The sequence below is a fragment of the Cotesia typhae genome, unplaced genomic scaffold (genome assembly GCF_013202065.1).
Source record: "Cotesia typhae breed Kobodo isofemale line unplaced genomic scaffold, CoteBio_Ctyphae scaffold_152, whole genome shotgun sequence".
In the NCBI taxonomy this organism is placed as follows: domain Eukaryota; kingdom Metazoa; phylum Arthropoda; class Insecta; order Hymenoptera; family Braconidae; genus Cotesia; species Cotesia typhae.
Window position 1 is genome coordinate 3368594 of NW_027423776.1, and position 144179 is coordinate 3512772.

Below are 144179 nucleotides of genomic sequence, written 5' to 3' on the forward strand. Positions count from 1 at the left end.
AACTAATATGAATCATTTCTAAGGTGTTACGTTTAAATTTATTCATTTTCACGTCCGAAATTCTAACTTCCCTTTGAATCTGATTAAAACAATTATGAATTAATTTAATCTTGATATGAGTACTATCTAAAGATGTATGTTTTTTTTTGCCAAAAGTATCAGGAAAATTCAAAAAAATTGCAATTATTTATTTATCCTAAAAATAAATAAATCATCATGATAAACTATGCATCAAACGATACAACTATTCCTCTTTAACTTATAGATTCCTTTAAGAGCAAATAAAATGTCCGAAAATAGCAAATAAGACTGCATGGAGTTTTCATTCATGACCTGCGAGTCAGACTAGTAAATGCGGGTTTAGACGATAATCTCCAATACCGTATCATGAAACTAGGGATGAAGAAGCAAAAACTATTGTGATGAAAATATTATTTACTTGTTTAATAAATTCACTCAGGCTTTTTAAAAAATAACCTTACAATGAATATTAAATTTTTTTTTTGATTTTTTGTCAAATTATGACATCTATGATATTTTGGGATAATATGTGATATGTGGGGCATAATGAACTACTCGAAAAAAAAAAAAATTGTAACGAAAAAATTATTTTTTTTTTGTAATTGTGATAAATTTAAGGAATTCATTTTTTTAGGCCTTTTCAGGTTAACGGTATTTATCTCGGGTGAAATGAATTAGCAAAAAAATTTAATGAAAAAATTGAATTACAGTACAACCTGATTACAAGTTATATTTCTTTTTCTCTTCTACTTACATGAAATATTTCATATATAGATATAACTGCTGTGAGAGTGAGTAGATCGTCCGATGTAACTTATAACCAGGTTGTACTGTATTTACCTTAAAAAAAAATTGAAAATACAGTTTTTCGAAATTTTCAATATTTCACATGGGCATGTCAGACTTATCAGGATATTAATAAAACTATCAAGTCTTATCATAAAATTTTTTTACGAATAACTGATTATTTTTATCATCAAATGAGTGCTCACATTACCAATATATTTTTTATTTTTATAAAAGTCCATTACTATTTGTAACAATGAACATTCCAATGCATAGAGTGCATAAGAATTTGGACACACCTTTGTCAATCGGTAAAAGACGTAAAGCACTTTAGCTTGTCGTCTACAAACGAAAAGCAAGAGAGGTGCTTTTATCTCATACCTGCACCGGACGTCGTGACAATGGACTGTGAAGATCACGTCGTTTCTCATGGCCAGAGGCCGTAGCTTTTCTGGATTTTCTACCCATGACAGTTAGATATTATTATATATACTTCATCTTTTTCGCGGATAAAATTACTCTCTTACGAATTTTTTTAGCACGTTTTTTCTTTCCCTACTTCATCTTTGACTTTTCTTTTCCTTGCACTTTTTATGTCGCCCAACTTTATGAGTAATGTTAGTAGAATAAAATTGATGTCTATGAACGTTAAAATATATTACTATTACTTTTATTATTTATATACTAATAAAATATGATATTTTTTAATTTTCTGGACTACAGTGATAGTATGCAGATTTTTATGTCTCAAAGGACCCTTCTATTTACTAAGATTAATAACCACTATATTTCTACATTAAAACTAAATTCTGTTTGTCACGTTAAAAGTCAAATAAAAACTCCATGAAAATGAACTGTATTGTGAGTATTTAAATAAATTCTTAAATAAATAATTTTTTATTACTCATGCGAGATAAATACTCTCTTAGCTCACGTTTCTAAGTGAGGTAAGTAACTGATTACTCATTTTACCATCACAACGTCAGTTTTGTATCAATGGGTTCTGGTGGAATAATTAATTTTACAATTGATGTGTAGTTTTAATAGTTTATTGTCTGAAAATTTTCATTAAAAGTCATATTTGTGACTAATTATTTGTTATGTCTATCAATAACCAGGATCAATAACCTTTCCGGAAAATAGAATAGTATTCTTGTTTGTAATTAAATACATGAATGGTCGATTAACATCAAACTGAACTTGTTCCAAGTACGGGTTATGTCCTTTTCCAATTCTGGAGTTCAAAGTAGCTTCTACAACAGTAATTCCATATTAGATTATTTAAAATTTACTTGAATATAATTGAAAAAAATGGATTTTGAATTTTTTTATAAATACATACGTGTCGCAGCAACTGCTTCAACACCTTTTTCATTGACTTCAAAAATCGTTTTTTGAACAATTTTAGCTATTTTTATTCCAAAAGGTTTTTTGCTTATTCTAGAAAAGTCAGCATTGTCTTGAAATGGAGTAACCATTCCCATTTGGTTGAGTGGTACTTTTAAATCAAATTTATTTTCCATTTTGAATTTTGGTAAGAATAATCTTACTTGACATCGTGTGCCTTTTACAGCGCTTAGTTCCAATTTGTGAAGATTATTTTCAATGGCGTGAAGTCCATCAATTTCGTTTGGCAAAATAACGATCATATTCAGGAATTCATACGCATAATTACTCTTTTGAAGATTTAAAAAAAAAAAGATTATGAAGTCTTATTAAAAAAATTTTAACTATTCAAGAATTTTAACTGATTTATCAGAATACCTTGAAACGCAACCGAACAAAAGTTGCATTAAGTTCAGGAAGAACTCCATAAGATGTTTCAATAGACTGATACATCATTGGTACTTCTTTGGATTCAAGTTTATTGAGATGGAAAGTTTTTAAATTTGTATCTGATTCTTCAAAAGCTGAACGCCATAGTGCTTTGAAGTACACTGTATTTACAAGGACTAGCATAGTTTCCTGATCAATATCATCTACGGAAATTGAAAACCATCAAATTTCAAGACAATTTTTCTCAATCCGTAAAAATCTTCATGTTTAGCCGTAAATGGTCGTATGTTATCATATATAATTGTATCAGACTATATGTGCGATTCAAAGAATATTAGTTCGTTAAGAGTAAAGTCAGTAGACTAGTAGTAGTTGATTTAACTAAAAATCAATGTCGATAAGCTTCTTATAAGGGTATAAAAAATAATTTTTCTTTCATTATTCAACACCTCAAACTCAATTATTTTATAAGGAGATGATTGAATTACAATATATATGTTCTCTGCCGGAAATTTTCAACACTAGCTTTGGTCGAAAAAATATATATGCACATATATGATTATATTAGGCCAGAGATGGACATTGAAAGACATATTTCAGCAAATATATATTGACATTGACAATTGTTATATCAAACTGGTGCACTATCAAATTAAATCAGCCTTTCATAACTCCGGTCAAAACAAATCGGTACAAAAGCAAGTCAAGTGATAATATTGTCAAGCAAATGTTGACAGAAGTAGTTTATTAGTTAATATATTGAAATATTAGGCCACATCAAACATTTTTTTTACGGAGAAAAAACTACGTAAAAGTTCATGAAAGTACTTACCGGGATCGATAATTTTTTCAATACGTTGGTGAGTTTGTTCTGCACACCATTGATTGATTACTTGAGCCGTTTCAGCACAATTTTCAAATTTAACATTTTCAATCGAGGAATTAAAAGTCTTCTTAATTAAGTTTGCATAGTAAGGGTCGATATCTATACCTGCTGCGATATATAATTTATTTGCCAATTTAACTTCTGATGCTTGAATGGCCTAAGTAAATAAATTACCATTACGTTTCTATAATTAATTTAAATTATTTCAACTTAGTTGATTAGAAAACTTACATTGAACATTTCGATCATAGAATATATGCCCGTTCGATGAACGGAATTATTATAATCAAAATTTAATACAGACTTCATTTCTTTCGCATTTTCACCAGCCGCACCACAAGCTGCCATCATTAGTACTAGGGCTACGCTCAATGGTGACACGGTGAAACTTTTCATATTGCTTGAAATAATCTTTTTACAAATAGATTTAATAATTATGATCATAGTTTTCATTAATTGTTAATAAAAGCAATTAATTACTATTCACGTAAGAGTTTCCTTACCTTATGTAACTCAACAGTGAATCGATTAATACCAAGTGATACGTTATGAATTGCTTGCATATTTTCATCGTGTTCGAAGTTAAAACTCGATGTATAATGAGTCGTGCAAATCGCAATTATAAATGAGATCCAGAGCATAATTTCTACGAAAATAACAAAAAGATTGAAATAAATGAGTTAATCTTTATGTATAAAAGAGAAAGTTTGTATGTATGTTTCTTATAGACTCCGAAATAGCTGGACAGATTTTAATGAACCTTCCGGACAATCTTAAGATTGACCTGGCGAGTAATCCTGTAAAATTTGGCGATGATCGGGGCATTTTTTTTTTTTTTAATTGTCAATGACATTTTTTTTATTACTGATTTTCTATATCCTATTGTTATTATAACCCAATTTAAGATTTAAGATAACACGTGTATCGTGTATTTTTATGTCATCAATGAAGTATATTCAAGTACATTTTCTGGTATAAAAAAACTTATACATTGTTCTTATTGCGGGATCGCGGGAATGTAACAAATTAAAATGAATACATTTTCCAAACACTAGACATGTGAAAAAGAAATTTGGCTATTTATTTAAATATAATTCGTGAAAAAATGCTAAATTTATTTTCTATGAAGAATTGATGACACTCAGAAAATTTTGAATAACAGAAAAATTCTTCGCACTTGAAGTGAGACAGATTTCAACTTTACTTGTGAGACTTGCAATGACTTTATCTAAAACTTTCAATGCTCATTTGAAATCTATGCAAATCAAAACAATACTCCAATCAAATTTCAAGTATAGATCTAAAAATGCAATTCTATAAAGCGCTCAGCAAAGCGGGCGGGTGATAGCTAGTTATAACTAAAATCAATAATTAAGTGCTAATGTATTTAATTCATTATTGCTTACTGATCGCCATGGTTCTATTTTCGATTTATCGCAACAAGTGGATATATATTATCCTTATATGTTACTTGTCCACAGCAAAAATATAACTGAATAAAAGATTCAAGAGTACATGATTATTTATAGGTAATAATAATTAGAAACATCCGTCTTAGGTACGGATCAAGCCTGTATAAATTTATGGCCGATTAAAGTACGAAGGTTATTAACATCTGAGGCAGTTTATAGATTATTTGAAATAGATGTCTCATAAATCGATAAATATATTTATTGTTTACTTTAAAAGTAAGTGCTTTCGAGGGGATGTAACAGAAAAACTTCGATAAAATATATTTTTAGTTGGAAATTAAATAACATTATTATGTTTTTAACCGGAATGTTAAACTTCAATATTCGTTAAAAATTTTTTTGGGCAGTAAAAAATATTGTTTAAAAATAACACCATACGCGATACTAAATTTAATTATTGAGAGGGATGGAATTTTTGAATCACAGTGATACGGAAATTGCGATATCTTCCTAACAAATCAACCGTTTTTTTTTTGGTTTCTAGAATTCAAAATTTTTTTAAATATTTTCGTAGGTTAAGAATTAATAAGAATCTAGGAACGATTGGTATAGTGGCTTAAAAGTTATTCCGAAAAATGATTTTTTGAAAATTTAATTTTTGATATTTCTCGAAATCAATTTAAATTTTACAAGAATTCTTTTATATATAGATTCGAACCTTGCATTGAGCAAATTAGTTTGGTCTCTTTAGATTCATTTTTAATTCATTTCAATTATTTTTTTCATTTGAGGAAACGAAGTCGCTATTATAAAACTCAACTTTAAGATATTCAAAACTTAATTAATATTTTTAATTTTTTTTTTTTTCAAAAATAAATCATGTTCTTTTTTTTTATCATTTTATTCCCCTTTCAATAGATCACAGATCCTGATACGGGTTCGGCGATTAATTTGACTGCTACGGATTTTCTGCGGTAAGCTTATAAATCATGTTATACTATACTAATGTCATAAATTCAATAAAGTATATTCATTGTTATAGAAATTAACATCTTTTTGGTGGTTCCAGCAAACTCATAAATTTTCGAAAATTATTTTTCACTATTGATAGAAGAAATTCCGTTAAAAATCAAATGCTCTTAAAGTGTATTTTAGGTGAACTAAGTACAAGATAAGTTAATTGATAGTTGTAAAAATAATTTAAGGGTCAGCCCTCTGAGTTATGAGATTGCTAAATTATTCATGCATTACAATCATTATTCAAACATGATTACTCAGCATAGTTTTCTTGAAATATAATAACTATAACTTTCAATTCATTCTAATAAACATTTGATAAGATTTTATTATAAATAGTAATAAATTATTAACTTGTTTACGTTAAAGTTGATAATTCTTTTATCCTAAAATAAGGCTGAAAAGGTCATAAAATAAACAGCGGTCAATAACTAGTATAGGTCCCTTACCTTACTGAAAATATATTTAATTGGGTGAATAGAATAGATTTGAACAACTTTGTTTGTTTGAATTATTTAAAAAAAAATTTATTTTTTAAAACCACAGCTTAAAAATACATTAATGGTTTTCAACGATGGAAAATAGAAGTATGTCTATTAAAATAATTTATTTTATTTATTTATTCTATAATATGTTAAAGCAAAAATGCATCATAATTTTATAATTTATCTAAAGTTTTATTAAGTAGGGGAGTTTGTTTTTCTTCTATTTAGAAGTAAGTGTCCTTCTTACTAGAAGTTTGTTTTTCTTCGATTTACATCCTTAAGAAAATGATCGGAATTGCTATCTAGGACCTCAAAATGTGGAGGTCTGATAAAAACTCGATTTTCGAACTTCGAAAATCGGGGTAAAACCAATAACTTCCCGATTTTCGAAAATTTTTAATTTTTTCAGCAGTAAATTAAAAATATGAGTTTACAGCATACCGATATTTAAATAGCAAAACAAATTACGTCCTAAATGCCGAAAGAGTATATAATTGTTTTTGTGCTATATCATTTTGTAATGATTTTCATCTAGCCTTATTAACAAATATTTTTATCAATGTTTTGTATAAAAAATTTAATTTTTATTCTACGTCCTATCAGTTTCAAAAACCTTTTCTGAAAGTCAAAAAGGTGAATTTTTTGAAACACACTCTTTTGAATTTATAAATTAAAAAATTTTTGTCAGATATTCATGTCTTTTAAATATTTTCAAAATGAATGACAAAAAATATTTTTTTACGCTCTTTTAGCGCAAAACCCTATGAAACTGCTGTAATGCGCCCTTTTGGCATTCGGGACGCAAAATTGTAGAGCTAGAAGATAGTACGCTTGAGAAAACTTGAGAAGAAAAAAAAATAAGAAAGAATTTACTATCTCATATATTGGTGTAATACGCAGCAATATTTGTGTTTAATAATAAATCAAACGTTTATCGATACGCTGCTTGTGTAAGACGGTTATGTGAGAAACAACAAATGAAGGTACAGAAAATAAAGAAATATATGTGTAACTGAACAAAATAGATAAAAAACAGAAATGTATTTGATGGTTATTTGGAGCAATGTGTATAAAAAAGTCTGGGATTCTCACACTATGGAAGTATCAAAACGAGCTTTTGCCGTTGAAATGACCATTCAGTAGCGCCCTTATCGATCAAAAGGATCCAAACAATTTACCCTCTCCACTGCATATCTTACGTGTCTTGCGTACATACAAGGTGCGTCGTAAAATAAAATACCAGGCATTCCATTGTTCTTTCGCCACCTTATTTCATGCTGTACAGAATCTCTTTTATTTCTTGAGATCCTGCCGATCCACTGTTGAAATCGCTCTCTGTAGAGATATCAGTGCTAAGATGTTGGCATACGCATCTCGACTTTTTATCACCTTATTATCACAGATATTTTACTTTCACTGATAAACTTATTAGCAGAAACTTAAATAAAAATTACTTCATGCTGTTTTTTTAAATACATTTACTATAAAAGCTCAGAGGATTTCATACTCAAATGATTCAGAAAAAAAATTTTTAATTTTAAGGATAAAAAGTAACAAAACTATGTTTTACCAGTTTTAGATAATAAATATCGCTAAGCTAAGTCGCTGATAGTTTTTGGCTAATTTAACGTCGACAATAAACACAGACGGAGACCGTTCATCACTAAGTCCTTCGGGGTTACTATGAGAGGGAGAGAAAATAAGAGGAGAATGCCCGGACCAAGAAGACAAATTGCGCAATGTACCCCCCGGACCCTTACGGTCTGTATCTTAGTAATCCGCAAGTCTTAAGATTACCTTCTCGATCCCTTATATTCGCCCTCTCACTCTTTCACGCTTTCTGCCTAATGCTAGTTTGTCTACACAATCCTTTTTTTCTTCCTCCACGCTGGATATGTGATTGCGTAAGGTTTTTGTTCATTTCAACTTTTTTACGATTTGCTTTGCTTTTTTGTTCTAGTCGACCGGAAAAACCCGACATTAGTCCCTCTACAATAATCAGTATTTCACTTGTTTATTGTTTAGTTTTTCTATTTCTCAGACAACTTGATACTTGGGAAATTGAAAGTTTTTTTCTATCACCGTAGAATTTTCTATCCCTATTCCTTTTCAAATTATTTATAAATTGTTCAATTCTATTACGAATGGGACTTGACTAGTATTTGTGAGTTATAACTCCACGTAATTCCATCTTCTGAAAATAAAAAATGATTAAAAAAATAACATTTTTTTATTAATCAGTCAACGAATGAATCTAAGCAAATGAATAAATCACCTAAAGAAGGAAAAGTGTCAGCTGAAGTAACATACTCTTGGAAAAAATCAAGGCAGCAAAAGAAATGTAAAAATTTTTCAGTAATTTTTGACGGGTTTCGCTTCCGTGAAAATTAGTATCAAGATAAAATAATAATTCTTTTGACATCGTTTTTATTTGTAGGACTTTCCGGTCAAAAATTTTTTAGAATTACAGTTTTCACGCAATTTTTCGTTTAGGACATCTCTCTTCAACGCATTAACTGACGTTGTTGTGTCTGGCAGAAATTAATGTCATTTCTTAGATATAAGAGCTCATTAGATTTTGGAATTGATCGTTAATTTGTTTGAAAGTTATTCAAAAAAAAAAAAAAAATCTGAAAAACGATTGACCCTAAAGGCTATCCCTGCAACTTCCCGCTAATTCCATATTTAACCCTAAAAATTGCACTTGCATGACGTTTTTGAGCTCTTCGAGCTCAAAATTACAATTTCTGTGTTTTTTTTAGCTCTCCGAGCTAAAACTGTATTTTACAAACTATTTGTGAGTCAAAATTATTATCTCAGAGTATAGCAATTTTTTTAATAATATATGTTTAAATCACATAATATTCTTTTATTAGACTAAAATTGAATCCTTCAATAATTAACTTTTTTTTTAATACAGATTAATTTAATACCAATGAAGAACAGTTAGGAAAATGTTGAGCACGCAAGCACAGCAGTATTTACATAAAAAGGTAAATCTCAGGAATTATTTTCACGGCGTTTTAATTAACTCACATATTGTAGACGCGTTACGTTTATACAAAGAACTTTATTTCATGCCTACTGGGAAATAAAGGTTAATGAAAGTCAAATTTGTAGAAATAAAAGTACGTAAATTATAATTGTATTCCATAGACAAAAGCTGAGTTGATTTGAAGGATCCGGGATGAATAAAGTAGAGACTAGATAGAATCATTAAAATCACTTTTGCTGTTAGCTTTTATGAATTCGAGCTTCGGCCAAGCGTCCAATCGTCGATTGTGTCCACGACCAAAAATTGCTGCCACTCGACTCTCCCTCGAGGAATAATCTATTCTATTCTATTCTTTGAGCGTGCAATGCCGGAAGCTACTGCGGGAATATACTCGTATATGTTGGAAAAAAAAAAAAACCCATTTTTATTTTATGCTGAAAATTGTACAGATATTGCTAAAAAAATAGCCGCGGATCATATGGTTGCTCGGGACAATAATTAACTTTTTATGAATTATGAAACAATAAAAACTATTGTGAACAGTGAAAGGAGATTTTTTAATTGCAATTTCATGTTTCACAGTAACTTAATAACACAGATTTTTAATAATCACACATTAAATTTATTTAATTAAAAATAAATAGTTATGTATTGAAAATAAGTAGATTTCCTCGGGTTAGTTATTTTTTCCAGTAAAAAAATTAGTATATTCTTGCATTACTTACAAACCATAAATAGCAACCTAGCTAATTTACTACACAAAAGAAAATGTTAGGAAAACGGTTGACCCTGAAGGCCATCCCTGCAATTTCCCGCTGATTCCATACCTCGGCGCTTAAAATTGCACTTGTGAAGTTTTTGAGCTCTTCGAGCTCAGAGAGATAGCTTTTTTATGCTTTCGAGCTCTTTGAGTTCAAAAGTCTGATGAAGGTTTGATAAAACACTATTTTTTGAATTTTCAAACCACAATAACTTTTGAATAAATGAATCGATTTCCACGCTGTTGGCAGCATTCGACGCAGTTTTTTAAGCTCCATCAAAAAATCTCTGAGTATGGATTGATCGAATTAGAAATTTTGGAGTAATTTTGAAAAAATACTTTTTTTGGTTTTCTTTCGTTCATGATATCTTTCGAACAAATCAACCGATTGATAGTCAGGGATGTTTCCTGTGACTTTTAAACGTTGAGATCTGATGAAAACTCGACTTTTGCAAAATGGGGTAAAACCAGTAGCTTCCCGATTGTTGAAAATCTTTGATTTTCTTAGCGGAAAGCTAGAAAACTTTTTCAGTTATTCAAAATTAATACCATTAGTGCACTGTAAAAATTGAAAGTGAATTCAGAGTAAGCTTTTTCCTTCATCACTCAAAATACTAAACATTACTCTTATAACTTATTTTTAATTAACTCATTAACATTATACTTTCAATTGGTTTGAGTAGTTTACAGTAAATAATTACTTTGTTTAATTAAAGCTTGACATAAAATTATGAAAACATTGAGAATAGTATTAAGGTTATTAGTAAAAACTTGAATACATTTGAACTATATTAATTTACGTGTAACATACGCGCTTCAAGCATGCACACTTAGATTTACTGAACTTTTTTTGTTTTAATTGGAAAAAAAACCTTGCCTTTTTTTTTTTTTTTTAATAATACATATTATATCCTTCTCCGAGTGATTTTTTTAATCAAAAATTTTCAATCTATTGTATACACCTGAGGAAATTGTTAGTGGGTATGTCCAACCTTTTCTCTATGACTACCATCCATGGTTGCAGTGGCAGAAGACCTCACGTATGCACTTGCAAGTAAGAGTTTGGTTGCACTGGGTGGATGCGGGTGGTAAGAATGTGTAATGATACTTCCATCTTTTTCTAACGTCTTGTATGACTTACATAAGCTTGAGACTGTGATGAATGACGTAAATTACTTTTGAGCTTGATAATATCGAGAACTTTTCTACATTATTTCAGATTTTTTTGATATTTTACAATTTTTAAAAGTGACAATGAAAGTTAATGATTATAGTTGATCCAAAGTGCATCAAATTGTTCTCAAAATTCCATGAATAATCTAAGAAATTCCATTATATATTAAAACACTGAAAATTATTAATTAATTTAAGAATAATTGTTTTTTTTTTTTTTTTTTTTTTTTTTTAAATTTAAAGTCACATAAACTACTAAGGTCGTGAGCGACTTACTAGGGGGGAACTTTTGAGATTGGAACTCGTTTTAAACTTTTTTGGGCTCAGGAAATAATACACTTAAATATTGAAAATAGTCATTGGTGTACGCCGGACTCGAACCCGGTCCAATGCATTTTGGAAAGCAAGGGCCGGAACCGATAGGCTACTGCGCGCCTCAAGAATAATTGTTATCGATCTAGAAAATTTAAAATATTTCTGGATTGATCAAAAAAGCTCGAAAATATATTGAAATGTTCAATATTACTTGAAAATAATTTTAGACACGTTAGAACGTTTTAGATGGCTTCAGAAATTTTTTAAACATTGTAAAAAATTATAAAATATATTTAAATGTTCAAAAATATTTTCAAATTATTGTAGTGGGTCAAAAATGTGCTCAAAAAAGAGCACAAAGTTTCGTAATCAAGTACAAAAAATATTACTTTTTAAAATTGCATAAAAATGATAACATTCTATAGATTTTTTTAAATTGTTTAAAAATTAAATTCGAAAAATTTCATAAATTTAAAAAAATTCAATCAGTATGTACTGGAAGTAAAAATATTTTATTAATTAAAATTCAATACTTCAATCTAACTGAAAATAGTAAGGTCAATTTAATTTCACATTTTTACAAATATGGCGAGTTTCAATTAATATTAGCTCTAATTATCGACTTAGTTTGAGAAGCAAAAAAAAAATATTGATATTGAATATGCCAAGATAGTTTCTCGTAAGATGTATAAGCTTAAGTTCAACAAGACTTCCAATTGAACGGTTGAACTAGTCCGATAGAGTAATGGAAACGGTAGTTAGTTTGGGTATCTCCGGTAGTGCCGATGAGAAATACCATTACAGAGATATATTTGTTCTCTTTGACCATTGCCTTTGATTCGAATGCCCAAAGGCCATAGAGGAAAGAGCGCCATGACATGAACCAGCTATAAAAGCTCCAAGAAACCAATATCGGGTTTTCTCAATCATCGTCCATTCTTACTAAACTGCACAAGTTCAAAGAATACCTTGTATCATGTATGGATCTACACATACATATTTTATACATTCTTATCCTGAAAGCATAGAAAGGGTCGAGAGAAGTTTCTTGATAGTCTCTATACCCGTTTTACCTTACATTCAACACAGAGTTTTTCCTTTGAAAAATCAGAACCCGGATGCGGCGTCGTGCGGAAGAGAACCCTCTTACCGGAATATTTGCTGCTTCGTTGGTCACGTTTGATGAACGGATTCCCCGCTGTGTGTCTGTATACAGAAAATAATATAATAAAATAACGGAATAAAAAAAATTAATAATAAAACGAAAGGTAAATTTAATTTATTTGCTAGCTTGAGAACTGAATATAAAAAATTCGTATTTAAATGAATAATTATTTTGGTAAACCGCATATTTTAACATCCGCAGTGAGCATGATGCTTACATTACTCATCCCATTTACGTTTTATAGTACATTGTGGCCAACGTAGATCCTCCTGAGTGACCACTGAGTGTCAAGTCATGTTCACCTAAAATTACTTTAACACTGTCAAGTTAATATATATATATATATATATATATATATATATATATATATATATATATATATATATATATATATATATATATATATATATCAAAAGCGTTTCATTGCATATCACGTACGCCACTTGAATATATTATATACGGTCAAATAAAACGGCATTACTTTGTATTGTAATACAGACAATGAAAATGTTGTGGAAGACGATTGACTCTTTAGAGAAACACGTGAACTGGTCGTTTTCATTTCTGATTGTTCATTAGGGTGTGCCAAAATGTAACTTCCTTGATGGACCTTTTAAAATTGGAATTTTCAGTTCCGCTTTTGAAATCAACTGTGTTTAGGCCTTTCCTAAGATATTTTGGGGTAAGACGATAGATTTTATTTTCATAGAATTTTTTAGCAGGAGGTTTAATTGGGCACTTCCGGCGAAAATTTGAATTTTCAGCAGAAGTGCCCTAACTAAGCTCCAGTTAAAAAATTCTATGAAAATCAAATTTATCGTCTTACTCCAAAATATCTTAGGAAAGGCCTAAACACAGCTGATTTCAAAAGCGGAACTGAAAATTCCAATTTTAAAAGGTCCATCAAGGAAGTTACATTTTGGCACACCCTATTGTTCATATTATTGTGATTCGAGATTAAGGTCTTGACATAACACTAAAATGTCATTAAATACTGCAATAAAGATCTGCATACAATTATTTTATATAATTTCCTGTGAACTATTATTAATAAATATGAAAAACTTTATCAATAAAACTAAGTTTGATTGACTAAAAAATAATAAAATAAAATTGAAAAAATATTTTATAATAAATACTCAGAAATTCTAAAATTTCGTTGTAATATCTAGCGACTAACACTTTTAATACACGGAAAAAACTAAATTGTAAATTCTACTCAGAATAACAATCCCTATAAAGTTAGGATTGACACAATGTCGGATTGTTAATAAGTGCTGGGAATCCAATTGAGCAACAAAATTTTAATTTTAGCGCCTAAACAGCACTAAAAGAAGACTACATTTTTCAGTAGACATGAATTTTATTGCTTGAAAAATGACTGAGATATTGATAAAAATGCTAGGCAGTTTCGCTTCCAGGTTAACCGAAAAATTATAACATTATAAATATGAAATAGCATAATGTTAAAGAGTATCAAAGCTAACATTTATAATTTAATATTTAAAAAATGTTTTCAAGCGCTTACTGTAGTAAATATCAGATCGTCACTTATTAAAAACTATAGTTTCAAACAATAAAAAGTACTAAGTCAACAATTATAGTTTGGTTTTTATCATTGCGGTTAAAATTTACTGTTCGACTTGGTAAATATTAAAATTTGCGTCATTGAATTTCAAACTTTTACTGTAGAAATTTATTTTTTGTTATATTCGCTCCAAAAGTTCGACTTTTGAACGCTGGATGGCGTCCGTAAAGGGACTCTTTTCTGAAGACTACCATACCGTCTTTTTTTCACGGCCTAGGCCGTGAAGTTTTACCCCTTCCTTTTTTTTACAAACTTTTCGAGTATATCCAGACGAAACTGAGAGAGATTGTAAAAAAAAAGTCACATTCTAGTGTACCGATCAATGATTTTAAGTAAATTTATATAAATATCAATAAAACATAATTAATATGAAATTAAGTTTTTTTGCCCTTGTAAAACTTCATAAAATTTAAATATGTCATTGTTTGCCCCCTATCCCTCAAAAGTTAAACTTAAGGAGCGATAATAACAAAAAATATTGTACGTCATATTGTACGCCCGTTTCGAGCCTTTCCGCCACAAACCTTAAGTTCATATCGAAATATCGTCGCTGTCAGAAAACCGCCACTTCACGGCCTTATGACATAAATATCTAAACCTTCCTTGATAATTTTTACATATCATCTATAATCTTTGACGTGCAAAATGATAAACTTTGAAGTTAGCATTATTAATTATTATATTTTAACATTTTTACATTTACATAATTTTTATCACTATTTGAAATGGTATTTATTATTATTTGAATAGTATTCATTATAAATTGATTATTATTTATTATAACTTAGTTTTTTCCGTGTTGATAAATTTTGCGTAAAATACTCACTTATTTAGAAGACGAAAGGATTAACAGTAAATCTTCAACAATCAATTTATTTAAAAATATATTTATCTTCCAGTCGTTAATAAAAACGTATAGCAAACCAGATTGGATTAGGATAAGAGATATTTACTAGATTCTTAGATCAAAATTAGCAATATCATGGCTTTTTAATCCAAGATTCTATATATCTTAACGAAGAACATTATTTACTCTAACCTTAAAAGAGTAGAAGCGAGGTAATAAATAAATTGGCTTCTGCTGCTAATTGACAAATCGGTAATCTTGTGGTCCATTGCACGTGTGGGATAGTAAATGATGATGCAATAAAAGCACCACGTGAAAGTGTAGATACATTGTATGTGGAAACGACGAGAGCTTTTCCGAGTGGTGTGTTGTATGAAAGCTGAAGTATCAGAGTTAGTCCTGCATGTAGTGTACGTACATGGTTATCTGTATGTGAAGTGTAATATACTAGATTTAAGTAAAATGATTGGTCGATATATTGGTAGCTTTCTCAGCACGTCAGAAATTTTCTCGGCACATTGCCAAAAAGTTAAGATAATCTTCAAACCATGTAATTTGTCTCTCTTTTGCGTGTTTAATCCTCATATCTGCCCGCTTGTATTTTAGTTGTAAGCGCTGTAAAATATTTAATTTATTCCATACACAACTTTTAAATCATTTTACAAGCGTTTAAAAATTAACTGAAGGAAACAAATGCATGAAAGTTTTATTTACTTTGTATTAGTTTGTTATAAATAAATTGTTTAAAATAAATAAACAAACAAATTTAATTTAGCGCAAGTTTTCAATCCATTTAGAACTACTCTGAAAATTTATAAATACATTGGAGACAAAACTTTTTTTATTCTCTTAATTATTTAGATTAGTAACTTTATTAAGATTCTTTAATACGCCGTATTTAGCATATAACTCGAAAGGCCGACTGATAAATACGTAATTTGATTTAATCCCAGAACCGTAGATCTTTCAGGACCATTAACCAAACACAAAATATTATACAGTGTCGATATATATAAGAGCAATATAAATAAGCGTTTACATAATATTAAAGTGTTAATAATGTAGAGTTTTAAAATTAGGCTGTAGCTTATTTTTTTTAGGTTTATGGTAACTGTGGAGCTTTCATTTTTTGTAACTAAGGGTTTAAGGTATCATAAATAATAGGATTTAAGTAAATACGTCAGACATACTGTGTGCAGATGTTTTGAAAGATAAGTAAGATTGTTGTAATTGAGTAAAATTGTAACAGTGCTTTTTAAAAGTATTTTGGAAATGCGTGGGAACTTTAAGTTTAAATTATTTTTGCGCAGTGTACAAGTATGACTGAGTGGCGTATGAAGACCAAGTAGTAGGTAGAGTAATTGAGAAAAAGAGACTGAGAAGAGAGCCCTGAAGAACTATTCCTTGTAGACAGACCCCTGTCATTTTTTCTTAATAAACATAACACAAATTATCTGATTTGTGATTTTTTTTTTTTTTTTTTTTTTTTTTTTTAGTTATTAACAACATCAATATCCTATCCAGTATTTCTGATGTTACAATAATAATCGCATTATTAGTTATTTTCTAAAAAGAAATTATAGCAAGCATTTCGACATTCGAAAGAACTATAGAAAAAAATATATTATTATAGATAGATAGCAATCTGAGTGGATATTATTGATAAATTTTTAATCACATTTTTTAAGTTTCAGTTGAAAAAAACACGAACGAACGCACCAAATCATGACGTAGTTATCATAATTAAAAAAAAAAATTTGAAAAGTTTGATTGTCTTGAATAAAGACAAAAAATTCTTGAATCAAGTAAAATTTATTAAACCAACAAAAGATTCTTAGTTTGAGAATTTTTCTACTCAAATCAAGAAAATGAAATTCTTTAAAATTATATTTTGAATTATTGATTTAAATAAATTTTTTTTTCAGTGTAGAATATAAAATTTCCATTTACAATTAGCTAATTGTAATAGAAACATATACTTATAATTTTACGTTATTTATAATACACTAAAAAAAAATTTCTTTTGAAAAAAATAGTTATTGTTATGATAAAATCAAAACTTTTCTCACAGCAACTTTCTTGTTAAAAAAATTTCACTAGATTTGGGAAAAAATAATTTTGAATGAAAATTCGCAAGTTATCTATCTAAAATTTTTTTATCAAAATTAAAAAAATCTTTTTTTTAATAAGAAAGTTACAGAGAGAAAAATTTTGATTTCTTCAGCTCAGAAATAAAATTGTTGAAAATTTTTTTGAAATTAATTTCTTATTATAACAATGCCTCTTTCTTTCAAAAGAAATTTTTTCTCTTATTGTATTATTATAATATCATTTGCTATACTTTTGAGAAGTTATCGGTGATAATTAATTCCTTCTTTTGCGGTTTTACTTATATCAATTTAATTCGTATAAATTACAGTCAAAAATTTTGAAAGTAATATCGCAATCAATTAGAACTAAATACGTTTAAAATATAAGAGAATCGAGTCAAAATGATAACTAATTGTAATTAAGCTTTCTTATCTCCCCAAGCTAAAGATAACGAGGTGACATTCTCCATAATTTAATATCAAGTATTCTCATCACCGTGGTAAAGAAACAGAACATTATCTATAGTGAAAGATCTTGAAAGTTCCGAACAATGTTATAATTGTAATAATAACAATGATACTTTATCCCAGACCCTCGGAATCGGCATTTATGAAAATTAGTGCAAACCGAATTGCAGTCATTAGTGTACTCTCACTTACTAATTGTCTTCATACTAATTTGGTTTACTCCTATATCTTATCAAGCATTGCAGCAGAACTGTCTTGCCAGGCAATATGATTGTGGGAAGTGCAATCCACGTGAAATAGCTCGTCCTGGGTACGGTGTACAATTGTTGGAGCTAAGTACCGTTGGAAGTTAGACAAAGGTCCGTGAGGTTCATCACAATGCGTGACAATGCGTACACAGAAGGGAAGATCTGGAGATGAGACCTGGCAGTGAGAATGTAGTCGTTGAGTGTATGAGGGTGTCGATGAGAGTTAGGAGTCGCTATCTTTATTCTATGCTCTCTCATCTCTCCCGTTATGTTGTCTGAAGTCCATCCGTTGCCAATTAAACTGTTTTCCTGCTCCTTCACCAATACCATCAACCCTACATTATTTGAGAATTATCCATGTGCATGCTGAGAGACAGACCGTAATACAGAATAGACCGTAGTAGATAATTGTATTCCGCACACATACCTACTTATAACCCGGATAGCTGAAGAACGGAATGGTAAGTATACAAATTTTCGACCTAGCTGGATGCTGTTCATACAGATCGTGTATTTGTATGCATGAATATTTGTTGTTACGCTTCCAGCTATCATCTCAAGTATCTTTGTTCATATAAATATGGCTTCATGTTTCTGGTCAAGTGCTCAAATAAACACTCACTAGACTCTTTGTAATTAACCACTATAATAATATAATGATTATAATAAAAAAATCCGGAGAATAAATTTCCTGATACATTATAAAAAAAATCCGGTTGAAGATCAAGTGATGTAGGATGTAGGTGTTAAAATTTTCGGTGCTAAATTTTAACACCAATATAATTTTATTTTATTTCTACCATTCGCATTTTTTGATAAATTTTCTCTGTAATAATTTGTTTCTCAACGAATATTAAAAATTACCATATGTGACTTAAATTCAGCGACATTATAGTAATTAATTTCATTTAATTACACGTAGTAATTTTAATAATTTATTACATCGGTACACAAAAAAAAGTTGTCAGTACTTTGGACTAGACCTACCTATCTTCATGAATTTTGACGCGCTGAATCCGTATCTGAAGTCAGTTTTGCCTGTACACCCTCAAAATTTTGAGTAAAATCCAAAAAGGCCAAAAATTGCGGAAAACTGCAGTCACAGCGATGAATAAAATTTTGTGGACCCAGATCAAGTATGATTTTTATGTATTTCAATTTACTGAATCTGAATCTGAACGTTAATTAGCCTGTTGAGCCGTCAAAATTTGAAAAAAAAAAAAAAAACCCCAAAAATTGCAATAAATCATGAAAAATCTAAATTATCGAAATAAAAAAAATTTTTTCGATTCAGATTGAGTATGATTTTTATGTACATTGCTTCACTAAATTTGAATCTGAAATCTTGTCCCATTATCGTTTTAAAATAAAAAAAAATTTTCAAAAAATCAAAAAAAAAAATCGGGAAAATTACAGTTATAAATATGAGAAAAAAAATCGATTAAACACGATTGTTAATGACTTGGGTGCATTTTCATCGATGTAATATGATCTTCGAATTGGAAAAAATTGACAAAATCTTCAAATCTTTGAAAAATAGCTTGTAAAGAGAAGGTACGAAACCATATTTTCCAATTTCAGACTGTGGTTCGTTTGAATTGAATTTTTTCATCTTGAAATGACCTACGGAGTAGGTTCTTCTTCTTTGGTAGTTTAATAAACCTCAAACTACACTTCATGGATTCTCACGTCGACCACTTTCCTGATAATCTTGAAGACTACAGCGAAGAACAATGAAAACGATTTCATCAAGACTTAAGTGAAATGAAGGGTGGGTATCGAGTAAATTAGAATGTCAACATGATGTCAGATTTTGTGCTGGGTAATAACAAGAGAAACACTAGAAGAGAACAGAAAACGTAAAAAGAACCCACTGCGTAGGTCATTTGAAGATAAAATAATTTGATACAAACGAATGACAGTCTGAAATTCAAAAATATGGTTTTGTACCTTCTTCTTACAAGCTATTTTTTAGAGATTTAAAAATTTTGTCAATTTTTCAATTCTAAAATCATATTCCATCGATAAAAATGCACCCAAGTTATTAACAATCGTGTTTAATCGATTTTTTTCTCATATTTATAACTGTACTTTTCCCGATTTTTTTGGTTTTTTGAAAAAATATGATGTATTAAAAAAAACACTTCAGAAGTACTACATCTGATAGGCCCATACGTGGATTGATATGACGGATTTGTTTCAGGTAATATTAGAACATGTCAAAAAATGTACAAAAACATATTAAGCCACATTAGAAAATTTTTTCACAGAATGATATAATATTATCAAATGATCATGAATGATATGATACGTAAGTATACGGAGGTTTATGATGTAAAGGTATATAACAATTGATGGTTTACTTTGTCTGATGAAATGACAATAGGAGCATACGTCTACTTACACTTAACGCTTATCTCAATGTCCATTAAACAGAATCTCTTGTCATATACCTGACAGTTCAGAGATGCTGGCTGGAGAATCGTGAAAGTGAGATATGTAGTACATTGCAAATGAGAGATTGGAGTACAAATTACGGTAGTCGTGATCGTGCATGCAATCTCAACGAGGGTGTCACTTGATATCTGTGTTCATTATTTACATCATTCAATGAACTGAATGGCAGAGTAATATATATATTAGGGTGGGTCAAAAAAATCGAATAATTTATTTTTGACTTTATACTCTGAAAAATAGGTTCGTAGACACCTAAAAAGAATTCTCTCCAAGTATAAGCTCTTAATTATAACGGGAAGGTCCTCCGCTTTGCGAGCTGTTGCATTAGTCAGTGAATATAATCAATGCTTGACAAAAAATGAAGAACAATTCCAGTACTTATTGCAAGTTGTCAAAGAACATCAAAAAACATTCCCAAATTGTAATAAAAGAAATTATTTATAGTAATAGCGTACTGTTATGTTAAAAATATAGACAATTATATTGCAATTGATAATTCAATAAAAAATTTATCTATAAAAAGTTAAATACTGGTTGTTTCTCACTTGATTCAATACTTTTCATATTAAATTTGACAAAGAAATATGTCATTCACTTCAAATTAAACTAATCATTGGCTATATGTCGAAAAAAATGCTCTAATTTCTTGTTTTAATGCAATCAAACAAGCTCAAGACTGAAAACAATATTAAAAAAATTGTTTATAACATTTCTTTATCGATCGAAACTCAAATTTATGTAAATTTTCCTGAAACTCATAGTTTAAATTAAAATTTATCGAATTATTGATCAAAAACTGGAAATATTGATATTCGTTAATGTTTGACGATGAATATCTCGTAACGGCTTCACTTAATCAAAAAATCATAAGAGACCATTTTTGTAGAGCAGTAAATTTCCTACAAAATCATGAGTTCCGCAATCCGAAATAATTTTTTTCATCGACTTATAAAATTCATAATAAAAACGAATATTTTCCTTAAAATAGCCAAACTTCAACTATGAATATCTTTTAATCGGTTGAGTTTTTGAAAAAGTCATAAGAGACCTTTTTGTAAAGCATTCAATTTCTCACAAAATCTATGCCACGGAATATTTTTCCAAGCAGTTGGAAGCGAGATATAAATTTTTTTATCTGATTATTCGAAAAAAATAGAAACCCGCAAAGCGGAGGACCTTCCCGTTATAATTAAGAGCTTATACTTGGAGAGAATTCTTTTTAGGTGTCTACGAACCTATTTTTCAGAGTATAAAGTCAAAAATAAATTATTCGATTTTTTTGACCCACCCTAATATATATGCTGACTTATGGGCTTATGATGGAGCAATGTCAAGATTCTGATATAAATTCACAGTGTTACTTATAAATTTGTGGATTGTACGAAGGGCTGTAAAGTCTCAGTAAGTTTCGCGTCACATTTACGGAGAATGATTGTAGACAAATGCATAGCATGAAAGAGTGAATGCTAACGTCAGTTATTTATAAGAGCCGATCAAACGTCAATTTTGGAATTATGAAGTTCATTACTAGATGGAGGGTTAGGAAAATCCTTGAATTCAAAAATAGTGACTAACGAAGGTAGAACCTAACATTTGCATTCAATAATGAAAGGACAGGAGTTGAAGTAACCCCTCGGTAGAAGCGGTAGAATGAAAAGGTTGTTGAAATAAATAGGATGTCAGTTTTGAAAACCAGTCTAACTTTGTTTTCAATTAATATTAAAGCCACGACATTGTTCGGAAGATTTTCCTAGGAGAATTCACGTGGTTGTATTTATTCTTTGTTTTGTATTTCTCCTGGAGCGGTTTCTTGCTTCCAGATCCTTGATAATGATAACAGAATAAAAACATAGGAAAGTAAGACAAGGGACATGATTACGTTAGCAAAATCGATAAGTCTCGTGGCATTTTGCCGATTAAATCCTATTTCGAAATGCAACCAATGCTCTTTTGCTAAGCTCACTTGTATCTTGAGGGCAAACTATATTCTTGAGTTTGCATTTCGACTTTCCCTGAGAAAGTTGAGGTGATGCCAGGCAAAAGGAAGTACATTGAAAGAGATAGAGTTGTAAAAAAATAAAAATGTAGAAAAGCAAGTCATCTCTTTCACAGTGTCATTGTGAGGAAAGAATTTTTTGTGAAAGCTTGGAATAATCATTCTTTTAGATTTTCGCGTGTGCTAGAGATGTTTGAAATAATGAAAAAAAATATACCATAAAAAAACATAGTCGAGGCTAGAGGCAAAAGATATACACGCAACTGAGAACAACGAGAACAATGTCGACGAGACACAGTGTGGATTGGCAACGCTCCAGGTCTTTTTGATTTTTAAAAACAAAAAATGGAGAGAAATGAAGTGAGTAGAGAATGAACATGCAAAATATATGTGTATATATAGTTGAGATAAACTGGACAAAACTGTTTGCTGACGTGATATGTGATGCGCTGATATGAAAGTATTCAATTTTTTACAAAACAAATGAATTGGATATTTTACAAGCTATAATAGACATCAATGTTAAATGGATTTTTATCTTTTGTTTGTTTTTTTTATTGTCCTGTATTTAGTTATATGTTCAGTGATTGCGAAGATAATTGAGTTAGCGAAGCTTGGAATGAAAATTTGTTGATTCGGTGCAATGAGTTTAATGTTTTGATCGTTTTTTAACTCCACGCTAAGAAAATTGTAAGCTTTTTTAAATTAAGGAAGATATTTGATGTATAGTTCAATTTTTGGAAACTGAATTTTTATCGTTCCAATATTTTAAATTTCTATATCTTGACTAGAGACAATTTTTTGAATATTATTACATTTTTGAGATGAAAAAAAAAAAAAGAAAAATTCAAAGCTCGCGTGAAATAATTTTTCGATATGACCTGATGTGTTCATATAACATTTTTGATGTCCTGACATAGTCATATATGTCCATGCATATATTTCTCGCTTAAAGTTTGGTGTTAAAAATCTCAAACAGAGTGCATATTTTCGTTGAACTGTCTCCTTACAAGAAAGTTGATTAAAGTGCTTTCAGAACTAAAAGTTATTTATTTTTCTTTTCTGAAGAGATTTTCTGAAGTACACTTTTAGAGTAATCAACTACTCAAATAATTTTTTGAAATCTAACGCGTTAATTGATACAATTCTAGAAAAAAATAAAAATCTGTAAAATTATTGTAAATTATTTTTTTACTCTCATATATAGCTTCATGTGACCAAATTTAGTCGTTTCAAAAATATTTCTGCACGGGTTGCTACAGTCGATTAATAATAACTCATAAATTGTTTTTGTATTATTTTTATAAGATAGTACAAAAAACGTTTGTTCGATTTAATCGAAGTATAATAACAATCAATCCGTTAAATGGGTTCATATTATTGCTACCGTAGCAGTATATGACAATGGATTTAATGAATTAGCATAATATTGTTTTAAGCTTCCAGTAAGAAGGATGTAATTATAAACGGTCTAATGAAAGCAATTAATAAGGGTTGTTATTAATCTACAATAGCAATCAGTTTTATAGTATACGATGTAATAAATTCGATGTATTGTTTAAATCGATAGAGTTGACGAAAACATGTTCGGAGAAGGATTTATTGTGCGGTTGTGAGTGGGATTTTGCCAACTGCTGGCTTTGTTCCACGTTGACGTAATTGAATTCCAGTGGCTTGCAAGAGGAGACAGTCGCGGGGTATTATTGGGTCAGAGGATGTACGATATCTTCGACCATTTCCCATGCAAATTGAGCAGATGCGATTGCTGTTCTTCGATACGACCAGTTTCGTTGAATAGTTTGTTATAAATTTATAGAGTAAACCAAAGATCAGCTTTATCGGCTCTTAAGTATTTATCATTTCAATTTACATTTGGTTGTTATTTGCTGATTCAATTGATTGTCAGCAGTTGAATATTAGGTAGTAATCTACAATAAAAATTCATAGAAATTTTCAAATAGTTTTATAGACAGATTAAAAATTATTGCGATTTTATGTGAATAAACAATCAATTAAATTAATACTTTTTGAAGGATCAGTCTACTGGGTTTTAAATATTCTGATTTTTTCGATTTTAATCAATTTATTGACTCGTGTACATGAGATTTCTAATAAGTGTAAATTATCAGTGATAATTATTTGTAATAATTTATTACAAATAAAAATATACCCTACAATTTAATGTTGAATGCTTAATTGAAAAAATATAATATTTATTGTTAAAGTATAATTGTTCTTAATATATGAATGTTAGATTTGATTCCATTTGATCGTAAATGTAACTATCTGGATGAAAAATCTTATGATCGCGGTATTGTAAGAATATATGTATACACTGTAAAATCAACAATACATAGATCATTGACGTTATCATAAATTTTTTTTTTGCAAGGAAAATTTCTTAATTCATGAACGTTTGTGCTCGATTTAAAATGATAAAATGTTTCAAAATGATCTTCTAAGTTTTTTTCTTGAAACATGCTTTTTTATTTTCAGCATAAGCAATAGTTAAAATTGGCAAATTGAGATCTACAGAGGATTAAAATCTTTTTTGATTAAAATCTTTATATTTAAATGGTATTTGATAGTGAAAGCTTAGCAATTTTTTAAATCTTTAATAAAATTCTTTAATTGGGTCAATTAAAATTTTTCAATTACATCGCATGCACTTGTACCGTAGTAAAAATTGTCGGTGACATATATTCCCTCCCTATAGATTTTTTTAACTAATATACATATACACGGTACGTACATATGTACAAAAGCACATGGATTACTTCCGATTAGCCTCTAAATCCTGTTGTACTGACCTATTTTCAAAACGATTCTTTATCCGTACTACAGGTTCAACAGCTTACATGTATGTTCGTATACATGCATATTAGCTGACATATTTCGAGAGTATAAGAAAAAAAAAAAATATTTTTATTAAACGGCAAAATTTATTTTTACACTGTTTTTCACTTTAAATCACAATTACATTGGATGGAAAAATTCTGTAAGCTTTTAAAATAATTGAAAATAAAATTCCATTCCAATAAAATTTAATAAAACAAAAGGTAAAAAAAAATCTCGACAATTGAATTATTCGTAAATTCAAAATGATTATAACGTATAGTAATCCAAATGAAATTCACAGCAAGTGGCACGAATAGATGTAACATAGCTCCGGAAGAGATGGATGTTCAGATTAATAGATAAATGAGGATAAAAGGAGAGCCATGCAGTGGGGAAACAGAGTGAAACATGTCGGCGCCACAGGGACTGTAGGATCTAGACCATACCACGCACGGAAATCGGTTGACTCTAACTCTGACGACCCCAAATATAGCAAAGCCGAAGCTGAGCTGGACCGTCGACAAAAACTCATTTCTTTTCTGTCTACAACAATTTCTCTTTCTCTTTCTCTCTTTTGTTTCTACGCTCTTGCGTCTCCGACAAACTGTTCCGTTCCATTCCACGCGCGATTTATTGATCCACGCACGATTCCGTCTCCGACAACACAACTACTTGTCTCGTCGTACAGTGATGCTCAGCGATGCTATAGAAAATTTTATTGACGACATCCCCTATTTTATTTTATCATTTATGAATGCATATTTATACAGAATTTGCTTTCTTGATTTTTGACTACGACCGCCAGAAGAAATTTGGTTAAGTATTCATAGCTCTCGTAAGAGTACTTTTTTACTCATTTTACTCATTTTTATGAATTTTTGTCAGGTTTATCAAAAAAAGCTTTTTATTTCACAATTATCACTATACTGAGTTTAATACGAAATATTTTCATATAATTTTTTAAACACGTTGAAAAAAAAATGGTCCAGGAAAGGTTCTGACGGCTCAAGAATTTATTGAAATAAAATATTTTATTTATTAATTTTTTGACATAAGAACATCAATATCTGTCGTTATTACGACGGACAAACAAATAAATACTTATAAAAAAATATTATGGTGTGGTTAATTTTCATACACTGAAAAAGAAGTTTTCTGCTCGGCACCATGTATCTACTGTATAGTAACAAGTGTATCGTTAAGGGTACAATCCGTACAGCTATGAGTAGCAGTCTGAATAGTGACCGTCACGATCCATTCAAGTGCTATTTACGATCCTATTACTACCGTTAGTATAAAGTTTTCCTAACCTCACTCCCCTCTAGATAGCAACGAGTGGATCGTGACAGTAGCAATATCGTATCGTGCAGAGGAGAAAACGATTTTTTTCAGTGTATCCGACCTTATGTAGACATATCTGTAGATATATACCAAAGTAGAAAAATAATAGTCAGATAAGCTCCTGAAGAGAGTCAAAAAAATTGTATTTATTTCAGAATGTAATTCTCTTGTAAGGAGACGATTCGGCGATCATGTGCCCTCCATGGGAGATTTTCAACACTATACTATTGTTAAAAAAATTATTTGTGAACATATGACCAGATCAGGCTGTTTACACACATCAAATCTTCTAGTATGGACATTTTATTAAATGAAAATTTTTTTAGCTAATTCAATAAATTTATCAGACAAGATTCACTTATTAAAAATATGTTTTTTTTAAACAACATAATTTTTACTTACAATTTTATCAAGAAATTAATTATATATAACTTTGAGAAATTATAAGATTTATATTTTAATTATTTATGTTGTTACTTAAGTTACTATGCTTAAAAGTTCGTACATACAAAAATTTTTTATCAAAAACCACGCATTTTTTCCACTCTCAACATAAACTCTGTTGTTGAATTGAAAAAATGATAGCGCGAATTACACCTAATTTGTATTTAAATCCAATATACAAAGAAGTCTATGGAGTTTGTGTACATGACGATAAAGAATTAAAATTTAATATTATAAATTCAAATCGTAATAATTTTAATAAATAATATAACAAATTACTAACCGGTTATGTTCACATAAATTTTTCACCTGATTTAGATTCAAATGTCAAGTACAATTTAGTCTGAGATTTAACTTGAGATTCTTACGCAAATAGTATTTATTTTTTTTTTTGCTAGTCGAATGTGTCACTGCACTCCGACAGGTGAACCAGAAAAACTAAATCAAACCACTATAGCCGATAGGCTGTAAATAAATGTATATTTCCAAAAATTACTAAAATATCTAGTGAAAGAATGGAAAATTTGTAGTGATATTCAATACATTGAGTTCAATACAAAAATTGAGTAGTGATATTCAATACAATTTTTCGAGTTAACAATCTAAAAGGACCAAACATAAAAATTGAGTTTAAAAATTACAGTCCTATTTAAAAGTTAGCCATATTGGTTGCAAAAAAACAGAATGAATGAGTCTTAATTCATAATTCATAAAATCTATTTAAACCGTATAAAAATCGTAACTAATCGATTCAGAAATGTTTTTTATTCGATCATTATCTACTTATACTTTTATATTTGTATCTTTGTAATAAAAGTTAATTGAAAAGAAAAAAAAAATAACATTCTGATCTTAACAAAGTTCCGTAATTCATCAGAATATATTCAAATATATGCTAACTTCTCTATCTCAACGTTCGATATTTGAATTGCCCAGTAAATCATATCACGAGTAATTTACACGAGGGAAGTAGAGCTTTAATTTCTAGAGTTCTATGACTCGTTTCATACAATCAATTTCGATTATCGAGATTAATAGTGAAAATCAGCAAAAATTATTCTTATCTATTTTTTTAAAATTAAATTATGTGTTTTTCTTCGAATATTTACTTGCGATAGAATGTAAAAAAAATTTGGATCAATTTAATAATCGCAATTTAGGAATATGGTAAATCAATTAACCTTTCTCGTAAGTGCAATTTCCCGAGCATTCTAGCTGGGTTTAACCCTTCTTAAACATTGCAATGCTCCCCCTGGATAATATTACCCTCTTTCTGAAAAGTCTATTCGAATCGAGTGGACTCTTAAACCCTCGGTTGTTCCATTAGCTATTTTAAATATTGATTCCATCAAATTGAATTGATGTACTAATGGAATCTCTAAAGCATTATCTAACTTTAATGGACTTAATATTGCGTATAGTCAGATTTGGGATTATATTAAAATATTACTAAAAATAACTCGGCTTAATAATTAAACACCGAGATTCTATTACTTCTAAAAATAAATCATATTATAGTCCATAAAGCTAATATCTATGAAAAAACATTTTTGTAAATGCAAATGTGCATGTATTAAATATCCATGTGATATCTAAATTAAAGCTCATTCCATTTTTTATTAGGAATCTTGATGTTATTTTTTATGTTTAGTCATTTTAAATTAAACGTTGATAAATATACTGTAGATTGCAAAAACAGAAAAAGCAAACAAACTTTCAGTAATAAATTCTTTTTAAAAAAGTCACTTTCTTCACAATTAAATTTTGATATTTATTTATGTAGAATATAGATTTTTAGATTATATTAATTAAATATTAATTAAAAGAAATTTCAGCACGAGACGATATTTTTAAAAGTATAATAATAGATTTATTGATAAGGGAAAGAATATACAACTGCTCACTAGCCTGGATGGTGTTAGACTAATTTACCAACTATCCCTTAAAATTACTTGGGCCTCTCGATCCCTTCTCACTCCCATCTCTAAACAGCATACTTGCATACTTCATACACTCTTGCTCATTCTCTCACTCGCACTTAAACTACAATATGTTTAACCATCTTACAGAGTAACTATATTTTGACATCTGGTGACAGCATGGCAGAAATACTAGTTACTCATCTAATCCTTTAATTTACAACCACTTATCTTGACAACCTAAAACTATTTAAAACTGAATACTTTTACTAAAGTAGAAGCATAGAAAATATTTTTCTTCATACCTCGGTCGAAAGTTGAATTTTCGGCCCTGCGCGTCATGATGCCCGAGGCGAAGCTGAGGGCACCATGACGCGCAGGACCGAGATTTCAACTTTTGGCCTGTGTAGTGTATACGATTTTTCTTCATAGCCGGTCGAAAGTACGTTATCAATTTTACTTGTTTTAACTTCAAGTGCAGATAAGTAAGTCTTGATGCCTGCCCCGACATTTGCGGCACGAGCGAAGCGAGTGCTGCTGGTCGTGGAGGCAGGCATCAAATACATTCGAAGAGTCAAGTCTGGTCATATTTTTTAAAAATAAATTAATTTCATTTTTTCAAAGATGTATTTATTTTCATTAGTTTAACAAACTATATTAGTTATTATATAATTTATCAAAGAAAACATATTATAAGCGAAAAACTCTTATTGCATTTTTTTTAATCGTTTCAATTTTCTCTTGAATGATCGCAATTATTAATATTCCTTCCATAAAATACACAGTTTTCAAACTTGATATTGGAGCAGTTAAAAATTATATCTCCACTGAGTATACAGTTTAATATTAATACAGTTAATATTGAATTAACAGAATGAGTATACAGTTAATATTAAATTAACAGATGACAAAACAACATTGATAAATATTTTTAAGATAAGAGGTAGCAATAGAAATTACAGCGGTTAAGAATTTGCTATAGTGACGGAATAAACAGTCCCTAGTTACAAGTGTAATTACGCATGAGAAATTCTTTCCTCCCGCCGTTACAGAGGGCGCGCGTGTACTTCTCACTGGGAGTAAATGTTAAACTTTCTTTCCTGCCATTAGAGAGGAAAGTACGTACTTTCGACCGAGGTATGAAGAAATAGTATATTATTTTACGCATTAATAAATCAAAAATTTTTGATATTTTCATGAGAAACACTTCCTTTAACTTAAAAATAAATTTTTATTTATTAAAAGTAAGGTTAAATACGTTTTACTTTGAAAATTATTCAACTACTGGGTATTTTACATTATGGTTATCTCACAAGTAAAAAATTGTAAAGAAAAGACAACAGGAAACTTTTATTTGTACACTAAGAGAAAATTTGAAGAAAATGAGTGATCTTGTAATTAGAAATTAATGTGTTGAAAGTCTGCAACAAATTAACTTCTTGCCACAATGATACTAATTTTTCTCAAAAGAAATTTTTTTTTTTTAGTGTTATTAAACGAACACATTAATTATACAAACTATCGCACCAACTTAATGCATTGCATCGGACAAAAAAGTTTTAATAAGTTTTCCCCTCACGTGAGAGATAGTTTCAAATGTTTACTTTGTTCTGCAATCTTGAAGTTCTACGGTATCATAATTGCGAACTAAGAGCAATCAAAGATACCGTTGAAGTGGATATTTATTTACCCAACTATCTAGAAGTGGTAAAGAGGATCTTGATATTGTATCGTAAAAGACAATTGTCTGCAATACAATATTGAGAAATATTTTTACTTTAATTGCTTTATCATCATGAAATCATGGATTGATTGTAAGAATGTTAAAATAAAGTATAATTTTCTTTACTTTTTTTTAACTTCCTGCTTCGAAAATTAAAAATTTAATTTTCAAAAGTAGGAAGTTATAAATTTCGGTCGGATTTTCAGAATGAGAGTTTTCATCAAATCTTCACGTTTTGAGGTTGTAAGAAGCCGTTCCGACTATTTCCGAACGTCCGGCCGTGTGTGTGTATGTATGTAAATAAAATTTTGTCGTGCGATATCTTAATTTATAACGAATCAACCAATCGAGATGAATGACAGAGCATACGAAAGTGTTCATTGAAACTTCAAGCTGATTAGATTTTGAAATCAATCGGTCGAAAATTTTCAAAAATGTTCAAAAAATAAAAAAAAAAATTTCTTTTAAATTTTTTCTAAATCACTTTCAAAATATTTGACTAATTAATTCCATCCTTGAAAGATACTTTTTTAACTTAAAAAACTGCGTTGATTAGTGCATATTTATCTAATATGAATGTATCTTGATTTGAATTTATATCTCTTTCTTAAAATTGAAGATATATTTGATCTCAGATGTCAAAATTACTTGAATTAAGAATACATATTTTCGAAGAAAACTGAAAAAAAATTGTCTCCATAGTTTTCTGATTTTTTATGCAAGAATGTTCTAATTAATTCAGTGATTTAGAATAAATTCTGAAATCACTCGGTCGAGCAGTTTTAAATATATTCAACAAATAAAAACCAAACAATTTGGATTTTTTTTAATACTAACGAATATTTTTTTGTCTAACATTCAGATTTTTTTGATGCTGACAACCAAATTTTTTTTTAATTTAAGGGGGATAGCCACTGTGACGCTGGAAAAAATAGGCAATTTTCGGGAATTTTTTTTACTAGGATAATAAAGGAATTTGGGGATCGGGTTTTTTTTGTTTTATAAAGTATATGTTGAGGATAATTCTCCTAAATTTTTATTCAAAAATATTTTGTTATCACAAAGTTATAAACATTTTTGTAGAGCACCAAAAAAATTTCCCCCTCCATTGCCGGTACTGTAACTCAAAAACGGATTATCTGAAACAAAAAAACCAAACGGCATTTTAATCTATAGGAATGTCGCTATCGTCGCACGTAGGGGATTTTGAAAATTTTGATTTGAGAAAAAATGGCGCCATATTGAAAATTTTTTCGTCTTTTTCCTCATTTTTTTGGACTCAAACAGCCTTAAAAATCTTAAAAATTAAAATTTTCAAAATCCCCTACGTGCGACGATAGCCACTAAGTAGACGAATACGGGGAAACAAAAAAATTGAGAATCGGTTCATATTTACGAAAGTTACAGTACCGGAAAGTTTGAAAAAGTCGTTTTGAGAAAAACGCGAGTAAAGTTTTAAGAAGATTCTCGCAACTTTAAAATCTAGTCTTTCACAAAATATTCATACTCACATCAAACTATCAAGTCCTGGGCCATATGAGGGTTCTTCCTCCTTATCTTTAGTATTGACCTTGACTTTTTTATTTTTTTACTGGCCGTTTCCATGCGGCTTTCAGCAGCTTTAACCCGAGTAGCGTCGCGCTCAGCGCAGTATGAGTAGAGTGTTGGTCCTACTTTAACATCGAGATTCTCTAATATCTTCAGAGTTGCTAGAGCCCCATCATTGAATGTAATTGTTGAAATATATAAAGCTATTTCAACAATAAGGGAATAAGAAGAATTTGTTTTTGGGGCGAGCTGCCACACTAATGCATTGAAGCTTTCATTATTATTTTGTGTAAACCCACCGACACATCGTTCCAATAACTCTGGATTCGATAGATCTTCATAAATCGGTATTAAAGCTTCCGCAATATCTGCAGGAAGTGGTGGTTTTTCAACTAATGAGTCCAAAGTATTTGTTGCCACAGCTTTTTGAAATTGACACCACGAATTTGCACCTTCAGGACAAAGAAAATGCTGCGGATCTTCGGGTGATGAAAACTTGTGATAAAATGTTTGCCAAATAGCATTATACATCTCATCAACATCATTAGAATGACGTCTGATATGTAAACCATAATACTTTGTAAATTCATTAATTGCTTTGTCCGTTAATCGACCTTTCCCACCTAAACTTTTCTGTGTATTTTCTTCTTTTCCTGTTTTTGTCTTCTTGTTAGTTCGTTGCTTCTTCAAAGCCCTTAGTCGACTGCCCATTCGTTTTTGCACGTGATTAATACATTCCTTTTTTTTTATCTTCACCATGTCCCCATACGGTTTAGCATCACAAATATTTTTATACGTTTTAGTGTCACCATCACCTATATAGTTTACATACTTAACGTTATGTAATAACTCTGATCGCATAAACATCTCTTTTATTCCATCTACCTCCATTTGTCCAGAAGAATTTTCATGGTTTATTGGACAGTCTAGAGCATGGTCTTGCATAAATTGATCGTATTCAGCTGTTCCTTTTTTGAGCTCATTAGCGCACACATCTTACAATAACTGGATTTCATACTTACATCTACGATTTTGCCAGTGAAGTAACCAATTAGAGAAGATATACCAAATGAAGATTTAAACCCTCTTTTCTTCCAACTACCGTCACCGGAGACAGAAATTCCAGGAATGTCATTGGATTTTAAATGCTTGCAGGTTTCTTGGATTTCTTCTTTAGCAGCTTTTTTCAACACTAAATCACAACAGTTTCTAGCTGCATTTCTGATTTGTGTGACCAGACGATCGTAAAAGCTATGGAACATTGGTCGTGGTAAATCCATGAAAGCACAAAATCTTTCAGCTCCAGATAACCCAATACCAATTATCCGCATTGCAAAGATGAAACGGCGATTAATTTCATACGCATTCTTGATGAGTGGACATGAATTTATCAAAACTGGATCACATTTTTGCAATTCACAACTAGTTTAAAACCTAATCCTCGAATACTTGTCTCAGTAAAGTTTACATCACCACCACACTTTTTACACGATACACAGCCACTTAGTAAATTAAATATCGAAAAAAATTTATAATTTTGTAGCTAATACTCGAATCAATTGTACAATCAGATTTTTGTGATAATTTCCTCTTGGAAGCACTATCACGTCGTTGAGAGCCAGTATTTTTCAGTTTCAGTTTCATATCTGTTGAGCGGTCGATTAAATTTTTTTCCTGTCGTTTGGCAGTTTTCTTTCGTTTTTAATAACTTTACTTTGTTTACGATCCATTATTTAACAAATTTTTTTGTTAAATAAACAAAAAAAAAAAAGATCAGAAGATTTAAAAAAATAAGTAAGTAAACAATAACGAGTACACTAAGAAACTCAATAAATTAAAGAACGAGTGTGTATTCATACAAAACAACTAAACTATGAGGTACAGTATCTCAACAATAAGAAAAAATATACGTTAAAAGTCAAATAATTGTAACGGTTGACAATCGTGAGGGAAAACAATCGCCAACCCGTACGAATCAAAGACGGAGCGAGCAGGCGACGTTTTCGTCGAAGCGCCGCGCGTAAAACGGTCAATCGACGCGCTCTTATAAAAATGACTATAACTCGAAAACTATTCGGAATTTTTCTATAAAATTTGAAATACATAATTTTGAATATATAAACTTCAGTTTAATGAAAAAAAAAAAAAAATTTTTTTTCCGAAATTTTACAGTGGCTATCCCCCTTAATTGTTTTTATATACCGACTAAAAAAATTGTTTTCATAATTAAAAATTTTTTTTTTTATAGGAACAGAAGAAAATTTGGCTTATAAAACTTTTTTCAGCAAAAGTTGTTTAATTCCAAAAACGTATATTAAGTTATTTTGTTAATTTGTTTGTCACAAAAATAATTATTTTGTACTGTGGGAATTATTCGTTTGTTAACATAGATATTGTAGAAATGCGAAATTGGTATTCTACCTATGTATTTTTGTAGGTATTTTCTCTATGTGACCATATAAATTATTATTATATGAAATATCAATACACAGAACAAAAAAATTTCTTGAACCGAGAAAATTGTAAGGAAGACTGAAGTTATTTTGGAGCAAGAAGAAATTTTGTTGGCTTAAAAAAATTTAATTTCGTTCAATAAATTTTAACTTCATTCAAAAAATTTTTAATCTTCCTTACGATTTTCTTGATTTAAGAAAATTTACGCTTGACTCAAGACTTTCTTTCTTTCTGTGTACCAGTTGTAATAAATAATCATAACATACAGTAAAAAATTTTTCGTCATTGTGTTGAGTGTTAAAATTTGTGTATAGAATATTACTCTCTAGTGTGCAGAATTTAACATTTTCATGTGTTGATTCAATGATTTAACAAACTAGAATGTTAAATTCTACACATGAGAGTGTAATATTTTAGACACAAATTTTGACACTCTACACAATGAGGAAAAATTTTTTGCTATGCTATATTTTCAATGTTACTTATGTTAACATTTGAATACCACCTATGTTGGAAGTGGAATTATTTTAATGTCATCACAACAAAAAATTACTATTTTTTCTAAAAAAATTCCTAAAAAAAGAGGTATTATTCCTAGTTTTAGATAAATACAATTTTTATATTATCATAATAAATATTTTAAGTATGTTAACACAGAAATTGTGCCTATTATTTCTATACATAGGAAAATCGGTATAACACATATTTTTTCTCTCCATGTTCGCATGCAACTTCTCATTTACATAAAGCTAACTATCAACATTGTAGCAAGACCAATAAAATATGCAATAATTATCATAATGGGTTATAATTGTCATAAAAAAAGATTAGTTGTAGATATAAAATAAAATACAACATGTTATTTGTTGGCAATGAAATAAAGGGGACATTAAAGCCAACATACCAAGCAGGCAAGCTACTAATCACAAAAATGAGTAATAATTCTGAAAATTCGCGGTTTTACGCGTATTTATTGTTTGCTGAACACATTATTTCGAAATTAATTGGATTATCACCATGGACAATGGATACTGCTAAGATATTTCGCAAAAATTTATTCTGTAATCAATTGGATACTTTTACTTACAAATTATCAGTTATTGGATCAAATTATAATATTCTGCTGGCTGTATTTTATGTTTTATGTGATGTTTTTGTTATTAATAATAATTTAAACAAGCAAATTAACGTACCAACATCAACAAAGTTTGAATTTGTTTCGATACTTTGTATCAGTGTAATACCGCTAATTTACGTCATTCGACAAAAATTACTCATCAGTGTTAAAAATCAAATCAAAGATGTCGATAACGAACTTATGAGCTGCGCAGGTTATACACTGGTTAAAAACAATACTAATTATTGGATATTCATTATAAATAATGTGTTAATATATTGTTGGATTATTTTTATGCTATTATTTAGAAGCTCATGGGTGCTAAGAGTTGCTCCGATCTTACCGACAGTTTTTGGAAGTGTTCTGATTGTACAATATGCAATGACAATCAACATGATTGAGAAACGGTTCAAAAGTATTAATTTGACGCTTCTAAAGTTGAAAAGTTCTATGCGTAGACCGATTTTGAACGATATTAGCAGCATTAAGTACGCATACATCGAACTGTGTGACATGTGCGAAAAGACTGCTGACTTTTATGGGATTCCTACATTGATTGTCATTATTTTATATTCTATCAGAAATATAGGCAACTGTTATGAGATGATTTTGGTATTTCTTTCTGAATCTGAAATGTCAAAAACAATATTTTGCTCTGGAATATTTGCAGTGCAAACGTGTTTCTTACTTACAATATTGACTACTAGTGTGACGAAACTTCTGAAACAAGTATGTATTTTATATGTTAGCTCATTTCATTTATTATTTCTGATCCAAATTGTAAATTCATATCGTTAATATTTTCAGAGTGAAAAAACGACTAGAATCATTAATCAGCTTTTGGATCGATTCACAATCAATCAAGCAATAACAGAAAAAGTAAGTCAATGCATTGATTTGAATCTCAGATCATCTAACGTCAATTTCTAATCACAGTTGTCCAAGTTTTCAAATGATCTCTGGCATATGAAGGTAGAGTTCACACTTTGCGATATTATTCCTTTGAATTGTTCTCTTCTCGCAATGGTAAGCCTAAAATAGATATTTATGTCATAAGGCCGTGAAGTACCGGTTTTCGGACAGCGACGATAATTCGATATAAGCTTAAGGTTTGTGGCGGCAAGGTTCAAAACGAGCGTAGTTTTAACGTCCGAGACGTAGCCAAGGACGGAAATTTACGCTCGTTTTCGAACATTCGCGTCACAAACATTAAAGCAAATATTGAAGAAAAGTCGTTGTCAAAATCGCCTTCAACGCGACTCAACGGCCGAATGACATACAATATTTTTTGTTATTATCGCTCCATAAATTTAACTTTTGAGGGATAGGAGGCATGCAATAACATATTTAAATTTTATGAAGTTTCACAAGGGCAAAAAAACTTAATTTTATATTAATCATCTTTTTATTAATATTTATTTATGGCGTGATTGTTATTTTATTAACATTAAATCCGCTTCAAAATAAACTGCCAGCAGAGAAATACTTAGCGCCACTCAATAATAACTGTTTAAAATTTACTTAAAATCATTGATCGGTACACTAGAATGTGACTTTTTTTTTTACAATCTCTCTCAATATCGTCTGGGTGTACTCGAAAAGTTTGTAAAAAAAAGGAAGGGGTAAAACTTCACGGCCTAGGCCGTGAAAAAAAGACGGTATGGTAGTCTCTAGAAAAGAGCCCCTTTACAGACGCCATCCAGTGCTCAAAAGTTGAACTTTTGAAGCGAGTATAACAAAAAATGATATTTTTTGTCGTGAAATTGTGACAAACCATCTTTTTAATTATTTTTCAGATTTCTGGTACAACTGCAACGTATCTAATTATTGTAATCCAATTTGATCTCAGCAAAACTGACGAACTGCCAAACTGACCGTCAAAACTTCAATTTTATCAACCAAATCGATACTCTGTTGATTTTGCACAATTTTATGAATTATTCGATCTGTTTTTTTTTTACGATTTGAGCGTGTGGATTTCTATTACATCTTTTATCTTGAATATAAATTACACAATTATACTATTATAAATTCATAATCAGCCTTCTTTTAGAGTCAAATCTAATAAATTATTTTCATGAAAAAAGTTTAATCGTGATTTGAATCTCATTGTTCTCGTGTAACTAATTATTATTTAATATACTTTATTAATTAGTAAAATAAAAAATAAAGAACATAAAAGTCGATTATAAAATTGTTGCTTCCATGTATTTATGTCACGCTGATTTAATACGTCATGTACTTTAAATAAAAGCGATTATCAACAACATAGCGGACGAAAAATTCAAGAATTTTTAAATAATCGTGTTTCCCATAAAGTGAATTATTCATCTGTGACCCTGGTTGTTTTAGGTTACAACTTAATGTTTAATGAAATTTATTCATCAATAATAGCAAATTACGCTAGAAATAATCAAATATAAATTATTTTCATTTCGCTATAGTTGTTTGTTTACTATTGTTAGCAAACATCTTTAAATCAGAAAATAAATATCTAAAGCTTGTTAACTAAGTTAAGTCCAGAGCTATACACCAACTAATCCACTCTATACAGATTATAAGGCTCATTCCTGAGTCTTTGCTCGTAAATAAAACTTTTACGAATACCTAAAACGTGTTCCATGAGTTAAATGTTAAATAATCTCTTATAAGATGTTTTAACTCCAATTAAATATCTTTTATTTTTTTAATAATTCATTTTACTATCGGAATGGTTCATTCATCACACTAAATAAAAAAAAAAAAAATTAGAAAAACGGGTTGACCCAAATAGCCGTCCCTGCAACTTCTTGCTAATTTCATACTTAAGTGCTTAAAATTGCACTTTATTACGTTTTTGAGCTCTTCGAGTTTAAAATAATATTTATGTTATTTTGAGCTCTATGAGCTCAAAGCGATTGCTTTTTGAGCTCAAAAGTCTGATCGAGGTTTAATTTTGACAGAGGTGTTCTCAATAAAACACTATTTTTTGAATTTTCAAATCGCAATTACTTTTGAATAAATGAACCGATTTTCACACGGTTGGCAACATTCGACGCAGTTTTCAAAGCCTTATAAAAAATCTTTGAGTTTAAATTGATCGAACAAAAAATTTCAAAGTAATTCCGAAAAAACACTTTTTTCGGTTTTCTTTCAAAAACGATAACTCACGAACGAATCAATTGACGTAGTTTTTTGATGATAAGAGCTGATTAGTTTTTAGAATCGATCAGTAAAGCCGTTTAAAAGTTATTTCAAAAAAACCACATTTGAAAAAAAATTTTTCTTGTAATTTTTTTAAAATTTCTCACTACGTACATACATATACACACATACAGATAGACATGCGGACATCATCGCGAAAACATTCAGGGAAGCTTTCTAGGATCTCAAAATGTCGAGATCTGATACGTATTTGATTTTGGAAAAACGGTGTAAAACCAATAACTTCACGATTTTTGAAAATTTTCAATTTTCTTAGCGGGAATTTAAAAAACTATGACCGTAGAGAAATAATATAAATCTACGGAGATATAAATTCTATCTTTGATTTAGGTTTGTAGAAAAGTCAATTTCTTCTTAGATCAATGATGATTTAATTCTCATAGCTTCAATTGATCATCATTATTACTTTCCTTTTTTTTCTTTTTTGATTAAAAATTTTGATTGCAATAAGTCACAAAACTATGTAATTTTTTTTTTTATCCAATCATATCAAAAGCTTTTCTAAATTCGAGATTTAAAAGTTAATAAAAAAGTAAATAGACGAAAAATTCCTGAGATATATTGTATCATTCGACCTCAGTTTTGAAGTTGTACAGATCCTGACACTGTTATTGATATCCAATATATATCCAAGCGAGAAATGAACATGAAAGCAAAACACATAGTTCAGGATATAGGAAGAAAGAGTAAGACAGAACACGAAGGGATGAAAGTACTCAGTACGAGGCGTCCCATCAGTCAGCCGTCATCGCCATCAGTCTCACCGGTATTTCCAGCTCTCTTCCAGTTGGCTACTAACCCTGAAGGGTAAATCTACCCCCTGAAGCGTTTACTCTATAGATCGGATAGCACACGTTACATCAATATTTACACCCTCTAGGTTTATTCAATCGTCAGCCTCTTCTACGGTTTTTTATTCTTTCATCCGTACACTTTCAATATACTTTTATAGTATACCTTATTTGTGCTTACTATTAAATTTCCTTATTTCAAAATGTTGCTCCTGTGGATAGAATCGAAAATTATCTATTATGTTGTTTTTATTTTTACTTTCAAAAATACAGACCAATTCTATAAAACTTGTAATTTTTTGAGATCTAATTATTAATTTTTTTTTGTTCCTAAAAGCAAATAGAATAACGAAAGACGTAGTACGTGTTCCAAGAACTTATCCACGGATTCTCAGAGGATTATCATCTTACTTCTCATGTCTTATCCTTATTTATAAACAAGTACCATGTTACGAGTTTAGTTATGTACTTTAAAAGTTAAATTCAGCTTTCATAAAAAACAAAGTTCAGTTCAAATTACTGACAGTTTCCTAAGATAAGCAGCTATATTTATGAATTAAGTTATTATATTCATTGTAAATATTGAAAAATTACTGCTGTCGTATCATTTTTCTAACACGCAATCAGTATTCATGATGAACGATTTTTAAAGTCATGTTCCCCTTGATTAAAGAATAGTCTATCGTAGTATACATACACACATTTTTTTAATACAAATGCGAAAATAAATTTCGGCACAAAGTTAGAGTTCAGGGGTAAAGATCCAGGGAGAGGTTGCTCCCCCTGCAGATAAAAGAAAAAAATTAACAATTCTAATTAAAAGTGAAAAAATTTCAAATAATAGCAGTAACTTTATTCCCTGATTAAGAAATCTAATTTGAAATGATTCAAAAGCATCAGATTTGAATACTATATAGATATACAATTAACATGGAGGTAATCATTTCAAATTATCTTTCAGAATCAGGGCTTAGAAAAATGAACATGGGCTCAACGTAAATTAGTTGAATATTCTTACATCAATTCAACTATTTTGGAAGATTTAATAAAATTTTTAAATGACTCTTTACTTAAATTTCCTAACATGAATAAATTTTCAAGCAGTTACGCGGAAAGAACAAAATAATACTGGATATCCTACCATATTATACTCAGTGATTTCTGTGATGAAAAAAAATTTTAGATAATAGCAAATGTAATCCAGATTATACTAAATGATTTTTAGATTATGCTCAGTGTAATCTCCGATTTTACCCAGTAATTTTTTTGGTTATACCGCGTAGGATTACACTGGATATAATCCGAAAAAACATCCCGTATAATTTGAATTATCCACTCTTCTAATTTAGATGAAAAATATGAAAATATATCATGGAAGCAAACTATTCGTAATATAATTGGTCAAATATATCATAAGCATGAAAATATATAAAAATTCCATGCTAACATTAAGACGCGCGCGCAGCATATGATAATCCTAATATAAGATTGTTATGAGAATTATGGTATAGTATATGTTGAGACCAATTTAATCGTCATGTGATTGGTCGAATATATTATAAGCATGATAACTCCGCCATTTTTTTTTTTTCTAGCGCTTGCGAGTGAAGTGCTATTTACAATTTGTGAGTTATAGCTAATCAGTATATTGAACATTAATAAAATATAATCAGTGAATTATATTAGTGAGTGACCATTTACATTTTTTTGCTATATAAAAATATTTTTTTGCCCTTATAATTATTACAATTACAAGGTATGTAAAAATAGTGTACAAGACGTATATTTTCACGTTTAAACTTGCACTGTTAAAAATTTCTATTGTAATTTTACAAAAAATGTATTGGACGCTAATAGGCAAAACATTCATTTAAAACTACAATCGGGTATAGTAATATTACAAAACGTATATACCTCTGTGAGGTTACTAATTTTACAAAACGGTTTTGTAATTTTACAAATATTTTGAAAATTAGCAAAGTTTGCAAAATTACAATACTTTCCTTGAATTTTACTCGAATTGAAATAATAAAAAAGAAAAATTTGACTAAATATTTGTTGTGGTTGATTTTTATGAAGCGCTGACTAGATTTTGTACCTCACGTAGACCTAATTTTACAACTCAGATGATATAATGTGAAAATAATATTTACCCTAACTAAGAATCGAAAGCGAGCTGCGCGCTTTCCAGACCGATACCTAAAGCCCTACGCTGCACGACCGATAGGTGGTCTAACATCTTATTATTCTTATAAGCTAATCCTATGTGGTGATTAAACATTACGGCTTAGTATTTATTATTTACATTATTTGTTTTATTTACTGCTGTTTATTGATGGAAAATAATTAACTTTTACATTATTCATAATTCATTGAACATTATAAAATTTAAAGTCTAACATATACTCATTCAAATATATAGATTTCGAAATGATCGTTTTAGCGTAATATTAAAATTTATAAAATACAAATGATGCCTCGAATTTATTATTACAAATAAACAACCATAGACTAAAAATTAGTAAAAATAAATATGAAGAACATTGTTGTTTTTTGATACATCAGTCTCATTTTTGTAAAACTGAAAAGTATTGTTTTTAAAATTGGAAAACAGTGGAGTAGAATTACAATTTGTGTAATATAATTAAAATTGTCTGGTAACATTACAATGCACTGTGTAATTTTACAATGAAAATTGTAAAAATAAAAAAAAGCTTTTAAAATTTTTTATGAGATTATTGTAATATAAATTACAATAATTTTTTGTGATTTTACATACAATTATGCCGAATCAGATCACAAATAATGTTTGCAAAATTGAAAAGTTTTTTCCTAAATATTGACGAACGGTTCTGTAATATTACAATGCGTGTTAGGTTTATACATGAAAATTGTAAAATTACAATATATCTTAGTAGATTTCCTGACAGGTGTTGGAAAATTACATGAGTTGTATTTTATTTTGCATTGCTATACACTGATTTGTAATTTTACTTATTATTCGTTTTTAAATATGATTGTAATTTTACAAAAATTTTTAACAGTGTGTGACAATAAGATCTAACCTGTTCATAGTCACGGTTAAGTTTTATATTGCCATTATTTCGTTTTTCCATTTTAATTTTTCATATTACTTCAACCTAAAACCAGTGCTTGTAGCTGAGCAGTTAACGTGCTTGATTTTGAAATACGGGTACTGGCTAGGCATGGGTTCGAGTCCCACCATGATCGAATAACTTTCGCTGTGTCAGGTTAATATTCGATTCTCTTCGACTGTGAAGACTTGGCTCATTGCTAAACAAACGTTGGCTGTACATGATATAAATAGAGGCCAGCTGGACTACGATATAAACACAGAAAAAAAGGATAACACATTTTTCTGTCTTCAAGAAATTCATAATTTAATGATTAAAAAATTTTTTTTTTATTATTATTTATACTTATCTTTGCAAACATATAAACGAAAATAAATTTATACTTTTCGTTGTAGGAGCTTATTTTTCGTAAAATCTATATCTATAAACTATAATTCATAGCTTACATGTGAGTATTCAAATTCAAATCATGAGTTTCCTTCAGGCTACGGGTATATAACATTGGAATATTGCGTTTACTCAAAATCTATCTTAACGTTTCCGCTGTGGCTTCAATAACAGGCGGATAAAATTGAAAACATAGTTTCTGTTATTCTCATCAAATCTATCATTTCATGAAGTGTAAATGTGAAATTTTCTCAAATCTACATTAATTTTTAAAATTATAATTATCCTTGAGCTTGACGAAATAAAAACCGAAAAATAGTAAAATTAATCTGAAAATAATAATCCATGTCATAATAATAAACCATGTTTATTGCATTCTGTAAACAAACATTCGATTGTTAGTACATTACATTAACCAAGAGAAAAATTACGATAATGATTTTTTAGAATTGCACTTCCACTAAATAAAATGTACACTGTTTTATTGGTTCATAGCTTTATTTTTTTGATAATAAATAATGTTTGGAAGAATTTAAAGGCCTTGAAATGGTTAATTATTCAATCCTATTCATAAAACATCCAGGTTCATATATTTTTTTTCAATAACAGAATTTTTTGTCCCCTATGACTATATATTTACAATCAGAAAACTATACGTCAACATATTCAGCGTATACATGCTCATGACACTATCGAGCAGTAAAATCGACGATGTCAGTAAAAATAACACGATTGACATAAAGAGAAAAAGTAATGTCTATAAATAATAAAAAAAAATAAATAAATAAATAAACGATATAGTTTTTCCATGCGTATTTTTATGAATATATTGCGAATAACAAATTCATGAATAATATGTATTCTTGAAGAAGTATGAACACAATAAAGTGATTTTACTTTACTGAACGATAGAAAAATTGAATTTGACACATTTTCTTCTCTTTGACACTTCATTTTTTAAAACTTTTTTTCATTTTATTCAACTGACAATCGAAATTGCATCGAAATTATTTGTTCTTTTTTATTGCTTTTTTGACGGATAGTGAGAAGATTATATGATTTTCTGAATATTTATCTGTTTCAAGATTATTGTTAACTTCCTGCTATGAAAGTAATGATTTTCAAAAAATCGGGAAGTTGTTGGTTTCACCCTGATTCTCGAAAGTCGAATTCTCTTCAGATTTCTACATTCCGAAGTCCTAAGAAGCTATTCTGACTATTCCTACGATAAAGGCAATATTTTTTTCGGATACTAAAAATGATACCCACTAAGTAGGGCTCCCCCCTTTCCCTTTATCCTTTCTTCCCTTCTCCCTAAAATTTGTCCATAATCGATAGATCTAGTTGTAAAATATGGCTTTTGAACGACTCGACCGATTTGAACGTGATTGGCGTCATTTCATAGGGTTCAACGAAACTTAGTCTTCCATCTAGGTTTATGAAAAAATTTTAAAAATTAGATGCATAATAAAACAATGATTGTTGAAGTTACAGAATTTTTTTGCAATGAAAATTACTCATGCATCGTATTGTTATTATAGAAGGATAATATAGTATTATTTGTAACTAAATGATCTTTACATCGTACTGCAAACAAGACATATTAACTTCATTAAATTTATTAACTGTTAATACAAGTACTCTTATCACAATAAAATGTCTATTATATTTTAAAAAATGCTTGTTTGTATTTAATAAATTAATCAAATCCTTAAAAAAAATTTATTAATAGTTAAGAACCTCTTCTATCAGTTAACGCAATGATAAAACTCAACCGAAAGAATATTTTTATCAAAGCTATAAAAGAAAAGTTTAGAGCAATGAATTTTATTTATTTTCTGAAACACATGCGTAAAAATGAAAAAATCGCCAATATTTTTAATAGCATGGGATTATGTTTTAAAGTACTGAGAAAGATCTAACTCAAAAATTTTAAACGCCAAAAATCCGCCGAATCCTTTCTGTCCACGATGAATGATTCCAATACCTCCCAAAGGAAAATTAGGGTCACCTTCTGCTTCCAAGGCATCAAAAAATGGCACTGTTGATTGTCCAGCATCTTTCTTCAAATCAGAAGCTCGAAATTTTATAAATTGGTTTGTTTTTGAATCAATTGCATTTTCTGATGACTTTGTAGGGTCATCAGGATAAGGAAGATTTAAATTTTTTCTGAAATCAATAAGAAAAAAAATTATTTATAAATAATCCATTTGGAAAATCTCTTTAGAAAAACAAGATTTTTCTCTACACCTTCTATAAACTAAAACAAATCATGTATGTGGGAGGTACGTTTTGCGGCCGAGGCCCGAAAAAATAGACGGTGAGGTACACCTATATATTCTACGGAGTCTCCAGAGATCAGTACTTTTGTAAAAACCACATAGTGCTCGAAAATTGAACTTCTGAGCGAGTGTGGCGAAAAATCAATTTTTTGATTTTTCATAAGTAAAAAACTATGGAGTTCTACATATAAATAAATTTTTGCTTCACGATTACAGAAAGACTGTTTTATTCGACAAAATTAATAATGCTTTTCCGACGACCTAAATAAGGCTTATTGGATACCTAAATAAAATAAAATGAGATAAAAAAAAAAGAATAACTTTATACCTTTTATGGTGACTTTGATGTTCCGGAGCTATCCAATATGTTTTATGAAGATCAATAAGCTGTCCTTGAACATAATCGAATGGGGTTACTCTAATTTGTAGTTCAATAGGTTTCGTCTTGAATTTTCGATAATCAAGTGCGTTTTCTACGAATCCTAATCTAAAACTTGTAACTAACACTTGTTACAACAAAACCTTTAGGTGCAATTATCCCGACTAGAAATTTTTTCGTGATCCTTAGAAGGACCGGACCGGGCATGCCCGATCTAGACCAGATAAGGAATGTAACGCAGATGATTTGCCTGGACCTGATCAGGAAAACCTTATCTGGACCCGATGAGGAAAATTTTATCAGGACCCGATTCGGAATTCCTAATCGAATCTGGATGAGATTTTCCTAATCGGATCCAAATCAATCATCTGCGTTATATACCTTGGCTAATTCAAATCGGGTATGCCCGGTCCGGTCCCTTTAAGAAACACGAGTGTTTGGTTTCGAGAAAATTGTTTGATAAAACAAATTTATCAATTGATATTATAAATGTGTTATTTCATATATTATTATATTTATCATTACACTATTATGTTATTATTAAATAAATATTATTAATTATATATTAAATATGTTTATTAAATATTTTTAACCAACTAATTAATTCTTATTAATTTTTTTGGTAGAATATTTTTCACAACAAAAAAAAATGATTAAAAAAAATGAATAGGATAATAACGATGTTTTTTATTTATCTTCATTAGATGCTTGTTTTTTTATTCTTGAAACTCTGTGACCATCCCAATCTTTAGCATTATTCAATACTGAAGATAATGCTTGATGCAACTTGTTATCAGGAATAATTTCTTCATTATTTTGAAATTTCTGTGAATCATGATGTGAAACATGTCATACTTAAACATGTCATACTTACACATTGCATTATGTTGACTTTGACATTTAGTGTAATAGCATAATTTAATATTAGATTATGTCATTATAATTAAATTTTTTTATATATTTTTCAAATTTATGAACATGATATGTAATCCTAAGTTTATATCAATGTAACTTTAAAAAAGTTTATTTATTAAAAATTGAATTTATTATTATTATTATTTTGCTATTAAATGCTCAGGGGGGTTATCCCCGGAGTCCGATTCTCCGAGGGCCCAGCCTGAGCTCCATCCGTTACTGCTGGACCACTCTGCACAACAAGGCGGTTAGTGATCACAGCAGGCCAAAGTCATTTCCCTTAAGAGACGGAGAGAACCAAGTAAAACAGCCTTCTGCATCCTAACTGCCAAGAACTCAGCTTTTGATGAGCAAGCTGGAACTTTGGAAAGTGAGGATACAAAAGACTGTTTCATCCCTCCTAGGACGCCAACAATCAGGACGACAAGCTTGACACGGTAACCTGGGTAAAGTTTGCCAATTTCAAACAGGAGATCCTGATATATTTGTCTTTTGTGCTCTTCTTTGGCTGAGATGTTGTATTCAGCCGGGGCCGAGAACTCAATGACATAAATGTCACGAGTGGTCTTGTCGAAGAGCACAATATCAGGTTTGTTGTGATCTATTCGCCGGGTTGTTGCAAATGGCATGTTCCAATAAATTTTGCAACTTTCATTCTCAACAACCTGGGGAATATCTCCTGGCAGATAAGGCAGCACTGGTGTCATGTCAATACCGTAGCAATGACGAAGATAGTAGTACAGTACTCTCAGGACAGCATTGTGACGCTGGATATATGCACCTCTCGCCAGCACTGGACATGCCGACAATAGGTGCATAAGCGTCTCCGGATGTTGTCTACACCTCCTACAGGACGTGTCCGGAAGCTGCACCTGGAGCACCTTGCTACGGTACTCAAGAGTGTTAATGACACCATCTTGGCAGGCAAATATGAACCCTTCAGTCTCGGACATCAGGCCAGCTGACTTTAAGAAGGAAAACGTCAGCTGGGTGGACAAGCCATGATCACGCACGTGTTTAAAGAACACGCTGTGCATGGACTTGTCCATCAGTTCGCCAAGGAGTAGTTTTTCCTCGGCGTTCCTGATGACGCTCTTAAATTCCTCCTTTCGGAGTTCCATAAGAGCGTTTATTTCTCCAAGACCAAGGATTCTTGCCGCATATATTGCTGCCTTATACAAGAATGACCCCTTATGCGCATTTTCATGTTTATGTACAATTTGCATAAGAAAGTCATCCTCGTCTGCAGTGAAATTGACAACTTCGTGTGTTAAACCCAGGACCAAACGGTCGTGAAGCCGCTCCAAACTCTGCAAACCTCTCCCACCGATGGACCGGGAGAATTTATTATTATTATTATTATTATTATTATTATTTGTTATTAATTGCTCAGGGGGGTTTTCCCCGGAGTCCGACTCTCCGAGGGCCCAGCCTGAGCGCCATCCATTACTGCTGCACCACTCCACACAACAAGGCGGTTAGTGAGTGCAGCAGGCCAAATTCATTTGCCTAAGTAGACGCAGGGATCCCAAAATGACATCCTTTTGCATCCGCACTGCTAGAGACACGGCTGCTGAACTGCAAGCCGGTATCTTCGCAAGTGAAGACACAAAAGACTGTTTCATCCCTCCAAGGACGCCGACAACCAAAACGACGAGCTTGACACGGTAACCTGGGTACAGTTTGCCAATTTCAAACAGGAGATCCTGATATATCTGGTGTTTGTGCTCTTCTTTGGCCGAGATATTGTATTCGGCTGGGGCCGAAAACTCAATGACATAAATGTCACGAGTAGCCTTGTCAAAGAGCACAATATCAGGTTTGTTGTGGTCAATCCGCCGGGTTGTTGCGAATGGTATGTTCCAATAAATTTTGGAACTGTCATTCTCAACAACCTGCGGAATATCTCCTGGCAGATAAGGCAGCACTGGTGTCTCATCGATACCGCAGCTATATCTGAGATGATAATAGAGTACTCGCAGGGCAGCATTGTGACGCTGTATGTAGGCACCTCTTGCCAGCACAGGACATGCCGACAAAAGGTGCATCAGCGTCTCCGGATGTTGTTTACACGTCCGACAGGACGTGTCCGGAAGCTGCGCCTGGAGCACCTTGCTACGGTATTCGAGAGTGTTGATAACACCATCTTGGCAGGCAAATATAAATCCTTCGGTCTCGGACATCAGGCCAGCTGACTTCAAGAAGGAGAATGTCAGCTGGGTGGACAAGCCATGGTCACGGACGTGTTTGAAATACACGCTGTGCATGGACTTGTCCATGTGTTCACCGAGGAGTTTTTTTCCTCGGCTATCCTGACGACGCTCTTGAACTCCTTTTTCGGGAGTTCAATGAGAGCGTTTATTTCTCCGAGACCTAAGGTATTTGCCGCGTAGATTGCTGCCTTATACAAGAACGACCCTTCCCGCGCATTTTCATGACTATGAACAAATTGCATCAGGAAGTCGTCCTCGTCTGCTGTGAAATTGGCAACCTCGTATGTTAAACCCAGAACCAAACGATCGTGAAGCCGCTCCAAGCTCTGCAATCCTCTCCCTCCGATGTTCCGGGAGAGGTACATCCTGGCGACTGATGAGTTAGGGTGCATGCTCTGATTCATATTGATGACTTTACGGGTTTTGATGTCGAGATCTTTCAACTCATTTCGAGGCCATTTCAAGATCCCAAAAGAGTAAAGTAGGACCGGGACAGCGAGCATGTTAGTAGCTGAGACTTTGTTCTTGCCGGAAAGTTCTGATGACCAGATCTTCCGGAGTCTTCTAACATACTCACTGCGAAGAGTTGTTCGGACTTCAGAGACGGCATGCATTTGCCGCTCTTCAATCCCTAGATATCTGTACAACTCTCCGGCGTCTAATTCTCTTAAGACGCTCCCATCCACTAATTCGACATCTCCACCCGTATCAGAGCACTTACCCTTCGCCAGGTGTACGACCGCACACTTGTCCAACCCAAAAGACATTCCGACATCTCGTGTGTACTCTGCTACGATGTTGATGGCCGTTTGTAGATGATCTTTGTTGGCACTGTATATCTTTAGATCATCCATAAACAGTTGGTGAGTGATCGAGTATACTCGATCACTCGGTAGCCCCGCAGAGTATTATTATTATTATTATTATTATTATTATTATTGTTGTTGTTGTTGTTATTATTGTTGTTGTTATTATTATTACTATTATTATTTACTTGGCTGTATGAAATCTACTAGATCAATATCGAACGATTGAACTCATTAAAATTTTTTATGAAAAATATTTTGAATTGAATTAAGTTATCATTTAATATAGATAAATGACTCTTATTAATTTGATCTGATACAAATACAACCTAACTTATGGTATAAGTATGACAATCATGATGTGAAACATGTCATACTTAATAATTTTTTATACTATGATAACTGTATTTAGTCCTGATGCAGTATACTTTACAATACCTGATTTTATTTTACATCAGGCTAGCCTCATCAAGTTCACACCTGGTCCTGATGTAGTATGCCTTACCATACTTTATTATATTTTATATAAGGCTATCCTCATCTGGTCCAGACCTGGTCCTGATAGGGCTTACCGGATTTGGCAAACCTTATTCTATCCTGATCCGGTCCAGATATATTATCTGGTTCAGCCTAACTTTTTTTCTAGTCGGGTAAATCATCAAAGTTAATGATCTTCGGGTGTCCATAGTCAATCCCAACAAACAGTGGACTTTCAGTGTTGTTATTAATAAAAAAAAATTTTCCGGTCTGCTCATTGACATCGAAACTTTCCAGCTCTTTCCAGGTACCTGAGTCATTCAATCTACGTCTTCTCAGTTGCCTTTCTTTTATTTGAACATGGATCATGAAGTCTTTCTTCGCAAATCTTATACCAACAACAACACTACAAAAAATATTGTTAATGCGTTTTTGATAATTATTTATGCTTTTCGTGAATTGTACTTCTAATGATTATTAATACTTAACATGTTTTGGAAGATATTTGTTACTTGTTCTCTGAAACTGATAGCTGTGACAACATTAGTAGATCGCTTGGGTTGTGCCACACAAGTGCATACACAGTAATCACAGAAGCGCATTTCGGATACGTCTAAATAACCTTCTAGGGATTGCACTGGTTCACTACAGTTTTCTCCTCTGTTTCCGCCAAACTGAATGCGATATCTGTTTTCAAACCATCTGTAATGTTTTGACTTTCCTTCTTTTTCCTTGAATATATAAGTTTTACCCAAAAAAATGTTAATTCATATTTATTGTATATCTATATTTAAGTGCAGAAAAACTGAATTTAAAACTTACCTTGCAAACTTTGAGAGAATTGGTCATAAAACGACAGTCTCGAAATTCTCGACATTCTTTATGATTTATAGTATTTTTTATTGTTTTAACATCACAATTGGCAGTACAAGTTTGCGTAGTACTTAAATCTTTCTCATTGACAATTAATACTTGGATCATTCTCTCTAATTCATAGTAGACCTGATTTTTACCATCTAAACAATGATTTGTTTTTAAATACTACACTATTGCTTATAATTACATGATATTAAAAAATTTATTACTTTTATCAAAATCTGATGAATCGCAACGATACATATAGTTAATTTTTTGTTGCAAGGCTTGTTGTGTTTTAACACTTCTTTCGACTACGTCTGACATGTTCGACCAAAAAAAATTCATGGTATTATTTAAGTAGTCTGTCAAAAAAAAAAAAAATCATCATTTTTTAAGCTTATCAACTGTTATGTAAAAATTATTTAATTTATGATAATTAATTAATTTTACATTTGAAGTGATTAACAGTATTTGGTCCTAGCGTGTTAGATTAATAGACCGGGAACTTCCGAGTTTTAATTTATTGAGAATGATAGGTTTGATTGAATAAATAGTTCGTTAGGTAAATTTAATAAGTATATTATTTAACTAAAAATTGGTTAAATTATAAATTCATTACAAATAATACAAAAAGGTGAAATCTAATATTTTCTTTCATACAATGCGGTTTCAAATTGTTAAAATTTACAAATTAATAATTTTGTATTTTACCTGGTACAATTGGTGAATCTTGTTCTTTTTCTTTTCGTTAATTTAATTCACTACACAACTTTACTTTATTTTACAATTGGTTGTATAAAAAAAAACAGAATTAGTCGTAATCTATTGATGATGTTAACACTAGATAGGTCTAAACACGAAGAGAGCGAACACCCAGCAGCTTCCCGGGTCCGAGATTTTTACGGGCCCTCCGTTGTCAATTGGAGGGAGAATTGAATACCCTCTCTTCGGATGTGTCGGAAAATGCTGCGGTGGCGGTTTCCCCGTATTTTGATGTACAAGTATAGATCACAAGTTATCAAGAGATTCGGTAGAATCTGGCGCCAAGTTCCGTTCTCAAGCCAGACTACCGAGTGTGTATATACCGTAAGCAGAATCGTTTTTTGAGGTTACAAGTTTTTTTTCAAATTTAATTTGATTTTTTTTTTATATGATATTTTATAATAGTAGTTCATGCTTTTTATTACGCGTATTACTTGATAATTAACAATTATCTTTATAATTTTTATTTAAAATTATTAAAAATAATCAGCACAAACTATAGCGACCCAGATTTTTAGATTTTAACTTTTTTCTTATGTAAAAAGCGGACGGCCAGAGACTAAATAATATAACGATGCATGCTAATCTTATGATAGATGGAAAACTACAGTGAAAAAAAGATATTTGACAGCTTGCAATTACACACGCCAGGCGGCGCAAGAATAACTTTTACATGAACTATAGCTTAAAGGGGATAGTTTGCCACCGGAAATGTATTAAATTAAAATTGTCAATTTTTATTATTTTTTTTTTATTTATTTATTTAATTTGAATGCCAAGGCAATAGCCGAATGACAAAAATACAAAAATATAAGAATATAAAGTACATGTAAGAATACAAACATATCTGAATAAATATTACAACAGTATTTAGATTTCGCTGACAGGATAATGAAAAATGATGAGAAATGAAAACAGTCAAAAAAAAAAAAGAGAAAATTTAAGAAAAAATTTAGGAAATATCATCAAATAAGCAGAAAAATTTTCTGAAATTCCAGTTTAGCTGAAGAGTAGGCAAGAAGTTTGAAAATCGTTTACAGACTAGGTTTCGATTTAAATCTAAAGCTAAAGCACTCCAAATTTTAACGATTTGAATCATCTCCGGTGAAGCCGGGAATCAAGTTCTCCTTAAGCTCAAGATCATGGAAGAATTTATATGCTTTTGTCTTGAAAGTGTCTATGCTAAGTGCATTGATGACGTCAGGTGGCAATTCTCTCCAGAGGCGTATCGATGAGACCAAGAATGAATGTTCGTAGGAGGTAGTTGAGAAATTAGGAATTTTAAAAGTGATATTGTTCTGTCTGGCAGCCACTCTCTCGGAACGTCTAATATCTGGTGACTCTTCGACAAACATGCTTCTGAGGAATTTAGGTTCACCAGAGTTAAAAAGTTTGTACAGAAAACAAGCCAAGAAGTAGTAACGCTTCGATTTGACTGTGAGCCACTGTAACAAGCGTCTGTGAGGTGTTATATGCTCATCACGTTTCAGGTTGAAAATAAATCTTATGCCGTTATTTATCAAGCGTTGTAACTTGTAATCTAACCTTTTGGATGTATCGATCAAGACCAAAGAGCAGTAGTCAATAATTGGAATAACCATTGCAGCGACCAGCAATTTCCGGGTTGAGGTAGATAGTATATTCTTCCTATATTTTAGGTTATTTAGAGTACCATAGACCTTTCGAGAGATTTGTGAAACATGAAGATCCCAGGAAAGATCTGCTGATAAATAAACACCCAAATGTTTAGTTGAACTAACATATGGGATAACGTTTCCATCTACAATTATTTCAGGAAGATCACAACCCTTAAGTAGCTTCAATTTCCTACTACGTCCTAGAATCATCACTTTAGTTTTCCCAAGGTTGAGTTCTAGACCCACTTCCTTTGCCCAATCGGCCACTGCTTGAGCATCAGTATTGATTTTATGTGCTGCATCGTTTAGTTGGGAAAAATCAAAATGATAGTATGCAGATTTGTCGTCAGCAAAGAGGCCATATTGACAAAATTTCAGCCGTTTCGTCACTCCATTAATCATGATGAGGAAGAGAATGGGGCCCAAAATAGATCCTTGAGGAACACCTGAAGTAGTATTTATGACATCAGATATAGAACAATCATAGTTTAGAACTGCTTGTGATCGGCCAGTAAGATACGATAGGAACCAAAGAATAACCTCAGTCGAGAAACCTATTTGATACATTGTCACAAATAGCACTTCTGGTTTAACATAGTCAAAAGCTTTTGAGAAATCAAATAAAATGAAGTAGGTTAATTCGTCTCTGTCAATAGCTTTGCGAACATCATCAGTCAAGCGGAGCAGGGCTGCTTGAGTACTATGATGCTTCCGAAAACCAGATTGATGTTCATCAATGATATTATTCGATTCAAGATAATTCGTAAGCTGATTTGCCAATATACGTTCAAATACTTTGGCAAGATGGGATACATTGGCTATAGGTCTAGTGTCTGACATAGACTTTGGTGCACTTATTTTATTTAGAGGAACAATATAGACCAGCTTCCAGGCATCAGGAAAGACGCACGTGTCAATAGACCTATTGTAGATGTTCATGAGAAAAATCGAGATCTGTGGTAGATGATCTTTCAGCCATTTGAGATCCAATCCATCAGGGCTTTTGCCTTTGGACTTCTGAACAGTAATTTGTAAATTCTTTGTGACATCTACAATATCAATTTTGGACCAATTAAATATGCTATTTACTTTTCTCTCGGTAACTGATGATAAGTCCATTACGAACTCACGAGAACAGGAAGGATGTTTCTTTAAGATATTGGCATAGAAATTATTTAAAGAGTCAGCATTAAAGCTGTCCAAAGGTGAAGAGCTTTTAGATTTAACAATACCCAAACGCTTAAGGGTTGGCCATAAGTTTGTATTACTGCTGGTGACATCGAGAACTTGTTTGAAATAAGCATCTCGAGCAGAGGCCAGTTCGAATTTCAATTCCTTACGTTTTATCTTGTACTGAGCAAGAAGGATTCGATCTCCAGTTCGTCGTGCTTTTTTATATAGATTATCACGTTGCCTAAATTTGTGCCTTAACTCATTAGTTAACCACGGACTGCTTGGACGACTCAATTTCCTGACGACAAAAGGAGCAAAGCTATCTAAGACTGATGTAATTGCGTTGATGAAATGTCCAACTAAGCAGTTTGGATCCAAACCATCGAGGTTAGCATTAGCAAAATTCAAATTTCGATTTAAATCATTCGTAAGAGCTTCATGATCACAGTGTTTGAAATCTCTGAACTTGACTGTTTTATCATATTTTGGTGCCACTTCAAATTTATATTTGCAGCATAAATAATTATGACCACCTATGAAAGGCATTTGAGACTTAGAATAGCTTTCTAATTTATCACTACTATCAACAATAATGACATCCAGCCACGAGTCAACTCCAGAAGAATGAAATGTAGATCCATATGGTATGCAATAAAGTCCCGAGTCTGCAATGAAAGATTTGAGGTGATTTGATGAACGATCAGTTTTCATAAGATTGCAATTCAAGTCACCCATGATGATAATATTTTTATATGATGGATAAAATTTGGCAAAATGTGTAATGAAGCTATCTAATAATAAACCCTGTGGTCTTCTGTAAATAGCTGAAAGAAGTATGCGACATCCAGATGATGATAGAACATCAATTAACATGTATTCAGGATGATTGATGTCATCAGTTTCAGATGATAATAATAATTTCGATTTTAGAGAATTATGTATTAGGCATGCAACGCCTCCACCTCTGATGTAATGCCCATTTAAGTTTATCAATCCACGGTCACGACGCAAAATTACATAATCCTTTAGAGCAATATGACTATCAGGAGTAAGCCAGGTTTCAACAACTGTAATTATGTGTGGCTTTAGCTCGGTAACTAGAGCTTCAAATTGGGCTGTATGGGCAGAGAAACTATTTATATTTAAGCTCAGAATATTTATTGATGACATAGTGACATTACTTTGACATGGTAATTGCTATTCAAATTTGTCTAAATCTGCTTCAGAGCAAATTAAAAACTTAGATGAATCATCGTCCTTTTTTGCAAAAATTTTTCCCTTATATACCCAAACATATTTGTACTTGCATTCCTTGGCTTTTGCTTTTGCAGTTTGTAATAGTCGATAAACATGACCATCAAGAAATTCATTGATATAGATTTGTTTCCCTGAAGCAGCATTGCAACTAGACTCGAAAATGTTTTCAATTTCAAGCTTCGGTGAGCGACGTTTTCTGTTAATAATATGCTGACAAATATTAAATTAAAATTGTCAATTTTTATTATAATTACAAAAAAAACTGAAATCCGAACAAAAACAGTTTCATTGTAAAAAAATCGTGCCAAGTCCACGTTCATAAGACTATTAAGAAAAAAAAATTTTATTTCTTTACAAAAAGATATAAAATAAAAAATTAAAAAATCCAAGTAACCGATATGGTTGTATATGATTTTCGAAAATTAAAAAAAAATTTTTGTAAATTTAAAAATTAAAAGAAACAATTTTGGAACGTACTTGGTGTGCGTTATTGTGTACTTGAATTTTTTTTAAGTGCACTAGTAGATACAATTTAGGAATTTCATAAAAAGTGAAATATTTCGTAACTACGCACACTAAATACGTTCCAAAATTGTTTCTTTTAATTTTTAAATTTACAAAAATTTTTTTAATTTTCAAAAATCATATACAACCATATCGGTTACTTGGATTATTTAATTTTTTATTTTATATCTTTTTGTAAAGAAATAAAATTTTTTTTTTCTTAATAGTCTTATGAACGTGGACTTGGCACGATTTTTTTACAGTGAAACTGTTTTTGTTCGGATCTTATTATACTTGTATGCTTTTACCTCCTACACATTGTACAACGATACTCTTACTGGTACACTTATGTTAATGTATAGGCGCATCTATACACACACAAATGCACACGGAGATCTTAATGTTACTTGTTGTTTAAGGGGGATAGCCACTGTAAAATTTCGGAAAAAAAATTTTTTTTTTTTTTTTCATTAAACTGAAGTTTATATATTCAAAATTATGTATTTCAAATTTTATAGAAAAATTCCGAATAGTTTTCGAGTTATAGTCATTTTTATAAGAGCGCGTCGATTGACCGTTTTACGCGCGGCGCTTCGACGAAAACGTCGCCTGCTCGCTCCGTCTTTGATTCGTACGGGTTGGCGATTGTTTTCCCTCACGATTGTCAACCGTTACAATTATTTGACTTTTAACGTATATTTTTTCTTATTGTTGAGATACTGTACCTCATAGTTTAGTTGTTTTGTATGAATACACACTCGTTCTTTAATTTATTGAGTTTCTTAGTGTACTCGTTATTGTTTACTTACTTATTTTTTTAAATCTTCTGATCTTTTTTTTTTTTGTTTATTTAACAAAAAAATTTGTTAAATAATGGATCGTAAACAAAGTAAAGTTATTAAAAACGAAAGAAAACTGCCAAACGACAGGAAAAATTTAATCGACCGCTCAACAGATATGAAACTGAAAAAATACTGGCTCTCAACGACGTGATAGTGCTTCCAAGAGGAAATTATCACAAAAATCTGATTGTACAATTGATTCGAGTATTAGCTACAAAATTATAAATTTTTTTCGATATTTAATTTACTAAGTGGCTGTGTATCGTGTAAAAAGTGTGGTGGTGATGTAAACTTTACTGAGACAAGTATTCGAGGATTAGGTTTTAAACTAGTTGTGAATTGCAAAAATGTGATCCAGTTTTGATAAATTCATGTCCACTCATCAAGAATGCGTATGAAATTAATCGCCGTTTCATCTTTGCAATGCGGATAATTGGTATTGGGTTATCTGGAGCTGAAAGATTTTGTGCTTTCATGGATTTACCACGACCAATGTTCCATAGCTTTTACGATCGTCTGGTCACACAAATCAGAAATGCAGCTAGAAACTGTTGTGATTTAGTGTTGAAAAAAGCTGCTAAAGAAGAAATCCAAGAAACCTGCAAGCATTTAAAATCCAATGACATTCCTGGAATTTCTGTCTCCGGTGACGGTAGTTGGAAGAAAAGAGGGTTTAAATCTTCATTTGGTATATCTTCTCTAATTGGTTACTTCACTGGCAAAATCGTAGATGTAAGTATGAAATCCAGTTATTGTAAGATGTGTGCGCTAATGAGCTCAAAAAAGGAACAGCTGAATACGATCAATTTATGCAAGACCATGCTCTAGACTGTCCAATAAACCATGAAAATTCTTCTGGACAAATGGAGGTAGATGGAATAAAAGAGATGTTTATGCGATCAGAGTTATTACATAACGTTAAGTATGTAAACTATATAGGTGATGGTGACACTAAAACGTATAAAAATATTTGTGATGCTAAACCGTATGGGGACATGGTGAAGATAAAAAAAAGGAATGTATTAATCACGTGCAAAAACGAATGGGCAGTCGACTAAGGGCTTTGAAGAAGCAACGAACTAACAAGAAGACAAAAACAGGAAAAGAAGAAAATACACAGAAAAGTTTAGGTGGGAAAGGTCGATTAACGGACAAAGCAATTAATGAATTTACAAAGTATTATGGTTTAGCAATCAGACGTCATTCTAATGATGTTGATGAGATGTATAATGCTATTTGGCAAACATTTTATCACAAGTTTTCATCACCCGAAGATCCGCAGCATTTTCTTTGTCCTGAAGGTGCAAATTCGTGGTGTCAATTTCAAAAAGCTGTGGCAACAAATACTTTGGACTCATTAGTTGAAAAACCACCACTTCCTGCAGATATTGCGGAAGCTTTAATACCGATTTATGAAGATCTATCGAATCCAGAGTTATTGGAACGATGTGTCGGTGGGTTTACACAAAATAATAATGAAAGCTTCAATGCATTAGTGTGGCAGCTCGCCCCAAAAACAAATTCTTCTTATTCCCTTATTGTTGAAATAGCTTTATATATTTCAACAATTACATTCAATGATGGGGCTCTAGCAACTCTGAAGATATTAGAGAATCTCGATGTTAAAGTAGGACCAACACTCTACTCATACTGCGCTGAGCGCGACGCTACTCGGGTTAAAGCTGCTGAAAGCCGCATGGAAACGGCCAGTAAAAAATAAAAAAGTCAAGGTCAATACTAAAGATAAGGAGGAAGAACCCTCATATGGCCCAGGACTTGATAGTTTGATGTGAGTATGAATATTTTGTGAAAGACTAGATTTTAAAGTTGCGAGAATCTTCTTAAAACTTTACTCGCGTTTTCTCAAAACGACTTTTTCAAACTTTCCGGTACTGTAACTTTCGTAAATATGAACCGATTCTCAATTTTTTTGTTTCCCCGTATTCGTCTACTTAGTGGCTATCGTCGCACGTAGGGGATTTTGAAAATTTTAATTTTTAAGATTTTTAAGGCTGTTTGAGTCCAAAAAATGAGGAAAAAGACGAAAAAATTTTCAATATGGCGCCATTTTTTCTCAAATCAAAATTTTCAAAATCCCCTACGTGCGACGATAGCGACATTCCTATAGATTAAAATGCCGTTTGGTTTTTTTGTTTCAGATAATCCGTTTTTGAGTTACAGTACCGGCAATGGAGGGGGAAATTTTTTTGGTGCTCTACAAAAATGTTTATAACTTTGTGATAACAAAATATTTTTGAATAAAAATTTAGGAGAATTATCCTCAACATATACTTTATAAAACAAAAAAAACCCGATCCCCAAATTCCTTTATTATCCTAGTAAAAAAAATTCCCGAAAATTGCCTATTTTTTCCAGCGTCACAGTGGCTATCCCCCTTAACATATGAAAATTTTTGAATATTAACATTTCTTAAATTTATTTAATATTTAAACAATTTCTTCGAACCATTTTATCAATAATCGGAAGATTTCTTTTTTTGTGATCGATAAAAATTTTAATAAACAATTAGTCAATTCCTTTTAATAATTAATTTGTAACTTTTAATTTATTTGCTTTTAGTTTTTAACATTTACTAATTGTTCAATTTGAAATTCTTATTTATTATTTTTATCTTAAATTATTTATTATTCTCAAGACATTATCTAATTAAATTTATTGTAAAAGATTGTTTAAGAAATTTTGTTTATTATCATAAAATTATTATTTCTTTTGACTCATACTATATTATCTTCTATGCCTAATATTTGGACAGTAATGAGAGTATAATGATAAAAATTTCCCAGTCTGAGTTCGAGTGCCGCAATGTATTTAAGTAATACCTTTGAACTCTCTGGATATTTTTTTCTAATGTTTAAACTCCATTTATTTGTTTGTTCCGGTTTTGTAATCTTAAATGCATTGAGGTCTCAGACTAAGCATCTAAATAAGGGACATGAACTCTAGTTATTTTCTTATCTGGTCTACGAACAACGAAAAATTATGACGGTCTTCAATATTATATAGAAAAGATAAACGTTATAAAAAAATATGTTTTACATAACACAACAATTGTAGGGCATTGAAAAAAGGAAATTTAAACTCAAAGTATCTTATTTTTAGCTTTGGAGATTGAAATTTTTCAACGAAAGTTATATAGCCACGGGTAATGTCAGAACATATAATATAAAAAATTATAGAAAATTTTATCACGGGTTGAAGATATCAAATATCAAATTCGAAAATAATGTGCTACGAAACGGGAAAGAATAGGAGTTACGGATAATTATTACGTGAAGCGTTCCAATATTCACGTAACAGGATATTTTGGTGGGAAAGGTTTGAGAAAGGATTAAGGAGCGGAACTTCTTAATGTGAGCGTATAGAATATGCGAGAAAACATTCAAATAGCTCGGACTGAGATTCGAACCCAGAACCTTCCGATGACATGTCGGCTACTCTACCATTTGAGCTATCCGGTCTATACTAAATTTCGCTTTCGTTTATTCTATATAAAATACTAACCATTATTACACATTGCTTGAAATACCCCAAAGTAAAATTGCATTAACATTTTCTTTAAAAATGTAACCATCACTCTGTGATAATAGATGAACCATACTTCATGCTATGAACTCTTCTGACCATACGTGTTATCGTTCTCTTTCTTCTAAAAAACAGAAAACAAATAGTTAATCTATGATACTTTCTGTTGAAATATTTCTTGAATAAAATTAAATGAAATATTTCATTTAGAATAAACTGAAGCTTGTTGTACTTAATTATAATGAATATTAGGGTGTGCAAAAATTCAATTTTCGTGAAGAACCTTTTAAAATTGGAATTTTGAGTTCCGCTTTTAGCAGGAGCTGTATTTGGGCATTTCCCAAGATATTTTGGGGTGAGACGATTTATTTGATTTTCATAAAATTTTTAACAGGATATTTAGTTGGGTACTTCCGACTAAAATTTGAAATTTCAGCGGAAATACCGAAACTAAACTCCTGTTAAAAAATTCTATGAAAATCAAATAAATCGTATCACCCCAAAATCTCTTAGGAAATGCCCATACATAGCTCCTGCTAAAAGCGGAACTCAAAATTCCAATTTTAAAAGGTTCTTCATGGAAATTGAATTTTGGCACACCCTAATGAATATATTAAGTATGGACCAGTAGTGAATTATCAAAATTGTTATTCTAGATACAAACCATGATTTAGAAATATTGACACTTACTCTTACTTCCGCCAGAATGTCATCCATTAAGTTGTTAAATTCATCCACAATTCACGGAAAAAAGAACACTTGAATTATTACAGTTTCACAATGTAGCGTGGCGCTTCTAACTCAAAACTTGGAGAATTACAGTTTCAAATAATGATTTTTACACGATCTTTTAAACTTACAGTTCAATCTTTAAAAGTTACAGTTTCAAATAATAATTTGTAAACGATCTTTAATACTAACAGTTCAATCTTTAAAAGTTACAGTTTCAAAATCTAACTTTTAAAGATCGTGTAAAAATTATTATTTGAAACTGTAATTCTTCAAGTTTTGAGTTAGAAGCGCCTCGCTACATTATGAAACTGTAATAATTCAAGTGTTCTTTTTTTCGTGTTGAATTAGAATAAACAACACTAAAATTTTTTTAAGACGTGAGGCAAAAACGGACAAATATCTATTACATTCTTCAAGCTACTATTATCTGTATAAGAGCCTACAAATGCGGCATAGGAATTTACTACAAAACTGTTATCTTCTATAGCAGATATACGCGAAATTGACCGTGAATTCAAAACAGAGTTGTTAGATTTTAAGGCGTATCCTTCAAATATTTTGATCAAATTTTTTCAATCTTTCGTCCAATTATCATACTCTGAATCACTTACACTTCGGTTTAATTTTTTAATTGAATCGATAAATTCATTTGCGATACGTTCTAAAACGCTTTTTTTCTCACGCGGCATCATTGGTTGAACATCAAAGAAATTAATTTTTATTCTTTCATAAACGTTATTGAAATAAATATTTATTGATTTGAGATGAAAGATATTTAATTTTTTGTGAGATTCTACATTTGGAAGTATAACAAATAATATTAAAAACTTGGACAAAATTCTCAACATCTTTCAAAACCGATGTTCTGGACATAAATAAAGTTGTTTGTTCATAACTACTGATCAACAATTAAAGTGCTCCTCTAATTAATTTGATTATATATTTGGAAACGAAAACCAATAATTTTTTTATGTATAGATGATAACTATTTTAAGAAGATATATATCACGTCCGGCAGGTCAGAGACACTAAAAGTTTAATAAAAATAACTTGAATATTCTTTTTCATCGAAATTACGCAGGAATCAATAACTTTGTATAAATTAACTGGTAATAACAATTTTTATAGAATTGATGGATCTCAATTATAGATTTATGTTAAATTTTTATATTGTGGCTATAAATTAAAATAATTTTATAAAAGTAGTTTAATTATAAATTAAAATAATTTTATAAAACACTACTTCAAAAAGAAATAACTCAGTGACTTATTTATTGTAATGTACACTTCTCACAAAAATTAAGGGAGCAGAAAAAAAATCCAAATTTTTGGGGGATTTTCAACAGGCTGTAACTTATACAAAAATGGTCGTACAGCAAAAAAAAAAAGCAAATTGTAGCTCTAAGTGTTTTGTTTTTGGATCTGAGTTTGAAATATTTTTTTTGAAAATATTTTTCGAGTAATCATAAGAAAACCACCGAAAAAAATTTTCGAAATTTTTTTGGTTTTTTTTTTTAATCTACGGACGTGGAAAAATTTTTTCGACTCAACCTCCATATGGACCGGATAGCTTGTTTATTCAGATTTAATTTCGTTTTTTAAAATCTCGATACGAGCATTTCTCGCTGAGATATCGATGTTTGAATGGAAAAAGATCATTTTGTCTTTGATTACCAATATCTCAGCAACCAATGATTGCACAGAAATTTTGAGGTTGGTTTTAAAAACTTGAATAAATTCTCTACAAGGATTGGCAATTGAATTTTGAAAAAAATTTTTTTCAATCATTACATGAATTTGAAAAAGCATCCAAAAAGGGCTTTTTGTCGTTTTTGGAAAATCAAGCACCCAATCAAAAATATTGCGGAAACCACTGACGTTAAGTGTGCCTCTTATTGTTCAATATACCCACAAAAACCCTACAAAGTTTCAATTCAATCCAGCCAACCGTTTTTTTTTCCACTTGATCGAATTTTTGAAAAAATTAAAGGAGCAAGAATTTCGCTCTGAAAATGTCATAATTTTTATCAAAAATGAAAAAAAATTTTCGTTACGAGCTAACGTTCGTAAATTGGGATAATTCTGGCGCAATCGGCGCTTCAGGATATCCCAGACGTGCTCGATAGGGTTAAGATCAGGGCTTACCGCTGGATGCCTTAACAACGTTATGTCGTGTCTTTGGAAAAACCGACGGGTGACGTTTGCTGTGTGAGGCCGGGCATTGTCTTGCATAAAAATAAAACCTCTAGTTTGCTGCCGTAGAGGCAAGACAACAGGTCGTAAGATCTGATTAATGTAACGCGTAGCGTTTAGATTTTCGTGGACGATTACCAAAGGAGTTCGTGAAAATCTCGAAACTCCTCCCCAAACCATCACCGACCCTCCGTTGTAAGCAGCTACCGGTCGAGTGAAGTTACGTGAAAAACGCTCTCCCTGACGGCGCCAAACTCGGGGTCTCGGTCATTTCTAAACAGGCATACCCGACACTCATCAGAAAACAAAACATTGTTCCATTGCCTTACGGTCCAATGAACATGTTGACGAGCGTAAGCCAGACGGTTTCGACGATGTATGGGTGATAACATCGGTACTCGGGCGGCACTTCTTGATCGCACTCCAGTCTCACGGAGACGATTTCGAACCGTTTGAACTGAAATGTTCCGCGGTTGTTGTTGTCGTCGTCGTCGTTGTTGTTGCTGTTGTTGTTGTTGTTGTCGACGGTTCGGAAAATTTCGGGCGACAACGTTCGCAGGAACGAAAGGTTCTTGACGAACGCGCCGAACGATCGCTCGGTCATCACGAGGATTTGTTGCGCGACGACGACCTTGGCCAACTCGTCGTTGATAACCACCGGTTTCCAAATACCGATTGTATGCGCGAGATACGACAGATGAACTAACGTCCATACGATCCCCGACTTGTCGGTAATTGTACCCTTCTTCCACTAGAGTCACTATCTGAGCGACTTGTGGCGCGGATAAATGCCGCCTAGGCATTATGAAAAAAATTTAAAAAAAAACTAAAGTTTGCAAAAACTCAGTTAATTTGCTTTTCTAAAAATTAAAAAATACGGTAGTTTTGAGAAAAACTGATGATTGGCTCGATTACCAAGAAAGCAGGTTAGTTTTAAGAAAAACTGTTTTTTTTTAGACACTGTTGGAATTCGCACGAAAAAATTATTGTCCCAATATTCGTAGAACGAATATTCGACTTGCCTTGGGGGTATCAACTTTTAATTTATTCAATTAATCTGTGACTAGGAAACTTAAAGTGCGGAAGAGTAAAATCGGTGAGAAAGTGAGTCGCTACATTTTTTTTGATTTGGGCCAATTGAAAAAAAATTAAAAAAAATTTTTTTTTTTCTCAAAAATTTACGATTTTTTTTTTTTTTCCTTAAATTTTTCAAGTCACTAATACAGAATTGAGAGAAAAATGAAAAAAAAAATTTTTTTTCATTTTTGATAAAAATTATGACATTTTCAGAGCGAAATTCTTGCTTCTTTAATTTTTTCAAAAATTCGATCAAGTGGGGAAAAAAAAACGGTTGGCTGGATTGAATTGAAACTTTGTAGGGTTTTTGTGGGTATATTGAACAATAAGAGGCACACTTAACGTCAGTGGTTTCCGCAATATTTTTGATTGGGTGCTTGATTTTCCAAAAAACGACAAAAAGCCCTTTTTTGGATGCTTTTTCAAATTCATGTAATGATTGAAAAAAATTTTTTTCAAAATTCAATTGCCAATCCTTGTAGAGAATTTATTCAAGTTTTTAAAACCAACCTCAAAATTTCTGTGCAATCATTGGTTGCTGAGATATTGGTAATCAAAGACAAAATGATCTTTTTCCATTCAAACATCGATATCTCAGCGAGAAATGCTCGTATCGAGATTTTAAAAAAACGAAATTAAATCTGAATAAACAAGCTATCCGGTCCATATGGAGGTTGAGTCGAAAAAATTTTTTCCACGTCCGTAGATTAAAAAAAAAAACCAAAAAAATTTCGAAAATTTTTTTTTCGGTGGTTTTCTTATGATTACTCGAAAAATATTTTCAAAAAAATATTTCAAACTCAGATCCAAAAACAAAACACTTAGAGCTACAATTTGCTTTTTTTTTTTTGCTGTACGACCATTTTTGTATAAGTTACAGCCTGTTGAAAATCCCCCAAAAATTTGGATTTTTTTTCTGCTCCCTTAATTTTTGTGAGAAGTGTAATTATTATCATCATAAACGTCATCTTGATTGTTATTATTCTCTTAATCAGTTCTTTCGATAAATTATCTGATTGTAAGGCTACTTATGGTTAATTTTTATACCAAGCCATTTATGGCTTGATACCGTATGTCATATGGATACTTAGCCATATCAGGCGATGTATGAGATTAAAAAAATGATTTGTCATACTTTTTGAATTTTTTATTTTTTTATAAAAACTCGTACGTCAACTTCTACGTCGTAAGTCAAAAAAAATTAACTTGATTCGAGAAAAATTTTTGAATCAAGAAAGTAATATTAAAGAGTATCATTGTTATACGAATGAAGGTGAAAAGTTGTAGAATCAAGTCAAATTTATTTATATCAAAAAAAATTTCTCCGTTCAAAAACTTTTCCATCTAAAACAGAATGATAAAGCTCTTTATAATTATTTTTGTGGTTCAAAAATTTTTTTCTTGAATCGAGTTAATTTTTTTTCAGTCCATTCAATTAAAATCTAATTTGAGATAAGCGTCTCCGGAGAGTAAGAAAAAATTAGTATTATTATTTCAGATCTTAACACCTCAGGCTTAACTCTTTCAACTACATCATTTATTTTTTTTTTATTATTGATTTATTGCATTGAACAATTATACACATGTTTTCAGCAAAGTGGTAACATAACTAAATTTGCATATGAAAACAATATATAAACATATTTACATTTGTGAGCAATGTTATAAAAATAAAGAAGAATAATGTCATGGGTACAGTTTAAAAACGTAAAAAGAGATTAAAATTGGATAGAGAAAACAATTAGAGTTGTAGGACCCAATTTCTAAGATGCAGAGACTAGTTGGTAAAATTTACAATCGTATACAAAGTTTTTTGGTCCGATGAGGATAGAATATCTGAAATTTGCTTCTTACACTGTAGTATATTCGACAGTTTATGATTCTTAAGGCTTGAGAAGAAAGGACGTACTGTCAGAGGGTGCTCGATTGAGTCAGGTTCTTTTTGGTTGCAAAGTTGGTAGGTAAAGCTCGGGGTAAATTTTGTTAGAAGATTATTCGCATGTAGGTAGCAATTGTATTTATTTGCCAGTCTCGGTTGTGCTATCAAGCGTTTGTTTTTGAACGGGAACCTCAGCAAAAGGTATCTAGCTGGAGTATGTAGGTCTGGCAAGTACAGAGAGAATTCGAGCAATTTGGAGACTCTTGCTGCATTTAAGTCAGCATGATAAAGGATCAATTACATCATTTATAAAAGTACTTAAAAACTCTCATCAATTTTTTGGGGAAACGACATTTTCTTGGTACTTCATTAGATAATCAATAATAATCAGTGATAATTAATAAGCGATTAAAGTAAATCCAAATATGGTTTTGAATGGTAGTTATAATTAAAAATAAAGTAAAGTTCAACAACACAAAAATAAGCCTTTAAATAAAAAAGCATTAAATTACGATTTGAAGTACATCGAAAGGTCTAATTCAAAAATTCTAAACGCTAAAAATCCACCGAATCCTTCCTGCCTACGATGAATAATTCCAATACCTCCTAATGGAAAATTAGGGTAGCCTTCTGCTTCTCCTGCATCAAAAAATGGCACTGTTGATTGTCCTGCATCTTTCTTTAAATCCGAAGTTTGAAATTTGATAAATTGGTTTGTTTTTGAGTCAATTACATTTTGTAAAGATTTTGTAGGAATATCAGAATTAACTAAGACCAACTCATTTCTAAAAAACAATAATGGATTAGTTAATCATATCGATTAAAGTTCGTATGATAAAGAAGATTAAAAAAAACAATACCTAAAAGAGTGACTTTGATGTTCCGGAGTCATCCAATAGGTTTTATCAAGATCAATAAGCTGTCCTTGAATATAATCGTATGGGGTTACTCTAATTTGTAGTTCAATAGGTTTCGTTTTGAATTTTCGATAATCAAGTGCGTTTTCTACGAATCCTAATCTAACACCTGTTACAACAAAACCTTTAGGTGCAATTAAATCATCAAAGTTAATGATCTTCGGGTGGCCATAATCAATTCCGACAAACAGTGGACTTTCGGTGTTGTTATTAATAAAAAAAAATGTTCCAGTCTTCTCATTGACATCAAAACTTTCCAGCTCTTTCCAGGTACCTGAGTCATTCAATCCACGTCTTCTCAGTTGCCTTTCTTTTATTTGAACATGTATCATGAAGTCTTTCTTCACAAATCTTACACCGACAACAATCCTACAAAAAATATTGTTAATGCGTTTTTGATGATTATTTATGCGTTTAATGAATTATACTTCTCATGATTATTAATACTTAACATGTTTTGGTGGATATTTGTAACTTGTTCTCTGAAACTGATAGCCGTGACAACATTAGTTGATCGCTTGGGTTGTGCCACACAAGTGCATACACAGTAATCACAATGGCGCAGTTGGAAAAAGTCAAGATAACTGCCGAGTCCCTTAATTTTCCTGTTACATTTCTTTTCATGTCCTGGGCCAAAATAGACATCGTGTTTATTTCTGAACCATTTGTAGCGTCTTGTACTTTCTTTTTTTTCCTATTTCCAAATAAGTAACTCGTCAATTCGTAATCATTCTTTCTTACTAAAATACTTAATACTCACATTGCACATATGAAAACCATAACTCATAAACCGACAATCATATAATTCTCTACATTCTGTATGATTTATGTTACCTTCCATTCTATCAAGTTTGCAATTATGCTGACATGATTGCTCAGTACTTAAATCTCTTTCGTTAATCACTATTGTCTGAATCATCCTTTCCAATTCATAATATCCTCCATAGATCTTACCTAAATAAATTTTCATCTTATTAACAACATTATTAACATCGATATGCTCATCGAAAGTTGATACACCAACATATTTTCAAGAACAGTCACTTATTTGCCTCAATTTATAAGTAGGGGAGAAGAGGGTCAATTCAACCAAAAAAAGTTTAGTAATTTTTTACTATTCGAATTAAAATTAAATAATAATTTTTTTTTCTTGGAATGGTAGTTTATTATGTCTACTATCATTATCAATACATAAATTAGTCAATAAACAACGTGAATTAAAAAAAATTATTAATTTATCCAAACACGTCGAATGGTTCAATTGACCCCCGCTCGGGGGCAGTTGAACCACTGCTTGGGGTTAATTGAACCAATAACATTTAAAACTCAAACTCGAACTGTTAATAAATAATATATTAATTGTTACTTGCTAATATACCTGTTGCACCGTTTTAATGAACAGATATTATATTGAATAAATTAAAAATCAATTTAAAAATAATTTTCATTACAAATTCAGTACATTAAATTGTTAGGTTATTTTCCTGAGTTTTTTCACGTAGAGTCAAGATGCGCGCGCATGTCCCATGTTTCTCCGTATGGTTCAATCGTCCCCGGGACTGCTGGTTCAATCGACCCCATATAATTTTATAACAATTAATAGTAAATAATGAATAAATAAACTATTATATCACTATAAACAAAGTTGAGGATTATAAATTTTTTCAATTTTTTCGATTTATTAATTCGAATGGTTCAATTCCCCCGTAGTTCAATTAACCCCATTCGCCCCTACTAGTATTTATAATTACCTTTTTTAAGATCAAATGCATCACATTGATACATATAATAATTTATTTGTTGTAACTGCTTCAACGATTCCATACTCTTCGTTAAAATTTCGATTGAATTTGTTTTCAAAAATGTCATAGCATCATTTTCTTGTTCTAGAATATGAAGCAAAGATACTACTTTAATTTCCAATCTGTACTAATAAATATGAAGATTTAATTTGAATAACACTTTTTTAATGTGTTACTACAATCACCGTTTTTACATCTTGCGTCTATAACTCCGAAATAGTAATAGATCACCATTTTTTTGAGAAAGGCAGTCATTGTTTGCCGATAGTAAAAAAACCATCCTTCGTTTAATGAGCTTCGTTGATCACAAATATTGTACTTATTAGTCTGTTTAAATAGTGTTAATTAAAATTAAACGACGATGCTAAAGTAGGAAGATCATTTTTTTTTACACTCAAAGTATTTACACTGTGAAAAATGTTCGAAGTGAATGCGGAGTGAATGTGGAGTGAATGCGGAGTGAATGATTATCAATTGATTTATTCATTTTGGGAGTGCAATTCACTCTGAGACGTATTTAAAATATATTACTAATAGACTTTACTCCGCGGAGTAAAATATTACTTTTTTTATTGAAAAAAAATAAAAAAAAATTGTTCTGACTTTCTAAAAAATTAATAAAGCGTTTTTTAATTTTTGCTAAAATTCGAATTTTATATATTTTTTACATTTCATTTTTTTTTTTTTTTTTTAACAATACTTCAAAATAAAATTTTGAAAAAAAAAATTAATTCCTTTTAACTATTTTGAAAATATTACCAATAAAATATAAGAAATTAAATTTTCAACACGGAAAATGGAAAAGCGGTGTTTTATGCCAATGAGCGGTAGAAACTTTTTTAAATTCCGCTACGAATATATGTCGCTGTTGTCCCATTTAAATAACACGACGGTGCAACGCTCATCACGTGACCTAACTCCACTGAAAAATGCATGCGACCAACGACGGTTTCATTTAACATAGATAATTTGGTGTTTCAACTTACCTCTATTTTCTTCGAAATGTTATCAATCATTTCATTAAATACTTCAGCGATGGAATCAGAATGAAAAACACTATTGATGTGTTCAATACTTCGCGAGATGAATGGACAAAAATTTATTAAATTTTGCAACTCTGTATCGTTCTGAAAAGAAATTATCCATTTGGCATAAGTTTCGATTGTAGAACGTTTTTCGTCTATAATTTTTGTGTGTGCAATTAAAGATGAATTCGATTCAAAATCTCGAAGTTTAAAGTTATAAATTTCAAATGATTTCATCAAACCATCGAATTCTTTGGCCAAGTAACTATCATCAAAGTTACTTTTTATGGTGTCTAATTTTGTAAGCATTTCAATCAAATCAATCACGATTTTGTTTAAAATAATGTTCTTTTCACTGTCAGTTATTAATTCATTAGAGAGATACTCATTTTCTACTTTCGTCGAGATATCAATGAAAAAATGGTTTATTGAATTGAGATCATAAATGTCGGTCAAATTAAAAGATTGAACGTTATTTAGTACCATGAGAAAAGTGAAAAGATTTGAGAAAATTTTTAGCGTCATTTTTAATTGTTCAGATAAACTTATTTTTAGTAAATTGATAAAACAAATTTAATTCACTTGGTAACGTTTTAACTGTAGTTACAGAATTATTCAGAAGTAGATATGATACTATTTAGAAGTTTAATCGATATTTTATCTAATGCTTGGAATTTATTGATTTTTAATCTCTGATGTAAAGGCTATTTTTGATTTAAAGAAGTGTAATCCATCAGTTCACTTCATTTATTTATAATTGATCATATCAATGACTTTATATAAGAATCGATATACATACTTTGCATACCACTTATATTTATTTATACAGCTACAAATATGAGTAAGCCGACAATGATTACATAATGAGGCAACTAACGAATGCCAATATAATCAAGGGATGACAGTGACTGCGTGACCATGAGATGACAATGAAAGTGTTACCAAAAGATCAAGGTCACCATAACTATCTCAGGTTGCATAAAAAAATAAAAATATAGTTTATTATAATTGTTCATATTTTTTTTTTTTTTTCAATTAATTTTTCATTTAGAGTCGGTTTGAACTGCTGTTGTCATATCGCCGACTTTGATTGTTAAAAGTAGTACGTTGGGGTCTTTTTAGGTTTTGAGAATATTAACCTCCGCGCAGGGTTCAAATCTTAACCAAGCTGGTTTCTAAGACTAGCTTGGGATTCGAACCCACGCTTGGCCGGTGAGTTAATTCGAGTGCTTAATAGGTCGGCGCCTTTGACTACTCGGCTAACGTCGCCGGTTTGTTCATAGTTTTTATTTTTCTATGTTAATATGTTAATTTAATTAAACAGAAAGTTATCTAGTAGTTAATTAAATTAAGGTCAGATAAGCTTTTTAAGAGTCAAAAAAATTACTGTTATTTTAAAATTCAACACCTAAATTTAATTCTCTTTTAATCAGACAATTCAACGATTGAGCACCTTTCGTTAGTCATTTTCAACGCTATCTTTGGTCAAAAAATAATGTTTGCCGATATCAGAAACTATCTTGTCACATGAAGCCAAATATTTTTATGTATGGCCTGAAATAACTGATTGTTCTTATTAGGTTATCCATGTGCTTATCAGAACATCAAAAAATTTTTTACACATACACAGTAAAAAATTTTACGTCATTGCGTCAAAAAATTTTGTGTTAAATATTTAACACTTCCATGTGTAAATTTAACATTTATTGTGTTAAATAAACATAAAAAAGTTTTAAATATTTGACATAAAAAAGTGTTAAATTAACACAAAAAAGTGTTAAATATTTAACACAAAATTTTTTGACGCATTGACACAAAATTTTTTACTAAGTAATTTATTTTTCAAACTAAAATACAGTAAATGCAAGAGTCATAAAAATAATTTTTTAATATTCATTAAGAATTTCAATCCATAATTATATTATACATTCTATCCGATAAACATAGCTTTAATAATCAAAATCAATCTTTATTATCATAACAAAGTCACAAGCTCAAGGTTTAATGTAAATTTTAATCTCAATCCGTCCAAGATTAATTGTATGTAAATCTAAACAGATTATTCCGATAATATCGAATATTTACGTTACTCTATTTATAAATATCTTTCTTAAAAATAGATGACTCATTATTTATTCACATTAATGATTACATGTTTATGATAATAATAATAAAATTTAAGTGTCTTAGAAATGTCATGGGGTCATGAGAGAATTATCGTGGTCTATTGAACTTCAATGACCTTAGTTATATAGCTCGGTACTAATCGAAACTTCGTTTGGTACATCGCTCCCATTGACATCAACGTTGCAGTCATAGTCGACAATGTACTCGTCGTTGTAACTGACTAGTCTCCTGATACACCGTCTAATCGGTGTGATTAAGTCAATTCAGTCACTACCTACGAACATTATTACCTAATGAATCATTATTCACATCACTGTCACTATTAAATGGGATATTCAAATGTAAATACCCCGTTTATGCTTTGTGTAAAAGTGAATTATTTGTCGCTTTACCCATTAGTCTTGTTCTAAATGTTGATAAATTTATCACAAGACCATATGAAATTTCTCGAGTAGTTTTGTCTTACACTACTGCTTCAAATTTATCAAAAACGAAACGCTCTTTCATAGAGCGTTTGTAGAAGACTCTTCAAGACTCGTCTTTCGTGTTATCTAATCGGTGCATAGGAGTACTAGCTTTTGTAGGTTATTCAAAGGCACTTAGAAGACCAAAGTATCGAAGTCAAAGAAAGCAAAAGTGCTGTTTACAATCTTATCATTATATATTTTAATGAGAAATTCAATATTTGATAGAAAGTGTGACGAATTAAAAATGATATATGAGTTCATTAAAAATTAGTGTGATGGAATATGTAATACCTTGGTAATCCTTGAAAAATTATCGAACTTTTTTTTATCATTATAATTTACGGTAAAGTTATAGCAGCAATCAATATAATAGTCGAAATATGTTTTTTGTTTTACTCCCTCCAAAAGTTCAACTTTTGAGCGCTTGGTAGCGTCCGTAAAGGGACTCTTTTCTAGAGACTCTACCATACCGTCGTTTTTTCACGGCCTAGGCCGTGAAGTTTTACCCTCTCCTTTTTTTTATAAACTTTTTGAGTACACCCAGACGAAATTGAGAGAGATTTAAAAAAAAAAATTACATTCTAGTGTATCGACCAATGATTGTGAGTAAATTTTAAACAGCTACTATTGAATGGCGTTAATTATTTCTCTGCTGGCAGTTTATTATGAAGCGGACTTAATATTAATAATATAACAATCACGCCATAAATAAATATTAATAAACAGATAATTAATACAAAATTAAGTTTTTTTGCCCTCGTGAAACTTCATAAAATTTAAATATGTCATTATTTGCCTTCTATCTTTCAAAAGTTAAACTTATGGAGCAATAATAACAAAAAATATTGTATGTCATTCGGCCGTTAAGTGGCAATTTTGACAACAACTTTTTTTCGATATTCGCTTCAATGTTTGTGACGCGAATGTTCGAAAACGAGCGTAAATTTCCATCCTCGGCTACTCCTCGGTTGTTAAAATTACGCCAGTTTCGAACCTTCCTGCCGCAAACCTTAAGCTCATATCGAAATGTCGTCGCTGTCAGAAAACCGCCACTTCACAGCCTTATGACATAAATATCTACTTTAAATATTTTTATAAATTAAAAAATTAACAAACTTGAAAAATGTTTCTTTCCAAGTTATTCCAATCTTTATTAACTTTGAAAAAATAAATGTAATAAAGATTTGAATGGTAGTTTAATTGTTTACAACAATATAAGTAAGGACTTAGCATATTTGTAAAAAATAAATATTGTTTACTAATTTTATTCTGCGCACAATTATTTGAAAAATACAAAAAACATCCTAAAAAATGAATCTGATGAAATAACGACCTCAATTGTTTTGTTATTGATATATGAATTGATTAAAAATGTAAAATAAATTTATTTTAAAAAATTGATTGGCAGCAAAAAAAATATATCGTCTACTCGATTTTTCACGGTTCGCCTTTTCAAAAGCTTCCAGTTGACCGTAATCCACGTTCTGACGGGTCGAAAGGTATAGTAGTTCATGTTCCTTCGAGGCTAGTGAAGTCCCTTGTTGGTAAGCACAAACGACATAAGAAGGATGTGGTGTACCTTAAGAAGTAAAGAGAAAAATCCGATCGACGAGTCGTTGATCGTAAAAAGTGAACACGTTATTCCCACGGGTTGTGAGTGATCCCTTTTTTTTTTAATAAAAGAAATTGACGTATTAGAAAATACTCAAGCTTAAAAAAAATACATCAAGTTTTATTACAGTTTTATAGACTTTTATTATCACTAAGACACGTAGATATGTGCCTCTTTTAGAGTACAGATGTTTATTTGATCATGTGTTTTTATTGCTGCACAAGTAAAAAGAGTTATTGAGTTTCTTTAGTCTTTTTTTGTGCATAGTTGTCGTTGTGACCCGGTGAAAAATAAGAGTAAGGTGGAAAAACAGGTTCTTTCAAGCTGGCTATTGGACATGTACCAGCAAAAGCTTTACTTTACTTCAGTGGCACCTGTTGGCGGTAATTTTCATTTTTAATTCCTTATTTTCTGCACCTTGTTTAGTATTTGGAAAAAAAAAAAAAACAATTCTTATTGTAGAACTATGTTTTAGTTATTTAGAATTTTGTAGAAAACATAAACTTTACTTTTTAACACTAATTTTACTCTTTTCCTTCATTAACTTTTTAGTTTCAAAGTAAGCTCGTAATGTAATATTGTAGCTATGTTACCGTCGAATAAAGTATTCTCAACCAGAAGCCAAAATACACATCGTCGATGCAAAGTGTGTCTAATCTGAAAAAAAAAATGGTAAAATGATACTCCATTATTTAGACTAGTACTAGAGCCGTAAGCGTCATACTGTGTGGAATCAAAAATTTTTGTTATAATTGAGAAATTAAATGCCTGAAAAAAATAGTTATGATTATAGCAAAAATATTAACGATTTAGCAAAAAACTTAAGATTTCTCTAACCTCCTCTCCCCTTTTTTACGTAAGATTCTATCTTGATTTTCTAAATAATACACTGTTATGTTAGGAAAAGATCAGTTTCACTAAAACTTACAGTTCAACGTGGATCCATCATTCTTAAATAAAAGACATAAATTTTATGTTTTAAATAATAAAAATACGATAATACATGGAAAAACGTACTATAATTTTTTTTATAGAACCAAACATGGATGTCAATAAAAATATATGAAATTTTAATAAGTTATTTTTTTTTTCAATAAGCAATAAAAATTATTTAAAAAAAATAAAAATTCAGCTGTACAATTTAAAATTAATAAAATTATTTGGAATCCAGAGTGGAATTAGATTTTTAAGATTGAATTTTGATTCACGAAATATATCGTAAGAATGAATTTCACCCCCCTCCTCCCTCTCAATACCCCTACGTAATTAATGAATGGCCCCCAATTAATGTTTTCATTTAGTTGATAACGTCACGATGTATTTTATAACTTGATATTTTACCATAAGAACTTGTAGTGTGCAGTCTGGTGTCGGTAATTCAGTCTCGACCAGTAACAACAAATGCCAATTGAATAAATCGGTTCGTTTATTAGAAATATATGTAAAATGCATTGAAGAAAATTATCATACTGACTAAACACTGCTCAAAAAAATTAAACTAAATAATTTACTTTTGACAATCTCTTTCGGCCTACATGAAAATATGAAAGTATAGTAAATGAAATTTTTTTTTTTTTTGATAATTAGTTTTCTATTGAGTATAATCTGGGATGATATCCAGTGTCATCTTGTTCTTTCCGTGTAGAGTTCATCATAATAAATGTAATAACTGATCAACTTTTTATAAACAGTCATAGTTATAATAAAAGATATACATTAACACTTTATGTGCGTGGACAATGTTCAATAGCTATTATCGTAAAGTTCTGGGAAATAAATCATTTTAGGGTAGCATACGAAATTAGGAGGAAGATAGGCAAAGTGGAGTTGTTCAAAAAAAGTTATAAATGCAATAAAGAATGATATATATGCATAAAAATAAAACCATACACAACTTGCCATATAATTTTTTACAGTATTCGATTTTAAGTAGCTAAGATGTTGAATTAAAAATATTCCAAGCAGTTTTTGTTCAAAATCTACAAATCTGATTTTTTTTGATAATAATTGAATGTTTTATAAATTTTTCAACAAGTTTTTACTAATATTTACTGATAAGAAAATATTGAGTGACAAAATGAATTAAAATAAAGCCTTTCGAAAAAGATCAATACATGAAAACGAGTGTTCATATATAATCATACTTATAAGTATGGATCGCAACCCCAAAACTAGAAGGGCGTATCACGGCAGTTGGTTAGGGTTTTGTGCTAAAAGTAGGTATGAATTTGTTTTTGTTCTCATTTATCATAAAATCGTTCAAAACGTTGGGATCTTTGAAAAAAAAGTACTGAATTTTCAGAATCAAAAAGAATAAGATGAATGTAAATATGGGTTTTGAAAAAAATATTTAAATTACATTAATTATGTAGTATCAGAAATACTGGATAGGATATTGATGTTGTTAATATCTAAAAAGGATATCACAGGGCAGATAATTTAAGTGTTGTGTTTATTAGGAAATAATACAGAGGTCTGTCTACAATGAATAGTTCTTCAGGATTGTCTTCTCAAGTCCTTTTTCTTAATTACTCTACCTACTACTTGGGCCTCTCATCCCACTCAGTCATACTTTTACAATGCGCAAAACTAACTTAAATTTATAGTTCCCACGCATTTCCAAAATACTTTTAAAATTCACTCTCACACTTTTACTTATAACAATCTTACCTATCTGTCAAAACATCTGCAAACAGCATGTTCGACGTACTTACTTAAATCATAATTTACGATACGTATCCTAAACCCTTGGTTACAAAAGTAAAAACTCTACACTGATCATAAAACTAAAAAAAATAAGTTACAGTCTAATTTTACAACTCTACAATTATTTATCATACCTCATTAGTTTTTAACAAAAATTGCATCCACATTTCATATTGTTTACAGAAAATTTTTAATTTATTTTCCGAAAAATTTGTTTGTCTTCTTACTCAGTAACTCAATTTTCTCAATATATTCAAATTAAATTGTCACCAATCTACAATTTATTCACTATTTGCATTTAATTACATCTTTTAAAAATCCTGAAAATTTTTGTTTGTAAGTATCTATATAAAAGAACAAACTCATGATGTTTGACTAAAAAAATTTAATTTTTCTGGAATTGGATAAATATATTTTTTTTTTTATTTCAATTCCAATGCTCAAGGTATTTTCGCAAATTGTTTTGTAGACCGACGTACTACTATCGAATAATAATGTTTGCAAATCAAGAACATATATTTAAACAAACGATTTATTCAAACTATCCCGCAATTAGAAGTTTATCTTTCGACTATGAGGGGGCCAAAATTAAGCGAGGCCTTTTTCTAGATTCCAATGATATAGTCGTTATTCATAATTAATTATATATTTCTGCTCTATTAATATACACATTTAAAAAGAACCATTTCTCTTCCTTGGATAAATTATTGAATGACAAAAGCTTTACAAGATCGAGAATCTATAAATATCTGTAATAATGACGACTCACTATTCTGCTACCCACTATTGGTTATATCCTCAAAAATTCACCAACGGCTGTTGCAAAGAATATATTAATCAAGAGTGGCAACTGGATAGAGTGATACGTAGTTTACATTTCGCTGCCGATATTTATGCAACTATAAATGGTGATACCGCGATGTTTTTACTTAATATAACGGTATGCAGAAGCAGCAGCTCGATGCTAAGAGAATTATTTTGTCATTACGATTTTATAAATAATTCTGGAATGCTACATCATGCTATGAATCTGCTTTGGAGAGTTTCAGACACTATTAAATGAGAATCCAACTGAAAATGAACTATTCTGAATCCAATGGTTTGAAGATTGAAGACCAGACCCTTTGAAGTTGATTTTGAAGGACTTAGTGAACAGGCGTACATTTGGTTTACTCGTACCCGCAGGAAAAAAAAGATAGATGAATTTTTTGATCGCAAAATTTCTACCAATCTAAGAGGTAGTTCATGAATATGAAAAAAGTATAATTTCAGGAGAATTAATGAAGAAAGTTATTCACTATGATGATTATAGAATGACAATGACCTTGACTATGATTTTTTAACTTTATCTTTTAATAACACTAGAAAATCGAACGCGCTTGGCGCGCTTTTTTTGAAATGTTGATTTATCGACAATTTACTTAATCAATATTTTTACAAATTTTATTCACTAATATTTAACCATTACCATGGTAACCGTTGGTATAGTTACCGTTGCCATGGTAATTGTGGCCATGGTAATCGTTGCCAAAGTGGTCACCATAGCAACGAAAAGCGACAATAATGAAAACGTCACATCAACTTTTTAATAAAGGATAAAAATACGTTTATTAGTAGAAAATAAAGCATTAATAAATGCTTTTGAAAAATGGTTCCTAGCCACGAAGACTTTTTATTTTTTCAAAAACAAATTATTAAAATAATAGAAGGGATTGTTTTAAGAAACAAACTTATGTGCTCCTTAAAAAAAGTGGACGATTCAACGAGAACTATTCCTTTACCGTAAAAGTTTGTCGTAGACCCAGTTGAGTATCACAATAATGATTACTTGTAAACTTGTATCATCTACTTATAGTAATTTTCTTTCATTTCCTATTAATGAAAGACATCGTGAATTGAAAAACACCACCGATTATTTTACAATCAATTTTTTGAGTCATTTATTTAAAAATATTTTACCTGTGAAATTATTATTTTACATTTATCTATAAAAAAAATTGTACATTTGCTTACATGATCTATTTTTCTCCTCTTGAATTTCTGAAATTTAACAATTAAAACTTAAAATGCCTATTATGTTTTGTTCTATGGTTTGTAGGTTTATATTAATCCTACTTATCAATTCGCAAAACAAAAAAAGGATTATTCACCTGTTTGAATTAAGAACCGCAATATGGTCAAATTTAAACTTTTTTCATGGTTTTTGTGCAGTTTTTAATTTAAATAAAAGTAACCTTTAGACAAATGATTTTCAAAGCAATGATTTTTCCAGCAATCTCCACATTCTTTGTGTGAAAATGAATGTTAAATTTGTTTTACTTAACAACTAACGGTACATTGAGAGAATACAAATTGTCGTTTAGACAAGAAAGTCTAGGCTCAAGAATTTGTTGATAAGAACGACTCAAATTTATTAATTTTTTGACAAAAGAATATTAATTTCTATCTTTACTATATGATAGACAAATAAAAGGATAGGTTTTTTTAATTAAATAAAAAATGTTATCAATTCGAACAATTCTGTAGCTGCAAATCCCGGGCAAAACAAAATTCTGATTTAAAATGAATTTAAGATTGAAATTCATATTTTGACACAAATCTGAATTAGTTTTGAGATCAATGCAAATTTGAAATTGATTTGTAAATAGAAATTAGCACTCCTGTAGAAATTTCGATTTCGCTTTAGAATTTTAATAAAGACTTAAGAATATTTTATAGATAAAATTTATCCTAAATATTTTCAAGTCTTTATTAATCAAAACTTATCCATATTTGTATCAAAATATGAATTTCAATCTTAAATTTATTTTGAATCAGAATTTTGTTTGCACGGGAGATAACAAAAGATGTTAAATTCAAAGAATTACACAAAATTTTTTACGGAGTTTATTAATTAGCAAAAAAAAAATTTTCTTAAATATTTATGGGAATTCAAAGAATTTTTATTGAGCACAGGAAACTTTTTGAAAATTTTTTGTTCATTATTCGAAACTATTGATCTTCAATTCCACTTTTTCAATCGCTGCGCTCATCTTTTAGTTCTCTTAATTTTTCGAGGAATTGTAACTTTTATTTAATATTACACTAAGAAAAAAAAATTGGTATCAGAAAAATTTTCTTGACACACAAAAACATAATTGTAGCAATTATCGAGAATATATTTTTCATGTCACTTTAATATTTTAATGTTTTAAAATTTTTATGTATACTTTATCTATAGACATTTTTTTCAATATACAAAATTTTTTACTGTATTCTATTTTCCAGTTATTTTTATTTTTGATTCATCGAAAATATGAATCATTATATTTTTATAGTGAAAATTAATCCTCATATTTATAACTTATGCGACAGTAATTAGGTTCTATTGAACCATTATTAAACAATAAATAAAACCATACATCGATAAATGTATAATTCATAAATATGCCGTGTAACAAAAAACAGAAATTACCAGCTGTATTCTTTGTCTGACTCTTCTTAGGAAACCCACTATAATTTAAACCGAGTAATACTACTTGCAAAACCGAGGGGATGAATTGAACTTGCGCATGCGTGGTATCCAAGCGACGAATTTAGCGTCCCATCGGCGCCGCTCTTTTCCATCTCTCACTTACTCAGTAGTAGAGAAGTAATATAACAACGTCCAGCAGTATATAGCTGATACCGAGTACGGTATGGTGTATGTATCTGATATTCGCGACGCGCGACCCTTCAGTACGTCCTGTGTCATCGTACGTTCTGTTACGCTGTCGGTCGGAGCGACGTTGTAGCTTTTAGTCCGCGATCGAGCTTGTGACAAGTCGCGCGTGTTATTTCAAATCTACAATACTTTACCTCTTTTTTCTTTTCTACTTTCAAATTGAGTGACAATGAATCGTAACAATATTGCTAATTATTCCTTAATCATCAAAGACGTTAACACAATTTACAGCTAAATGTATAATTATATTTAAAAATAAATAATGGGAATTGTATGGAAATAGTTCCAAGACACAAGAATTTTCTTAGCTGAGCAAGGAATTTACTAAGAAATTAAACAGGTGCAGTTCCTACCATTATTCTAATTAAATAACGGTGATTGTTTAGTTTCACGGTCGTCTGGTTTTCTTCAACAAAACAACTTGTACAAATTTTTATTTATAAGTTGTTCTTTGACAAATTATTAGCAATAAGTTTTTCAATTCGTGAATCAAAAAAATTTCGATTTGTCACGTTAAAATTTTCTACTAATATTAAAAGAATCGTCAAATTTTTGAATAGTATATTTTTATTTGATGATATAAATCAAGAATTGATGATAAAATTTTTGAAAAATTCGTGAATTTTCAGTTTGCATCAACGATTTAAAAGTGATTTTGTAGTTTTTCATTATTTTCATATTTTTTCCATGTTGACCCTCGAATTAAACAATTGCATTGAGTTTAATTTCATAAAATTTATTACTGTTCAAGTTATTAGTGAATACAGAAAAAAAAAATTATTATCATTATATTATTATAACAAATGTGAATATGAAAAAAATTTTTACACGCGAAGAAGAAGGATTATGGTGAGGAATATTTTTTTGCAACAACCCGGCTTGATATCTATCTCGCTGTAGATTTTCCGAGAAAACGTGCTCGTATATCAAACTGTCGCAGAAACTGCCGCAGGTGCATATGATTCCTCAGAGCGTTTCTTACACTCGTATGTCCCCTTTCTTACAGCACTCAACTTCATAGCGTTGTCCTCTGCTGGTTCTCTCCATGCTAGTCTCGGTTTGCCTAACTTTATATTTCAGGGTTTTTTGCACGTTTCTCTGTGTATAAATTTAAGTATGGGTATATATGTGTATTTGTTGTTGTTGTTGTTTGGAGTTTCTCTGAAACTCTGTACATGTTTTACAGTACCGTACCTTCCGACTCGACTATGAATGTAGGACATAGAGTAGAGAAGAAGAGTAAGGGTAAAAAATGAAATTAAAAATAAAAGTACCGAAGAAGTAGCCTGTAGCCACGTTATTTGAAAAGGCTTTCGATATCTATGCGCTCGGATAGTACTTTTCACGTCGCATTTAACTTTCGACCGCAAGAAGTGCCCTCGAGAGTTTCGTGAATCTCATTCTATTCTTTTCTTTCTCGTTTTATTATTCTTGCTTAGGTGTTTTTTTAATTTTATTTCTTTCTTTCTTTCTCTTTTCATTTTACTGAAATTACTTTCCTTTTTTGCGCCCTCTATATTGAGAATTTTCATGGAACTGGATATAGAAAAAATTTGCATGAGATGCGAGACGAAAGAAAGAAGTATGGAAAAAGACCGTTCGAGCAATTTTACTTCGCTTCGTCAGGAAATATTGGAGGATCTTTTATTAATATGATCTTTTTAATTTTCCCTTTACACGCAAAAGAAATTTTGACTTTGTAAATTACATGGAGAGAAAAAATACTGTTTTTTATGTATTTACTTTCTTTGTTAATTAAATATTTTCGTTCTCCGTTTTTAATACATTTCATAGCTCTATAAACCCTTTGGCATGATCATTATATTGACTAGCTTTCAACTGCAGCACTCGCGTGGCTACAGCCGGTGCAAGTTCATCAAGGGTTTTATGAACTTTCTACGGGAAATGAAAAGAGAAAGCACTATTCCACGCTTAAACGCCATCAGAGTAGAATAGGAAGTGAAAGAGAAAGAGATAAAGATAAAGAGAGTTTATATATTCTCACGTGTTGAGACTGCCAAGAGGATCAAACTACCCGACGTCCACTAATTTAAGTAAAACAGAGTCTTTATACTCTTTGCAAACTCACTACAAAACATCATCTCTTTAGCCAGATCAAAAAGTTTCGAGAGACGCTGAGAAAGACAAATAAATTGAAGTTTTAATTGTTAGTAAAAGCTTTTTTTTTTCGTTTAGATAGTTTAGTTTAGTTTTTTTTTTTTTTTTTTTTTTTTTTTTTTATGAATCTATTTAATTAATTTACGGTTGTTAGAAGTTTAATATTTTCATTTTTAATTAAATTTGAATGCTAATACATGAGCTAGAACATATTGTTCCTTTGGAATAGTAATTAACATGCTATTTTTAACACGCTTGTATTATGGAACAAAATTTTTGAACGTGATTTTCACCTACTTCAAAACGTCGAATTAGTTTGAAACTTTGCACACTTATCAAGAACCGATGACAATACAATAATTTAAAAAGTTTCTCTCATTATTTTGACCAGGATCTTCAGGATTATCGATTTTTGTAATCCGAGGACACGGTAGTGCTTGCGCCGAGTACTAAGGCGCGTGTACTAAGCGATGCATGGCTTTGAAAGAAGCATATGACTACTGGCAGGATCAACTAGGGAGATTTACAATTAAAAGAAATCATAGTTTGAAAAAACACGTTTTATTAACAAAACCAAACTAAAATGTAGAAAATAATTTTTAATAAGTTTAATATAAAAATAGAGTGATTAAAATTCATTTTCTAGTAAAAAAGCGTGGAGTGCTTTTAAGATATTTATGCAATAACTTAAATTTTACTAACATTTTTCAATAAAATATTTATGATAATTGATATCAAGGACCCTAAGCTTTTTTACAATAAAATGATTTTTTTTTCTTGATCACTCTATTTTTATACTAATCTTATTGAAAATTATTATCTACATTTTATTGCAGTTTTTATTAAATCATATTTTTTAATTTTTTATACTATTATATATTTGTAAGTATTCGTTAATGATTTTTTGATAAAAGTCTATCGGTTAAAAATTAGAAAAATGTTGTAATAGCAGCTTGTATGTATTAATGATATAAAGTTAGAAGACAAGGTAACTAGCTGAATTTATCCTGTTGAAATTTGTTTAATTCCTTATCAACAGAAATAATATCGACGTTATAGATGAAGACAATACGTTTGTCTCAAATTTTAGTTTAATTAGTGTCTTTATGAACAATTTTCAAATTTTAAGAATGTCTAAAATATTTTATGCCTTACAATTCAATATTTCAAGCTATCTCAATCAAAAAAATTTCATCAAATGTTTTCTATTACTAATGTACGAAATTATTATTATTTAATTAAAAATGTCATCAATTTTAATAATTAAATTTACCCGAGCATTAAAAGTAACGTTGTAAATTACAAACATCAAGTGATTACACACTGCGTTGAATTTTTTAATTAATAAAAATATTTAATTATTAAAAAACATCAAATATAAAGAAAACAAACAATTCACTAAAATGAAGAAAATTTTATAATTAATAATAATGATAAAGACACATATTTCCAAATAATAAATACGGTAAAAGCAAATTTATTTGCGTTTCTCTATTATTTCCCATTTATTTTATGAAACTAAATATTGATTTAAATTTATTAATTTCTCTATAATAATTTTATGACCCAGTTTATTATTCACTCGAAGCTGACACCTTGATGTCTTTCTCTTAATTAAATTAAATAAACTTTTTTGTTTAATAACATGAAATTTAATTATCGTCGCTGTGTCTCTATGCGACATCTTTAAAAGATTCCTATGCAGAATACCCGCCGACCAATTAGGTTAATTAAATACTTCTGTTTAATGGAGTATTTACTCTTTTTTTAGTTCCAACTTTGCAAAGCTTTGTAAAATTACATCAAACAAAGAAGTTTCCATTGATTATTTAGAATCAAACTGTCCATTCATCAAACACCCTTTTAACTTTTCTAAAAGCTTTTAATTTAACAAGATTCCAAACACTGCACTCAACAATAAAAAAAAAATCTCAACAAATCAATTTCAATTATTAATATTTTTGGTAGTCGAATTAATTTAAGCTTTATTTTTTTTTTACTATTAAAAATTAAAATTAGTTTGAAACACCCTCGGTATACTTTTGAAAGCGTGATTATTGATTATGATTATAACCAATAGAGTTTAGTGAAATGTATAAATTATTACAAGAAAAATTCATATTTTAGCAATCAATAAATCGTAAACTGTTTTTAGATAGTGCGTTAAGAATATGTAGGACATAAGAATATTTGAATTTTGAACAAGATACTGGAACGCTTTTTGACCAAGTAATTATTAAAAAAAAGTCTGGAAAATCCAAATGTCCATGCCTTAAGCGCGTGTAATTTATAAATTTTTCAAAGTAAATAAAATATTAATCACAGAAAGAAAAAATTATTTTTTTTTTTTTTTTTAACTGTTGGGAGTGGTACGTTGGGGACTTTTTGGGTTGTGAAAATCTTAAATCTACACGGCAAGAGTCGAATATCAACCAAGATGGTTTCTAAGACCAGCTTGGGATTCGAACCCACGCCTGGCCGGTGAGCCAGTCCGAGTGTTCTATAGGTCTTGCGCCTTAGACCACTCGGCTAACATCACCGGATAAAAAAAAAAAAAAAAAAAAAAAAAAAAAAAAAAAAAAAATTGATTGCAAGTTAAAGTATAATTAAACTCAAGTTTATTGGAATTCTTCCGTGTGAATCGGAGAAAAATCAATTGAGACTACATTACTGACATTCAGTATTATGCTATAGTATGGATGTAGTTAAAATTGCCTTCAAGCTGAATTTAGAAAAAAAAATAATATACGGCTACTAAAAGACAACAAAATTTTTCTCGAGATGAACTAAAAAAAATTTATTTTAATTAGACGAAACGGTTTTAAACTACAGTTTGTATTCCATGTGTCCGTAAATGAATAATGAATCAATAAAAAAAAAAAAAAAAAAAAAAGAGTGTAAAAATGTATTTTTATTAAAGTTACAGTGTTTACTTCGAAAGTGATTTATAAAAATATGCACTACAAGCGCTCAAAAACCACTTTTTTTTTATGTAATTATGTAAAAATTGTTGTTAAAAAAATTTTTTAAATGGTCAGTGATTATTTTTTTATCTGACAGTGTACTTTTTGTAGCGTTTATATGAATATTATGTCCGCCAAATACAAATTATTGTGACGAAACACGGGATCTTGTTTTTTAGGCGAGAGTAGGGCACACTGATAGAAGGATTTCTTAATATTTAAAAAGATTTTTTTTTATTTGAGAAATCAATTCTTAAACATCATTTCTTAGTATTAAAAAAATTGTTCTTAGTATTTATAACATTTCTTAGTATTTAAAAAATTTTTTTTAAACACTTAGAAATCTGTTCAAAAAAATGAATGAATCAATCGTTATTTACTTAAATGTTAAACGTTTAAATGCTATATTAATGTATCTCATCAGTGAAGATTTTTTTTACGTAATCAGTATTATATAATATAGCAGCTGTAGAAAGCTCTGAGGTATCATTCATAAATATCGTATAACTTGCTCTAATCTTTTTATAAAACTTCTATTAGTTGGCCTGGAAAAATGTTCAGCGTATTGGTCTAAAAATTTACAGAGCTCATGGAAACGCATTGAGCTGAAAAAATCATAAAAACATTCGTTTCCCCATGAAAATCGATTCACTAAAAAAAAAATGGGAGAAAGTTATTTCTATTTACATTTTTTTAATCGATCTTGAGGGTGAACAAATAAAATTGACACTATAGTCGAAATATGGATTTCTTTTGAAATGCTGATTTTTTCGCCACAGCTTTATTGCATGAATTTATTTAATAACAGCTAAATATAAAAATAAAAATAACGATATAAGAGAAGCAAAAAAACTGTAAACTATTTAAAACATCACTATTTTGTAAATCTTTTGTAAACCATGATAGTAATTCAAAAATAGTTCGAACAAAGTCGCTAAGACTTGAAAGTCTCTTTTAAATCGACTAAAATCACCTTCTTTAAATTCACCATAGAAAATGGAATATTTGCTATTAAAAATTATTAATCAGTCAGTACTAGATTAACAAACTATCTTAACAATGCATTAGTTAATAGAGAAAAAATTCTTCAAGCCGAAAAAAATAACGTTTGAAAATTAACAACATTTCATTTTGATTTGGGTTTAATTTTTAAAGATCAGAAGATAATTTTCTTTCCTTTAAATCGATAAGACCATTCTGCACCTAAATGCAAAATGCAACTTATAATAAATCATTGAAAATTTTAAAAATTTTCTTGAACTTTTTTGTTCAACCAAATATTTGTCTTTTTTTTTTCTACCTACATTTTACACCATACAATCGTAATTTCTCTACATGCCTATGTCGTAGTAATATGTCTCATCTGATATGTTATTGTCGTATCAATGTACTTCTTACATTTAATTAATTTAGGAGTATTATAATGTGATGTAACGTTACCGAATAGAACAGTAGTAATCTAAGGTGATAATGCTGTTAGTATGCATGTACGCACGTCAAATTGCTCTTAGGTGCAAATACTAGATTACGCTCCTAAAGCAAATGAGGAATAAATTCAAGATGACAGACAAAGCTAAGTTCTACAATGGTGGAAAAAGTATTTTTTATCTATTGACTCAAATTTTTTCAAAATTCTCGAATCTGTAAGAAAATATTTTGTAAATTTTTAGAGTCGATGGAAAACAATTTTCTATCAAACTTAATTTATTATTCGTCATTTGTCACGTTCGAAACACTTTCTTTTGTTTCAGAGTAAAGAGAAAAAAAATTTTGATAAAAATTACTATAAAAACATTGTAATTTTTAGTATTAAATATTGCAGTTCCGAACTCGTGAATACATTAATGTATTCAAATTTTGATTTTATACAATACACCATAGTAAATTTTTTTGAACAAATTATGTTGCTTAAAATAACACATGGTCTAATATACCACCAGAAAAACAAAACAGTATTACAATTGCAATGTTACAAAAGTTAAAATTTTACTGACTATTCTCTTCCATTTCATTGTATGAATATTCTCCATGACAGGTCATGCTAAAATAAACATAGAATATCATCATTACATGACTATTGCATTTTTTAACATACATTTTTTTTTTCATGGAGGGTTATCTGATAATTTATTAAAATTTCGCAATCATTATCATGTGCTGTAAGAATTAATTCTTAGAGGAAAACAAAATATGTCATCGCTATTTTGTAGTGGTAATTTGTATGCTGTAACTTTTTGGTTTTAATTTTTATAATAAAATTTATGATATAGATTTTTCAATTTACATACTTTTACCTTTGCGAAGTTTGAAATGGAATATGCAATTTTTTATACTTTAGACAGCTTTGAACTTTGTGATTTTCACTGATATTGGAAATTGATCTTTATGCACGGCTTCGAAAACATCAAAAGAGATTGCACTTTTCATACGTATACATATAACACGGAGAGAAAAGAATAGAACTTATTCCTATGTAGAATGATAAACATTACCATGTTACATAGTAACGGAAATTTTTGTAAGAACCCTGTGTAAATTTATCAATAAAAATCTTAGAAATTGTGATAAAAATATGAATAATCACCCATTCGATGCGGAATACGATTCTGAAAATAACGTTCTTGTTTTTTTATTTTTTTGATGAAAATTTCAATTTGTTGTTAAGAAAAAACATAACGAAAATAAAAAATCTCAGTTTAATGTTTACCATTCTACATAGGAATAAGTTTTATTCTTTTCTCTCCGTGAAGATAGCTGTATTTATTATGAATGTCAATGTAAGTACTCATTACACCATAAAAAATTTTGGTGTAAAAATGGACCTCATAAAACACTGCACATTGTGAAATAGTGATATAAAATTTGTATGCTATAAAATATTCATTTGTGGACTTTTAACACGATGTGCTTCATTTTTTACGCCATATCGAGTTATTTAACATACCTAGCTCTGTTTTCTATACAAGATGTTGAGCTATATTTAATTAAACAAATAACTGAATTAAATATGAAATAGATTGAATTAAAATGATTTAAAGGTGAAGAAAAATTTTTTAAACCAAGTATTTGTGTTGTTTTGGATGATCAATTTTTGTGTTAGCTGTCTGTTTGGGGGTGTACCATCGATATTTTTTTATATATCCTTGAAATTTGAATAGATTTTTTTAGAATAAATGGGTCGTAAAAATATTTTTTTTTCTAATTGCACTTGAAAAATCATCTAATATTTCTGATTCTAAATCAGAACACCCCCTTTAATGGATTTAAAATTTTCTAAATTATTTTTCGTCTAGATTTTAGGAGATATTCGTCAAAACTATCTTGAGTTGCCGGTTTATCATTCAACGAAGTGTGAAAAATCATTCTTGATATCTTCGATTAAAATCTGGAATCAATAGCCAGCTAATTGTACGACGTTATCGACTTTTACGGAGTTTCGAACTGCTTGTTATCAATATTTTTTAATGTCGGATAGATCATAATATTTATTGTTATAGAATTTAGTGATGATAGAGTGATTGAGTGTTTAACACACTCTACTTTATCCTCTAAATTAAAATATATGATAGTCTTGAAGTTAGTCAAAGGTCGAAACTCGCAAAAAACGGGCCACGATTCATTATTGGTTAAAATTTAGGCGCGCGCGTAGCGCGCTATTCAAATTTCTAGTATATTATAAATTACATTAAGATTTTTTTCGTATCAATTTTGGATGGTCACAAGGAGTTTCGACTTCATGACCAATTAAATAAATAAATAAATAATAATTTCAATAAATTGATTGGAAATCGTATTAAATCTGTCCATAATAAATTTTCTAGTTAATATTATTCTTTGAACTAAAATTGAAGTTAAAACTTGTCCCAATAATCTACCCGAATGGAAACAGTCGTAAATTCCATAGCGACAAACTAACGCTTGCGAAGTGTGAAAGACTAAAAAACTTATAATAAAGATTTGTTTTGGATTCTTCGTTGTTTGAGTGTGAGTAAAACAAGAGAAACTTGAGATTCCCACGAGTAACTGAGGTAGTTCTTGTACGTGTGTACAATAAAAGAAGAGTTTGGTTGTAAAACTTATTCAATCAGAACAATCAAACTAGTTTGGTGACAAACAAAAGCTTCAGCTGAAAGCGATTGAATGTCAACTCCAACGCGTGTGTTGACATCTATTCGTATAAATATATAGAGCATTATCGGTAACACATACATGTATAGTTCGAACAAGAGAGAAGCTGGGGAATTGGAGAAGGAAGGATATCTAGTGAGAAGGACGAATGGAGGTGACGGTAGAATACTCAAGCGTTGCTGGAGGGCTACTAGCTCAAGCATTGTTTACGCTTCCATTTGCACAATGTCCATGTGGTTTGAAACATTCCTGAACACATTATGCCCTCGATATAATCCTGAAAATAGGTATGAGAGCATGGCTACCTACCTACGTACCTACCGTCCTATATCTAACCACCTATTTCTCCATAGTTTACTCTTGAAATCAATTATACAGTTTTAACCGTCATCTACATCACATACATGCAATTTTCAACACACAAATGCAATTTCGTGAACTCATCCATAGATTATATATGATTTGGTCATTTCAATAATGAGAGTTCTAAAATGCGAAACAAACTACTAGAAACTAAGTGAATCAAATGAGAAAACTAATTGGAAACCGTAGTCAGGAAATAAAATTAAATAAAAACATACTTCAAGCGTGCTTTCATTAATACAATTTAAACTTCAATATTTATTTTATTTGTACCTCTAATTTAATTTTTAGTAAATTTCACAGAAAATCAACTATTGCAGCTGTCATCTCATAATAGGACGTTCTATAAAGCAAACTGTTTGAGATATTGTTTTACTCTTAACACATCAAGGTCAACCAATTTTTTTTATTTTAAAATGCCTCCATTATAACCGTATTGTACTTAAGGACGTTCCAAGAAAAAACCGTTTCCTTAAATTTTTTTAAAATTTTGAGTACTCATACTCATAATTTAATAAGTATCCTATATACACAGATTTTTTTTATCAATAGTTCTTGTGGCATTAAATTTTGAAATATTAGCATTTAAAATTTGTATATTTTACATACAAACCCTATGCAGACCGACGTTCAAGCGAACGTTTTATTAAGTATCAATCGTACTTTTCTTAGGATTGTTTTAAAAAACTGAGAATCATTAATTGAAGATATATCAAGTATTTTTTATCAAAAATAATATAAATGAGCGGTATTCATTTTTTTATAAAAAATGTTTAAAGTTAGTGACTTTCGATATTTTACGTGAGTGGAAGTAAGCGAGCGATAGTCTGTAGAGAGGCAGCTTATATTGCGTGAGAAAGAAACCAATAGCCATAACCTATTGGTGTCTTTTTCTTGTCTATGAGCATCCTTAAATGATCATATGCGTAGACTTATATCAAGAAAAAAGCTCTAAATAATTAATCTGAAAAAACTCATTTTAGGTTGCGAATTAAAAAAAAGACTCCACAAAAAAAAATTTACGTAGATATTTGGATGTCTGTACGTAGTTGTTTGTATGTCGTCATGATAATTTCCGAAAAAATGATGTATCGAGATCGGTTTTTTTTAAACTAAAAAAAAAAAACATTTATTAGCTTTAGAAAAATATTAACTGGTTTCTTCTTGTAGATGGCTGTATATTTCGGTATTGTTGGATAATAATTAATTGCTCCCGTCATTCCATCAAAAAAGTTTGTGAGAGAAGTCTTTTGTCTCAAATATTTAATACTTGTGTGTGTCAATTTGATATAATATTATCAAATTAATATACGAAAATGTTAAATATTTAGAATAATAAAAATTTCTTACGTAAGCTTTTTGACCCAAAAAAGGAAAACTTTTTTACGGTGTACAAGTCTGTTATATTTTTTATTGCAAGGGTCATTATTACAAAGCTCATTCTGTTATCTTTTTTTATCATTATTTATAGGTAGTGTATTATTGTTATCATTATTATAGCCTCCTGGAAAACTTCAGGACGCTTCTGTGCTATTTATTTCAACGTTGGAATTTATTCTCATGGGTATACTTGTGAACATTTGTCACGTTGTGTATCTAAGTTAAAATCTACGTTAAATTGTATAGGTTATTTTTTTTTTTTTTTTTCATTATTTTCCTATGCAAACCAAAAAAAAACGAAAAATAACGAAAAAATTCAAAACATACGTGATATTGAAAACAAAAATAACAACACGCATTTTCAAGTATTTATTGAGGCACAATAATAATTAATGCCGCGCATTGCAAACGAAATTAAAGGACACATAACTGTTTTTATTTTTGAATATTTTTTTACATGATGGAATGTTAAAACGTATGTACTATAAAAAATAAAATAAGAAAATAGACAAATATTGAGTTGAAATAGTTACACATATATGTTAGAGCTTTCAGTAATACTCCAGGTGCACTGAATAACGTAAATTTTAGTTCGTACTAGTGGTTAAACACGGCTAGTGAAACGATACGAGTAAAGGAGAGCAGTTCTGTCCGTATATGAGAGAAAAAAAGGTTTTTCCGTGCTCTTGCGTTATGCTCTACACTACACTTTTCCGACGTCACAATTTTTACGAGCGATAAAAGTCAACTCGGTGGACCTTTGACATCCGGTCTTGTGACCTTACCTATTTTTTGCCTCATATACTTCAATTTACTTTGATTTTATTGGCAAATTATTTTTTATTAAAAAATTTATATAATAATAAAACCAAGTTAACTGTTAAATAAATGAATGACGGTTTCTAAATTCTTATCTTCATCTAAATAACATAACAAACGTTTCAAACAAAAAAGAAAAGAAGCAATGAGAAATGCGGAAATTAACATTCCTGCCATTCTTTTGAAATACAAATAGTGCTGGAAAGTGAGGAAAATATTTTAGAATGTGAAGTAATGATATGTAATTAAAATACTGCATATCAAATATTTAACTTTTTTTTCATAGAGAAATATATATAAAAGCATATTTAGCGGAGAAAAATATTAAAATTTAATAACAACCGGAAAAAAACAAGTTTTATATTTTTTCCGCTTGAACCTTTTTATGTTTATTTTTATTATTATTTTTTTTTTTTTTTTTTTTTTTTTAAATAGTTTATTCCTGTACTCTGGCAGCATCCTCGCTCATTAGCCACCAGGCTTTAATTATCAGGACGATTTGCCCGATTAAGCGAGCCGCGACGTGAAATATTTAGCGGAACGTAGACAGTGAGAAATTATACCCCTTTAGTCCTCTTCAGTCTAATTCTCACGTTTACTTTAGAATGGTTAAATATTTTTATTTTATCCTTTAATTAATTACTAACAAAGTTAATAATAATACTATCATTATTATTATTACTTAATTACTTGATTTTAATTTATTGCGTGGTTAGAAAACCGTTATAAAAATTAATTTCTTCTTTTCATAACTTGACGTAGTCAAGTTTTAGTTTTTGCTCGACTGCATAAAGGTTGAAAAATTTTTTTGAATCACTGAACGCATATTAAAAATGTTTTAGTGCATCGTTAGAGTTTTCTCCTTTAAAACAAATTGAGAGAAAAAAATATTTTTTCTTTTCATTAATGTTCACTTTGGAAACTTCTGGGATTGAAAATTAAATTAAGTTTAGATTTAATTTGTCGTAATTTTCTTTAAACTCGTTGATTTGTTGACGATTTTACTTCAAATTTTGAATTTTTTTTACTGAAAATTAATGGAGAGCTAATAAAGATAAAAAAAAATGCTTACAAAATAGCATAAGATTGAATCTTATCGAAGAGATTGAAAGATTTAAACTTTTGCTATATCTATTATCGAACAGAGCGAGCACTTTAAATGTTGACATTCAGGAGGTCTATTGTTCGAGTCTCAAAGAAGCAGAAATTTTAAATTAATAATTTGCTATCCTTTCATCTATATAGAATTTATGTATTTCTTCTCATGGTCTCAGACTATGAAATGAACAGTTAAAAACTACTATTTCATAAATGATACTTAACAATTACCAAATTGTTTGTTTGGTTGTCTGTGCACAGAAAAAAAAATTTACTTGAATCAAGGAAATAATTTTGAAGAATTTCATCTTCTTGATTTGAGTAGAAAAATTCTTCAACTCAGAAATTTTTCTTGGTAAACTCTTCAAAATTATTTTCTTGGTTCAAAAAATTTTTCTCTTGATTCAAGTTAGTTTTTTTTTCAGTGTGTAAATAATCGAGAATTATAGATTGATTGTATTAACTCTTAAAGTTCGCGGGTATGTTATAATTAATTTTGTACGATGTTTTTCATTTTACTTATAACATTTTTCATCTAATAACTCCCAAAACTATCATAAAATTAATTGTATTTTAACATAATTATGACTTTTTAAGTCTTAAAACCCCTTAATTTTAAATCTAAATCTTCCAGAAAAGGAAGGTACTGTGCCTGTATTGTAAACGAACCTTACTTACACAAACATAGATATACAAACGATTAGTGGATTTTTAGTTTATTGCTAATTATAAATAAACTACGATCAATTAGACCGTGATCTTCGAAAGGACAGTTTTAAATCATAATAAAGCGTATAAAAAAAATGGACTTGATTAGTTAAGTTTTTCGGCAGTTATCGTGACCACGCCAGTTTTCATGTATACATTTGACAAACCGATGTCCACGGAATAATTTTTTTAAACATTTTTTTTATTTATTTAAAAAGAAAAATGTCATTAGTGTTGAAACTTATGTTTTTCCATCACATTTATGTGTAAATTTGTTCTACAAGTGCGATAGAAAATAAATATAAATAATTTTAGTTCAAGAAATTGCTTGATTTTTATAAGGCGAGTGTAGAGCACAACCTCATCCGCTTCGCATATTAGGCGTGCAATAAGTCGAATGTTATGGAAATTTAACAATCACGAAAGTAAATAAGCTAGTTAAAATTGACAGAATTTTGACTCAAACTTCTGGTTAGAAAAAAAAAAATTCAAAATGATTGATAACGTAAATTAATTCTATATTTAAGAAGGACTAAAAAGTAATGAAAATATTCAAAAATATAATAAGAACTTAAGAATTCGTTATTTTCAATACTTTTTAATTCATTTTTGAAAAGGAATTAAAAAAAAAAAATTAAGTGTTATTTTCGAACTAGATATTTTCAAACACGTCCGAAATTCTCATCTATCTCTTATTCTTCCGAAATATAATAGCTAAGTCACGGCAATATTTGAAGGTTCTCTTAATCGTTACTTTCTCCTCTTTTATCATTATGAATTTTTTTTGTTCATCTCTGATTTTTTTATTCATTCTCATTAGCATTCAACTAGGTAGTAATCAGCTGGAAATTCGAGCTTTTTCATACTTTTGAACAATAGCATTGTCTGGAGCATATTGAATTAAACTAGACTCATATCCTAAAATATTCATGTACGCGAATTTATATTAACTATGTAATTAGCCTGCGAGATTGGTAGTGAATAATAATTTATAATTTAAAATAGAAGGTAGATAATAGAATACATTCTGCAGTTTTGTAGTATATTAGTTTTGGATCAATCCATTCAAATTTTACTCTTGGTTCATATTTTACCAGTTAACTCCGATACTCATCATTTGATTATATAAAATCGTTTTAATAATTATAATAATAATGAACATTTTAGTTGATAGTTAATACCTAGCCAACTATATGACCTCTTTAACCATGTTACCATGTTAAACAGATCTTAGACTTCGTAAGACATCATATATTGCTGGCTGGGTAGTTGAACATATTTATTTGACCTTAAGTTAAAGCTCCCTCAAGGCCATCTATAAGCAATTCATTTTTTTACAGAAGTATAAAGCATTTAAATATAATTACGATCATAGTTTTAGATTAACAACGAAGTAAGGTTCTTAAGTTTTATAAAAATAAGAAATAGATTCAATACAGCAGTTGATCAATGAACACACTCTAAATAGAGATTATATTCAAATAAATGAATAGTGTAATAATTTGAATTGTCATTTACGAGAAAAAAAGCAAAGGAAGCATTTTAAAATTCAGTAAGACTATATACAGTTATCATTTTATTGAAATCTATCTATTGTATTGGCTCTCATGTCAGAATTTATTTAAAACTTCATATTATTATTTTTAAAATGGATGAGAAAGACTCGAAAAAAGCAGTGATTACAAAATTTATTTATGTATATGGGTCATTCCACGTCAAATCGACAAACAGTTGAAATCGACTCTTTTCAATTTGGACGAATTTTGGTTAGAAGTTTTTTTTTTATCATATAACAAAGTTCTGCCAAAGGAATGAAAAAAAAAATTTTTTTTTCAAATGACATGCAAATTCAAAATTTTGCAATTTTTCCAGTTTTTCAACTTTATTTTTATAATATCTCGAACGCTATTATAGATACAGGAATGGCCTTTTATTTGTTTGAAAGGGGACACTTAGGATTATTGAAAAAAAAAAAAAAAAACATATTTGAGTAAAAAATTTTGAAAAATGCCAAATTTTGAATTTTTGAAAATTCTTAAAATTCAAGTTCACAATTAAAACTTTGGCTCAATTTTTTTTGTCAAATACCTTGTACTGATCTTAAAAGATCCTGAAATTTTGAAAAAGGTGTTTTTATTTTTTTTCAATTATATGAATTTCCAAAAAAAAACCTTTTTTCGTTTTTTGCAACTTTTAATTAAGTCATGCAGATACATAGCATTGTAATTTTGATCAAATAAATTATTGGTTTAGCTGTTTTCACTGTGGAGGTTACATTAGAATTATTTCTACTTCTATTTTCTCATAACAGACTGGAGTATTTTTCAATTCAACATTGTTATTTTCATTTTTCAGAAATTTAAATTAATAGTACATTCATCGCAAATATAACTATCGCAATATTTACGTACAAGTGATACACTGCTCTGATTATTTTTGAAAGCACTTAATAATATTGTTGAATTTTTCCGTAATAAAAAAAAAAAAAAAAAAAAAAAAATGACAACAAACCTTTTATTTTGATTTTAAACAATTGTTTATTTCCCATCAAATATTCAAAAAAAATGTTCACCTCGAAAAAGTACGCTTTTAATGGCTCAATTGTTAATGGCTCAATTAGTACAGGTAGAGTAGAAAAAAATTGAATTTCGACGTTACGACCCTTGATGAATTTTTAATTAAACCTAAAATTTTTATTTATTATCGATTATTCTTTTTATTATTCAGAAGCTTGAAAGTATAGTCGATTATAATTGAAACATTAATTAAAAATTTTCAAGAGCTGTCTCAATCCGGTTTAATTTGCCCTACTTTTGCTTATTATTTCATTACTATTTTAATATTTTTCATCGATAAATAAGAGGCTCTTGATTTATAAACTGTTATTTATAATTATTTTTTTTTATCGAAAAAAAAAAAAAAATTTCGTACTTCAATAATTGACTATTTTTTGTATATGATTGCTTTTTATGATTTATTATTGACTCAATGTAAAAAATATTTTTAAATCTTCAAGACATAATTTTAAATTTAAAAGAGTCTAGACAAAATTGGTGGTTAAAAATTTACGAGTTTGACTAAAACTAAGACTAAATTTTGACTAAATTAAGACAACTGTAAAAGCAGAAAAATTCAATGTAAATTTTTTTGAGTTTATTTTGCTCAATAATTTCTGTTTAAAACTATTTTGATTTAAATCAGCTCTAAAATTTTTAATTAAAAATCTAATTTGCTTTAATCAAACAAAAATATACACCAACCGTTTGCAACACTGCTTCGTGTTATTTATTCTAGATATTTCTTGTGTAAACACATTATCACAGCTCTCTTTGATTTTTACCTCAACTAGGTTAATAAAACGGCAACTTGAAAAACAGAAATAGAAGGGCTGCTTTATTAAATTTTTTCTGGTATTTACTTATCGGCGAGCAAACTGAAATGATAAGATATTTTCAAACGCTAATTTTGAAGAGAATATTTTATTTACTCGTTTACAATAGCAGAAAATTTAGAAGGATAGAGAACAACTTTTCAAAAATTATTATTCGATAGAACATCACAAAAAAAATAAAAATTCCTAAATTTATACTGAAAATAATTTTTTTTTTTTTGTAAATCAAATAAACATGATTTAATTTCATGATAAAATTTCATTTCAAATGTGAAAAATACGCATTTGCTGATAAAAGAGCTGAAACAAATTGTTTTTTCGTTGAATCGAGTATTAAACCATTTTTTATTTGATGAAACAAAGGAAATTGAAAAATTGTAAAAATTTTTTATTTTTATATGTACCAGAAATAAAAATTGAATTGTATACATGATTTTTTCCGAAAATTTTTTCAGGAACAATTATCATTTTTTTAGACTAAAAATTTAAATATTGAATGATGAAAAGTTTGTAATCAATTTTCTGTTACTCTCCGACTTATTAAACTCGTATGTTTTTGCCATCCAATATTGGTCTCATTAACCTTTCTTCAATGACCAAGTCATTTGAAAAGCATATATAAATTTTCTTATTTAATAAATTGGAGATTTTTTTTAAATTTTCGTTGACTATATTTGCCATGAAGCATTTTAAGCTAAGAATCTTTTTCATTGGAATGTTTCTAATTAAACCTCAGTGTAAAAAAAAATTGTAATTATATACCGGTTTAATTTAATGAAAAAAAAGTTTCAGTCCCACTAAATAAAAAATTGAAAACTATCTCACGCATTTGAAACTCCGAGTCCAATATAAAAATTTCATTATTTTTCTGTCTCTGTTAATAAGTTAAAAACTATATTAATATACTCGAATAGTTTTTTTAGCAACTCGAAGGATTTATCGTGACAGATTAAATTTTAAATGCTGGACAAGTAGTTTCAAAGTTATTAAGAAAAGAAAAAATTAATTTTATTTTTTTGCCAAGTTGAAAATAAGTTGACTAACATTTTTTTCTCTATTTTTTTTAGTCTTTTTACACTACAAAGAAAAACGTTGTAAGTCCAGACGGTGTAGCTGTTAAAATTTCCGATGTTAAATTATAACATCGAAGCGAAGTTCACTTAGAGCTTGCACCGGTGTTTTAATTTATTTTCGGTATCCAGAAATTCTTTTTTCATACTTTTACTCACTGAATCATGAAAATTTTAGTAAACTCATTAATGATTAATTATAAAAATTTGTAAATTAACTATTGAGTTTTTTAAATTAATTATTAATTATCTATTTTATGAAATCAGAATTGTATTATCTTCAGAATAAAAAAAATTTCCCAAGCTTATAATTTCGTCGGAAATTGAATGGGGAATTAAAAAAAATAGTCTCATATTTTTACGATAATCGTAACACGCTTAAAAATCACAATTAAGAATAAAACCTCGTTTTTTTTTAGGTTCTTACGGATAAATATGGCTCTTATTTTTTTTTTTTCAAAACGCTACCATCATGCCCCAAAACATATCCGGTTACTAGATCATTCGATTAACAAGACACAGAGAATAATAATTTTTACTAATTTTCAGTATTTTTCGATTTATTCAGACGTGGTAGTAGATAAAAATCTGAAAATTGCTGTATCGAAGTTTTTCATGGGTACGAATATTTCCTGAAGTTATGAGCCTGATTTCTTTCTGGAGCCGATTCAGTATTCTTATCGTCCCAGGGCCTTTAAGCATTTTTTGATGCCAATTTGGTCAATCAAGTTATGATGGTCAATTATTTTAAATAAAAGATTGTTATAACTTTCAAGTCAAGACATTTTTATCAAATCGTTTAAGTAGATGCATTTTCCATCTATACTTGAAAACTAGTGAGCTTGAAATTGTTAGTATATCTTCAGAACAAATTTTCTTATTCTATCTGAAATTGATGTTTCAAGTGTGACACCGCTTACACCGGTGTAAATTCATTTCAACATCGAGCGTGTTAAACTGAGTCCATGAACACAGCTTTTTTCTACAGTGTAACTGGGCGAAAAAAAGTAAGCTTGGAATTCAAGTCACGTAATGTCTTCACGAAAAGATAGAAAAACGTGAATTGTGTGATTTCCAATTTTTTGAACATCAATAATAATAAAATCATAAAATATTGTTTTAGCGTCAATGGTTGGTATTTTATGCTATTACTACAAAACTTTACAATGGTTTATCGTGATTAACGAAACTCGTAAAAATTTTATCCTATGCAATGGGAAGGAAGAATGTACTAAAAGTCTTTAAGAAAATATATGTATCATAAAATAGAAATCAATAGAGTTATAAATATTTAAAATCCTTAGAATGATAACCGATTTCCATCGGCTTAAATAAATTTTATGCACTTGGTTTCCGTTATCACTTTGAATAAATAAGGGTTAAAGATAAGAAATAATAGTGAATAAGAAAAAGTATAAAATATAACGGAGACAAGCAACGGAGTAAGCCACGAGCGTTGGAAGCAGCAGCATGACCCATTTTTTGTAGTGACAACCGACCGGAGGACCTGCTCCAAGTTTATAGAGTTTTATCACCTAACATCCTTCCGGTTCCTTTAAAAACTTCCCTCTCTTTCAGAACCATATAACTATTTATCTCATTTTCGCGCATGCTTTTCGCGTTTACTGAAAGATGTTTGAAATTACCTGAAATGAATTCTAAAGCTTTATACTAGAGTTTGACTACAGCGCAATCTAAAAATAAAGACTTTGCGAAAACGAGAAAAAGGCGGAGTAATTTTCATTTCTTTTGCTTTATTTCCATCATTCTTCATTGTTTTTCCTCTATATATAAATATATATATATATATATATATATATATATATATATATATATATATATATATATATATATATATATATACCACTCCTCTTTTACTTTTCATACATTATCTTCCGTCCCTTTTTGTCAGCACTTGCTTTTCTTGTCACTTGCCTTTCAAGTCACTCAAACGCACCAGCCAGGAATTTGAGTTTGATTAAATTCAACTTCACGGAAAATTAATGTTGGAACTTTAGTTTTACAACTTTTTTATTCTTTCGAATAATATACAATTTATTTTACATTAACTTCATGGAATATATAATTTTTTCAACGTTATCCTATATAATCAAATTAACGATAAAGTGAAGTTAGTTTAGTATCGAAGTTATGTCAAAAACCCATCTACTAATCGAAAAAGTGGCCCTTGATTCTTTTTGGTTCAGGGTTAGAGCACGCACGTACGCGTGCAATTTGAATCCCTGATTAATTAAAAGTGATGGTTCATATTTTTCTCCTATCTTTATAGGAATTGCTTAGCAAACATTATTAAAGGTTTCTCTTTCCTATTTTTTAGTAGTTCTATTTTACATAATTTTTTAGCAAGTTCTTGTAATTTTAAACAGCTTTGATATTTATAATTCACTACCTATATTCAAAATTAAATGCAAGATTTTAAGAATATGTCAAAGAGATTACTTTTCTCATGTGTGTACCTGAGTGCATGTTTGACAGAAGTATTTGTATTTGGAATCAGTAAAATCCGAGTCCTTGAATTATTAATCTTTTGACGATTTACAGCATACTAAATTTTAAAGCTTGCTCACTGTCTCTCTAGAATTACCTTTAAAGAGACTAAATGCTTTTAGACATATGTTTCCATAATTTTGTCGTCAATCTACTTCTTTAAAAGTTGTCTAGAACTTATGTTGAATTTCCAAAAAACTTCGAGTTTTTTTTATTCTCAAATGAATAATGCTAAATTAATGCCACATTGATAAAGAAGTTAGCTTGACTGAAGAGAAAAAATCTTAAATTTTCCCGGTTCAAGAATTTTTTATCTTGACTGAAGATAATTGTTTTCTTAAAAATAGTATTCTTTTTTGAAAATTCTTTTTCTTGAATCAAATTAAATTCTTTCGCTCTGTAAATATCAACTCATTCAATAGCTAATTAAAAATCTCCATCTCAGCCGATGTCAAAAAAATCTTATTGCACCACAAATGAATATTTCAGCTTTCGTCAAAGTAAATATTAAATAAAGAAAAATTAGCATTTATCTTTATGTCTTCTCGTAGATTATATTAACTTAATTCAAAACTTATATATATTCATAGATGATCTTGTTTGCTTATCCAAGAGCGATATCGGTCTTCGAGATTTTAATACAATGCCCTCTAGCGTACTCTCGATCGCATAATGTACACGAGGGATAGAGGGATTGAATAATAATAGAAAAAAAAAAAAAAATGTAAAATAAAATAACCCAAAAAGGATGACGAAAGAATGGAGTCTATAAGAGAGGACATTTCCATGATTACATCGAACTGATGGAAAATGACGCGCGGGCCAACGAACGAGCGGTTCATCTCTTTTTCTCATGAATTGCAGATTTTTATAGTAGATCCGAACGCTGCCAGTAAGCGACTAACCAAATTCATATTATACGAAACAAAAAAAATTTATTGTACCGCGTTATTCTCGGAAGTAGCTTTGGCAATTATAAAAATTAATGAAAATTTTTTTATTCTACTTTTTACTTTTTGTAAATAGATGTATTATTTGAAAACCTTCTACTAATTAAATTTAAAATTTGTTTTTTTATTTCTTTTTCAGACTGCCATCAGAGAATAGAGACTAGAGACTCACGACTACTCCGGCCAGAGATAAAATGACTGGATTCATCTAGGTTAATACAATAAAAATTTATATCAGCCAAATAATATGCCAAAGATAAGTTAGCTGCCAAATTAAATACTAAATAAAAAGGATCATAAAAGTTTAATAGAAGTTTAAACTATAGTAAAATAATACGCTGTTTTTATTGAGTAAACAAAATAATAAAAAAAGTACCCGAAAACACATTCTAATAAAAACAAAAATATAAAAACGAAGTAAAGTAAAGAAAAGTAAAGAGGATAAAGTGAATAGAAGAGATCGAAGTGTGATCCTATAAATATTCAAGTCAAGTCGAGGAATCTCGAAAAGAGAATAGGAGCCGAATATATATTGTCCTACGATATCGAATTCCTCTTTAACACGAGTGACGAGGAAAGAAAAAGAGAAAAACAAAGGAAGATATGGAGGAGGTGGAATCCATGTCGTATAAGTGATTGGGAAGAATTTTTTTTTTTTTTTTTTTTTTTTTTTTTTTTTCCATTCATTACTCGATAGCGGAGCTAACAGAATAAGAGCTATTAAGTATTAGAGGAAAAGTTAATAAAGAAGAGGAGATACTGATAGACAGAAAGACAGATAGGCAGCCGTCTAGTAGATAAGAGGACGAATCCGGTCTCAGAGCCGGAAGTATTTAGTGCACTTAGAAAACAAGCCCCGTAATGGTGTCCGGGTGGTGCCCATGCGTCCCTCTCGGGCGTCGGGAGTCATCACGCTCCCATCCGACGAATTCTGGCGGCCCTTACACCGTCAGTGCCGCCACAGATCACGCTGAGATGGTCCAGATGTTTTATTATGAAAATCGCGGCAAGTGTTGCAGGAAATTACTCAGATACAACGGATACCCTAATAAGGTAAATATTTTATACATATTTCAGGGTTTTATGGCACATTATGCGAAGAGTGTTCTAAGAAGACTTGAACTTTTTTATATTATGATGGGATTTTGTGGGTTCATAAAAATTAAGTGATTAAATTATGATCTTTATTGAAGGAATAAATAAAAATTTTAGGTATTTATTAAATTGCACGTTTTAGGAGATTGTTTTACTTTTAGTAAATGAAATACATGGGATGAGATCATTCTAAATTATTTTTGTTGAAGATGTAAGACACATTGTTTGCCCAAAAATTGCTTACGAATATTCAACGAATTTGGTAAATCCAAATGTGTATGCTTTAACCATCCGTGTCTTATGAAAATTGATAAAAATAAGGTTTGAATATATAACAAGCTTTCGCAAGTAATTTTAATGCTATTTTAAAGTTTTTAATGATTGTATATCAAATGTCGAAAAAAAGAATCCTCTAGGCATTAAGAGAATTAATTAAGAAATAATTTCACTAATAAATTGATTAATAATTACAATTGAATCAAAAGAAATTGATTTCATTTACAATTCAATTCTGAAGCTAGTTTGAATTTTGCGGCAGATAGTAATTTTTTTTATAAGAATTCAACGCTCTTTTGTATTCGGGTGCATTAATTATTGGAAAAGAAAAAAAAAAAAAAAACCAATTGAATACCGTATTACTGGCAGTTGGCCATCTATACAATTGAGTTCAATATCAGTTGTCTTTAAAGTGTATTTAGAAAAGAATTTTTATATAAGACTGCTCAAAGGATAAAAATTTTATCCAATTACCAGCCGAAAAATATTAACTATAATTGAACAAAACAACATTATTTTGCCTCTTATATTCTTCAACTTTCCATAAAACAAATGACGAAATCAAAAAATTAATTAAGTTAAAAAGTTAATTGTTTGAAAAGCTATCGTGTTTATCTCTACATAAAGATTTGATACATCTGCAATTTAAGCAATTAAAACTACTTTTGTATCTAAAAATAGCAAATTATTATAAAGCGTCTTTAAATAGTCTTAAAATTGTCCCATAATAATTTTTCAACAATTTCAAATTTAAAAAGAGTATACTGAAAAATATTGCGGTTAGAAAGACGTAAAATCGTCTAAGAAATGTCTAAAAATTAATTTTTATTACAAATTCGAGAACCGAATTTCAAAAATCTGCTCTCGGAATTTTTTTTTTTTTTGACGTCTTAAAAGAGTTTTAAAATAGTCTTGGTTTGTGTCACGTTTAAGATCTTAAACAAACGACAATTTTTTTTACAGGGGTTATACAGCTCGTAATGTATTTAAAAATTAAAAAACCATCTAAGCATGCATAAAATTGTTGCTTGACGTGTCAATAGATGTGAAAATCAGATTGATGTTGATAATTTTAATTTAAACATTAAGAAATTTCATAATTTAATATTAAAAAATCTAAATTTTCACTCCTATCAGCAGTCTCTATAACTGCCAATTTTTCTATTCATTAAATTACTTTTAATACAAAGCGATATAATTTTTGTATTAGGGGATGTTATATTCGGCTCAGTGGCATAGAAGGTGTACGATAGTATAGTAAATGTGTATTAGATATGATGTTGCATATATGTAATGCATTAGATACAAAACTTTTATTACTTCTTCAGTGCATGTTCACATTTATTCACATTTTTTCTTGATAAAACAAATTTTTGAAATTATAATTGAAAGACACAATTTTACGAATATTAAAAATATTATTTTAATTAATTTTTATTTAATGCTCACGTAATATTAGATAAAAAAATACATCATGAAAATATTCAAACAGATAAAGTAAAATAGAAAAAAAAAAAAGGAAGAACCCGGCAGTTCTTATTATTTTCCAGCCAATAACTCACCGAATTTTATATGAAATTGGATGCACCGGGAAAACATGTATATATATATATATATATATATATATATATATATATATATATATATATATATATATTTAATTCATTCATATAGATATATTTGAAAGGAAAAGAAAATAGTGGTACAGGAAAGAAGATATGAGGATAAAAGAAATGGCGTGATGGAGCAAATCGAGATGCCTGAGTAAAGATTTTCAGTAGGAGGACTGAATTCTTTGAACTTCTTTGGCGGAATGTCAAATGCAAAACCACTGTTAGAAATTTAAATAACTGGTTGATGGATAAAGTAAAGAATATAAATAAGAATATTCTAGTACTTTTTAATAGCTACAATGCTCAATAATAAAGACGACTTACTTTTATTTTTTTATTTTTTATTGAAACATCAAGCACAATATCATAATAAAAAAATCAATATTTATATTTATACATTTTTGCCTTCCTTTGAATACTTTTATAGCCTATTACATACGCCTACTTTAACACAGAAGTGACCTACATTATTATAACTAGCATTTATGATATGAATAATAAAATACATACATTATATAAGCAGAAAAATTTTGATAGCTTTAAATTCAGACATATTGATTAAGGGGGATAGCCACTGTGACGCTGGAAAAAATAGGCAATTTTCGGGAATTTTTTTTACTAGGATAATAAAGGAATTTGGGGATCGGGTTTTTTTTGTTTTATAAAGTATATGTTGAGGATAATTCTCCTAAATTTTTATTCAAAAATATTTTGTTATCACAAAGTTATAAACATTTTTGTAGAGCACCAAAAAAATTTCCCCCTCCATTGCCGGTACTGTAACTCAAAAACGGATTATCTGAAACAAAAAAACCAAACGGCATTTTAATCTATAGGAATGTCGCTATCGTCGCACGTAGGGGATTTTGAAAATTTTGATTTGAGAAAAAATGGCGCCATATTGAAAATTTTTTCGTCTTTTTCCTCATTTTTTGGACTCAAACAGCCTTAAAAATCTTAAAAATTAAAATTTTCAAAATCCCCTACGTGCGACGATAGCCACTAAGTAGACGAATACGGGGAAACAAAAAATTGAGAATCGGTTCATATTTACGAAAGTTACAGTACCGGAAAGTTTGAAAAAGTCGTTTTGAGAAAAACGCGAGTAAAGTTTTAAGAAGATTCTCGCAACTTTAAAATCTAGTCTTTCACAAAATATTCATACTCACATCAAACTATCAAGTCCTGGGCCATATGAGGGTTCTTCCTCCTTATCTTTAGTATTGACCTTGACTTTTTTATTTTTTTACTGGCCGTTTCCATGCGGCTTTCAGCAGCTTTAACCCGAGTAGCGTCGCGCTCAGCGCAGTATGAGTAGAGTGTTGGTCCTACTTTAACATCGAGATTCTCTAATATCTTCAGAGTTGCTAGAGCCCCATCATTGAATGTAATTGTTGAAATATATAAAGCTATTTCAACAATAAGGGAATAAGAAGAATTTGTTTTTGGGGCGAGCTGCCACACTAATGCATTGAAGCTTTCATTATTATTTTGTGTAAACCCACCGACACATCGTTCCAATAACTCTGGATTCGATAGATCTTCATAAATCGGTATTAAAGCTTCCGCAATATCTGCAGGAAGTGGTGGTTTTTCAACTAATGAGTCCAAAGTATTTGTTGCCACAGCTTTTTGAAATTGACACCACGAATTTGCACCTTCAGGACAAAGAAAATGCTGCGGATCTTCGGGTGATGAAAACTTGTGATAAAATGTTTGCCAAATAGCATTATACATCTCATCAACATCATTAGAATGACGTCTGATTGCTAAACCATAATACTTTGTAAATTCATTAATTGCTTTGTCCGTTAATCGACCTTTCCCACCTAAACTTTTCTGTGTATTTTCTTCTTTTCCTGTTTTTGTCTTCTTGTTAGTTCGTTGCTTCTTCAAAGCCCTTAGTCGACTGCCCATTCGTTTTTGCACGTGATTAATACATTCCTTTTTTTTTATCTTCACCATGTCCCCATACGGTTTAGCATCACAAATATTTTTATACGTTTTAGTGTCACCATCACCTATATAGTTTACATACTTAACGTTATGTAATAACTCTGATCGCATAAACATCTCTTTTATTCCATCTACCTCCATTTGTCCAGAAGAATTTTCATGGTTTATTGGACAGTCTAGAGCATGGTCTTGCATAAATTGATCGTATTCAGCTGTTCCTTTTTTGAGCTCATTAGCGCACACATCTTACAATAACTGGATTTCATACTTACATCTACGATTTTGCCAGTGAAGTAACCAATTAGAGAAGATATACCAAATGAAGATTTAAACCCTCTTTTCTTCCAACTACCGTCACCGGAGACAGAAATTCCAGGAATGTCATTGGATTTTAAATGCTTGCAGGTTTCTTGGATTTCTTCTTTAGCAGCTTTTTCAACACTAAATCACAACAGTTTCTAGCTGCATTTCTGATTTGTGTGACCAGACGATCGTAAAAGCTATGGAACATTGGTCGTGGTAAATCCATGAAAGCACAAAATCTTTCAGCTCCAGATAACCCAATACCAATTATCCGCATTGCAAAGATGAAACGGCGATTAATTTCATACGCATTCTTGATGAGTGGACATGAATTTATCAAAACTGGATCACATTTTTGCAATTCACAACTAGTTTAAAACCTAATCCTCGAATACTTGTCTCAGTAAAGTTTACATCACCACCACACTTTTTACACGATACACAGCCACTTAGTAAATTAAATATCGAAAAAAATTTATAATTTTGTAGCTAATACTCGAATCAATTGTACAATCAGATTTTTGTGATAATTTCCTCTTGGAAGCACTATCACGTCGTTGAGAGCCAGTATTTTTTCAGTTTCATATCTGTTGAGCGGTCGATTAAATTTTTTCCTGTCGTTTGGCAGTTTTCTTTCGTTTTTAATAACTTTACTTTGTTTACGATCCATTATTTAACAAATTTTTTGTTAAATAAACAAAAAAAAAGATCAGAAGATTTAAAAAAATAAGTAAGTAAACAATAACGAGTACACTAAGAAACTCAATAAATTAAAGAACGAGTGTGTATTCATACAAAACAACTAAACTATGAGGTACAGTATCTCAACAATAAGAAAAAATATACGTTAAAAGTCAAATAATTGTAACGGTTGACAATCGTGAGGGAAAACAATCGCCAACCCGTACGAATCAAAGACGGAGCGAGCAGGCGACGTTTTCGTCGAAGCGCCGCGCGTAAAACGGTCAATCGACGCGCTCTTATAAAAATGACTATAACTCGAAAACTATTCGGAATTTTTCTATAAAATTTGAAATACATAATTTTGAATATATAAACTTCAGTTTAATGAAAAAAAAAAAAAATTTTTTTTCCGAAATTTTACAGTGGCTATCCCCCTTAATTTTTATTATAACTCATTACATCACTAATACACATATAAAAGTATTTTACTAATCGAAAACTTTCTAGACGGTTATAAATGGAAAAAAGTATATGCCATTGAAAAACAGTTGACATAAAAAGTTTTCTTTTGATGATAAGTTTTCAATAAATTAATAATATGCGGGAATTTTTAATAAGGAATACATTTATCAAAACTTATGAATGAAAAGTTTTGAAAAGTACTAAGTTTTTATTTAATCTTCTATATAATTAAATGAGCAATGAATATTTTTTTTCCACCGTATTAATATAATTAAACGGATTTCTATAGTCAAATTAGGTTTATCAGAAAGGTCTTGACGTGAATTGATGCCTTCACGGTCTTATATATTTTTTATCAAGCTCACTTAGTGAGTTCACTTTTCGAGCAATGAGCCACGTCTGCAAACGCATTAATTTCTAGAAACTCTACTTTACCAGATGTTTTTTCCATCCTAGGCCACAAAATTTACCTCCCCTTCTTTTAATTTACTTTTCTGGATCCAACCGGTCGGAATTGAGCGGGACTGTAAGGAAAAAAGTCACTTTTCAGCTTACCGACCGATGATTTTGAGTAGTTCGTCAATTTAGTTACTATTAAGTGGCACTAATTTTCTCTCTACTAGTCCTTCATTGTAAAGAAGATCCGTTTTTGTAAATTTGTGCCACAAACCTTAGACTTATGTCACAATATCGACGTTGTCAGGAAAATCACTCCTTAGCGGCATTATAACGTAAACGACTATGTTTATGCTAATCAATTTTTGATGTTAAGTTTTTAGAGCATTTATTAAATTATTGGTCATTGATTCTGTAATAGGAATATTATTCTTAAAATTTAATCGAAACGTACTCAAAATCTGTATATTGTAATAAAAAAATTTTGAACAATCATTAAGTCATAGTTTTTTTTCTGCAATATGTAATCCGTAGTACACTAAAAAAATAAAATTTCTTTTGAAAAAAATAGACATTTCTGTGACAAGAAATTAATTTGTCAGGAATTTTCAACAATTTTATTTCTTAGCTGAACAAATCAAAATTGTTCTTACAATTACTTACTTGTTAAAAAAAAGTTTTCTAGATTTGGAAAAAAACAAGTTTAGATGAACATTCTCAAATTATCTATCTAAACTTGTTTTTTTCCAAATCAAATAAAGTTTTTTAGATACATGTTATGAACTTAAAGTGGCATAACTATGCTCAGGAAGATAACATAAATTTAGAAGGAAGCTCAAAGGGAATAATAAAATTAGTAGAACATCTGAGCTCAATTATCCTTATTAAGCTCGGCTCAGAATTCACATAACAACTTTAAGGTCAATTATCTCATAAAGCTTGCCTTTGACTTCAATCATCCCTTTGAATCTGTTATGTCCGCCCCAAAATTTTTCTTTAACTTTAAATCACCCGCGCAGATGGAAGACTTCTCCATGCGCGAAAGCCACAATAAAATATAAGCTACGCGACTGCTGGTTGACTAGCGGGGACTTCTGCAATCTCAGCACCGCGAGTATTTAAAAAGGCGATCAACAGCCAACGCCTCGTCTTTGTTCAGTTAATTTGACTTCCGCGTTTAACTGACGGGCCCGTGCCTTGTAAAAATCCCTTATCTTAATTTGCGCTGCACTTAAGACGAGTTCAGATTCTGTTCAACCGGCAGGCCACGTATTAGTTTTAATTGTCTACGAGTCGGGATTCTCAAAGTTCTAATTTGCCCTGCACTTAGACGAGAGTTCGGTCAATAAGTATAATATCTTTTAAAGCTAAATTTGCGCACTTTACCCTACGGGGGACTGGAGGACGTTAGCTCAAATAAATAAAATTCATTAATATAATTTCGATTAAATAAAATTTGTGAAAGTGTAAAAGTTTAGGTGTTTATTAAAATAAATCTTAAAAAGAAGTGAAATTCCATTCGAGTTCGTTAATTTCATAAAATAAGAAGCCCTTAGAATAAGCAGCCCAAATCCATCCTACTCCATCCGCTGCGAGAACCAATCAAAGGGCCCAATCAAGGAACCGGCGCTAATAGCTGCCCTGAAACCACCGATCTGACCATCAATAAAGTTCCTGTAACAGTAAGTACATCTACTCTCATAAAAATCCGTCAGTCTCAAACGAAGGCGTGGTAAGTTCGTATCTCGAAAACGTCCCACATAAATAATTAAAACAACGGAATTAAAACCTCCGTTGCGTATTCTTTAAACTGTTAGTCCAAACCTCCACCGTTTACGCTACCGCTCTAAAAACGCCCTTGGACATAACAAATCACTTTTAAGCTCAGATGACTCCCTCGAGCTTGTTTTTGAAAGTTCTCAGATTACACTTCTGAACTCGAATACACTACTTGAGCTTAATTTCTTTTTAGCTCACTTTAAAACTGACAAAATATATTAAACTTAATTTTTGCTGTACAGATACTAACTTAACTGCAATAATTATAAAATTCAAACAGCAGCAGCTAAGTTTTTTCTTTTCTTCATTAGAACATGCGTAATCACTTTTATTAAGAGTACTTATTTGACGTAACATTGTAACTCGATTCTTCAAAATTATTTTTGGTGCCTTCATAATTGTATAAAATATTGAATTTAATCGATTTTAATTATTCAATTTTATTCAAATTTATTGAAAAAAAAAATCAAACTCTGATAATAAATCTAATTATTACACAGAGTACTGGTAATTTATTTTCAAGTCTACAGAAAAAATTTGGAAAACAGTTGACCCTGCCGGCCATCCCTGCAACTTCTCACTATGCACGAGTTCAAAACACTTGGTAAATTGTTTATTTTAAAGAGTTCTTCGAGTTCTAGAATACAACTTGTTTACTTTTTTGAGCTCTTTAAGCTTAAAAATTTAGTGATCGTAAATACATACTTTTTTGAAAATTCTAAATTGCAATATCTTTCGATCGAATCAATCGTTTTCATTGAGGCTTACAACGTTCAACGCAGTTTTTAAAATAAAAAAACATCATTCATGACTTACCAAACGATCCAACGTAGAATTTTAAAGTTATGTTGAAAAAAACATTCTTTTAGAATTTTTTAAAATTAAATATCTCTTAAACGATTTGGTTGATCTTGGTGCGGCTTGCGGCAATCAATGTTGTTTTTTAGAAATTAAGAGTTGATTTTGGAATTGATCAATACATTAGTTTAAAAGTAATTGCAAAAGAATTTTCGTTATAAAAAAATTTTTTGAGATTTCTCAAAATCTACGGAGCTGAATTGATTCAAATTCACAGAAAATCTAATGACAACGAAATTTTTTCGAACGCCGCCAACCCCATTTTGATCGGTCAAACCATTCAAAAATTACCATGAGTGAACACACACACACACACACACACACACACACACACACACACACACACACACACACACACACACACACACGACGAAGTGACATCCTCGTAGAAATAATCAGAATAGCTCTCTTGGACCTCAAAACCTAAAGATCTGATGAAAACTCGATTTTCGAATACCGGGGTGAAACCAATAACTTTCTGATTTTTTACAAATCATCGATTTTCATAGCGGAAAGTTAAAAATTCTGTAAAATTCAATATCAAGCTTCATAATTAATTTTGACATTATTTTACAATTTTTTTCGAAGATCCATAATCCGAAGTTATTAAAGTCTTCACAACTTTTGGCTCTTAAACTTTAAATCTAACTTTCATTTTATGATGAGAAAACTTTACTTAAAATACTACAGCTATATTAGCATAATTATTTTAATTGTACTCGATAAATTAAGAGATATTGCACACTGTACTCTATAATTTGCTTGTACCAAAGACAAATGAATAAAAATGATCAAGTTTCAAGCTTACTCTTGTTAGTCTATTCTATAAAAATATTTGCTTTTAGTTTTCCGTCATGAACAAATGTTATTCTATTAAATAGACAGTGATACTGTTGGACGTAGAAATTAGTTGAGAAATGTGTAAATATATTAGTTATGCATATGCGATTCAAAGCATGTGTCACTAATAACATATAAGTATGATTAAAATTTTCCTATGAAGTTATATCTTCTTTAGCTAGAAGAAAATACTGTCCTACTTTCTCGAATGATATTACAGAATAAACGGAAGAAATGAAGTCAATGGTAAAATGAGTGTCTAAGTCGACTTTTCGTTTACTTTCTTAAAATGTTCGACTAATTTAAATAATTTAAATGCTCACTCTCCGTGGATCTGTTACCTCAGCTAATTCAACAAGAGACGGAACACGTCTGAAGAGTCTCGTCAGTGAGACGTTGAAATAATGAGAAATGAAAAGAGAAAGATGAAGATAACTGTGAGTATAAATGTATACTTACACTCGTCAGTACTAACGAGATGTCGTAGATGTCGTATAGTACTATGCAAGAGAAGTTAGTGTTTAACGGCTATGAGATAAAGTGGATAGAAAGGAGTGCATCTAAAATTTTGGCCAATGGCAATGCGCCAGATGACGTTCCTCTTGGACATTTAGAGCTCCTGTTGATGAGCACAAACCGTTTATAGTTTAAATTTCTATGTAGTTATTAGAACACCTATACCTAAACTTTTTTACTCTCAAGTCATTTCCACAAATTGGAATTTTCCCGCCACTATAAAAGCTTCATTTTATTTACTTTTTTTTTTCTTCATTTTATTTATAATTTTTTTTTGTTCAGCTTTATACCCTGTACTCTTTGTCAATACACTTAACATCCACTCTGTCTACTCTTTACTCAGCTTTCTCGCCGGCTTCTCTTTTGCACGCTACACCCCTTTGGGTCGAAGACACTTATTAAAAAGTTTACTGAATATCACCGAGTCTTGAGTTTGAAATTTTCACACTTTATGTTACGCTATTGCATATTCTAGATTTGGTGTAGTAAGTATTTATACGAATATATATTTTGTACTTAAGACCCGTACAAAAAAAAATTCTGATTCAATATGAATTTAATATTGAAATTCATATTTTGACACAAATATGAATTAATTTTGAGATCAATCTAAATTTGAAATTGATTTTTAGATAGAAATTAGCATGCCTGTGGAACTTCCGATCCTGATTCAAAATTTTAATTAAGACTTAAAAATACTTTATGTATAAAATTTATCCTAAATATTATTAAATCTTTATGGAAATCCTAAATCAGGATTAAAGGTTCTAAAGGCGTGCTAATTTCTATCTACAATTCAATTTTAAATTTGGATTGATCTCAAAACTAATTCATTTTTGTGTCAAAATATGAATTTCAATCTTAAATTCATTTTAAATCAGAATTTTTTTTTTGCTCGCGGAATATTTAAGGAATGTATACAAACAGTAAAAAAGGTTTTTATACAGTTTTGTAAAACATTAACTAAAGAAAAATTTTTAAATGAAACTATTAAAAGCTTAAAACTAAAATTTTGAATAAAATTTTGAAGATATGAAAATATGCTACGAATTATTCGATCAATATTATTTTGAATGATTTTTTTAAGGTATTATCATGTTTAAATTAACGGGATATTCTTAGTCAGAAATAAAAAAAAAAATGATTTTTTGCATATTGTTGAAGTTTTAACTCTTACGAATATGCTCCTAAGAGGATTTTTTCGAAATATGAATTATTTTCAGAGTTAAAGCTATTTTTGTAACGCACTGACTAAGCCGATCTGTCCAGAACGAACGGACAGTAGGCGACAGGCAAATTTTAAATGCGTTTTTCCCGAAACTATTGTTTTTCATTCGGCTGACATGATATCGCACATTCTAATGTATCGACTGATCTTAAATTTGGCATAGCGCTTCTTTATATATAAGAGCATTTAGCTAAGCACTGTTTTCTGGAATTTTTTCTTATCTTATTTAAAAAAAATTCTCAAGGTCTAAAGAAATAAAACAAAAACAACTTTTTTTTAGGCTGCTGCCATTTAGAGAAAATTTTTTTCAGCGTTTTTTGATTGAATTCTAAATTTTTCTAATCCATCGATTTTTGAGCTTCTAGAACATTTTTTGTATCGAGAAAACGATGTTAAACGCTGAAATTACATCGAAATCGATCTACTCGTTGAAAAAAAATTGCAATTGTCAATAAAGCATTTTCTTTCAATAATTTTCTGATGCTTGAACTCGAAGAGAAACTATCCAAGCTAGAGTAAAGAAATTGCCTGTATAAAGAAATTTAATTTGATAAAATAGTTCAATTTGTACCGAAACAAAAATATTAAAAGATATTCAAATTTATTAATTTCGACCTTTATCATCGAAATGTTTAAATAATAGCGATTTTTTTTTTTTTAAATAATCTCGTAGCAAGAAAAGCTTTTTGTTCGTGCATGAACAGACTTGATCATTTTTATTAATTAATCCGCAGCAACAGTTAAACAAAAACCCATTTCATTTTTGCAAGTTAGAACTTTTTTTGTGGATTTATATTTTTATCAAAAAGCTTTTTTAAATCCATGAACTGACGTAGAGCAAAAGCCATGAAAAACACTGGAAAAACGTTCCCTAACTAATAAATTTTTCACGGCAATTAAAAAAAAGGCTCGTATACACACGGTAGCCGTACGAATTATTGACAATTCTTATCAATTTGTAAAAATCTAAATCCCGGGGTTTGGCAAAGCGAAAGCAAAAGCAAAAACAAAAATACCTTCTAAAAGCTTTTTTAGATCGATGCTTATTTTATCTGTTAAATAATTCTTTCAATAACCATTATTATTTAGCCAGACCATACGCTATTCGCAAGCGATTCTACCAGCTTCAATCTCTCTAGTCTCAATTTGGAAATAAACCACTCAATTTTTAACATTTATTTTTATTTTTTGTTCCCAATAAAAGAGATAGGGACGTGGGAAATAACATCAGAGAAATACGAAGATAGAAAAAAAGAGAAGGATAGAGAGGAGTAACACGAAGTGATCCTGAAATCCCATTTCGGGGCAGCGGAACCGAACGAGAATCGCGTTGGTATCCGGAGTGAAACGGAATCTCCGTAACTCAATTCATTTTCTAGCTGGTACGAGTGACATTCTAGTCGTTCAGTAGCAATGTTATATATGTGCATATGCATATATATATATATATATATATATATATATATATATATATATATATATATATATATATATAAGCTAGTACAGCAAGTAAAGGGGGGACAATGAGAAGGAAGAACGGATGAGAATCGTGAGTGTAACGATATCAGTGTCTATTTTTAAACTCTCATCTCTATGTACTCTTCTCCGCTCTTTATACATCTCTCTGTATACTGTGTACTATCCTAGCCTCAGCATATACTGCAACGTTTGCATCCGCGCGGATTTGATGGACTTTGCAAACTAAACGTCCAGTTTGTGGGTTGTATGCGACAGTATACTAGCTCGACCGAAACGAAAGCACTTGTGTTCATTAAACGATAATTATTAATTATTCACAGTTGTAAAATTTGTTATTATACGCATGTTGCCTGCATTATGCTGAAAAGATTGATGGGCATGAAGATAATCTCCGAAAATGTCCAGTTATTACAGTTAACGCCACGTAATTTAATCAAACATTATATGACTGTTAAGGATAAAAAAAAAAAAAAAAAAAATCTTGAAAAATCGTAAACTGCCGACTATAAACGTTTTCGTTGATTTTTTGTATAAGTATTTCATTTTGGTGTGAAAAAAGTGATAAAAAGAAATTTCCAATTTTTTTTTTAGACGTAAAATAAGTTTTCTTATGAAAAAAAATGTGTGATATGGCTTAATATGTCTGTATATAGTCGTATCAAAAATTTTGATATGTTCCGATATGATCTGATCTATCCATTTACAATTTTTGATACCTTCAGATGAGCTTATACACAGTAAAAAATTTTGCGTCAATGCGTCAAAAAATTTTTTGTTAAATATTTAACACTTTTTTGTGTTAATTTAACATAAAAATTTTTATATAATTTTTTGACTAAAGGTAGTGTTGAAAATCTCAGACGGTGGGCACATGATCTTTGAATTGTCTCTTAACAAGAATATTTATTTTGTGGTGTTAAGTTTTAAGACATTGGTATTTATTCTAATCAATTACTAAACCAATTTTTGTTCAATACGACGTATTAATTGACGTATAAATTACTAACAAAATAATTTCGTGGATGGTGTCTCATCATTTTGAAATGTATAAATCTAATGGACAACTTCTCAAAAGACGACTAAACCGACCGGATGACTTTTAGGAAAATAGAATTTTGTTCAAACGCAATTTTATATGGCACAGAATTGAGGTACCGTCGATAAACTCGGAGTTGAAAGAAGAACTAGTATAGAAGTTAAAGAGCAGTTTCCGTTGCCTTTTTTATTAAATCCACATGAAAGTAGACTGAGCTTTAAAAGCTCTTTTATAGACTACCGTATCTTACGCTCGCTTGATTTCATTGTTTAATGATCTGATCATTTTTTGTTTTTAATTAACTACGGGATTTACTATTCAATATTTTATGTTTCGTTATTATTAAAATTTTCAATAGGTTGTTTATAACTCTGAATAGAATTTTTGTTCAATTTGAAATTGAGTGTACGGTATTTTTTGAAGAGCTATAAAAGCTGAAATGTTTATTTCAAAGTTATTATTATTATTATTATTATTATTATTATTTTGCTATTAAATGCTCAGGGGGGTTATCCCCGGAGTCCGATTCTCCGAGGGCCCAGCCTGAGCTCCATCCGTTACTGCTGGACCACTCCGCACAACAAGGCGGTTAGTGATCACAGCAGGCCAAAGTCATTTCCCTTAAGAGACGGAGAGAACCAAGTATAACAGCCTTCTGCATCCTAACTGCCAAGAACTCAGCTTTTGATGAGCAAGCTGGAACTTTGGCAAGTGAGGATACAAAAGACTGTTTCATCCCTCCTAGGACGCCAACAATCAGGACGACAAGCTTGACACGGTAACCTGGGTAAAGTTTGCCAATTTCAAACAGGAGATCCTGATATATTTGTCTTTTGTGCTCTTCTTTGGCTGAGATGTTGTATTCAGCCGGGGCCGAGAACTCAATGACATAAATGTCACGAGTGGCCTTGTCGAAGAGCACAATATCAGGTTTGTTGTGATCTATCCGCCGGGTTGTTGCAAATGGCATGTTCCAATAAATTTTGCAACTGTCATTCTCAACAACCCGGGAATATCTCCTGGCAAATAAGGCAGCACTGGTATCACGTCAATACCGTAGCAATGACGAAGATAGTAGTACAGTACTCTCAGGGCAGCATTGTGACGCTGGATATATGCACCTCTCGCCAGCACTGGACATGCCGACAAAAGGTGCATAAGCGTCTCCGGATGTTGTCTACACCTCCTACAGGACGTGTCCGGAAGCTGCACCTGGAGCACCTTGCTACGGTACTCAAGAGTGTTAATGACACCATCTTGGCAGGCAAATATGAACCCTTCAGTCTCGGACATCAGGCCCGCTGACTTTAAGAAGGAAAACGTCAGCTGGATGGACAAGCCATGATCACGCACGTGTTTAAAGAACACGCTGTGCATGGACTTGTCCATCAGTTCGCCAAGGAGTAGTTTTTCCTCGGCGTTCCTGATGACGCTCTTAAATTCCTCCTTTCGGAGTTCCATAAGAGCGTTTATTTCTCCAAGACCAAGGGTTCTTGCCGCATATATTGCTGCCTTATACAAGAATGACCCCTTATGCGCATTTTCATGTTTATGTACAATTTGCATAAGAAAGTCATCCTCGTCTGCAGTGAAATTGACAACTTCGTGTGTTAAACCCAGGACCAAACGGTCGTGAAGCCGCTCCAAACTCTGCAAACCTCTCCCACCGATGGACCGGGAGAGGTATAATCTGGCGACTGATGAATTGGGGTGCATGCTCCGATTCATATTGATAATTTTACGGGTTTTGATATCGAGATCTCATAAATCCTTTCGGGCCCATTTCAGGACACCGAAAGAGTATAGTAAGACTGGGACAGCGAGCATGTTAGTAGCTGAGACTTTGTTTTTGCCGGAAAGTTCGGAGGACCAAATTTTCCGGAGTCTCCTAACATACTCGCTCTGGAGAGTTGTTCGGACTTCAGAGACCGCATGCATGCGGGGCTCTTCCATTCCTAGATATCTATACAACTCCCCGGCGTCTAATTGTCTTAAGACACTCCCATCTACTAACTCGACATCATCACCAGTATCAGAGCACTTACCCCTCACCAGATGTACGACCGCACACTTGTCCAACCCAAAAGACATTCCGACATCTCGTGTGTACTCTGCTACGATGTTGAGGGCTGCTTGTAGATGATCTTCATCAACACTATATAGCTTCAGATCATCCATGTAAAGCAGATGGGTGATCGAATATTTTCGATCACCCGGAGGCCCCACAGAGTATCCACGAGTTTTACGGAGAGCAACAGATATAGGCAGCAGTGAAATGCAAAACAGCAGAGGGCTCAAGGAATCGCCTTGGAAGACCCCTCGTTTGTACTCTACAACTCCGGTTACGTGCAATGCGTTTCCACTTCCAATGTGAAAACGCGTTCGCCAGAGCTGCATTGTACGCCGAATGCATTCCACTATTTCGGGATTGACTCCCAGGCATTTGAGTAGATATAAAATCAACTCATGTGGAGTTGAGTCAAATGCCTTGCGATAGTCAATCAAGCCATTGACAGGTTGCGTTGATAGTAGATCGCATCTTGTAAGACGCATCGATCCACTATCAGGTTCTCCTTGCAACCTGACAGGCCTCTTTTACTGCCACTTTGTTCATATATCTGTTGTCATACAGGCTCTATCTGCTGCAAGATACGGTTATTTAAAATTTTTGTAAAAATTTTATAAACCGCATTCAAGCAGGTGATAGGCCTGAAATTCTTAGGGTCAGACAAGTCACCTTTTTTAGGTATCAGTACGGTTCGCCCTTCTACAAGCCAGTTCGGAATCGGATCGTCAGCTCTAATGTACGATGTAAATATGCAGGCCAGATGGAGGTGGGTAGAAGTAAACTTCTTCCACCAGAAGACATTAATGCCATCTGGTCCCGGGGCAGCCCAATTTTTGCTGCCATTTAGAGCTGAACGAACTTCATCCACACTGACTGCAGGGCTCTCTTCATCAGCATTCTGCCGACGGTGTTCCCGACAGAATGCTTTGAAGTCGTGCAGAGCTGGAGTATTGGCGTTCACGTTTGGTTGATCTCCATACAACTCAGTCCAAAAAGCTTCCACCCGCTCAGGTGTTGGATAAGTCCCAGTAACATCGGTCTTTGCTGTCAGAAACCGTGAAGGGCTGGATCAAAACAACGAGTTGTCGACCAACCGCTTCAGCCTTTTCTCTAGTGACTTTTTGGCAGTCACTAGAGCCCGCAATTTATTAAGAGACTCTTCTTTGATGACAAGAAGAGTACTCTTGTTCAGTGTATGATGACGCCACCGAAGTTCAGCAACAATGCGTCGAATTCGGGGCGTGTATGCTTTTTGAGTTGTTTCGAACTCAATCACACACTGAATGCGGGAGACATGTTTCCGGGATCTGTCAATTTTAGAGCCAAGTTGTAAGATGCGCTGTCTCAACCTTGCCTCGATCGAGAGACAATGTCTCTCTCTCGGAAAAGCCGAAACTGCTGCACCATACACAACCTGGCTCACAGTGAGTTATTATTATTATTATTATTATTATTATTATTATTTTGTTATTAAATGCTCAGGGGGGGTTATCCCCGGAGTCCGATTCTCCGAGGGCCCAGCCTGAGCTCCATCCGTTACTGCTGGACCACTCCGCACAACAAGGCGGTTAGTGATCACAGCAGGCCAAAGTCATTTCCCTTAAGAGACGGAGAGAACCAAGTAAAACAGCCTTCTGCATCCTAACTGCCAAGAACTCAGCTTTTGATGAGCAAGCTGGAACTTTGGCAAGTGAGGATACAAAAGACTGTTTCATCCCTCCTAGGACGCCAACAATCAGGACGACAAGCTTGACACGGTAACCTGGGTAAAGTTTGCCAATTTCAAACAGGAGATCCTGATATATTTGTCTTTTGTGCTCTTCTTTGGCTGAGATGTTGTATTCAGCCGGGGCCGAGAACTCAATGACATAAATGTCACGAGTGGCCTTGTCGAAGAGCACAATATCAGGTTTGTTGTGATCTATCCGCCGGGTTGTTGCAAATGGCATGTTCCAATAAATTTTGCAACTGTCATTCTCAACAACCTGGGGAATATCTCCTGGCAAATAAGGCAGCACTGGTGTCACGTCAATACCGTAGCAATGACGAAGATAGTAGTACAGTACTCTCAGGGCAGCATTGTGACGCTGGATATATGCACCTCTCGCCAGCACTGGACATGCCGACAAAAGGTGCATAAGCGTCTCCGGATGTTGTCTACACCTCCTACAGGACGTGTCCGGAAGCTGCACCTGGAGCACCTTGCTACGGTTTATTATTATTATTATTATTATTATTATTATTATTATTATCGATAATTCAATAAATATTGCGTTCATGTTGTTTGGATAAGTGTAGAAGAGATTAAAAACGTTCGGATGTGGTGGAATATTTTTTCAGTAATGATAAAGAGAAATTTTTTTTTTTTTTTTTTTTTTTTTTTTTTTTTTTTTTTTTCAATTAGTTACTCAATTCTATGCAAAAATAAAAAATAAGTTGAATTGGAATTGGTGCTCACGATCCGAGGGTGCTGTACTAATCGATAAATTTGATTATTGCATCTTTCAAGCGAAGCGCTGGAAACGTTTTTTTTCGACTATTTTTATTTATCAATCAAATTTTTTTTTGTTTTTACAAGTGATTTTTTATCAGAATCAGGATTAATCTGTCAAAATTCATCTTGGATAAAAATTAATTATTAAAAGTAAAATTCCTTAAAATAAAAAATTCAACAAGCTTATAAAAATAATTTTTTTTTCAAACTTAATACTTAGAAGTTAACTGTGTCATAAAAAGATAAATTAGTGATCGTGCGCTCTTTTTTGAAGATCATCAACACTATCATTGGTCGAAAAATTACAAATGGGCATATATAATTATTTTAGGTGTGACATTAATACATCAACTCATATCAGAATCTATCAAGTTACAACAAGCCTGATATTTCGATGTCAGAGCATCAACAATTACATACAGACATACTAGACCCTAATTGATCATGTGTGAACATGTCAGGCCATAATTGGAATTTTTTTTATTTTCCTTCCCATGATCAATATCAGAGCGTAGAAGAGAATTTCCAATGAATTCCCTAATATTTGTTTATGTAGAATTGAATTTGAAAAATTTCAATTTTTCAAGCATAAAGTTATTAAAATTTTTACAATATTGTATACAAAGAGAAGAAAGTAGTGATTCTCGGTCTCAATGTAGTTAGACAATCAATATCATGTACATGGTAACTAGAGCTATATGATTTTGGTTTTGTAAGGAAATAGGATCAATACCAATATCACAGTCAAACACGTAAAACTTGATGAAAAGTTTGGAAAAATTCAAAGTTATTGATTCACAACATTTCATGAAGAAAATATTCTATTGATAATTTACAAAAAAAGTAATGAGATTTATTTCTGTTGCTAACTTTAGTTTCCAAAAGATTGCTACGTTGAAACAAATGCGCATCAATGAATCAAGAAATTTCTAAAAAATCCTACCAACAATTCATCAAGTATCGTTTGAAACATTTAATGTCTGATAATCCTTAAAATTTCTTCGCACTCTATTAAATTCCGCCGTTGTTCGTTAGAGTTTAATCAAAATTAGTGTTTATTAATTATTTATCTAGCAAACATAAACTAATTAAGGCCAATACAAAAAATTTTTAAATTAATTGCACTAATTGAAACGACACATCATTAGCCTGAAAAGGATTACATCAAATATTAAATCCTCCGGTATTAATTTTCCGGTCTCAGGTACTTAAAACCCTCATTTAAATTTTTCCTGATGAATTTAAAAAGCTCAAGGTGATTAATGACTAAAGCTGACGATTCGACCCGAGAACACGTGTTCTTGTGTGTCGCAATGTGACGAGGATGCTTTTCGTCTCTGGAGGCTTTATGTCGTCGACTTTGTACTGACATTGTGTTACACACACAGTAGTCGGTGATTAATTGTCAACAATAGTGCGTGTGTGGGTTTGTATGTGTGTGTATCTTGTGCGATCCTCTTCTGGAATGATCTCTAGTGTAAAGTTAACCAGTAGTTTAGTGATTCATAGGAAATGGTATACGGGCGAATTTTGATGTCATGTGTAATGTGCCAGGATTTTGCGTTTATTTTATAGGCATCCAGTTTCATTGTTATTAACGATCTGTAAGCGAGGGTCGACTACTGTGTGAGACAGCTACAACTACTGTTGGAGCAAGTGCTCTAACCCGCGCTATGTTATATAAACTACACAAATATATTTATGCAGGGTCTGGATGTGTGCGCGTATCAAATTTGAGGGGGAAAGTCTGCGAGTCACGCAACCCCCACCAGTAGTTCTCTCGTTTATTGCAGACACTTGACAAATTCTAGCTGACACGTCATTTTAAATTGACATGATGTCGTTTCGATAATATAGATCATTTATAGTCTTTTTCTTTTTAATGCCTAACATTTACGATCAATCTTTTTAATAAAATTTTATTACGAAACGATATTCTCCTTTCAATAAATTTTTTTTTCATTAATGTACACTTTATGACGCAAATCAATTATAGTTGTGCTTTACTACCAATTCGTCAAGATCAAGCAATTTTTTAATTTCATTCGCTTCTATTATATTCATACAGCACTTATAAAACATTAAATGAATTCAAATATCAAGAAAATACCGAGCATAAGCGCATCCGATGTTTCAAAAAACATTTATTTTTGTTTATCATAAAGAAATCTGATGTTTGAATCTCACAAGTGTTTGTTTTTATTTTTTATTTTTTTTTATCACCAAATTTCAATTTTTTCGATTTCAGTTTCGAAATTAGCAATACAATTTATTTTTAAATGGAAATTTAATGCACGTTATGAGGCGCACATTTTTGAATTTTTCAAACTTTGTCTATGTGGACTTGCAATTTACTATTATTATCAGACACGCTGACTTGGTATTCAAGCATAGTACAATCTTACGAAGGCAAAAAAATCTAGTTATTATCAAAAAGTTTAAACTGAAACTTTGAAAAATTCGTTATCTGTAAAGTAGTTTGAAATTTTAGTTTTAATTCCGATAAAAAGTTTCATCTATATATATTTAACTTTTCAAATTGAAACTTTCTTACAATAAAAGACAGCTCTAAACTTATGTATTTATTAGCAAAAGTATTACAAGGTAAGAAAGAATTGAACAGTCCCATTTAAATAATTGTTTTGCAATATTTTATAAATGCAGCACTATTATTTTTACTCAAGAAATGATTTTTCACTATGAAGAGTAGTATATTACACACCTAGTGAACTAAAGTAAGAAATGTCTCATCAGATCACATTATGTTTGTTGACCTCGGCTTCGCCTCGGCTAACAATTACATGTGATCTGAGACATTTCTTACTTAACTACCCTAGATGTGTAATATACTATTGGATTTAGTTTTCTTCAGAAATATTTTTATGTGGTCTATAAAAATCGAGGTTGTTCCTCGAGGTTAAGAACTGATTAGACCATAAAATCAATCGATACGCTAGTTTCAAACTTACACACACACGCATGGTGACATTTTCGTAGAAATAGTCAGAACTGCTCTCTAGGATTTTAAACCGGGGAGATCTCATGAGAATTCTTGAGAATTTTATTCGGTTTTCAAAAATCGAGGTAAAATCGATACCTGCCCAAATTTCGAAAATCTTTGATTTTTTATAGCAAAAAATTAAAAATTTTCAATTAGCATTTTTTATCGTTCATAATTTGTTAACAATCGGAAATCGTCTTTTGCTTTTATGGAATTTGACCTGGATCGAATTACCTGATTTCCTACCTAAAGCTCTCCCTAATAATTATTATCAAAACTGTTTTCAGATGGACCCACATTTTATGAAAATGGTTTATCTTTGTGGACTAAAAAAATCTTGACCAATTATTTATTTTTCAGGATATTTTGACTTTCAATCGAAACAAATGCGTTTTTGGCGGTTACGATGAAGTTAAAAACTAAGCAGAGGGAAGAAATGAAGCATGTTTTCATTCCGCTTTGTATTTTCATCCATTAGTTTGAAATTGTCTTGTTTGGACAGATTATATGTAATGAAACTCAAACTTTCTCTACACATAATACGCATGCTATATAAAGTTCTATGTTATATGCGTCCTATTATGTTTTTAGATTTATTAGATTTTTGTTTGTTTCAATGTAACCTTTTGTTTTCTATAAAATATTGATGATGAAACCATTGCACAATTATGTAAAAAAAAAGCACGATCGTTTTTGTTTTCTTATGATCTCCTACAAACTTGATATTCATGTCAAACCATGAATTCATCATGGCATAAAAGCCAAAAGTCATATCGGATAAACCCAGCTTTTTTCACCTAAAAAGTAATACGAGAGAGCGTTGTTTTTAGTAGATGGAGTAAAAAATCAATGAACTGAATATAGTGGTCAAAACAAAGCAAACATTTGAATGAAACGAATAAAACCAATAAGTTCGCTGAAAGCTGCGCTGAAGCCGCTATTGAATTTACAGATTGAGTAGAAGTGGCTAATTAAAATCGAAAAAACACTTTAAAATGTGTTTTTATTGCACAACTCGTAATGAGGAGGATTGAGGTTCATTATTATCAATACTGTCGAAGTTATTCACGTCATTAAGCCGAAAAGGAGTGATTTTCACATAAAGTTAAAGTTGCGATATGAACTTACGGCTTATGGCACAAATTTACACTCATTTTTGTAAACTTGCATCACAAACTTTTAATGAAGCGAATATCGTAAAATCGAGATTGTCGGAATCGTCACTGAGTACCTATAAATGTATTAGTATATTTATTTATTTATGAGCAATGAAGTCAACATTAGAACTATTAATAGCGTTCCGTCTATAAAATATTAAAGTAAGTGCGAGCCATAGTATAAAGATATGATTTTATAAAAATAATTAGTTATAATTATGGATAGTCTACCAGAAAAAATTTACAGAAGTTATTTATATTGCTAATCAGCCAAATGTCGAGATTATTATCTAGATTGTACATTGTATTAAAGGCCTCTTGTAGTCATTTTACCGTGGTTAAAACTTGATACATAAGATTTGAATATATAGTTAATCTTATCATAGAAACTATTACAAATAGTATTTGGGACGCTTTATATGGAAAGATCTCATCCTAGTTGGTCTTTACTTGGTCATAATGTTGTATAATTAGGACACTAAGATAATCATTATGTGACGAAGACTATAGTTTTATAGTCGTAGAGTCACGTGCACGGACCGTAGGCTCATGTCATATGGCTCATTGTATAAGATAAGTAAAATGATTGAACTTTATTTGCAAGAATTAAAAAAAAAAAAAAAAAAAAAAAAAAGCGATTAAAAGAATTTGATGAAAAATGTCAAATTTAAAAGTATTTTCATTATAAATTGATGAAAAAAAAAATTGACGCAATCCATTTTCAAGTCTTCGAACATTCCAGCTATCTGTATGTTCTTTTGTTAATTACATTTGGTCGAATCACTTTTTTTTTTTTTTTTTCTAAAAAAACTACAAAAGTATTCCAACTCAATAAAAAAATAAGTAACTTTTTTCCAACTATTCAAATGTAAAACTTTTTTCAAAAGTTTAAAGTCCTATGACGACGTCAAACTGTCATGGATCCTTTTTTGTGTCTCGCTCTTTACTTGTCGTACGCTGATAAACGTTCTGAAAAGAATGCTTAGAGCATCTTTTTTTTTTTTTATCCAACTACCACTATTACTACTTCTTTTCCTTTAACTTCTCCTTTATTTACTTCTCTTAAAACTTTTTCCTATCCCTCTGTTTCAAACACTTATCTAATTTCTATAGTAGAAAGACCAGCGACTCTACAAAGGACTCGATAACTATATAATATAATATCCCCTGGGTTATGTCCTTATGTTAATAACTCAAAACTTTTAGCTACTTTTAAATAAGAGGCATTCCTATTTCTTCATTTTCAGTCAATCTTCATTTTAATTTTAAATTGAATTATAATTTAATTTTTCGTAATGAATTTATTGTTTTTTAGTTAAAAAAAAAATTCTGCTGTAACTATAATTTTCTTAACTTTCCATTAATTTAATAAAACTTGTGATAGAGCTAAAAATTGAGTTATAAAAAATTTTTAATAGAGTAATAATAAAATTTTAATAAATTTCAAGTGCAAAATAATTAATATCTCTAATGGTTAGTGTTCATAATGGAACAGTTATGAAATCGCCTAACACGTTCTTTTTTTTATTCTGAAATAAGAATTTAAAGTCTTTCTAAATATTCAACCGATTATTATGAAGCGGTGCAGTAATGAGATAAAATTCTCACTTACTAAAAGATTCTAATTTTCAGATTATACCATTCCATGCAATTCACATTATAATTTTTTATATAATCCTCTTCTTGAGTCATCTAGTTGATTGTGTGATTACAAATCTTGAAGAAAACTATATCTTTAACTAAGATATTTTGGATATGTTTCTAAATGATCATTGCGTTGCAGAATAAGGTTTCTGGACTCTACAAAACTGTAAGAGTCGATTTTAGTTGGATGGATTTTTTTTCTATGACTATACATTTTGTCAATTATCCCTTAAACAGAACGAGAGATTTGGTCGATGGAATACCAAATTCATTATTTCATAATATCAAATTAAAATTGATTCTCTCAAAATTAGCGAAATATAGACAGAAAAAAAAATTTTTGACTCGAAGATCAAAAATTTTCTTGGCTCAAGCAATTTTTTTTTTTTTTGTGTATCAAACTGTCAAAAAGGTTAGTATCTGATTTTAGATTACACAAAAAGAAAATTGAAGGAATTTTTACTAATTTAATATCGTAATTTTAAATGAATGAAATATAGTAACAGTGGACTATACTTCTCATTTATTAATTTTTACGATCTAGTATTATAAGTTTTATCCAATAAACAAGACTACCAAGAGATTTAACAAGTCGAATACTACAGAGAAAATTATACGAGATGTGTTGATGAACTTTACAATTCAACTATTGTAAAAACTGACAGTCGGTTTTTGTGGAAGAAATTTTAGGAAGAGAGAGAGAGATATGAGGTTTGACTAATGGGTATCTTTGTAGTAACCGAAAAGAAAGTTTGGAATTTTCGTCCTATCCGGGAATCGAACCGAGAATTTTCAGTTGATATCCAGAGAGTCCCTTTATGCTATCTGAGGTAAATAACTACTGATGTCTTTCAGCATTTACATAAATAAAATTTAGATTTTTTTTTCAATACCCAACATTTTTTAAAAACAACGTTTTGAATGAGCAACATTTAAATTTACTTTTTCACTAAAGTGTATTTAAAGCTTTGTAAAGTAAAATTTTAGAAAATTACTTTTAAAAAATTAATGTAAACTTCTTTTTTATATTTTTATAAAATACTAAATGTTCTATAAAAAAAAAATCTATCAGTTTTATCAAGTTGGACATTTTTGTCATGAAAAAAAATTAATAATACATTATGATGAAAACTTAAATTTTTATGTTCTTTTATAAGCATTTTATGATGCTTTTAAAATCGAAATTTCATTGGATACAGTAAAGTATTATAATTTTATAGTTTGCGTAAAATAAGTTTCAGCTTTGCAGACTGTTATTAAATAATGAAAATTTTTTTTATTCGTAACACATCATTATATTACACAGATTACCTAAATAGAAATTATGAAAAAAATTGAAACCATCAATGAATCAAAAAACTTATCTGTTAAATTTCGTTTGATTAAAAATTAAATTTTTTAATTTTACGTGAGTTTAAATGCCTTAAAACCAGTGCAAGCAAAACTACGAGATGGTATGGTTGCATAGCAGACAGACTAAACACAAAGTAGTATAGTTTGCGAATGAAAGAGAAACGAGGAACTGAAATGTAAACTGAGACCTTGGGAAATGTGAGAAACAACAGCAGAGGAAATTAAAGAGGCCAACAAATCGTTACGATAGCTTGTGTATAAAAGAAAGAAAGAAAGAAGTGAAGGGAGGAGAGAAAATGAAAAAAGTGCCACAGAGACAAAGGAGCGAACGAAAAAATATGTACGGGGTGAATAGAAGAGCGAATTTAGTGGGAGATAGAATCCAGAAGCTGTGTGCTGTATAACCTCGAGAAAAGACCTGGGGGTGGATTCTGTTCTGGGTAGCTCCCCTGCCCTGTGCCACGTCGTCATAGCAACTAACCCTGAATACCCTACAGTTGAGCCCCCGCACTATTCGAGGCTTTGCTTTTCGATGATAGTAATAATGTATCCTTTCGTTGATGTAGGTCGTTGAATGTGTGCACCTACCATTAAACCAACTCAAGTACTGAAAATTTTTAGCCCCACTCATTTCTTTTTCCAGTCTTATTTTATGAGTTGACCAACAAGCTGGATGATGAGAAACTGACGATAAAATTATGGCCGTCATACTTTCGTCTTTTTTGAATATCGAGTATTAATAGGGACGTGGGGTAGCATAAATATTTTTTTTTGCCGAAATTTTATGTAGATGCAGTAGTTAAGATCAAAATCTTGATGAAATTTTTTGAGTAACCCGCTTTAAAAATTAACGATTTTCAAAAATAGGGATTGATTTCAATGCGATTTTAAGAAGTCGTTCTCATAAAATATCCTCGTTCGTAGGTTCTAAGAAGCTATTACGACAATTTTCGACTAGATCTCCAACTGTCCCGAACTGAAAAAATATTTTAACATAATTAATTAGATCATTTTTTTTATATCTTAAAACTAATATGATTCTATAATGAATTTATACTAATTACAATCTTTTAGTTTTCATACAAAAATATAAGAAGAACTTTCGACTACAAACATTCGTTGAAACATGTTACTCTTCCAAAAATAAATTCCATTAAAAATATATTTTAAATTTCACAAAAGAATGATAAACATTGAAACCTGACAGTTAGCTCACATGAACCAATTAAATTGATTCTTACATTTATTTCTGATTTTGTCTTTTTTTTTTGTAACTATTTTTCACTTTATCTCAAAATATTCATTTGTAAATATAATTTGCGCGTAATGTAAGTTTCTTTTAGTTTAATCTATAAGATTTTTGAGGTACTTCATTTAGTTCACATAAATACACAACTATTGTATTAAAATTACATTAATAAAACACAGTATAAATTAATATCATCGGATATACTTTTCTACCGACTTTTTTTTTTTCTTACAAATGATTATACTTGATGTCATAAGTCACTTTTACGATATTAATAAAAAACTTTGTTTTGGCAAAAAATAATTTTTTATGACGATGAATCATTTTACACGAATTTATAGAAACTACATCAAGAAAATAAATGTCGCCTATCAAGGAACAAAAGCGCTTTTAAGAAACAAAAATTTTCTTTGTTAAGAGTTGTTGAAAAAAATTTGTTGTGAGCTTAACATCATCCTTAATTTTTGTATCCTATAATATAAAATTGATGTCTAAAGTGAAGTTAGTTTGGTATCGAAATTATATCGATACTAATCGAAAAAGTGGCCTCTGATTTCTTATTGGTTCAGAATTAGAGAGCGAGAGTATGCGCACAAATTGAATTCAAATAGTACTAGATTAATTTCCAAATTTAAGATCCATCTAGAAAATTATAGAAAAAAAAACCAAAATCATTTTATTTTGTTCTTTACTGTGTAAAAAATGTAATTAGAAAAAAAATATTCTGAAAAGATATTAACAGTTAATAACAAAATAAAAATATTAATGAAATTTATAAAGGGACCAATAATTTATGAAAATTGATCGATCAACAAAAACAACTTTTTTTTTATTCAAGGCAGTATAAAAATTCTGAAAAACGGTCCTGGCAGGCCATCCCTGGAACTTAACGCTTTTTTGAGCTTGAAGTGCCAGAAAATATTCCTATTGGTTTATTTTTGAGCTGTCCAAACTCAAAAATTCAAAAGTTACACAAAGAAAATAATTATTGATGAGTCGAATATTTTCAAGACTGAGTTTATTAAATTTTTTTCTGAAATTTGACGTTACTTTTATTGAATTCATGTAACTCACAAGCAATAAAAATTTAAAGTCAGCTCAGTAAACTTCTTGTATAAGTTGCCTTTTACTAGTATAAGATTGAATTCAACGAGGTTTAAATTAATTATCGAACGTGCGGTAATGCATTTAGGTGATAGAATAATAAATATGTTTCTCTTTTAACAACTCAATATTTAATTGGAACTATATCATTTCTAAGGATACAGTTTTAATTAAAATTTTATTTCATTATTCAATACTTTGTGAGACTATTCAAAAAAAATTATTTATATTTTTAATTTTTGTAGGTGGTAATTAAAATTCGTTGTGACATTTTTTTGTAATAATTTTTCAATGAAAATTTTGAATAAATAATTAATAGAAGCATTTGAAACTCTAAATACAAAGTAATTCAATATTTGATGAAAACAACAGTATAGAATGCTAATGGTGACTAGAAATAATCAAAAACTCCAGATCAAAGGTTCAAAAGAGAACAAGGGTGGAATATGCTGTAGTCGTAATTTCAACCAAACCAAAGGGTTTCGATTTCAAAAGCTGACCTTTCTCGCCTCTGAATCGTGTGTAAAAAGTAAAACGAACGATATCCTTCAACTTTAAACTTTATTTCTTTTCTCTATTTTTTATCCTGAACACCCACACCAAAGCCTTGACGTGTGTGCGGTCACTGACGTCGCGAAAAATACGAGCTCTCACTTCTAACCCCCGTTAAAGTACAAAGAAAAAGTGACTTTCCGTTTTTCCGATAGTGCTGGCTGTGCAGAGCATTCCAAAGCTTCTTATCTACCGTATTGGTTGGCTGTCTTTCTTACCAAAAGATTATTTTCTCAGAGACACCCGGAAAAGTTTAAATGAATTACTTTTTCTTTTATATTTTTATTTTTATTTTTACTTCTCTTCATTATTCTCTATCTCTCTTTCTACCTCATCATTTCTTTATTTGGTCAATAAATTTATTTAATTGACTACATTTTAAATATTGTTTCCTATTTAATTGTGTTTATACAGTGATAAGCAAAGCGAATATTAAACCAAAAGTCTTTTCACATTTTCTCAAGCACTTTTTTATTTTTCAGTATAAAAGAGTACTTAGTAAAGTGGCTTCAAGGGGCTGGACGGGGGGAAAGGGGGTGGGTAGGAAAAAAGAGAAAAGTGAGTGGTAGAGAGTTGACTCATGCAAAAATTCTTTTTTAGAAATTAGCAAACTTTTTACGATAGTATAAGTACGTTTATTTACTTATTATATGAAACGTGGCAAAAAAAAGTCGAAAAAAAAACATGTTTATCGATCGTTTTTGAATTGCTCTTGTCAAAATAGTAAAATGGTTCTTCACATTCTTTCACGCCTCGTAAATTTTTTTCCGTTTCATGAAATAACCCTTCTGGTCATTCAACTGTAAACGAAAAATTCCATAAATTTAATACAAAAAAAAAGGAGATTTCAGTTTTGCACTACGCATAGGAAATGATAAAATAACATGTTTTGTAAAACTACAATAAATGCAAAAAATAAGAGCTGAGAGAGAATGCCCGTTGTCAATGGATCCACCAACCAAAAAAAAAGGTGAAAAAATAATGTATATTGGTGTTTCTAATCGGTGCTTGTTTTTAATGACTTTCTTTATTTAAACCCTTTCGTCGTGGCTTTTTCCTGTCATTGTTTTCTTATTTTCTGCCTTACAATTAAGCTCTGAATTTAATCCTACTTCAGTACAATATATAAAGAAGCTTTTCGTCTTCGTTTGTTGTCACTTTTTTTTCGACCACATCTTTTTCCAAGCATCATTATTTCAACGTTTTAACATCCAATTTACAAACGTTCATTCTTTTCTAAGAAAAACAATATTATTTCAGTTGTCATGAGTTCGTTTTTTTTTTTTTAATTTTTCATTATCTCTCTGTTTCACATAAAAATAAAACAATTACCCCAAATATTGAGATGACGTTAATTTGAAATCTCATTGTTCCGATGTAATTGAATATTTTCTGCTGAAATCTATGGTCTAGCTCAATATTATGATGAGGCTTTGTAGAGGGATTGATGGTTTATTGATCTATGTAACAGTACTAATGGATTGATTATTAACTCAATTAATCTCCAATCTCGGTGGCCTACTATTGCAACAACATCCACAAAATTTAAAACACCAAATTTTTTGTTGTAATTGGTTTACTGTTACATTTTACATCGATACAATTAATATTGTTTTTTAATTGAAAAATGTTTGTTCCTTTTTTGACTAGTCTGTGAAAATTTTAGTTTACATCATAAATTTTTATTAAATTAAAAATTTTTTTTTAATTTTTGTAATCATGTATATTAATATAGAAACCCGTATACTGATAAAAACATAATCTTGATTCTAGAGAAAAATTCTGAAGAGTATGATTATTTTCGATTGTTAAATAATTCTTGAATTAATTTTAATTTAATTGAAACTGAGAACAATTTATTAGTTCAATCATTTTTCTACTTGCTTCAAGATAATCATGTCGTTCGAAATTAGTTAGATGTTTCGTGACAATTGATCTACAATCTTTAGTGATGAACCCATTTTATGAAGAGGAAAAAAATTTTCAAATTTTTCGTTGATTTTTAAGGGGGTTTATTTAAGTGAAAAAAAATCATTTCAAAATTCTAAAAAAATAAGTTTTGAGCGCTACAATTATAATTTTCAGATTGTTTAGTGTAAAATTTTCAAAACTTCTAGTTTTGAATAGTTATGATAGTTCTCACGAAATCCTAAAGAAAATGAATAATCGAAAAATAAATTTTGCAAATTTTTTTTATAAGTACGGATTCAGGAAATTCTTACCAATTAAACAATTTTATGAACCTTATAGCCGGATTATCTAGCTTTTATTTCCTCGTAGATAGTTTTTTACGATTTTCGAACTGTCGTAGTTTTTATAGAGTATGTTTAAATTTTTAGTGAAAAAATAAAAAAAACATTCATTGTTGCACTAAAACGTAAAACTGTAACTATATTAGTACTAACCCTCTGGCAACTACGAAAGTTTCCTTGTAGCTGCAAAACATAGAAACTTATTATGCACTAGACATAGTCTTGAAGGAACCACATGTTTTTAAACTACATTAAAGATTCGATTCAGAAATTCGTAGCCTGCTTCTTTTGTTTTTGGTCTTTAGAATCAGAAATAAAAATTTTTCTGGAAAATTTGAATTTTTTTACACTCTTGAAATTATAAATCTTTTAATATGGCTTCCTATCCTGAGAGCTGTAAGGGTATTTTCTCAATTATTTTTTGATATGGATGTCAATTATTTATAACATCCATGTCACGACTTATTCTAAGAAAAAAAAATTATGCAACAGAAGAATATATAAATAACATAATTTGCATAAATAATACACTGTAAAAAATTTGCTGAGTATAAAAAATGAGAATTGATACAATTCAACATTGACTAACATTATAAACGATTACATGGAATCTACAGATTATAATCAAGCCACATAATTCTAATTAGAGTAATTAATTAGCAACAAATTAAACACGATAAATAAAATTTTTGTCGTGAATAATGACCGGGATAGTCATGTTTAATGCTGGGCGAGTCAATACCAATTTTATGAATTTTATTTTTTTTATATTATTAATAAAAAAAAAAACTCCTCGGGGTACATTTTTTTTTCAGTTACTACAAGCAGCGTTTTTCGATAAATTTTTTTTATAATAAATTATTTGTCTAGAAATTCTACAAATTACTATCTGTCAGTTAATTTCAGTAACATAAAAGCAATTAATTTTATTTAATTGAGTGAGTTTTATTAATTATTTATTATTTTTTACTTTTTACATTATGATTTATCAAAAAGACTAAAAATAAAATAATTTTTATGAAAATTCTATTTATTCATCGAAAAAAGTAAAAATTTTTGGAAAAACGTATGAAATGTTTATAAACTTGAGCATCAAAGATAAATTGTTAGTGTTTGTTAGTAATTTGGTACACGGAAAAAAGAAAACTCGAAAAATTACAGTATAAAATGTAAAATCGGTCCCGTCGTAATCAAAACTAGAAAAATTACAGTTTGAAATAGCATTTTTCTAAATTCAATTTTTTAATTTAATATTCAGAGCTTTCAGTGTAAATATTTCACTCTACAATGTAATTCTTATATTATCTTTAATAATTACATTTGAAACTGTAATTTTTCCAGTTTTCATCACGAAGCGCCACGTTGCATTATATACTGTAATTTTTCGAGTTTTCTTTTTTCCGTGTATATGAAACTTGTTTCAGTTAAATGAAAATTGTATTAGTCTATAAACTTTGAATTTAAATCCAAAAAATATCCGAGTATTTATTCCAATAAATATAAGTCCACTGAGAAAAAATTGTGCTTGATTTAGCCTTCACGCTAAAGGACTATCACCCTATAGGACTTGATTATAGTTAAAATATCTTACACCAAGTCATTTACACGATACTGAGTTCAATGCATGTTTTTCAGTCTACACAAAAAAAAAAAAATTGTAAACCCCTAAATCAAAAATTGTTGTCATGCTTATACATCTTTATAGCACTGTTAAACATTTTCATTTACATGCAATAGATTTTCGTCTGCAATAAAAGCTTTTTTAAATTCATAAAAATGTAATTACAAACGATAATCATCAGTGCTGAACTTGCAGTATAAAGTGTTGATAAACACATAATTAAAATGTTTAATAAATTTATTTGTAAATTAAATTCTAGTTTGTGATACAGATAAATTGATGTAGTAATTAAGATTAAAATTTAATAACTGGAGTAGGTAGTTTAATAAATGGTTAAAATCATTAAAGTGATGTTGAGTTCAGTATATAAATTCAGTGGAATCGAGGTTGTGCGTGACTACCGTTTAATTGCAGGTACATGTCCTTCAACGCGGACAACTAACGATCGTTTAAATAAAATCACATCTAGAATACCTTTATTTGTCACTTGGGCTCTCAGTTGGTTTAATCGACATATTAAAAAAATAAATATAGAAAAACAATAATGGTAAAAAAAAACATTTATTAATTATAGTTGTCAACGGTGATGTACTCGATAATAAATCACCAGCGACAAGTTTTATCACCAGAATTAAACTCTGGCACTTGAAAATCTAGCACACGACACTTGAGAATAATCGAAAGCATAAAGATGATCTTGTCATGTGTGGAAAACTCTCGAGCAATCAGTTGCCTAATTCACCGGATGTTAATGGATTTTCCTGGCGCGAAAACTAGATCCGGTAATTTCTCTCGCTCGGAACATTGTCAATGGAAATGCGGAAGAGTTTTTGTGTCTGTACTGGAGTATAGAGATGGTTACTCATATCTGTGAGTGCTGCTGGAGATGAGTGAAATGAAACAAGGTATGAATGAGTCGGTGTGTTAGGGCGCAGCTGAAATATCGATTGAAATCAATGCCAAGAAGCTGGGAAAGCAGGTCGTTACTTTAGATGCTGGTGATTGGCGTAGTTATTAGAGTAAAAAAAAAAAAAAAAAAAAATAAAACTGAGGAAGTAATCAAAGTGTGGGTTTGAGATGAGAAAATCAACTTCTAAAGTAACTAGCGGCTTATTAAAATCACTGAGATTAAACTGAGATTCTCGTTGATAATTAGACTCCTTGTTTTTTTTTTTTTTTTTTTCTATTTAAACGATTTCTGCAGATTTATCGAATTTTTATGAAGTTTTGTTTTATAACTTTCCACACTGATAAAAAAATTAACTTGAATCAAGAGCCAAAATCTTGAACCAAGAATACCATTTTGAAGAAAATGACTTTCTTGATTCAAGAGAATAAATTCTTGAAACAAGAAAATTTTCTTAGGTCAAGAATAATTTCTTAACTCAAGAATTTATTCTCTTGACTCAAGAAAATCATTTTGTTCAAAATGGTATTCTTAAATAAAGAGCTCGGTAAATCTAAATGTACATGCCTTAAATCAAACATAAATCAATGTAGAACTAAAAATAATATAATTAATTTTTGCTAATATTATTTTTAATTTCTCAATAATTTTGTATCAAAAATAAAATGATTATCTACCGTACACTAGACAGAAAAGTAAATTGAGAAAATCATTTAAATGAAAAATTCATTAAGAATAAATTACAAAAAATTAACATTATTTACAATTTAATTTTAAAGCTCGTTTAAATGTCCGGCGCATATTATTTTTTTCATATAAATTGAATACTCTCTTTTATTCTGATGCATTATTCAGAAAAAATTATCAATTAATGACTATTACCGGCGGAAAACGAGCTACACAAGTTTTCTATCTGGCGTCTTCAAGCTGTATTTAGAAAATTTTTATACATACTTGCTCAAAAGACAGAAAGTTTATCCAATTACCAGTCGAAAAATGTTAACTATAATTGAACAAAACTACACTTAGCTACCATTTACATTTTACAACTTCCTATAAAATAGATAACGAGTTCAAAAAATAAATTGAGTTAAGAAATTAATTATTTAAAAAATTATCGTGCTTAACTTTACGTAAAGATTCGATACATTCACACTATAAGCCATTGAAACTTTTTGTCAAAAAATAGTAGTTGATCAATTAAATTTTACTAACAAAAAAGTAAATTTTTTAAAATAACCGACTGTTATATTATAATAGTTTTCTTCAAATCTCGACATCTTATTGTAGCTGAGCTGTAGCCGATCCGTTTACGAGTGTATCATCTTACATTGATACATTCAAACTTTTTATGTACGAAAAATTTTAGCAGACTAACAATAATTTTGATTTCTTTTAAGAACGTCATATTATTGATTATGAACATTTTTATGATATAGTTGGTAATAAAAGTTTGACAAATATTAATTTAAACATCATTTTTAAAGCGAATCTGGCTCCAGATTGTTCAAGTAACGATATCTAAATTTCGTTAATTTTAGCGCAAGATATCACTGCTAGATTTTTTTTGGCTCAAAAATTCTCGGAGTATCAGTACAGATACTTCATGGGCAAGTCCTGAACAAAAATGCAGCAAGAGCATACAAATAAATCTAATTCTTCTCACTACGACATAGAGGTTCGCTCTTGTAAGATTAGGGGTGCTCATTCTGTGCAGTGTATGAATCGTACTTGTTGATCAGACGATAAATGAAATTTTCAATGAGAAATGCTATACATCCCTTATGTCTCTTGTCTTTCCTTACGTTTATTGTGCAAGAGTAGGTCAAGATTCTTTACCAAGGACCTTGTCGAATTCTTGCTGCAGATTTGACAAAGATTTAACTAATTATTGTTAAACACTCTGCTTCTAAAATCTTGTTCGTCTGACGCTGGTCTGCATACGGAAACTTTATTAACTGTCCTGCTCATAAATTGCCTAATTCTTTACAAAGAACTTGGTTGAGTACTCGGGTTAAGAAACTTGTCCACGATCACTGTTACTAAACGAAAAAAAAATATTTTATACTGTAATTAACGTGACACTTCGAAAGAAAACTGGAAAAATTACAGTTTTAGATTGTATATTTCACAATTTGTGTGAGAATTACATTTTTTTTAATTGAAAATTATATTCAAAACTATAAATTTCAATATTTAAATTGAATCTTTACAAAAGTTATTTCAAACTATAATTTTCTTTTTTTTTTTTCTTTTCTGTATGAGGGTGAATTTAGCAGACAGCTAATTTTTGAGAATTTTCAGATTAATTTTAACTTAATGGTTGTAAAAAAAAAAATCTAAAAAATTGCATAAAAAATCTTGTGAAAATTTCCATACGGATTTTTTTATACTATTTCTTCTATAACAAATAAATTGTTTATAAATTATTAAAAAATCATCAGATGTCTGCTAAATTCACACTAATTTTTTTTTTCGTGTTAGATAATACTTTAAATCAAAGATTTCGCCTATTTTTATCTAAAAAAAAAAACATTTTTGGTTTCAACATGGGTTAAATTGATTGAAAACATTACAATCCTCGTTAAATTCGTAAAATTATCGAATAAGGAATATTTTCTGTTAATCCAAAATTTTTTTTTTTGGATTAAATTCGTAGTTGTTAAATTAACAAAACTAAAATTTTTTTTTTTAATTTGGGAGACAATAATTTTCTTGAATGAAGAATTGATTGTCAATGTCATCATTTCCAATTATCGAGATATCTCTAAAGTAAAATACATGAAAGACAATTTTGTTCAGCAACTATCGAGAAAGTGTTAAAATTTCAATTCTAAGTCTTAAGACATATTAAACGAGTTTTGAAGTTAATCATAAGTAGTTTTCAAGTTACCTTGTTACCTTCTAGAACCAGCGAAATTTCTTACCATCTTATTTTGAAGTAGAGTCTTCATTGCTCGTTAATTCAGCAAAGTCGAGAATTCGCTCTAGGATAATATCATGATGTAAGTTCTGTAAGGATGAATAGACTGTTGTATAGGTCTATGGTCTTCAGGAGCAATAAAGATCTATCAAAGCAATTTAAAATTAATTATTAATTTTATACGAAAAAAATATTGAATACGTAGAAAAAAATTTCAATTTTCATACCTTATTATAGTCAATTTTATACCTTATTAGTGAAATCTTTCGCCTGTAAACACTTTAATAACGTTTGTAAGACAACATAAATAAAAAATGCTGATTTCAATATTTCTTTTCAAACTAACGAGACTGATTTTTACTTTTATTGGATTTTAAATAAACTCATTTTCATTTTTTCTGCTCCTGTTCGTTACGTAAAAAAAAAAAAAAAAAAAAATTAAAAAAAAATAAAAAAAAAATAAAAATAACGATACAATTTTTTCGCTTTTTTAAATACGTGTAAGATAATTAGGTTAAATCAAAAAGTAAGAGTAATGAGGTTTTGAGTGACTTTTTCAAGTTAATTACATTTTAAAGAGAAAAAAATGCAAACTTTTTACATCATTAAAAGTTTAATTTGAAGTTACTAACCTTTCAAAAATAATTAAATTCTATTTTAATTTCTACTAACAAGTTTAATATTTGATTTTAATAAATTAAACGTATTTAAAACAATTAATTGTTGTCGTAGAATTTATTATACCAGGATATAAATTGTATAATAAGTTTAATTGCATGAAGGTTCGTTTCAATTTCAGTGAAAAATTTACGAAGTGAAATAAAGACACGAGAATTATTTGCCGATGCATTTAAAATAATTGGACTGAAATCTTTCTCACTGTTCTCTACGCCACTGCTTTGTTGAAAAGGGAAAAAATCAAGTACATAAAATACGAATAATCATATAAACGAGATTTCACCCGCAAAAGATTATGTTACCGAGCTAATTTTGTAATTCCCCATATACGCGAGGGATTAAATTCATACTACCTTTTTCTCTAGCTATTTAATAGGTCGATCTACGTAACATGTGATATATGCGAATAGAGACAACTCAATTATATTGCAACGGGAATTTCCTAGAAACTTAATAAGGTAATCAGATTTGGCTTTTGATTCAACTGTAAGCTTATGAGCGTACAAAGAAACTTTTTACTGAACCGGTAGTTGCTACTTATAATTTCGCAAGTATTAATCTTTTATATTATTAAAAAAACGCCATTCGGCCACACTCGACATGGATAGGTAGATTTCTTGTTTAAGTATTGAAAAAAAAAAAAAAAAAAACACGTTATTAAGAGGAAATAATTCTTGAGCGAAAAATAAATTTTTTTTTTGACGCAATAAATTTCACTTATTCCAACAAATTAATTTTCTTCCTTTAAGAAATACGTATCTTGATCCAAGAAAATTTATTTAAGTCAAAACAAATCTTCCTGTTTTGAAAAAATTCAGCCTCTTGCTCCAAAAAATTTAGTTTTTGATAGAAGTAAATTTTCTTGTCTTGAGAAAAATTTTCTCAGGATGAGAAAATTTTTTTTTTTTTTAGTGTACACCAATTGTTATTAATTTTGAACTATAAGTGTAACTATCTTAATCGTTAAATAATTTCCCAATATTTTGAATAACTAAAAGTCTCAATAATTAAATCTTACGCTATAAATCTTTATATCTATAATATTTTTTAAACAATAATTATCAAGAATTATCTTTGACATTTTTATTAGAGTAATAATTTCTTTCATATTAAAAGTGTAAAAATATTTGTCTTTCATCCACATCCTTTTATGCTGTAGAATGAAAAATGTAGAGTTGAAATTATCTATGATATTTTTTGGTCCTTTCTAGTGTGAATAGTATATTGTGCTATTATTCCCATCAGCTTGGTCCTTCAGAACGAACGACCTGGTGCATGTGGCCAGATCACCGAATTAGACGATTAGGTAGCAAATGGCTCGAGAAGAAGTACAGTCTGCCGTATCGTGGACTCAATGGGTGCATCAGTTTACTCGTTGTACTAAAACCTAACAATACAGCTCCACAATAATATAATTTTAATCTGACCTTTTGTTTCTCTATCAACTCATTTCACAAGATGAATGATAAAGTTTCATTTAAATAATGAGACAGTTATTTTTAAATGCAAACATAAACAGATGCACGCACACATGAATGATAATTTCAAATAATTGTATGAAAATTGACTCGCGCCCAACATTGTCAAAGTATGTACTATTGAAGTATTGAATCTTTATCGCCCGATATTTCGTGGTTAGCTCATCTAAGTGCACCAGACTGATACTAAGTCTAGTCTTTTTATGACCCAATAACCACATCTAACAAACGGATTCAGTCATCTCGGTTTACATGCTTGTGAATCACGTTAAGTGCGGTATTGAATATCCCGTGTTACTCATCAGCCCTTGGTTATATTGTTACCATTGGTTTACGATAGGCTTCATTCGTTCTGATTGTGTTGAAGTTGAATTAAATTTTCCAACGTTACACTTTCAATCAGCACACATTAACTATATCCGTATTTAATTCATTGCACAAAGAGTATAAAGTTATTCAATATGAATATTTTACTGTAAGTACATAGCATCAATAAACTCCGATGAAAATATGGACAATTACACATAACCGTATTAGTTAGATCTCAAGCTGGGTTATTTATTTACATTTGAGAGTCAGTAATTCAGTCGGAATCGAGTTTTTCATAATAGTACTCAATAGTTCATCAATTAATACTAGTATAATCGGAAAGTTATTGGGTTTCACCTCAGTTTTCATCAGATCTCCACGTTTTGAGATCTTAGGAAGCAGTTCTGGCTATTTCTACGAGAATATCCCCCCTCCCCCTCGTGTGTGTGTTAAATTCTTATAATTTTTGAACAGCTTGACCAATTGAAACTTAGTTCACGGCATTCAGAAGAGGTTGATTGTTATTAAATTTCACATGAATCTAAAACTAATTTGGCTTGATAGATTCTATGAAATCTCAAAAAGAATATTTAAAAAAAAAAATTTTTTTTGAAACAACTTTTAAAATAGTTATTGGCTATTCATTTCATCTGTGACTGCCCATACTTTACGAATAGCAGAATAAAATACCTCAAAGGCTGGATCATACACGATTGCCCGCTGGAAATCACGCCATCACTTCTCGAGGATTCTAGCCTGAATTCCCTAAGAAAACTCAAGGACTACTACAGGGAGAGCCTCAAACTTAAAGCTAGTGTTTTGCCTTAATTTCTTGGTATAAACTTTTGGACCATAACTTCGACTTCTTTATTTTTATAGAGTGTATTTTATACATGTGTCATTTTTATAAACAATATTTACAACTTGTACTCATGGCCAATTGCTACGAGAATCTCTGTATTCTGTTACATGCAATATAACTTATTTATTATAAAATAGTTATTGATCAATTCCAAAATTTAATTAGCTTTTAAACACATAAAATCGTTAATTTCCTTAAACCGCGTTAAAATCGGTCAATTTTTCTTTATGTAACTTCAGAGTTTCTTGTAAAATTATTTTGCAAGTTAGGAATAACGTTTTTTTGTTAAAAAAAATTGTTGTGCACGCCGTTAACTGCATTACAAATGCTTAATTTATTCGAGAGAAATCTCAGTTCAAAATTATCAAGGAACTTTAATGTATACACAGAAAAAAAAATTTTTCTTGAACCAAGAACATTATAAGGAAGACCGAAGTTATTTTGAAGCAAGAAGAAATTTTCTTGGCTTAAAAAAATTTAACTTCGTTCAAGAAATTTTAATTCATTCAAGAAATTTTCAACCTTCCTTAAGATTTTCTTGATTTAAGAAAATTTACGCTTGACTCAAGCCTTTATTTCTTTCTGTGTACCAGTTGTATTTGTGAGTTCGAAAAACTTAAAACTTGGTTAAAAATTTATCATGCTTTTTGAGCATGAATGTAGCTGTAAGTTTCACAAAAAAAAAAAAATTTAATAATTGACTGAATAATAGCAAAGTATCATCAACAAGAAATCTGGATAGAAAATTCAATTGATCTCAATCTCTTTCGGGAATTAATTACTTAATCAATAATTCGTGTCTGATTCGTTGATTTCAATCGATTATAATTTCAATTAAATTTCTAATCCCGATTGTGACTTAGTGGCTTACCGGATTACGTATCTCAATACTGGCGTGATGATTGAAAATATATTGGATTCGAAGATCTCTTATGCCGTAAAGAATGAATATACGGCGTAGTAAACGTAGTAGAAGCTTGCTCGAGTGGATGATGCTGGACCAATGGACCATGGCACCAGATTATAGGATTAACCAACGTACTATGCAACGCACAGTGCAACGGTTCGGTTCATGAGTAGCTCGCGGGCTATCATTCACTCGGTCTCTGTTCTACTCCTCCCTAAACTCGGTTTTAATGTATATATGTGTAGGTGCTTCCCCTTGACACAATGTATATTCGTATCCGAATAGTTGAATCCCCTTTTCCTCCTTCGGACCATAACGATCAATCTCTCAGTGTCTGTAACATATAATTGTACTGGTCTCGATGCAGTC

At 30.3% G+C, this 144179-nt stretch overlaps 5 protein-coding genes and 1 long non-coding RNA gene across 7 annotated transcripts; all 6 read right to left on the reverse strand.

The window, feature by feature from the left end:
* Positions 1-1914: 1914 nt before the first annotated feature.
* On the reverse strand, positions 1915-3844 carry LOC141535990 (antitrypsin-like). The gene is made up of 5 exons (XM_074256184.1): positions 3701-3844; positions 3416-3626; positions 2572-2786; positions 2150-2483; positions 1915-2060 (listed from the first exon to the last, which is right to left on the reverse strand). Exons 1-5 carry the CDS (start codon positions 3818-3820, stop codon positions 1915-1917), a joined length of 1026 nt encoding a protein of 341 aa, XP_074112285.1. The 5' UTR covers positions 3821-3844.
* A 27842-nt stretch (positions 3845-31686) lies between these two features.
* Positions 31687-32841, reverse strand: LOC141536191 (uncharacterized). Its single transcript, XM_074256530.1, has 2 exons — positions 32262-32841; positions 31687-31889 (listed from the first exon to the last, which is right to left on the reverse strand). The coding sequence occupies exon 1, from the start codon at positions 32827-32829 to the stop codon at positions 32263-32265; it is 567 nt and encodes a 188-aa protein (XP_074112631.1). The 5' UTR covers positions 32830-32841; the 3' UTR covers positions 31687-31889; position 32262.
* Positions 32842-45238: 12397 nt separating this feature from the next.
* Positions 45239-51600, reverse strand: LOC141535991 (uncharacterized). The gene is made up of 5 exons (XM_074256185.1): positions 51504-51600; positions 51241-51434; positions 50908-51149; positions 50645-50824; positions 45239-45515 (listed from the first exon to the last, which is right to left on the reverse strand). Exons 1-5 carry the CDS (start codon positions 51598-51600, stop codon positions 45239-45241), a joined length of 990 nt encoding a protein of 329 aa, XP_074112286.1.
* A 1520-nt stretch (positions 51601-53120) lies between these two features.
* Positions 53121-61105, reverse strand: LOC141535992 (uncharacterized). The gene is made up of 2 exons (XM_074256186.1): positions 60974-61105; positions 53121-56315 (listed from the first exon to the last, which is right to left on the reverse strand). The coding sequence occupies exon 2, from the start codon at positions 56016-56018 to the stop codon at positions 53121-53123; it is 2898 nt and encodes a 965-aa protein (XP_074112287.1). The 5' UTR covers positions 56019-56315; positions 60974-61105.
* Positions 61106-67301: 6196 nt separating this feature from the next.
* Positions 67302-71210, reverse strand: LOC141535711 (uncharacterized). Of its 2 annotated transcripts, XM_074255802.1 has the most exons (8): positions 70581-71210; positions 69780-69921; positions 69544-69678; positions 68553-68746; positions 68245-68486; positions 67736-68161; positions 67609-67660; positions 67302-67514 (listed from the first exon to the last, which is right to left on the reverse strand). In XM_074255802.1, the coding sequence occupies exons 1-8, from the start codon at positions 71142-71144 to the stop codon at positions 67482-67484; spliced, it is 1788 nt and encodes a 595-aa protein (XP_074111903.1). In that variant the 5' UTR covers positions 71145-71210; the 3' UTR covers positions 67302-67481. The 2 variants fall into 2 exon arrangements, with proteins under 2 accessions (XP_074111903.1, XP_074111902.1); XM_074255801.1 differs by having other exon boundaries at positions 67302-67660; positions 70581-71201.
* Positions 71211-74950: 3740 nt separating this feature from the next.
* Positions 74951-92775, reverse strand: LOC141536202 (uncharacterized). The gene is made up of 3 exons (XR_012480703.1): positions 92720-92775; positions 75335-75482; positions 74951-75242 (listed from the first exon to the last, which is right to left on the reverse strand). It is a non-coding gene; the product is annotated as an uncharacterized LOC141536202 (long non-coding RNA).
* Positions 92776-144179: the final 51404 nt, after the last annotated feature.

Coding starts and splice junctions, on each gene's coding strand:
- LOC141535990 (XM_074256184.1), bottom strand. CDS start 3,820: ATGATGGCAGCTTGTGGTGCGGCTGGTGAAAATGCGAAAGAAATGAAG. Junction 3,627..3,700: donor CTATGATCGAAATGTTCAAT/GTAAGTTTTCTA, acceptor TTATTTACTTAG/GCCATTCAAGCATCAGAAGT. Junction 2,061..2,149: donor TGAAGCAGTTGCTGCGACAC/GTATGTATTTAT, acceptor TTACTGTTGTAG/AAGCTACTTTGAACTCCAGA.
- LOC141536191 (XM_074256530.1), bottom strand. CDS start 32,829: ATGTATAATGCTATTTGGCAAACATTTTATCACAAGTTTTCATCACCC.
- LOC141535991 (XM_074256185.1), bottom strand. CDS start 51,600: ATGTCAGACGTAGTCGAAAGAAGTGTTAAAACACAACAAGCCTTGCAA. Junction 51,435..51,503: donor TTCATCAGATTTTGATAAAA/GTAATAAATTTT, acceptor ATCATTGTTTAG/ATGGTAAAAATCAGGTCTAC. Junction 45,516..50,644: donor AACAACACTGAAAGTCCACT/GTTTGTTGGGAT, acceptor TATTGATTTCAG/AAAAAATTTAAATCTTCCTT.
- LOC141535992 (XM_074256186.1), bottom strand. CDS start 56,018: ATGTCATCAATAAATATTCTGAGCTTAAATATAAATAGTTTCTCTGCC.
- LOC141535711 (XM_074255801.1), bottom strand. CDS start 71,144: ATGACGCTAAAAATTTTCTCAAATCTTTTCACTTTTCTCATGGTACTA. Junction 69,922..70,580: donor ACATTTCGAAGAAAATAGAG/GTAAGTTGAAAC, acceptor CTATTTAAACAG/ACTAATAAGTACAATATTTG. Junction 69,679..69,779: donor AGACGCAAGATGTAAAAACG/GTGATTGTAGTA, acceptor TTCATATTCTAG/AACAAGAAAATGATGCTATG.